General features: G+C 47.0%; 1 protein-coding gene across 1 annotated transcript; it reads left to right on the forward strand.

The window, feature by feature from the left end:
- The first annotated feature begins 7054 nt into the window (after window positions 1–7054).
- Window positions 7055–69959, forward strand: SYNDIG1 (synapse differentiation inducing 1). The gene is made up of 3 exons (XM_010577802.1): window positions 7055–7620; window positions 21030–21167; window positions 69801–69959. The coding sequence occupies exons 1-3, from the start codon at window positions 7141–7143 to the stop codon at window positions 69957–69959; spliced, it is 777 nt and encodes a 258-aa protein (XP_010576104.1). The 5' UTR covers window positions 7055–7140.
- The last annotated feature ends 74220 nt before the right edge of the window (window positions 69960–144179 follow it).

The raw sequence follows: 144179 nt of genomic DNA on the forward strand, positions 1-144179 counted from the left end.
ACTTAATAGGTCAAAAGGAATTTCAGCTGCTGAAATAGCTGTGTTCCCTTAAAACAAAACCCATTTTAATGAGCCCAGCTAAATCAAAGAAGAAAAATACAAGTGGGAAAAGTTTTTTTCTTCTTTTCCTTAAATATTTCACTTTGTAATCAGCTCTCCAGATCCATACACTGCCTGCGCTTTCTCTCAAGCAAAGGGTCCATATGTGTTGCAATTTCTAGATGTTTGAAATACCTTAAACCATGTTGAAGCCTATTACATTATGCATTAAAAACTCCCTCATACCTGAAAGAAAGCTCGCACCAGGAAACCCGCAGCCTCCAAACCCCTCACAATGTGATTTTTATCAGGCTGCAGCTCTCATCATTTGGCTTGCCTGCTCTTCAAGAAAGCTTTCTCCCCTCTACCTTCTGCGTGCTGGCAGTGGGGGAACCAGCATCAAACCCAGCGGCGCTTTGCTGATTCCGGTAGTCGTGAGACTGCACCAGTTTCTGCTGGTAGCACAGCCCTGTGAAGGGTGGTTAGTGTCCCTTCTTGCCGTGCTGGCGTTAGGTTTAGAGTCACTGAGGGGTTGGCGGAAGGTTGTGGGAGCAGTGAATGTCTTGTTGGGAGCATGGGAGACAGGCGGGAATCTGTTAGGAGCAGAGAGATTTGGATCATAGGGTAACTCAAACTGAAGGAACCTCAGGAGGTCTCTAGTCCAATCTCATGCTCAAAGCAGGGTCAACTATGGGGTCACACCAGGTTGCTCAGAGCTTCATCCAGTTGGGTCTTAAAAACCTCCAAGGTTGGAGACTGCACAACCTCCTTGGGCAACCTTTTCCAACGCTTGGCTGTCTTCACGGGGAAAAGACTTCCCTTATGTCCAAGACCCCCATGCAGAGGCAGGTGAGCTGTTTGAGCCCTTTCTCCTGGCTGATGCTTTGCAAGATCTGCAGGGAATGGCAGCGGGTACGGCCATAAGCCTTGATGCTGCCTTCAGCCTCACCATGGCTTGCCTTCATCTCCAAGTTTTCCTGCCGATAAACCAGGCCTTTGGGCTGGTGATGTCTGGTCTGCCCAGATGAATGTCCTGATCCGTTGTGAGGAAAGGGTTGGGGCTTTCCAGTTGTAGCCTGGTATTTCAGAGGTAGCTGAATTGCTCGTTCGCACAGGACTTTTGGTACCCGGCAGGGCTCTCCAGAAGGCTGAAACACCCTGAGATGGTGCTAGAACTGTGCAAAGGGGAGAGCCCCTCGGAGGCAGGAGGACAACAGCATCCCGCCGGGTCACAGAAGAGCGAAGGAATTTCGGGAGGGTGGGCAGCAGCAAAGCTGGCTTCTGCTCCTTGCCTGCCAGAGCCCAGGGCAGAGCGTTTAGCTGTTCTCTCCTTGCCCTCTCTCCATTTTGCCTTTCTCTGTCTCACACCCTTTGCTTAATTAGTTTGTCAGCCACTGTCATCATAGCAGGAGTCTGCAGAACACCCAGCAGAGCGTAGCTCTCATTGCAGCTACCGTAGCTGGGCTCTGCTGTAACACAAGTGATAGCTTAATAAACCACAGCATTGCAGACTAAATATCTTGGCACTGGTTGCAGCTTCTTATTAAAATAAGAAAGAGAGAGAAAAAAAGAAATGCAAGGAATTGGAAAGAATGAAGGTTATAATAATTAATGGCTTCACTTTTAGTAGCAGAGACCTGGGTAAAAATGTCTAATCCTCAAGGTAAAAATTAGACTGAAGTTTGATCTACTATTTATCAATAGCTTGAACTTGGTTTTCCCTTCTGGTTCCAGCCTCAAGTCTCAAAATGCAGAATTATTTCTGGTCAGCCTGAGTACCAGTGAGAGATCTGTGGGGAGAAATTCAAACTGTGTGAAGACAAATGAAACCTGAATCAAACCAGCTAAATTAACTCTGCATCTTGAAGCAGACTGAACAGCTCTCTTATTTAAAGGGCTCTGATGAGTTTCATTTTCCTGTCAGCATCATTCTGAAACCTCACTGCGATCCTAGGTAATGAGAGTGGCTCTTTTTCACTTTTGAGTGTTGGCTCCCTGCAGAGAAGGCATCCTCCAGTTGCCTCAGGTGGTCTATCAGAGGTTGTCTGCTCAGTCGCGCTGCCATCCGCCATCCTCTGGGCTGCAGTTTGACCTGGAAACCGGGGCAATCTTAATTTTAGGACCTGCCTGTGAGTCACAGACATGTGAGCCTGGCACGGGTCGGGTCAGTGAAAGCCCTTAATGAAAGGATGGTGATTAAATCCACCTCCAAGGAGTCCCTGCAGGCAGGATACAGGCTCTGAGCCATTGCACAAACACTTGCTGCCTTTTGCCCCTAAAGCATCGCTCCTGGCCACGTGTCACTGTCTGTTCCTCTTCCACCTGAACCTGGGGGACTCATTTCACCTGCTTCACTCATCTGAAGGTTAGTATTCAGCTGAGAGGCTGTCCCTGTATTTTACAGGGGTATTGTTACTCCAAAGGGAGTCTGAGCCCACTGGTCCTGTGCACCTTGCATAACTGCAATTAATTTCTCCCAAGAAACATCCTCGGGTGTCTGCAGTAGGTGAAATGAAGTCCAGCCTTTGAGTCTAACTCTCCTACCAACACCGAGGTAGCAGCAGGTTACAAAGGCCTTGGAAATCTGATTTAACTCCCTTCAGCCAGTGGCTGAGAGGAGAAAAGCCCAGGGGAGGTTCTCTTTTATCCATGAGGATGTGAAATTTCATTTGTGGCTGACAATGCTCTTAATCCTGCCTTTTTATTGATGAAGAACCTCTGGGTACCTCAACTGTTTCTCAGTTTCCCTAGACAGCAATTGACCTTGTTTCAGCTATGCATCAAAATGCACTGGCAATCAAGGTGCTATTGATTTAAACCTAATGGCCAGCCACTCAGGAATTTCACCCGGAAAAGAAAAATCAATGCCACCTTATTCTTTTTTTTTTTTTTTTCCTGTTAAGATATTATAATGAAAAGGCATAAGAGTCTTGCCAGCTCCTTACCATTAAGCAATACACTTGCAGGGCTGAGAACGTCGGGTCAGGCTCTGGTAAGGTAGCCAGCCAGCTACAGATTGAAATGACTCTAGGGTTAAACAATTTTCCTTGATTGCATGCTGCCATCCGCATCTCTCTCTGCTGACCTTCCCAGAGGCATGCGAGCTGCACTGGTGTGTGGGACTCCGGAGAGAATGTCTTGAGCAATGCATTAGCCCTATTAGTGGAAGACCTCTGTGTGGGAAGGATGCTCCCCGTCTTGTCCTTGTCTCATTTTGGATGTTTTCTTCCTCCCCTCCCCCATCCCAAGGGGAAAGTGTCATTCAGAATCTGCAAGATTGGTTTACAAGACTGGTTTAAATGCACGGCAGGTAAGCACTGGCTGGATAGGTGCTTAGATCCATGGTAGGACCGAGCAACACCACAGGCTCCCTCCTATCTAGTAAGTGAGGCATGCCAGGATCCATATTGTCACCCATAGGCTGAATGGTCCCACATCGACTGTATCCATGCTGCTAAACTCTCTTACCTGCCAAAACAAGGTGGTTTTTCCCCTCTTGGCTTCTCAGGAGCATGCATGGCACTTATTTACTGCAGTGTAGATACTGGCTGGGAGAGGGCACAGGCTGAAGCCAGGCGATGGGGTGTGCTAACACTTTGCTGGCGTGGGTGATTAGGGAGGATGCTTGAGCCTGTAACGTAGTTGTTCTCAGTTCCTTGGGACGGTAGAGATACAAGCCATAGAGGACCGAAGCCGCCATGAGCAGTCCTGGTTTAGGTCTTTTGCAGAATCTTCTCTGTCAGCACTCCAAACGCTTTGGAGCCAAATCACCTTTTGAAATGGTGTTGACTCTTGGGCCTCCTTTTAATCAACCAAAGGGAATTGGCTCCTGCATCACATAAACTGATGAACATTGAGGAGCAAGGGATGGTGTGGGGCAGTCCTGACTCCTGACGACATCGACATCCCAGTGACGTTCTGAAGTGCTCCTGGGTCTCAGGTCACTTAGGCACATGAAAGCATTTTCCCCTGTGGCCTCTGCTTACTTTTCTCCTCTTGTTGCTGAGGTGTGTGAGAAGAACTGAAGGACGGTTTTCATCTCCCATGATTTTGGAGCATCCCCATGCAAGTCAACTTTAAAGAGATGGGAGTGACCCTTTCTCATAATCCATCCCTTTCAAGATGAACGCCTAAAACTGCATGAGGAACGTGAACCGGTCTGCATACCAGCTATCTCTGGTGTCACTGTGCCTGTAAAGCCTCATTTTCACCCATTCAAAGCAAGCATTTTCCATGAAGATGGTACAGCTGTCAGAGGAACCCCTAGAGCGAGACCTGTGTTTCCAGAGCCAAGCCTTATCTGGATGATAGGCGAGTGCAGAGACAACATGAAGGGAATCTGACAGTGCAGCTCAAAGGCATGTGATAAAGCTGCCTTAAAATCACATTTTCCCGAGTGCTGGTCAAGCCAGACAATACCTGTTTGTGGGAATGATGTGACCACATGGATGTGCAAGGCCTGACCCACGCTTTGCCGCAGCCATTGATGCAGTGACCAGCTATTGACCTCTTCATCCACTTTTTCTGGGAGGCGACCTGTTTGATTTTGTGCATCTTCTTCCAATTTCTACTACATCTGTGCATATTTCCGCTGACCGTTTCAGTTTGCTTGGACAAAACGTCAGGGCTAAGAAGGCTTGTGAGATGCTTCACAGTTTTGGGTGAAGTCTCTCTGCCTTCGGTGGGGTTGATGGTTGGTGTCGAGTGTCAAGGAGCCTTGCACATTTTTCAAGCCAGCTCAGGGAGAACTGAGCAAAGTCTCCTGACAAATTCCTCATCAATTGCTGAGTTTTTCTCAGCTTCTGCCTGTGGTGATGTACATTCATTTTGTTTCTTTGGGAGGGGTGGGATGAAGGAGGGGAAGGTTTGTAGGCAAGCTATTGGAGGCACAGTAGAACGATCTCCTAAGCAAGGGGTCCCACCCAAGCTAGGTAAAGCAGCGCGTGTTCCTTAACTGAGGTTGTGTCTAGGTCCCACCCAGCCTCTCTAACCTCCTAAACAGCAAAATTGGACAGCTTAGTGGCCCACAGGAGGTCTTGCAGGTTGCCAGTGCTCACTGGGGAGCAGTGGATGGAAGACTGTTGTTCTGCAAGCACCAGTCCTAAGGCAAATGTCAACATGTTGGCCTCCCCACCTACTCTCGCCTGCTGAATTTCGCTTGCTTCCTCCAAAAGCAGCTCCACCTCACACCAATACATCTGTGCTGACACAGGCTGATGTTACGGCATGGTCCTCTGTTTGTTTAGCACAGGCATAGTTGCATAAGGAAATGAGTTTTCCTCGGAAAGGCAGGGCACCTGCTCTCAGTCTTATCTGCTACAAAGGGATTGAGGGCTTTGGGACTAATCTTTTGGTGAAACTGAGTCCAAGCTTCCAAGCTAATCTGCAAATCGGTTTAATTTTGCCAGCAGATTCCCCAGGTTTGGGGCTGAAAGCCACGTAGTGTAAATTCCATGGGATCCCACCACGGTGTATTTTCACTTGAGTAGCTTTCCTGCCAGTTCACTTAGGACAAGCACTGAACTATTTGCCCACACAATAAGATGGGGTTTCTATGTGTTAAACCAAGTGCTGTGAATGCAAACATTGCAGCATACTTAGTTAAGCTCTCTTGTTATGTTAAACTTCTTTTGTAGTGTAAGAACAGAAGACCAGCTCTTAGCAATGGTTTAAATATTTCTTGCAAGCCAAAAGGGAGACTGCAGATGTTTGAAGTCTGGAGTTATTTAGAGGAAATAAAATTAGGCTTTTGCTAGCCATTGCTCTGTTAGAGGATCTGTGATATAAAAGGAAAATAGAGAGAAAGCATCAAGTAAAAATAATATGTATGTATGTGTGTTTGTATGTGTAACTTGTTTTCCTCCAGGCAGCACACTGGGGACAGGTAATCTTACCCTAAGAATTTGGCCTTAGAGGATCTAAAATGAAGCTCTTCGAAACCAGAAGCATTTCTGTGATTTCTATGGTCAGGCCAAGAAAAAAACCCTGGGCTCATTGTTGCTGTGGGGGATACATCCATATTTCAAAAAGCATTTTTCCTTTGGCTGCACCTAAGCAAAACTGGTGTCCTGGTGAGAAAGTGTCTGGGCTGGGAAGAAAAGTCCTTTTCAGCCTTCTGAACTTTCCCTTTGATTTCTCATGCCTTAGTGCAACCCACACAAAACAGAGCCAGGCTGGTGGGCTGGTGAGACGGAGGATGGCTGTTGTTCCTGTGCAAAAGGAGACAACCAGCTCCTGGGGCTCAAGCGACTGTGCCTCCACGTCTTCCAGGTGAATTTGGATGGGGATGGTCACACTGGCAAGCCCCATCATAGCCCTTCGATCTGTCGCCCCAGGGCTACCTCGGTGGCATTGGAAGAACTAGGGCACCCAGAGCAACACAGGAGATTTGAGACCCCGTCCAAAGGAGTTTTAATTCAGCTGGGTCAGAGCTGATCTTGCCTTTGGGTGGTGTTTTTTCAGTTGATTTAAAGAGTGCTGCCTGCTTCTTTTCTTTCAGCTGGGTTTGCGAAGGGTAATAAAGCGCTTGCCAAGGGTGAAGGGTGGCTGCAGAGACTGACAGTTGAACACAGCAGCTGCCTGCCCTTCGCAATTGCAGAGTTCTGAGAACTGAAGATGATTCTTTTATCTCTGGGGTCCCCCTACCACGTCTCTCTTATCAGAATGTTCGGAGGAAAGGCACATTGTCCCCAGAATGACAGTGGCGTACCTGTGGGAGGATGGAGGAGGCATCACAGCCCTTCTCTGATGGGGCACACCATTACCAAGACATCTCAGCAAGTCCTTTTTCACCACACATTGTCATCTGCTCCTATTCACCCCATGGATTTGGGGTGGGGGTTCTTTGCCTCTCCAAGTGGGGATATATTTGGAGAGCTAGCGCAGGGTGTGCACCTATGTGGGGCTGTATTTCCTCATGAGGTCATACCAAAGACAAGCTGATTTGGGTGCCTTGGTATGTTATTCATTGCCTTTGTCCTCACCTTGGTATCTGTTTCCTTTTTTAACCAGGAAAATGGGAGCCACTGCCCCAGTGTGACCTGCCTCTGAGGTACAACAAAATAAAGACCACCCGTCCCACTCCCTCAGACACCTCCCAGTATGGATGGCTTGGTTGAGCAGAACAGTGTGCTAATGCACAATAAGATCGCTGAAGCCGGGAAAAGGAATGGTTTAATTAATACAAGGAACTTAGTGGCAGAGAGCCGAGATGGTCTGGTCTCTGTGTACCCGACCCCCCAGTACCAGACCCACCGAGCGGGCAGCCTTTCCTCTCCAAGCTGCCTAGAGAAAGGCAGGAATGACCCCGTCCAGCAGCTCCTGGACCCCAACATGCTGCAGCAGACGGTGGAGTCTCACTACCGGCCCAACATCATCCTCTACTCGGAGAACGTGCTGCGCTCATGGGGCGAGAGCATTGGCTCGGAGTGCTGTGAAACTACCTTCATCGAGGACCGCTCTCCCACCAAAGATAGCCTGGAGTACCCGGACAGCAAGTTCATCGATCTCTCGGCGGATGACATCAAGATTCACACTCTGTCCTATGATGTGGAGGAAGAAGAGGATTTCCAGGAGCTAGAGGTGAGGTGTCATTTGGGATATGTGGGGAAGGCTGCGGGGAGGAGGGCGTATTGGGGGTTAAGTGTAGAGCCTCCAAGATCTGATCTGCAGGGGATCTCCTGCTTTGGAAGCTGGTCTGTATGGGATCAGCTGTATCTCTCCTCTGGCCAGGACAGTGAGCGATCGCTCACCTTTATTTCCTGGGTAAAGTCCCAACTCTGTGGATACTAATGGCAAAATTCCCACTGGCCCTAACGGAGATCAGCATTTCCTTCCTGCCTCTGAATGGGCTGGTCAGAAACTGAAGAAGACCCATGTGCTTAAATGCTTATATGAGCATCTGTCCACATACATGGACCTTGTCTTACTCAGCAGGCCAACATCATCTCTTTCTTTCTCCTGACTTGAGCTAGGCATAAAGCAGATTGTTTTGCATACTGGCTCAAGCATGAAACATTTCTGTGTCTGAATGAACACAAAATCAGAAGTCTTTGGGCTTCAAGCTGCAATGAATCGCATGTCTCTGAAATAAAAGATTTTTTTCTGATGGAGCGAAACACTTCATTAGATCCCAAATGCAATGTTTTCTTTCAGGTTCCTGTGCTTCATTGATTGCTCACAATAAAGTAAGATACATTTTGTTCTCCAAATGGGGCAGACCATGGAAATCAGCTTCATTCTTTCTTAAATGATGCATTTTTACTTTAAAAGATTGTTTTGGCTTTGGCTGAAACCAGCTGCCCAAGTGAGGCACAGATTTGTGTTTGCCAGTATCTGTGGGAATGGAGGGTGTGCATAATGCTGCTAATGCTGCTGATCCCAAAACTTTCTCCAGTGTTGGTCACAGACTCCTAACCTAGCAAAGACCATTTGGCTGTCTGGAGCAAAGCCATAGCTTCAACTCGAATGTCCAAGTTGAGCTTGAGAGACTATTTGCTCGTGTTTCTCTCTTGCAGGGGTTTTCTCCACCGAGACCTAACAAGTCCTAAAACTTCTATTTTCACCTCCTGTAATACCAGTGTCTCACCCTGTGATCAGCACAGGGGCAACCCAACAAGAGCCTGACTTCTCGTTGATTCTCTTTTCTCTCTGTATTGATAAGGTAGGAAGAGAGAGGCATTTTTCCCAGTGTGTGCCAGAAATGCAGTATTCAATGCCTCCGCAGGGAGACAAAAAGGTTCTCTCTGAGGCATGTGAGGGTGTTACCTCAAATCACACCCTTCTACAGCATTTCAAAATTGGCTGTGGGAAGTCTCGTTTTCTTAATCAAAACAAAATCCCTAGCTGCTGCCTTTTTGCCCTACTTTCTGTCATGCAGTAGTGATACAAGTGACTGCAGCAGGCATGTAATTGCCTAATGGTGTTATTGACACATCTGGCCTGACATTTAGGCAGCAAAATAAAAGTCTCCCTCTTCTCAATCCAAATCCAGCAAGACCTTCTTTAGCCAACTGTTGGAGAATAGGCTAAAAAAGGCTGGGAAAATAAGCAGGACAAAGAAAAGATGTTTTATACCAAAAATCTTTTCCCTTTTATTGGTGGGATTTTTCAGGCGCCTTTGCAATGTAGGGCCCTTGATCTGGGTGTCTCTTCAAAGTGGTACTGTAGGAGCTTGATCAGCTTTTCATAGAGAACGTTTGTTTCTAGAAACTCACCTGTAAAGCAAGGTCTGAGGAAAGTGACTTCACCCTTTCCCCTCCCCAGATCTCAAGGGGAGAAAGGAAAGAGTCTTTCCAAATTTTCGTACCATGCTGTGACAGCGTGTGCATCATTTTCCCTGGCTCCTCCTTCTTGCTGACCTATTTCCCTGGACTGTAGCCTCCTGAGGTCATACGCGTCCCTTCTTAGATGGGTGTACTGCATCTGGCACCACGGATTCCCAGCCTCACTTAACCCTGTGGGATGTTACTGTGCTAATAAACAGAGAGGTGTACGGGCAGCCATCCTGACCTACGTGTACAAAGTGCTCAGAAGAGGACGACGTTCAGAAAGTACATACCCATGCGTCTTCCTCTCTTCTGTATCGGGGTTTCTCCTCCGCCAGGAGAATGGAGCAAGAGAGGGGAAAATGAGGCAAGGTCTGGGGAAGGAACTGCCTGACTGGAAACACATGAGTTGCTAGAACTGCAAGAAACATCTGCTTCTAGCCCAGTATCAGCCTCCATCGCTGTGCTACTTGGCCAACCCAGTGCAGCGCTGTGATTTTTCACACTTCTCCATGAACCAAATGACCAATCTGCTGAGCAGCTGCACTCAGCGTGGGGAGTAACTTCCATCCCAGGAAGGTCCAAATTCTGTGGATGCAGCCGGTTGTGCAGAAAGATGGGGAGGAGAGGGATTTTCATTTGACACCAGAAGACCAACAAAAAAAGGTGACTGCTCTGTTGTGCTCTTCTAGTTCCCATGTGGCCAGATGCTGTATCTGTGTGGCCAGATGCATGAGGGCCTCCTGGGCTTGGCTAGTACAGACGTTCATTAGAGACATTCATGTGCTGAGACTCCAGGAATGGAAAAGAAGTATTTGAGGACAGCAGTCCCTGAGTAGAGGAATGAACCATGCCAGATTGTTAACTACATAAAAATTTGCCTATCTGTCCAAATGAGAGAAACAGCACCTGAATCACACAGCACGAGTCTGGCCCACTAGAAAGCTTTTTTTTTTTTCCCCACCAGTTACTGACAAGAAGCAAATGCTTTTTTTAAATTACTCATAGACCCAAAGTCTGGTGGAAAGAGTTAGTACCAGAACTGGGAGCAGAAGTTAAAAGGAGAAAAATGAGAGAGAGTGATACAGCAGAGGTGCAAGGTTTTGCTTCCCCGCTGTGAGGGCCTTCAAGGATTTGATTCTGCCATCGAGGATGCACAGCACGTTGCTGAGTATCTTGCCACATTGACTGTCATGCCACAGCTCATCAAGGGATGGGAGCTGCATAGTATAAGAGCAGATCAGGGCTCAGTTTTGTAAGGGTTTTTTGTTGTAACATATCTGCTTTGGCGCTTCTGGGAGAAAACTCTAAAAATAGCCTCTTTTTGCAAACATTAGCAAAGAGGGGAGCTTTGTGCAGAAAAGCTGTTGTCTCTTGAAAACTGAGGGCTACCACCTGTTCTCCATGTGTCAGGGCAAGGCAAGTGGATTCCCAACTCGGGCATCTCAGTTAAGATGCCTTCTGGGAGACAGAACAACCCTGGGGTTGCGAGTCATTTCTCTACCCCCACGTCTCTGGCACAGCCTGTCTTATTGCAGAGGGCCTGCCTAGGGGGTTTCAGGACTGGGTATTTAGTTTCTTAGAAATGCAGAAAAATCTAACTCATCCCTTTGTAGTGATGCCCTCCATGCAATACTTGCGGGAGTCCAGGGACACATGCAGAAAATAGCATTACTGCTGGTCAGCGTGTTTCTGCCAGGGTGTTGTTTTTGAAGAGAGTTGGGCTCTTGGTAACCAGAAAGGTTGTTGTTCTCTTGCAGAAAATTTTGCCACAGAGAAAGTTTCTGGAAAAAAAAGCCAGCTATTTTGACTGACAGCGATTTGGTTTGGGTTTGAAGAGCTGACCCAGCCAGGCTGCAGCGGTTGCTGCTCTGTTACCTGTCATCCCCTTCAGGATGGGTCTATCCAGCCCAGCAATATCTCTGACAAGTTGCCTAGAAGGAGGCACATTCTTCCCTCCCCAAGCCCGGGGACTCTGAAGAACCTGGGAGATGTAGCAGAGGAGCAGGAGACATCCTAAACAGGGGTCCTGCACATCACTACAACAACGTGGCCATGTTTAACTTATTTTTTTTTACTAGCAGCGTTTCTCAGGTCCTGGAGTAATGTTATTCAGACTGTCTGCAAAAATCATAATTGTCTGGAGGGAAAAACATTTCTGAAACAGCTTTCATTAGCATATACAGCCCTACTTTGCTCCAGCAATTACCAGGCATGAAAGCAGCAGGCTGCGTATTCTGTCAAAGCTTTAAACTTCTTTCTTCAGTGCCCATCCCTGAAATCAAATGATTCCCTATTTAGGTGTCTCTGGAATGCTTATAAATATCTTATGAGTTCTTTACGCCACAACTAATGGACAGACAACTTGTCAAATGTGGCGGCAGTGAAATATTACGTGAGTTGCTAGCTGAAATACCCTCCTGTTAAGAGTTCATGTGTAAATGCAGTGCCATCTTTTATCCAGAAACATCATTTGTCATATTACACTCCTGCTAGTTTTCCTCCTAACCCCTAGATAGATGGCTTATTTAGAGAAACCCAAGCTATTGATGGCAGCAAATTGAATTATTCATATGTGTCGCATAAAAGAATACATCTGAGCCCTCCCTTAAAACCCATTTTCTTTTTCCCAGCAATGTCTGAAACGGTCTCTAAAAATGAAATAAATAGAGTGTTCTGGGGAGTGAAAGAAGAAAGGCAATGTAGTGCTTTCAAGCTAAACCTTCCTTCTTTTTTTCCCCTACAAATTGCTGGATACTGCTGTGAAACTCATCCATTGGACGTGAGCATGAAAGTGTAGAGACGGAAGGTGGATCCTAAGCCGTGTCCTGTTCTGTCTAACCCCTCTTCTCAACATTCCCAAGCATACGGGGGCATTTGGGCTCTTAGACCCGTCCAAGTTTATGGATTGTGTTAGTTTCTTTTGGGTACTCAGGTGGGATGCCAGTGGAGACGAACTCTGGCAGGACTGCACAAATCTGACTGGCAAAATGGTGGCAGATGCATTTCAATGTAAATAAATGGAAACCAGTACATTTATGGAAAAATAATCAAATTCATTTGAACTCAAGGCTGAGCTTGTAACTGCGAGCTGCAAGTCAGGAAAGAGACCGTGGAGAAATCATTGTCAGTGGTGTGAAGTCCCACAGAACAGTGTGCAGAGCAAACCAATAAGTTAACAAAATGTTGGGTATGTTAAAGAGCAGTGTTGAGAACAAGACAGAGTGCTGGCGGCATTTTGCTGCTGTATTAAAGCTCGATGCAATCCACTTTCTTAAGCGGGGTGGGTGATTGTGGTCCCCACTTCTTAAGGACATTGCGGAGATACAAAAGGGAAAAGAAAATGGTCAAGTGGAAGTAGCAGCCTCCTTAGAAGGAGCGGTGGAAAAGGTTGGGACTCTCCGTTTTGTAGAGAAGGTGGGCAAGGGGTGTATGAGCTGGTTGCACAAGATCATGAAGGTGAAGGACGAGGTGAATGCAGACCCACCGTTCACCAACCTGCAATATTAGAAGCAGGGGACACTTGAGGGAGCTGGTAAGAGATTGGCTTAACATGGATAACAGAAAATCGTTGTTCACACATGGAAAAGTGAACACTTAGTGACTTGCTGCCAAAAGAGGTTATGGCAGATCAGCAAGTTCAAAAGGGATTAGACAGATTCATGGGTGAGGAATCCATAAACAGATATTAAAAGGAAATGGCAAAGCTTTTCTTTCTAATGCCTCTTACACAACAGTTGTGGGTGCTGAGGGAGCACAAGGGATGAACTGCAAAGTGTGGTTTATGTCATCTTCCACTGCTGCTGTCAGAGGTTGAGCTTGGGCCTCAATGGGCCATTGGTCTGACCCCATAGGACACACTTTATGTTCCTGGATTCCTTCACAGGCACATTATTAACAGGTTATAAGAGTGATTACACTTCATTTGCATTTGATTTATTTTTCTCCCTTAAAGGAGAAGCCACTGGAGTCTGGAGATACTGAGCCCTGCCAAGGGATATTAACCTTTATTAGCCAGCCCTAGGTGAAGGGAGCATAGCTGAGAAGTCACCTTCAGCAGTCTCCAAGTGCCCTCCTATGAATCTTCTTAAGAGCAGCCAGGGCCCAGAGCAGTTCTGTTTCTCATCATCACTTCCCTGAGTTTGCAGACCGACGCTATGCAGTGACGTCCCCACGGGTCTGGATGAGCTGCACGCTGTCATTTGGAGAGGGTGGGGGTGAGGCACCCTTCTTTAAGAACTGCACCACAAAGGCTGCTGCGGCAGCTCCGAAGCAAAAAGAGGACAATCGTGAAGGGCCGCTCCCCCTGCCCCAGCTTGAGCGGTGTACTGCTACTCTCCTTGCTGAAGTGGCTCGGTGAATCTCCCAACCTTCCTCGACAAGCAGCGTCGAGACCATCTGCTCTGCAGGGATGACCTGCTTTGGTCCTCCTGGCAGGAACCTCTGTGTCTGCAGACTGTGGAGGTCTTCCTCTCCCCGAGCGGGAGCCCGCAAGTGATGCCCCATGCCACGAAGAAGAACGTCGCCAAAGTGCATCGCATTTGCCGTGGCGTCACCCTTCTCCACAGCTGAGAGCGTGAGCTGCTGAGAGCCGCTTCTACGTGGTGGCTGCTGGCCCACCTGCAAAGTCCTCACACGTGCCTTCCCCCTGAATTCAAAGGGTTGTTGGGAGCCCCTGCCACTCACACAAAGATTAGGGATATTTGCTTTATGGCTGTGATTACCGCTCTTCCAGAGAAAGAGTGTGATTTAGGAGACTGTGGCAGCTGGATCTGTTTATTGCTGTCTGCAGTAATCGCCTTCCTGTGGCAATGTGTTGAATGCAAGTTACTGATGAGCTATAGGCAGACTGGCTGTGGGTGTCTAGAAAACATTACAAGGGAGATGATCAAAATCCAGGGGGACAGGAAGAAGAATGGGCTTGGACAGCTGCATCCAAGGGTTTTTTTTTTTTTCCCCTGGTATGTTTTGGTTTTGCAAGGTTCTATATGAAAAGCTTTCCAAGCAAGGAGAGACCTCTGTGAGCCCATTTCTGCAAGGCTGGCTGCTCGACCAACAAAGCAATTTAGACTGGGAGTTGGGGAAACGAGAAGAGTTGGATCAGGTCAGGGTTAGTGGGTTATGGATCGTTTAAATACCTTTAAAATTGAAGGGGAGCAACTGCAAAACTCAAAATGGTCAAAAGAAAGAAAGAAACAGGCAAAGTAAAATAAATAAATAATACATCACCAGGACAAAGAATCCATGATGGCAACAGGTTTTAGAGACATCACCTCTTAAGTAAGCATCAGCCAGCTGCTGCTCAGTGACAAGTGAAGTGTGTTAAGGCAGAGCAGTAATAAACTACAGCCCTTGATGGGAGAGCTACCATCCCGCATGCTGCCTTCGACATCTGGTGCATTTAGGTGAACTCAGGCTACTTGCAGAAGAGCAAAGGGATGCAGAGTGCTGCTCAGAATAGGACATCATGTTTAACTGCATTACTGAAACAGGCATATTGTGGAGGGAAACAGAGCACATATTATCTTATAGTCGCATCATGTGTTGGTCTTTGTCAAAACCAGACCACTGGACCATCTGGGTTTGAAGCAGATCCCACAGGGCCATACCAGAAATTAGTTTTGCATGCAGTGTGTGCGTGTTGCTGAACAGGTTGCTTTGAAGGAAAAGAGGAGTAGTACCAAAAGGGCTGTTTGCTGAGTATCCATCAAAAGTTGCTGGCAGCTGTGGTTCACAGCAGACCTCGTTGTCTGACTTCTACTTAGCGTTTTAATACTGGAAGGGACTATGTGACCATCAAGTCCAGCCTCCGGTATGTCGCAGGGAGCCCACAGCAGGCTGTCTGCAGAGCCTCTGTTCACTCATAATGTGAAGGTAAAGCACATAGCTTTTAGAGATAGCTAGCCGCGATTTAAGAAAGGGCTTCGTGTAATAGAAAATCCATTACAACTGCAGAAAAGTGTTCATCACCACCTCTGTTAAAAATCTACACCTTGTGTCTGCTCTTCATCTGTTCTGCTTTCAGTCGCTGGGCTTTCTTCTGCTTTTCTGCCAAATGAAAGAGCTGTCTCTGATCAGAAATTATCTACTCATGCAGGCACTTACAGACTGTGATGAAGATGCATCTTAAATTTATCTTACAAGTGAAGTTGGCTTCCCTACTTTCTTCGCGTGTAGGTCATTTTCTGCGGCATGACGCACGTACCTGCCTTCTGATTCCTGATTTCTCCAACATATTTGGGAAATGGTGGTACCAGAACTGGACCCATTATGTATGTGTCTGTAGTACCGTACCTCTCCTTCCCTCTCCGTGGATCACGTTCATTCCTCCTGTGGTGCATCACAGAGGAGGTTTATTTTCAGCTTGCTCTTGGCAGAACACTCTGGTCTAGAGGTCCTTCTTGGGGTCGCTGCCTCGTGAAACAGTTGTGTTCAGCTCTGTGTACAGCCAGCCTTCCTCTGTGCCTGGTGATTCCTGCTCCCAAGTCATGCTCCTTTCAGGAATGGGGTGTCTACGTGATTCAGTATCCCATCTTAAATTTCCTCTTCTCTCTCCCCTCCCTTCTGCACTCATTTGCTAAGGAAGCATTACTATCAACTGAAGCAGCTAGCTGAATTTCACAGACTAGAATTCGTCGATGTTTCAGCTTCGTGCTATCGTTCTGCAGGGTGGCTACGTTTGTGGTTGTGTTCAAGGCTCACTTCTTGCACAGGTCATTTGGGAAGTGTCAGAAGCAGCCCACTTGAACACAAAGGTCAAGGTTTCCCGTTGAACTGTCTAGCACCCAAATTCCAGCTGCTGCAAAATTCCATGCCCTCTGGGGCTGGGAAGCAGGCACCTTCCTTCTCCCAACAAAGTTCTTTTCTCCTCTGTATCCTTTGTCACATCCACAGTTTCTGCAGAAATCCAGTTTATGTCCTGCCCATGTCGCCTGTGCCTAATGCATTTTAGGGCTGTGGAGGTGCCCACCATTGAAAAACAGGGGTAAACAAGGCAAAGAGCTTGTGGGGGGGGTCCCATTACTGGGGGGAAATGGGAGGAGTGGGATGGGACCTGACAGGGAAGGGAAGGAAAAAAGGGAAGAAGGGAAGGGAAGGGAAGGGAAGGGAAGGGAAGGGAAGGGAAAGAAAAAGAGCTGCTTGCTTTCTTTGTCATTCACTGTAATCAACATTCATCTGGGCAGGGTGCTGTGCTTTCTGCAGGAATTCATGCTTTGGGGAGATGTCCTCTGAGGCCTCATCTCCTGGTAACTCCAGTCTTGCCTGCACTCCTGTCACCTCCTCCTTATAATAGCCACAAAATGGCTGGTGGATAAACTGAGACTGAGATTGCTTTATCATGTGCTGTCTTCTCAGCTGAACTCTGAGTGTTGGTGAGGGACATGCAGCGGTAGTCAGTGAGGATGAGGATGGTTGTTGTCATTGTAATAACTGCTTTTTCTACAAAGGATCCACTGGAAGCAGGAAATCCCCACCGCATGCTCAGTAATTTCAGAGATGTGTCATTTCTGTTACAGGACCATTTGCACAGGTATCCTTTCTCACAGCAGCACCTCGCATGGGCTGCAGAAAGTGCAGACCACTTGGCAAGGGGAAGGGCTGTGGACCTTGCTGCGATTGTATTTTTCATGTTAAAACACAAAGACGTGTCTCCAAGCCAGAGCCTGACTTGCAGTGGAAAGGTGCTGCCTTCCGTAAATATTCTCTGTGCGTTGCGGTTAGAAGTGGTTGTGCAGTTGCAGTGGAAGCTGCTGGAGCCAGATGTCATGTCTGAAAAGGGGTGAATCCCTCCACATCCCAAAGAGACTGTCAGCTGCTGCTGTTCCTTGACACCCTGTGATCCTCCTGTCTCTTGTCACTTTTGTGATTGCAGCTGCATCAACATGTATTTTGCCTTGTTTCTTCCTAAGATTTTTCTAGCATCATGAAGATAGCGATATCGTCTGACTGACAGGATAGAGGAGCTCTGTTCAAAGAGGATAACTCAACTGTGTTTTCACCAGCTCAGTAAAAAGCCTGGAGTAACTGGGATTTGTTAGGAGACTAACTTTGAGGGATGTTTTCTCTAGTGATGACAGAATATCTCAACCGAGAAAGGGCTGCTCTTTGCCAGGTATTTTTTTTTAATGGTTGCACAAGTTCTATTTTGATTGCTTCTTGTTTGGTTGGAGGATGCACTGGTGGTATACCTGTAGAAAGAAAAACCTGACAGTTTGATATTTCAAATTGCTTAAACTCATCTAGCTTAACATTAAATAAAGAAAAGTTTGTCTGTGCAGTCTTGCTCACCGCCCAAACCTTGAAAATTAATTAGTTATGCTATTCCCTAACTTCTGCAGGAGTTAAAAGCTTTCAGTCAGAGTAGTGAAATTATGATGTAATTGTGAAAAGTTCCATGTAAATTTATAAAGAGACTGTTAAACATGAAAGGAACAGTGCTGTGGACAAGAATATTAGTGAGTATCCAGGATTAGTCTGCTAACCCAAAGCAACTGTAATTGGTAAAAGTAATTCTGACTTCTCAGCACCCCTGATGTCCAGCTCCTCCAGTGTCAGGGTGCAGCTCTTGCAGAACCAGAAAAAAGTGAAGACAGCCAGCTAGGTAGCCAAATTGTCAAAAGCTTCCCAATGTCATAAAGGTTTCTGGATAGGGAAGATCTCTCGGTAGGCTCAGGATTGGGTATCGTGTTGTAAGAGAGAGAACATTGGAGAGGAAAGTTTGCTTGGAGAAATGAGTGTTTAGCTGACAGGGGTAAGAGGTACCTTTTGCTGTTGGATTTCTTTCTGTGATTTATGACTTTTTTTTCTTTCGCCCTTCTGGTTCATATCTGGACTACATGAATTATGACAGAATTATTCTGTCACTCTTGGTGATTGAGAGTCAGGTCATCCGATCCAGTGTGTACAATGGGGACTTTGCCCATCAAAATGGCATTCACGGTGTAATTCTACTATTCAGTTAGTATGAGCCTGTAGAGACTTAACCTTCCCCGGTAAGGTTTTTTTATAGACTTATAGAATCATTTAGGTTGGAAAAGACCTTTAAGATCAAGTCCAACCATTAACCTAACACTGCCAAGTCCACCACTAAACCATGTCCCTAAGCACCACATCTACATGTCTTTTAAATACCTCCAGGGATGGTGACTCAACCGCTTTCCTGGGCAGCCTATTCCAATGCTTGACAACCCTTTCACGTTAGCATAACTAAGAAAACTTCTGCAATTATCCTCTTGCAACCTAACAGCCACCTCTCTGGTCATGGAAGCCCTCTGAGATGTCATGACACCACCACCCTGAGAATGGTTAGTCCCTTTGGAAAGCAGCGTAACCGGTGATTTTCTGGTTCAGCACTTGATCAAAGTTATCTAGAGAATCTTTGCCCCATTTTATCTTCATCTGCAAGAAAAGGCAATTTGAAGTATCAGATAGATACAATGCCTGCACACTACTAAGCTAATAACTGCGAAATCAAAAGCATTTTTGTTTTTGTATCTTACCTGTCATGAAGTTCAGGAAAGGGCACTGTTTCAAGAGACAGTTTCAGCAATGTTGTGGATTTCCTCCCTCCCCCTCTCTTCTCTTACTCGTGAAATGAAAGGCTATTGGTATTAAAAATTACTTACATGGTCTTTTCTGAAAATTAAAGCAGAAAGGGAAGTCACCAAGCTCAAACGCAGTACACCAGCGTCAGCAGGTGTCCCTTCAGAAGTGGGATTTTTTTGAGCTTGTGCCAAATGGAGCTTTGTCACTTCTGCTGAGGCATCAAGACTCCTGACACAGGCTGGGGTGCTCTACGTGCCGGTGTTCACGTGCACCACCTAATCTCGGTGCATGGGACCTGCCTGGTCCCCCCCACCTATCCCTCCCAGGCCCCTCTGGTCTGTGGCAGGTGCTTGGCAGCAATATCTGTTGAAGCAGACTCTCCACGTTAGCAAGCGATGGGCCATGTCATCTGGTGGGTTCCCCAAATGGGTCAGCTTAGGAGGCAATCCCTTTGCCCAGTGCCAAGTCTTTGAAATATCGTGAGGCTGCCAGCATTTCCTAGGTCCTCCTCAGTCATGGCTCACTAGTGGCATGGTTAGAAACTTACCTTCTTGCCCATGGGTTTATTTTCCTGTCTTGCACACTTATTCAGGAGTTTCTTACTTAGAGCTCACTGGTAGAGCAATGTCACTTTAGCAGTTTTGGCCCAAAGGTCAAAAGCTCCTGAACAGGCTTCTGAGTTTCTAAGAGGGACACAAAACCTGTGCCCAAAAGGGTAGATTTCTAGACATGACACAGATGTCTGCCTTTCAGTAAGATTTTGCACAGCATTTATCCTACAACCAGCGAAGAATACGCAACTACAAAAGGGGTTTTTTAGAAGATTTTTGGCCACCTCATCTCAGGATGGAGGTGCTCCCAGGGTGAGTTAAAAAGCTTTGCAGGACCCTCTTTGCACCAAAGCTGTAACTCCGAAGCCTGGAATAACCACAGCCTCGGTGCCTGTTGTTGCATATGGACTCCCTGCAGGCAAGGAAGATGCTCTGCTGGAGAATTTTACTCAGCAGCGGGCAAGGCAGGTCCCCTGTGGACCAGTCCTAGCAATCACCGTGAAAGAAAGTTTTGCTCGGTCAGGGTTGCTGCAGCTTGACCATGGGTCATCTAAGAAACATGCCTGGGCAGGTGCTTCTGCCTACACACTGTAACTCTGGCAGCATCCCATTGCTGCTGGAGCAACTCATGGTTTTTTTCTCCTTCAGCTTTTGCTACCTTCGTTCCTCATGCTTAGGTTTGCACTACCTTTGTGACCTTGTCCTCAATGGGTAATGTCTGGCTGACATTCTCCTGGCCACCTGAGCAGTGACCTTCCAGAAGACTGGCATTTGAGTTGGGTGTTACAGAGCACCCGAAGCTTACAGCTCCTTCTGCATTAGATAAGTGACATTATGTTTTTGAAGTGCCAACCCACCCAGGTTCACCCTGGTTCATCTGGTTAAAGAGTCGCTTTCCTTCATTCGTGAAAAACGAACATGTAAAACAGGCCCTTTCCAGCTCCCTGCAGTGATTTCCAAAATCTGTCATTTCTCGTTTCTCGCTTTCAAGTTCCTGCAATGGTGATGGAGGCCGTGACATAGTCGGTGAATGGAGATTCCCCTCGTGTTCGTAAGGAGGACATCTGCCAGCCAGTGCTGCAGTGCATGCAGTAGGAGAGAAAAAGAGTGCTGACTTTGTGACGCTGGCTGGGGTGGCTTCCCCAAGCCCTGGTGCTTCTCTCCCCTTTGAGTTTGGTGCAGACGTAAGGGTTCGGGTCTCTCAGCCTCCCCTGGTGAGCTTTTTGGCAGGGCAGGGAGGGAGATGTGCCACGGCCGCAAGTCCGATCCTGAAGTCCTTCTGAAGGATGCCACTGGCTGGTGTGGACACGGCAGGAGGGCAGGCTAACTCCTGTGGTCCTGTCCCTGTGGGGCCACAGCATAGCAGAATGGGTGCGCAAACCCTGATGAAAAGGGTACAAGTGGTCCCAGTGCTGGCCCTGGCTAGAGACCCCTGCATGGTAGAGACCCCAGGGTGGGTCACCTTCTACCATGAGTGCTGGAGACCTGTCCTGATGTTGAGGAATTGCCCTGGTGTGACTCGGGAGAGTTTTATGGGCGGATGATCACAGCCTTGGCCCTTGGCAGAGGAGAAATAATGATAGCATTAACCAGCACCTCTACATTTCTCTCTCCCTTGCTATTCCAGAGCGATTACTCAAGCGACACCGAAAGCGAAGACAATTTCCTGATGATGCCACCAAGAGATCATCTCGGCCTCACTGTGTTCTCCATGCTCTGCTGCTTCTGGCCATTGGGAATTGCTGCCTTTTACCTGTCTCATGAGGTAACGTTAAAACGTCTCCTGCTAATTCAGAATTTTGCATCCATGGAGTATCCATCACCCCACACCAGCAAGGAAAGCTCACCAAAACCCAAATGTGGGCAAGACATTCTCCAGGGTAGTGGGAGGTGGTTAAGCAGGGTAGTGTGTTCCCCACCTTGATATGTCTCTGTGACAGTGGTGGTTGTCTTGTGAGATACTTTGTTGAGGGGGGAGTCTACAAAATATTTTAGATTTTAGTTGACAATGGTCAGGTTCCGTGTCAGATTATACAAAGTCCAGCTAGGGATTTTCTGTGGACATGACTTTTGAGCGGAAAGCACCCTTGCTATCTCAAACGCTTGGATTTCCCATTGGAAAAACTGATCTATTGGTTCCCAAGCTGATCATCTGGAAAAGCAAACCAGGTAATACCCTTCCAGGAGCAGAAAGATAATTTCTGTTCTGCAGAAGCAAATTTGCTTTCCAGGAACCATTTCTTTTCCCCCTGAAAAATTGCTGTCTGTTCTTCTTGTCCAATTTTAAATGGAAATATTTTTTACCAGAGAAGTGACAGTGTTTTGGTTTGTTTCCTTCATAAGACGGGCTTGCTGGTTTCCAGCCTGTGCCTGACTAACATCATGCCCCATCATTTGTTTCAACAAGTATGTCTTCATAAGTGCCTGCAGAGTAATTATTGAGTTTCCCAGCATGGCAGATAATGTAACATGACAGAAAAGGAGTCACACTGGAAGTCTCATTAGTGACTGCAAGGAAATGTTCGCTTACATTTCTATCTACTGGTGGTTGCAATGCCTATTGCAAACTACAGTCTGTACTCCACAGCACCAGAATCATTCACCCTCTCACCTGTCTTTCTAATTTCTCTGCTCTAAACATCTACCGGCACCGGGTATTTGTCAAGCCAGAGCAGGCACTTCAGATCTAAAGAATCCTAGTCTTCAATATCAAAGAAATAGATACAGCTCTACTATTTTTTGCTTTAAATGAAGTGTCTGTCATTGAACTTGGAAGCCTCTGAAACAATTAAAGTTTGTGCGGTGGAAAATAACAAGTTTCCTTGTTTGAGTGCTATTGATTTCTCAAGTTTGGGCCAAGGGATTTGCCTGATGATGATGACGACAGTAAAAAGTAAAGCATCGGGTGGGATCCACACGCACTTTAGTATTCTGCCATTTGGTCCTTCAGGCAGAGCTATTTGCCAGCAGTTTTAATGGCCACATCTCTTCACACACGTGGACTAGCCAGGACTTTTCACCAATGCTGCAGCCAAGGAAAGATTGAGAGTTCATCGCCATTAGCAGCGTGTTTGCTCTGTGCTGGGGAAAATAGCACGTTCATTACTTTCCTGCAGTAGCATTCCTTCAGGAGGCCTGGGGATTGCTAGCTAGTTTTATCTAAGCAATGAAAGCACAGCACAGGCCAATAAATGCAAAACAAACAACATAATTAAGTACTAAAAAGCAGTATGGCTGAGAAGCTAAATGTGCTGAGAGCCAGTGTACGAAGGACAGGGCATCCACATTAACTGTGAACTGATCCCAGGGGCCAGCATGAATCCATAAGACCTTACTACCTCGATAGGAGCATAAGGAAGGTGGAAAAGGCCACAGGAAGGCAGGGAAAGATGATGATATTGTGCTGAAGGATATAGGCACTGGAAAATGGAAACCTGGGTGTTGTTTGATTTTGCATAATGATGGAGAACAGCTGAATGCGGCTGCCTAAAACTAGGAGCTGTCAGCAAGAAAGGTCAGGCAGGTGCTTTGCTTTTATTCGGTTGAGAGACAGTAAATTAATCTTTGTTAGTTGACCCCTTGGATGTACCAAGGCAAGCTGTGGCTAAACCGAGTCAGGAGGAAGGACTGTGTTTCTGAGGAGTTTTGACTTCTGCTTTTGTTTTTGCATTGGAAGTAGAAATCTTTTCATCTCTCCCCACTGAAAAATGATAACAATAATACCGCCAGCCCTGCATGCTCCTTTCCTCTGGTCTCTCCTCTTAGCTCTCTGTCTGCAACAGCTGCATCAGCTGAGAACTCATTTCCCAAATCTCTTGGAGAAAGGTGGTCAAGTCCCTGCTCGTCCCGGTCCAGCACAGGCACGTCAGTCTATCCGCTCCCTGAGTTCCCAGGCTGCCTGCCTTCCCCTCCGGCAGGTCCATCACAGCTCTGAGAAACCACAAGCCTTCACTGAAACTGGCTGTGCTGCCAAACCCCACACCCAACAAAGTGGCATTTTCCAGTGGAAAAATGAAACTGAAATTAAGGTCAAAACCTTCTATGGCAGAGAACTGGCCCAAATAGCTGGAATAAACCACCAAAACCCTACATTTAGCTAAGCTAATACTGGCAGTGGTATCAACTTTTACTTTGGAGCATAAACCGTTCAGAATGATGTTTTATATGTGAGGTAGTAAAACATTATGTCCTATTAGCATGTGATTTCTATTTATATAGGTCTTTCAACTTAAACTCCTGAATAACATTTTGAGATCTCTTGTTAATACAAAAGAGTAGTCTAACATTCCCCGTCCTTTGTCAAAAGTCAGAACTATAACTAAAGATCAACACTTGGCACTTGCATTCAAACCTTTTTTTGCAGTTACTTGAGCTCTTGAAAGTTTTATGTTTTCAAAAGTATTCTGGGAAGTTCTACTAAAAGCCAAGTCTGGGAAAAAAATGTAATACATAGGAACTTCAAAGTTGGTGGATGGATTCTTTGGGCCAGAATTTAGCACTTGTGGTGAACTTTTTTTTAAAACCTGGTCTCCTTTAGGTGTGCAATGCATTTCCAGAGGAAGGCCCAATTTGCAGAAGATATATTTGCAGTACAGCTCCATCCAAAGGGACAGCTGCTTTCAGTTTATTCCTGCAGCACCTGGCAGTACATTTACGCTGCATATGTCTATGTTGTGCTGCAAAAGAATTATACAAGGACGGATGCTTTAAGGTTTCAGAGGTGCTCTTTACAAACAGAATGATTTAATTTTCCCTGTGCTCTGTAAAAGCAAAATGCTTCCTGCAGGGGCTATTTCTGCTCTGTGTGGGACTTAGTCTTTCCAGCAAGGCTCTTGTCGATGTGCTGCTGACTTAGGGCTTCTTGAAGGCCAGCTGTATCGAACGATGCAGCTGCGCGGGGTCTGCCTGCATGGTGGAAATGAAGATGTGCATCAGGTTTAGCTGAGCCAGCAGGGAGGAGCAGTGCATTCAGAAATGCACTCTGTGAAAGCAAACCCAGTTTCTTTCCATTGGGATATCCCATTTTCACAAATAGGGCATCACCTGGTGATCTTCCTGTCCCAAGCAACGCTGAAAGTCACAGCTTTTCATCTTCCCTCAGTAAAACAGAGAGCTTGAGACCATCACTGTGTTGCATACTTGCTCGTTTACTTTCTTCTGTTTTGATCAGTATTTTCCTTCCCACGAGAGACACCCATTGCTTGTGGCTGCCCAATCCTGCTCTCTCTCTCAGCTATGAATAAATCGCTGTCAGGACCGGGTCATTTTCTTCCCATGTATCCTGACTTCAGCCCATGAGATCAGGATGTGACTCCCATTGCCTCACAGGCAGAAGATGTCCTCCTGGTCACGCTGGTGTCACGCTAAGTGGTGTCCAGGTCCCCCTCTCACCTGAGCCATCACGGCTAAAATACGGGGACTTTGCACACATCAGCCGTTCAGGTGACCTGTCCGGAGGCCACTGCTTTAGGGTAGCTTCTCAGGAGGGATAACGTCTGTGAGTACTCTGATTTTTAGCAGTAGACAGTGTTTATTGGCTGATTTTCCACTTTTCTACAAACAGGGCATATAAGTTCTTAGGCTTGCAATTTTTTTGACTGGCTGCTTTCCTAACAGCTTATAGCTGAGTCTGAAGGACTTGGTCAGAGGGGGTTTTGTCCAGTTTACAGGGAAGCCTCTGCAGAGGAAAATGTAGATGTCATAAGCCTTTCACCATAAAATTCTCCTCCGCAAACAGTGTCTGATCAAAAAAACCTCATTATGTTTATTTTTTCATAAATCTCCACCCTCTGGAGTCATGCGGGTACCTCAGTTTTCATTTTTTACAGAAGTTTTTAGCTTTGTAGACTGCAGGCAAGTCTGAAGCTTCATAAGTCAGAGAAAGAAGCTGAAAAAAAATTTTTTTTTTCTTGTCAAGTTTACCATTAAAGCTATCTGGTGATTTATTGGAGCCTGTCAAGATTTCTGCTTGGTGGGGGTTGATAATCCTGCAAACTCTTTTTGTCTGACTCCTCTTTCTCTCCCTGCATTTATTTTTAGGAAAGAGAACAATACGGTGGCACACATTTCTTTGCCTCCTGTAGAAAGAAATTCATTATCAGAGACCTAAGTCTGTGCCGGTGCGAATGTGCTTCACTTTGTACCTGCTCTCTTGGGGGACGTGGGTGGTTATGTGGAGCCCTTCACCGTCGGTAAGTCCCCAGTAAAGCATCCGTGAGATGCCAGCCGGGCCAGAGAGAAAAAAGCAGCAGCCTGCAATCCAAGCACACGAGAGCAATTGCTTCCCGTCTGCTGCGCTTACTCTGTGCCGTAATTACCTCCCTCACACGGTGATCGAGGGATGCATGGGTCTGTAATTATTTCCCCAGCCCACGGATTGCTTGAGTGGGCACAGCTCCAAACACCATGGCTCAGATTGTCTTTAAAGACAAGTAGGGACTGCTCACTGGGTAAAAGGATTTTCTCCAGCTTTTGTATGGACACGGGGCATACGTGATCAGGCAAAGGAGCAGCTTGTCTTTCTCATGATAACTTCTGAACCATTTGATTACTTTCTATCCAGTTTTTAGAAATAGAGGCTTTGAAAAACCTGTATTTTGACATGTTTCAGTGGTCACCAGGGAGAAGAAAGAAATAATGTTCATGTGGGAGGGAGAAGACAGTATGAGCTTTACCTTTATCGGAGACCAGAGATGACGTGCTCAGCACACATGAATGTATCTCACTTTCTGTGCTTTTCTGCATCAGATTTTGACACCTAGCGACCACTGAAAAGGACAAGGAAATAACAGCCAGGTGCTATCTGTTGTTTATTCATGGCTCAGTCCCCATCTCAACAGGGAAAACCATGAGATGGAAGAGCGGTGTGACGTGCCATGCTCCACCAAGCTGGCTGGTGATGCTGGTAAGATCTTTCCACGCTCTACCAGCCCACCCTGTTTTTTTTCCTCTCTGCCCCACTTTTCTCCATCAGAAAACAGAATATAATAGATTATAAGGAAGTTGACACCTACAGCCATGAAAGTATGTTTGTACTGGTGATGCTGCATCCCTTTGTATCTGAAATGAAAAGGCACAGGCAAAAAAATAAAAAAAACAAACGGAATATTTTTCTTTACTTATTACACATGCAGTAAGAGGCCAAGCTGCGTAGTTGCAAGATGTGCTGGTCAGCATTGCTGACAAAGCAGACAGTGGGCTTTTGCATTTTCAAGGGAGGTTGTTGATTTTTCAGCACTGCTTTGTTTCTTGGACTAAGTAGCGTTTGTACAAAAGAGCTGACTGTCAAAAGAAGATAAGCTTTAACCTCCTTAAATACAACATGAAAAAAGTCCTTTTTTTTGGTGTCTTGGACCAGGATACCAAATCACACAATCCCTGTGTTGAAGCTGGGCTGTTGCTTTGGGTCACACAGCTTGGATGTAGGATATTGGGTTTGTTCTGGGGCTACCCAGCCCCGTCTCTGCTGTTGGTCACACAAAGCTTTGAGCTGTCTGTGCTGATCACTCAAAAAGCAAATTGTTGAGTTCTTTGTCTGGCTCTGTGTGTGCAGGCACATGCAGGTACCCTTGTGATTCAGTTTTGTAGTCTTTGAGCTGTAGAAGGTTATGAATAAAACCTACGGACAATTAAACCCTCTTGTGTCAGGAATGAGTCAAAATAAGGCAAAATGAGTTCCTCCTCACATGGAGCTGCTAAGGACTTCTGTGGCAGAAATCATCCCAACAGAACTCTGCGCCAGTGTCTCGCTGGGATGGCCAAGGGCTGATGGTATGGCCACTGTCCTTGTGTGAAAGCCCAGTCCACCACTCACCAGGTTGTGTCCCAGTTGCACATTAGATGCCAGATACCGTGACTTAAGGGTTCCACTGAGCCTGCTTCAATCTTAACAGCTCATGAATATAGATTCTGTTTAGTTAATATTTATTATTTCTTGACACACCAACTCTTCAGCTGGTGGGAATCGCTCACCCTCCGCTCACTTCTGTGTGAAAGATGTGGCTTTGCCAACTCTGTCTTACCCAGGAGGGGACTAAACGAGGGACTCACATGGAGGGTCAGGTCCCTGCACCAAGCAGTCCGTGCTTACATGACTTCACCTCGAGGGGCCTGTGGCTCTCAGACCCTCATGTCACGGGGCTTAGCTTCTCGCTGGGGTGAGCTGAACGCTCTGGGACTTTTCTCAGTGCTCACCTTAAGAAAAAGCTGAATTCTTCCAGCCACATTCGTAAGACAGGAATAGCTGTGGAGGACTGGCATGTTAGATTTCAGGCCTGAAGTTTGGCAGGAGATTGAAACCACTGAAACCAAGGTTTTATATGAGGAAATGTGGGGTGAGCATTGCTTGCAAACTGCTCGTACAGCTCTGCTTGCAAACTGTTTCTCTGTATGAATGCAAGTGTTTGCGCACTCCTGTTAAAACACAGTGCTTGCAAGGCTAAGCACTTCAAGATCATCGCATGACACTATAATTTTAGCTACCACAAGACAGCTGTCTTGTACTTGCATATGGCTTTTCAGACACACATATCTTGTGCTTTGACTTGCATCTATACTTGAGTCGGTCCGTGATCAACAGACACAAGCTCAGTAAACTTCTGACCATGCATGCTCATTAGACACAGGGGCAGAGTCTGTTAGAGGAAAATATGTTATGCCAGATCCATCAGCCTGAGAGGGGGAAAACTGCTGCCGCTCCCTGCCTGCAGGTCCAACCAGCAGCAAGGCTGAAGATGCACTCCCGGCAGGCACGCACACACAGAACGCACGTATACACTGTGTACACCATGTATTTACATATATATGTGGCTGGCCACACAGATCACAGAAGGACACTCAGAGCACTCAACCAATGCAGACAGCACCTGCAGCCTCATCCTGCTCCTCTCTCTGTCTGAGCAGGATGGAGGTCTACTAGTGAGAATATCTGTCTATCTATCTATCTATACACACAGATATATATATATATACACACACATCTGTGCAATGTGGATCCCCCCAGTACCTGGGCTCAGCCACCCAGTCCACCCAGTAGCAAGAGTGAGGATCCCTCTCTGACGGGGAATAAAGGGCATCAAGGAGAAGGAAATACGCTGTGTTGGATGGGCTGTGATGACCAGTGTTAATTTAGGAGCATGGCATGGGCTGCGACAGCTTGGGTAGGGCCAGCTTACTCCTCTAGGTAGGTGTTGCTTGAAGAAAGGCAGGTTAGAGATTTCCCCTGTTAAGGAGGATTAAATGTAAGATTGCATGAATACTGCAACAGGCTTTCTCTGCCAGTGTGACTCACATATGGGCATGTTCATGAGGCAGGTGGCTGCAGCTACGGGCACTAAATAAATTGGTATGATAATCTCTGTCCTAACTAGGACAGCTTTGTGCGGGGCAGGAGCTCTGCCTTGACACCAAGGGTCTCTGTGCAGGCTCCGAGTGAAAGGCAAATGCTCGGAGGATAATGTCCCAGGCCAGCAGAGCCCATGGCACACGCAGAACATGTGCATGGCCAGGGCACGGGCAAGGCTGTATTCACAAGGGCTGGTCTGCAGAAGGTCGCTGCTGGCTGCTTGTCCCAAATCTTCCCCTCGCTCCCATCAGGCAGATGGCAGATCTGCCGGGCAGAGGCTAATAGTGAATACTGAACAGCACAGCCTGTGCCAGCATAAAATAACATGGCTGCTGTTCCTAGCTGTGATACAGAGAGAAACTACCTGCTGAGATAGCAAGGAACATATGTCGCTGTGTGAGGGCGCTGGGTCTCTTGTTCTTGGAAGAGCGGCTCTGAAATGGATGTCCCTGGCCACTTGATCAGGGACATTTGGGTGACACCCCTTGGCTTTGCAAAAAGCTCGTCGCGCGGTTCAGTACATTCAAGGTTTGCAACTTCTGCTCCTGTCAGAGGAGAGGGAAAGCCTAGTTCTGGACGGAGTGGCAGAAGATGTCTCGTGGCCCTTTGATTCCCCAAGGTCTGCCTCAGACCGTGATACCCACTCCGAAGTGGGCTTTGTTAACTACCAGCACCTCTAATTCTCTGCTTTCCAGGCGGGAACTGGCTCCCAGCCAGTGGTTTGAGTGTGGGTAGACTTGCTCATGCCAACATTTCCCTTCAGGGTAGATGTCTTCTGAGAAGAGAGATGTTTGTGCACACAAGAAAATGGCCATTTAGAGTGTGTTGTGTGTCAGCAGCTGCTGGCTTCAGCGTGCTGGGGGTGAGGTCTTGGGCCAGGGAACTTTATAAGTGTCTTGTATAATTTCCTCTTCATTCCTCTTTGTCCTTTTGATCTTGTGGTCACATTTCCAAGTCACGAACTACAGCTACAAAAAGGGATTAGATTAATGAATGGCCTGATTGCTTTAGCCCTTAAGCTAATTTTAAATAATTGGAAAGGTAGCTGCCAAATAACATTCCCTGGAGAATTTAATTCATTATGCAGGTGTTTAATTACAAGGAAGTTTTGGGACAGAAGAGAGACCAACTCAAAATGTTTGAGGAGATGAGGGGTCTCTTTTATTAGGAAGAACATCCTGCACGATGGCAAACTTTGTATACGAATTGCTCTGTGCCAGACATTTATGCCTCGCACATTGTGGTAAGCCAGCCAGAGCCCAGAGACGTACCAATATAGTCATGCTCCAAGGGTACAAAACATTATTCCCTCCTGGCATCCTCTTTTCATCCTGCTTTGACTTTTTGTTGCTCATCTATTGGCTCATTATTTCACAGGCTTACGAGACAGCAAGGATTGTTTCAGTGCAGAATAACGCACCTTTGACAGGTTACTTGCACACCTGCCCCTAAGCTTGGTGTGTCTGTAGTATTCACAAAATCATTCCGAGGCCTGTCTGGTGTAGGTACCTGAAGAGTAGGGTAATAAATCTTCCACAGCAATTGATCAAGGGGTTCAGGCCCCCTGACATTTAGGCGATTCTCACTAAGTTTAAACAACTTTTTAGTCTTAGGCAGTGGGGTTTTGGTGGTTTTTAGCTTAGTCAGGGAGGATGCATTTTGTTAGTAGGGACATGAAGGGGCTTTTGTTAGTAATCCTCACATGTCCCAGCTAATACTTGCTTTTTCACATCTACAAAGACAGTGTGTCCAAGACAGATTATATTCAAGGAGATGACACAGAAGGAGCATGCTCCCTGTCAAGGGCAAAACCAGGGCACATGATTTTGCACCTCCCTAGTAGGTCACCCTGCTGAAAGAGGCATGAGAAAAGAAGAGACCCATTGCAGATCTGGGAATGGAATGTGGTCCCCCCATTCTGGCCATCCCAATGTCTGCTTCAGTTGTCAGAAAAGCCAAAAAGCTTTGGATCCTGCTTCAGTGGCTGCTCCAGAAGCCTGGTGATGTGATGCAGCTCCTCATATCCAAGGTGGTAAATAATCTCCCTTGAATTCTCCTGTAGCAAGGAGAACAGTGTGTGTGCCTACAGTAGTTCTTTGGGTGCTGTTTATATAATAGACCTTTGCTGTGACAGCACCCTTTTCCAAAACAAAAACAAATGAAAGGATGCAAGCATATCTGAAGTTTAATGTTGGCAGCAGTAAATGAATGGGTGTTTTCAACAGCAAAGACTTAAGGTTAACCTTTTATCGGTCTGCAGAATACTCAGGTGTTTTTTTTCTTTTTCTCAGAGATCAAAATCATGTGCCAGAGGCCCAGGGCTATATTCTAATCTTGAATATACAGCTTGCTATCTCTCCACAGCTGTTCTGGTGAGGGCTACTGAATTACTACTTTGTTTGGATGCACAGCCAAGTGAATTGATCACTTCTGATTACAATCTACATACCTCTTTCAAATGGGCTGCAGAAAAACACTCTGAAGTGAAGACTTGAGTCTAGTGATCTAGGCACCCAAAGGTGCCTGCCAGACAATTGTAACTCCTCGTTGAATTGACTGACTTCCCAGCAGCGGGAAAGAAATAAAGGTTTTATAAATTTATTTTGGGTTGAACTACAAGAACCAGCTGAAAAGGAAGGGACTAGGACCTACCTGCAGCTGTGCAGTTTGTATCTAAAACTGGGCACCGCATTTTCACGAGTAATGGCTATGCTCTTCAGCCTAAAATAAATACTGGATTATCCGTCGTACCAAAATAGATGAGTCTCAGGACCCACTGCAAGGCAGGGCCTGGGAAAGGAACACAGCTGTTGTATAAACTGATAAAATATCTGAGATAGGAAGGGGGAAGACTCTGTTTCCAGCTGTTGTGGCTGAGCAGCGTGCACCTCCCCACTGGTTATGTACTGAGGTTTTCCTCCAGGGCAAATGGTTGCTATGGCTGTCCCAGCAGTGAGCCTGCAGACTTTGCCACTGAGTGCTAGGGTTTCTTCAAGTGAAAACTAAAACATGTAAAGGACTCATGTTATGGGACCCTGGAAGGTAGCATAGTAAAAGACAGATTTCTGTTGCTAGTGGCAGTGTCCAGGGCGACCTGTGTAAAGTTAAGCTCTGTGCCAGCCAAAAAGCTTGGACAGCCAACAAGACCAGCAAGAAGTAAACCTGTTCCATTAAAGTAGATTGGAGAGATTCCACTCTGTTCCCATGACTCTGGACAAAAGATTGAGCCCAGCAGGAACAGCTTCCCTGAGGCAGCCACTAGAAATTTGGGGTGCCAGGGGCATACAGATATACAGGTACTCTCCTCCTTCGACAGCTCTGGCCTCGATCCGTAACAGTCTTGACCCAGACTCTTACCAGTCTCTGTGGTACCCTGTTTCCAGTCCTTGTTTCATTTGTGCCTATAATGGTTGAAGTCTTTCTCTCAAAAGTGAAAGATTAGTTAATTATCTAATATTATTCCATTGTTCCTAAACACTGTTTCCTAATCTAAACAATAGCATTTGCTGGATGCTTTGCCTCCAGCTGTATCCACAGAGGTAGGCAGGACATTAAAATGCACCTATCAAGACACATGATGTACTGTTGGTAATAAAACTAATGTAGTATTTTATGTGCTTGGGGGGAAAAAAACCCCACCAACTTCTCTATATTGTGAAAATCTTTCTTCTCCCTTCCCCCATGCCAGTTTAGTATTCAAATACACTCATTATGGGGCACAATGAACAAGGAGTTACGAATTATGTTTTCACATCTTGGCATTTCTTGTATTATTTTCAAGAAGTGTGAGTAAATCAGGGTAGCTTGGGTGAATGCAAGTCCACGCATGTTCACAGAGGGACTCAGCTTCACCATGAGGGACCTCTGCTTACAGCTACTGTCTCTAGCAAGAGATGTAGAAATGTGGTGGTGGGAGCAGGAAAGACCAAATCTTTTCTTCCCAGGTCTGTTCAGGGAGCCTCCTCTGGCTGGGATTTGGACTTCGTGTTGCTCAGTCATCTGATGGGGGATCTCGAGAAGGAATCATGTCCCCTCTTCACAGTGGGGACCAAAAGTTGGTGGGGAATTCCCTGTCCATGCTTCAGAGCCTAGTAGCTGCTCCCAGCGCTTCCCTTCACGGTGGCAAGGATGTGCTACAAAAGCTGAAGGTGGTCCTTGGGGTGATAATGGCAGACAGAGTAACTTCCAAATCCTCCTAGGTGTGATAACCCAGGAAATGGGATTTGGTGTCCAGAGACATGTGGGCCTTTGAACTAATTTAAATAGTAATTGTCCCAGCCTGGCATTTCTGGATTTCATTCAAGACACCACACTCAGTAATTGTGCTGCATGTGTCCTCATTCCTTGACCTTGTCGCACAGATGGCGTTGTTCTAAGCAGGTTTCTACAACTAATTAAGCAATTAATTAGGAGCTTGCACTTACACAGAAGCTATTGTAAAGCAATAACTTCAGTGACCTTATGGGACCTTGCCACAGCGTTGGTCCAAAGATCGTCCAAATTGCCTTTGCTAAAACTTCAGTGCATTCACCCAGTCTCAGTTTGAACCACAGCTGTGACAGGTTGGCTCAGCTTAAGCTGGACTCACCGTGAGCATCACCTGGGCCTTTCCTGATGTGTCTTCGGGATGTCTCACTTATGTTTGAAAGCTTTCCTTTGTTAAACATGATGAAGACCGCCTTGTCCTGTGACGTTCAGTGGCTATTCCTAAATAGCTGTGAACACAAACTTCTTGCTTCCCAGGACTTTCAGTATCCCCATGTTAAAATTAATATTTATATCACACGGGCATTGGCTCTTATTCTTACCATATCTCACTTTGTTCTGTCAACACCTTAGCATTTTTCCCCCCATCAACCATGTTTCAAGCCTTCAGATATTCTAATTGTGTCATAGAAGTGATGTCTTATGACTCCCTCCCCCATTTCTAATAACTTCTGTGTTGTATAATAACAACAAAACCATAATACACACTTTATATGTCTGCTGATTGGAAAACAGATCATCATAGAGGTTTCCAGCACATATATGCATTCTGGCTGGGAGAGGAATGAGCAGCATTAGTTCCCCTTCATTTCTTTATTAACAGCAAGAAGTCGCAAAGTATTTCAGGGTGTTGGCTTCAGCCTGGGGAACTGGTAACATTATTTGCCTGGGTTTTTGCTCTTGAACTGCAATGGAGGTTTATGTTCTTCGTACATTTCTTAAAGTTACTTAGCAGAAATATTGAAAACAGAGAAGAATGAAGTGTCATTTAAGCACAATTCAAGGTAAGCTCAAGGAGCAGCTTTTCATTGTGGCATGGGATGAGCGTCTCAGTTCAGGGTTCCTGTATTCCTGTGTGAATATGAGACCCAACTCAGTCATACATACTCTGTCTAAATGGGGCATAACAGTGGCTTCCCTCCATTGAGGGAACTGGGGTCTCAGGAGCAGGAAGGCCTTCATCTTGGAAAGGTTATCAGAGCATTCCTGCATCTCCTGAGGATGCAGTTCTCTGCAGATGATGCCTTTCTCTACGATCCCTCGCATCCATAACCACTGGGCACCCAGGACACCCCATGCTTGTGCAGATGACCACTTCCAGTATTCAGGAAAGGGGAGCTGAGTAAAACTAGTGAATTTCTGCAACGTTCTTGATTTTTGGAAGTTCCTTACCTCTTCAAGCAGTTCTGCCAATATGCTGAGAAGGGACATCGCTCCTCCTGGTAGCAGGAACAAGCTGTGGCAGGGATACTGCAATAACGGCACTCACTCGCTCTTCGAAGTACCTGTACTCTCCTGGATTTATATGGTCATTTGACCTCTAATGCATTTAATAATGGCACAGGATTCGGTTGAGTTTCTTTTATCTGTCAGTGCATAAAGCAGCAGTAAGTACATCTGAAGGCTGCCTGTGCCCCTGCTAGATTCGGCATGGAGGTGGCTTGTGGTACAGCTTTGCCTCAAAAAGGGCTGAGCCTGAGGCTTGCTTCGTCTTCTCCCCTTGGAAGAGGGACCATGACTAAGACGCTCTGACCATTGTACAGCCTCACTTTCCCTGCTTTGCTATCCTTGCAGTCAGGCTCTGAACGCTTTGTTGTTGCTCCCTCTGCCTCTTGGGTCCAGCACTCCTTGAATTGGAAATTTCCTATTTACTGTGGCCCAGGATAAATGAATGATCCAATCTTCAAAACCCATTAGGGATTAATAGCAAGCAGAAGTTATACTGTTTTAATTAAAGCAGCATACTTCAGGCAGCCCAGCCCTGTAATGCAAGCTTAGTATCAATGTCCTTTATACCAGAAAAGATCTTCCCAGATATAAGAAAATGCATAGAAGGAAGTAATCTGTCCTGCAGGAAGCACAAATATACTGGCATGCTCTGCTACAATTAGCTTGAAAGAGAAAACAGTGTCCTGCTGGGTGCAGTTATACCACTGCCGATCTGTAGGTTGAACTTATTTTCCTCTTGTGCCACCCTGAATGCTGCTGGGGTGACGGGTGAGAACCATATAAATTACAGTGCTGGAAGAGCTGAAATGGGAACGGCGGAGTGTGGCTGTGTCAGAGGGGAAATAAATCTGCCTTTCAGACCAGCCCTGTGGAGCTGAGCACCATTTGATGCCAGGAACCTCTCTGCTTACCTTTAAACCCCAGAGAGGCAGAGGAACATGGATCATATTGAAAGCCAGTGGCATTCAAGCTGTTGAGTTATTCATCAACGCTGAAAAAGCAATGTTGTGTTCATTAGCCACTTCATAGGCAAAAAGCATCAAAAGCAAACCTATGGAGGATGAGAGGTTTTTGTTCTCTCTGGTCACCTGGGACGTGGGAGAGGGTCCCCCCTAGAAAAGAGGAAGGAAAGAGTCGGTCAATGGTGTGGTGTTTAGTAGGGATTCGGGAAGGTTTCTGCACAGCAAAGGCAACTGAGGCATTTGAATGGGTCCTTCACGGGAGTGCAACAACCAAAAGTCCAAGCTAGTTCTTCAAAAAGCCAAGGGAGTGATCAGGGGAAGAGAAACAGCCATCTCCTGTGTATGGACCAGGCTTGCCGATGCAGGCAGGCTTCCAGGGACCTGTGAAGTGCTTGCTGTTCCCGCTGAGGGCTGTTCTTAGGTTGGTTTCCCAAGCATTTCTCCATGATCACATTTATGACCTTGCTGCCTGGCTCCTTACTTCATTTCCAGGCTTAGGGAGCTGGGGGCCTGGGCTGGAGCCTCCGGTACAAGACCATTCCTCCCTCCTGGTCTGCCTCCTATCTCACGTTAGCTCTACGCTCAACCTGCAGGACCCACGTTTCCTACCAAGCCTTAACAAAGACATAAATACACATGTAAATATATGAAGGAGCTCATACTGTTGCATTTCTGCCTCCTAATTCGGTGGCTTTACCCCACAGCCCTCACATAGGGGTATCCATCAGAGTCATATCTGAGGTTTCTAGCTTTAGATGTAAAAGATGCCACGGTTTGGCATCAAGCCTATGCATTCAAGATATCTTTAGGAGAAAAAAGGGTCAAGCCATGGAAATCTGAACTTCTCTCGACATTGCAGATCAGACTTGCAGCTCCAGTTGGAGCTGGGGGAGCTTCTGTTTTGCTTTTGAAATAGGATATGTGTGAAGATTATGTTGACTTGCTGTTTGCCATAACGTGATTTGGGGAAAATAGCTGCTTCCGCTCATTTTGGGAAGTCAGCCAGACCTGAACAATCTCACAGTGAGCAATGTCACAGTGAAACCTGGAGCAGAGATTCCTGTTTCCCCTGCATTTGCTGTTTTGTTGCAGAGCCCTGCTACTACCACAAATTTTCTCCCTCCCGCCTCTGTAACAGCTCCCTTGCAGATTTGAGGCTGTAATGTTTTCGTGACCACAAAGGAAACAGCATGTTTGAAAATGATTTGATAAGGCCAAAATAATTTACCTCCTACCAAGTGTGACATATTTCGGCAATTGCTAATTAAGCTGAGAGATTGCTGTCATAGCTCTGTGCAAAGGAAAATCACAACCTCTGTGCAAATCTCTTTGGCAGAATGTGCATCATCTGCTATCTCTAGTACGAGCACAGGCCAGTGACAGTATTGTCGGCATTAAATCACCCTTCCAGTATGTTCAGCTTCTCTTTTAATCTACCAGCCTGTACCTCACAAACCTGGAGTCTTCACCGTATGTGCTTGCATCTGTTGGCAAAGCAAATAAGATCATTCTTCCTAGCAATTGCTACATTGAGGATCGAGGGTAAAATGTAGAAATGCCACCATTTGTAAACTCTGGCAAATATGTGAGCGGCTTATCCTATTAGGTGTCCAGTCTGGGGACATTTGTTGTAACAGTCAGGAGAATGCGTGCTTTCCCTACTCCTGCTGGGAACAACCGCTTTTGCACTGCGTGATTGCGTCGTTAATAAGGAGAGAATTGGGAGATAGAAGGCAATGGTGCTAACTACAAGTGGTGATGACTAGATACCCTGCCTGGTATTTCTTTTGCTGAACAGAGCTGGAAATGTTGTCTAGTTCAGGTCCTTCTCAGGCATCCAGGTTAGGGATCCCAGAGCTTCCATTTTAGGGTGACCAGATGGAGCAGGGAATTATACTAAGGGTAATACCGAGAATAACCTTAAGTTGATGCCACCAGCATAGGTAAATCTGAGGGTAAAATTTTGGTAGGCTATATAATACCTTTTTTCCGCACAAATTTCCATTCATCCCGTGAAAATAGTTTCTCGGTGATCTCCCTTGCTCAGACGCATGAGGGAGCAGCAAGATCAGGGCCACCCCACAAGGGAAGGGGACCAGGGGTGACACTAAGGCAGGGCAGTGTCCTCATCATCCCAGGGAGCAGCCCCACAGCACCCCACTGTAGAGCCCGTTGCTGCAGTCAAAGCCCTGACAACAGGTACCTACCCTTCTACCTTTGCAGAGACTGGAGAAATGGTATTTGGAGCATGAGGTCTCCTGGAGACATGGATGACTGATTTGGGAAGGCATTCCTGTGTGTAGGGGGTACAGATAAGGTGAGTTGTAATGTCTGGACTTTTACAAAGCGACACATATCATCAGACTTGAAACCTACCTGGCCATGAAGAATTCATAAGAGTTATTCAGCAGCAGGAGCAAATGGCCATCTATTCCTTCAAACAGGAGACCTGCTTGCTATATTGCCATTTTGGCATATCCTCATACTTGGTCATGGAGGTAGATTAAGGTGATGCCTTGCAAAGTTTTGTGTCTAGTGTCTGCTTTTTGCCTTCGGCCTGTGCTTGTGGACACAAAACAAATTGCTCTTTTAGCTTGAGTGGGAGAATTTGTGGCAGAAAACCTGGAGGATATGGGGTCAGGCTCTGCAACAGCAAATGGACGAGGGACAGGGCTGGAAGGGTGTGAAGGGCGTTGGTGTGAGTGGTCCAAAGCAGCAAGGACAAAGGGAAAAAGGTTCTTTTAGGGGAACAAGGGAAATCTGGCCACGTGCAGGGAAAAGATTTCTGTCCGTTCTGATTAGGAAGCTCTGGCAACATAGGGAAGACAAGAAGCCTGGATAAGATGTAATGTTTAGGTATGACATCTCTGGGGTTGGTTGTACAGCCCTGCAGCTACAGAGGCAAATACCATGTTATATATAGTAACTATTTTTATTTATTCTCTGCACCACGTGCGTAGCAGAACCATGGAGTCTGTTTGGGGAGACAAGCAGAGAAGAAAAATCAAAGCAGCAACCTTGACATGAGCTGGGAAGTTCTTTCCTCATTGCCAGCATTTTAATCACTATAAAAGGGGCAAGACAACTAACGCAACCTGCGGCTTGCGTTGGGAGGCTCCATCTCCTCTTTCCTCATGTCAAGCCTCAGGGGTCACTGAGCTGTCAGAAGTGAAGGGGTAGTCTTTCAAGAGGAGGTGAATTATACTCCAATATCCCTGTACTGTCACAGCAAGCATTTACAGATGAGACTGCAGCTCATAGCTGGTTGCCATCGTCTGCTGCTGTGTCTTTTGTCTCAAACCCCTTCTTGTAACCAGGCAGTGCTCCAACCAGCGTCGAAGCGTGGGAGAAGCAGAAGATGGGCAACATTCCTCCTTCTGTCACTCTTGGCAGGTTGCGATCCTCCTTTTCTGCAGCAAAGACCTGGAGCAGGGCTGAGGTTAGGAGGTGTCAGGAGGGAGAAGGCTGTGCTGGGATGAAGGGAACGTGCTGGGATGAAGGGCACGTGCTGGGATGAAGGGCACGTGCTGGGAGGGGGGGGCGAGCCCCTGTCCGTGTAATGCTCGTGAATGATACGGAGTCCTTGAACCAGCTCAGGCCGCTTTGCGGGTGAATGCCACTTCACGTGAAATTATGCGTCACCGTGAGTTTCACTGTGCCATAAAGTCCACTGAGGAAAATCCTGACTTCTCACCTTGAAATGAAATAAGCTAGCGAGAGCAGTACTCTGAAAGGTAGGAACAGCCATGCCAAGAGGATCTCACCAGGCCATTTTAGCCAGCCCAGCAGGACAGGATATTCAACTAAGCAGCCAGAACAAAAAGTGCTGCTAAAGGCTGCAGTTAAGTATTTTAGTTGCCGTTTGGATGTACGTATGGCTGAGACGTTGCTGATTCGTTTGCGACGCCTGAAATTCTATTACTTGCTCAAAGACCAAATTGTTCTGCTTTGCGTATACAAGAGAAAGCCTCTTGCTTTTCTCTGGTGAATTGATTTAGGAGAGGGGAAACATATTTTGGAGAAAACAAGTTAAAGATTTTTTTGTTAATGATAAGTGGCTGAGCATAATTCAGTTTATTACTAATTCCAAAGAAAGGAAGCAGAACCATGATGTCATGTCTTTTTAGCTCCATTCAAACATTTCATCTCCTCTTTTTCTGACTGAAATGACTCATAAAATCATAGACATTAGGCATGGCAAAGACCTTTACGTTCATCTTGCCCATCTGTCTGCCACCACAGGGTTGTTATTTAGAATGGTAAACAAGAAAACCACGTTAGAGACAGACACAATGTTCTCTTAAAGAATGGGGAGTACCAAGATATGCTTTAGTCATTTGTGTATGTCGCCCTAGGTCTGAGACCAGGGACCGTGAAGTCAACGCGAATGAAGTCAACGCCACGTGGCGTCAAATAAGGCTGAAACATATCTCGCCTTTCTGGGCTGGAAGAGTCTTTCCACAGGGCAAGAACTTGTTTCCACCCCTACCCATAACCCCCCATTCCTTCTTGCTTACATCACTTCCCACAACTGCTTTGTCATGTGTCGCTTTTGGTGATTTCCTTTTAGATTTAGTGGATTACTTTTCAGAGCTACTGGTTTTCACGAACCACTGGTTGAACTCACTGGGAACAATAAAGCCCTAGAGCATCCCTGATGGAGGGCATCTGTGACTGGAAACACCTCAGGTTGTACAGTCAAAAATACGGCTGCTAGAAAGAAAGGCTCCTAAGTGCAGTCCAGGCGAGGGGTATATTTATTCAGCAGGTGCATGGCAGCAGTACCTCTCAGTTAGGAGGTGAAATCACACACAAGACAGTCCTAATTCCTGCCTCTCCTCCTTATTCATTCATTACTGCTGTTCTGACATCTCTGCTGTCGCTACTGACTGCAAGCCTAGGTCCTCTGGCTGCTGTCCATTTTTGCAGGAGCTGGCAATACAGCTTTGCATCACCAAATGCCAGCACGTCCATTTGGATAGTTACCTTTTCAATCCGCTTGTTTTCTGGCCACATGTGTTCTCTAACGTCATGAGAACCCGCTGGAAATGGTTATCCACAGGACAACACGTGAAGACTTAACACATCTCTGACGATGTGCATCTATTCTGCTCTCAGGACGCTCGACGAGTTCACTCCTCAGCCCCCCAGGATCACTTTTGCTGTGGCCTCAGCACCACGTGGACATGGGCTAAGCCTTCCCTCTGTAGCAGGAGTGACTGGGACAGCCGCCCTCCCACCGAACCACCCCGACAGGGATGCCCTGACTTCTCTGATGAGCCGTCTGTGGCAGGGATCTCTGTGAGAGCTCACTGCCTCTGAGCCCCTGCGAGGAAGGATCATTAACATGCAGCCTGCCTGCCTGTGGAAAATGGTATCTGTATACCTAGCAGCGAAAGATAACCAAATAAACACCCAGTCGACTCCATTAACACGGCCCTCAGGAGGCAAATGCCTCTTAACATGAAATTATGTGCCACTGATCATTTCGGCAGCCAGGGCTCCTGATTGATTCACAAGCCAGTTTTCCTCTAGTGAAATGTTTTCAAATAGCACCTTTTGCAGCAAGTGAATCCACTTCCTCAGAGGCAAGTATGAAATGAAGAGTTGTCTGTGGGCAGTTTCCCTGCAGGTGCTGCAAGAGGCACAAAGATCCCCACCATCGGAAAAATGCCACCTGCGTCCTGGATTGCACACATTCCCACGCAATGGTATATGTACCTTTGCTGCGCCTCCTCCACACCTCCTTTCAAGGTCCAGGTGGGAAAATGGGCAAGAAATGGGTTGAAGGCCAGTTTAGGGTCCCCCTGAAACTCAAGACTGGGTTACAATGACCTACCACCTCAGAGGGGAAGCCAATGGTGCAGTGACAAACTCCACCAGCTTCTACTCCGTGCTGGTGTTGACACAGGAGCGCTGGGCAGCTTGTGTACAGGTTAGGAGCAGGGAACTAATTTCTGGTGCAAAACCCCAGCTAGGAATAAAGACAAATCCTTTGGGATTGTTAAACCCATTTTGTCATGGATTCATTCTCCCTTAAGTCAAGGGTAACACTTGTCTTGGCACTTCCTTTCTTCATCTTCTAAAATTTCTTGAGTAAGTCTCCTTATATTGGGAATGGCTGCGCCCAGAGATACCTCTGGTCCCTTCCACTAGCTATGCCTCATCCTCAGAAAAATCCCTTTCACTGAATCCCTTTCAGCTTCTCCTGACTGCAAGGAAATGTCCAAGCAGTAACCACTGGCTAGCCATTCTGCAAGCATTTGGCATTCCCACTCAAGCATTTGGGTTCCCCACTCTCCAGAGCTTAGCTCAGCCTCCAGCTCCCAGGTACCTCCAGCAGAAGACAACAGAGGAACTTTGGGGGATGACTTTGCAGGGCTTTGTTTAGGGTCAGCTTTCATGCCAGCATCTCTGCGACAAAATGAGCTGCTGGTCCCTTAGCCAGCAGTGGCTGTCTAGGCCACTTGGGTTTGGGGGTGCAACCCAAGCAAGGGAGAAGTCTCTTCTGTTATCTCTGCTAGTGAAGACATGCCAGCGAAAGCAATAATGGGTCTCCCTTGGCTTTGACAGTGCTGATGATGCTGATGTTGGATCACCGTGAGGGAACATTACGTGGCTTTATATTTGTGATTTACATAGATTGCATTGTGGAGTTTTACAGTCTAATATATGCATTTGCTGCTCTTTTGGGAGCTGTGAAGAAGAAAATCATGTAATAAAGAGCCTTCTGGTCCTGACATAAAATTCAGCATAATACATACCATTATCTCTGCCTGTGCCAGCCCTTCCTTCTTGCTGTTGCCTACATTTTCAGTGTGTGGCAGTGTTATCAGTGCCTGAACACCAGCTAAAACTCCTTGCTGCTGTAGAGCAGAGCAGAGAAAAAGTCTGGAGAAGAGTTGAACAGGGAGAAATGCAGGAACAATCTCCAAGTATGTGAAAGTCAGGTGCAGACAAGGAGGGAATAAACTCTTCTCTACATCCACTCCAGGATGGCTAAAAAACCTCAGTCCTAGGTTGCAGTGAGGCAGGTCTGGGTTTGGCTTCAGAAAAAGCTTTCTAGAGGTAAAGAGGGGGAAATGCAATACCACTTTAGCTGGGCAGAGAGTGGAGAAGAGTTTAGATGAACAGTCAAGAATGGCTTTGCAGCTTTTATAGGCAGAGTTTAAGATTTCTACAAGCTTATAATTGGTTTTGCTAAAACCCTCTCTTATGCCAGTTTGATATACACTGCAACTGATTTATTAACATGCTTCTGCTCTGTGCTCTGTAACTAATTTCAATGAAAAAAAACCCATAGTAATGTTTAATTTCACACAGCAGCAATCTATCTCAGTCTTGAATTAGTTTACTGGCTACTTGATCACTGGTGCATTTGCAGCCTTTTCTGACCTAGCCTAATTAAAAATCTTGGAGTGGGCGACTACTTGCTCCCCTGTCAAGATTGCCACTCAACTTGGTTAGAAAGCATAATGTCAGCACTCTTTCAAGCCACAGAGGCAGGTGGATGGGACTGCAAAGTAGCTCCTTTCTTCAAGGACCAGGGTAGAGTTTGCAGTAAAGACCTGGTGCCTGTTTTCTCCCACCATTAGTCTCTCCATCAACTGGAGCAAAACAATAATTTTCCATCCTGAAAGGTCTTTCCAGACTTAAAAAATTTGCCTTAGGATGAAACTCCAGTTCTGAACTTTTGATGCCTTTCATGAAGAGATAGGAAAGAGGTGGGTCTGATGATTAAAAATCAGTTTGCGGATCTGGAGACCCTGCCTTATGAGGTGACAGTTCTCCATTTGCAGTAAAGTGAAGGTAATCTCACTGAATTGACAAAAGAGCTCTGTCACATTTGTAACTTGCTCGGATTTGCTTGGTCTGGTGTCATATGGAAATGGTATATAATGTACTATTTTGGTGACTTTCCTAGATGGTAAGCTAACTGCTTTTGCAGGACTGCTGAGTTAAAGACTATGTATTTTTGGAGTAATGTTTCCTTATTTGGTGCTTTATTGTATTAACCCCCTATACTCTGAAAATAAAAAGTAGTTTTCTCCAGCAGGAGGAAGACTGTCAAGTGGGTTTCCTAATATTCAGTAAACCCATAGTGAATGACTAAGAATAGTTATCAAGTCATATCAGCAGGCTGTGTTGATACATTTACGGCCATCAAAAAGGGTTTGACAGCTAGTCCAAAAGCAGAGTATTTTCTTTTTTTTTTTAACTCCCTGCAAAAACGTTTAACAACAAGAAAAAAACGCTTCAGTAGGAATGCACTAGGCAAAGCAAAACAAAAGAAAACCCAAGTTTGCAGCTAAAAGTCTACATGTTTCCATATGGAATTACTATCCTGCTTTATATTCTTGTTCTTGAGTGTTGGCAGGACTCCCTGCGGCAGCATCCCGGAGCTTTGTGGCCATGGTGCATCATGGTGGAGAGGCAGTCCCAGTAAGGACACTGGTCCTTAGCCAAGAGGGAGACATTCGGCAGGCAAACTGCAGCTGCCTTGGAGCAGCACTGCAGCAGAGTATTGGAACTGAAGTATTTTCCTTTTCTCAGCGCTTTTTTACACATCCCCAGGAAAATCTTCACAGAGAGCAGTCATGTTCTGTCAAATTCCATATACAGGCAAACAAACATAAAACGCATTGAAAGAAAATTCCCAGCCAGGCCCTGCTGTTTGCTTCTGTAAATCTAAGCTTCTGCCTTGCAAGTTTACTGGTGAAGAAAGGGCTATGATGAGTTCCCCCTTGGGGGTCTGTATTTCTGGGCTGTTGGGGCTATATATCTATGCCAGCTGACAGCTATTTCCTCCATTGCAACTTATCCACTTACAACAGGAACACTTTTAGTATGTGCTCCACTAGCAGTCACAGCTATTTTCATCACCCTCTTTTGCAAATTCTGCATTCTGCACATCCCCCTTTTGACATGCACGTCCTCTTCAACCAGATCATGCAAGCAAACAGCTGCTCTCGCAGCACCCCTATCTGGAACATTGCTTCAAATTACAGAAGGCAGATATGTTTATTAATATTTAAGATCTGTCAGTGATTATATTAGCCAGGCTGATGGTTCTGCTGAGATCTTCGCTCCAAAAAGAAATGAACAAAGCAACCAAACGAACAAAGGAATCAGAGGTCTCTAAATCACTCCTGTTCCATGGCAACCTTCCTTGAAGACTAGAGAGGGCTGTTTAGACGAAATAGCCTGATGTCCTTGCCCTGCCCTTTTACACTTCACAGGGCATCAGTTGTTTCCCACTGCTGGAGACCAGGTACAGGGGAGCCTTCCCTCACTTGTTGCGTCTGTTCTTTCATGTTATGGAAGCTCTTAGTTTTTCCTAGTTCAGACTTGCTGAGGGACAGCAGTACTGCTGGCGGAGTAAGCAGTGATCTCCAGCTTTTTGTATCTCAAAGAGCAGTCTCTCCTCCAAGCCTGGCAGCATTAGTGTTTTCCAAGGATTCAGACCAACATATATGAAACGAGAGCACTACATTCAAGTAGTAGAAGAAGCAAGATTTGTCATGGTTGGTGTACCTGCAAGGTCTGCCTGCCTGTCCTGCCTCTCTCTTCCCCAAATCTCTTGTAGGTTTTCTGTTATCCCACAAGGACTCACCTATTGCTTTTCCTTAGCTGAGACCATGATAGGAACCTCTCCTCTATCTGGCTGCCAATGTTGCTTAAGCTCATCGGGGACCCTGGGGTTTTTTTGAGTCATACTTTGCCAGACCTCCTGAAAGAGCTGATGCACACTGGCCTTCCATCTCCCTTGGCCTCCTGCAGAAGCCTGTCCTGACCTCTGTGTGCATGGAAGGAGCTTGAGGAACCCTCCTCGTGCCTCTGCAGCAAGCAGAGGTAGGACTGCGCACTGAAGACATAGACAAACTCCAACGCAGTTTAGGCTGGTGCTTTACTGCGTTCGTGTCCTCTCCCAGCTCCAGCTCATCACCAAGTATCCTTGCTCTGAGGAGCTGCCATTTCCACCCGTTTGTGCTCAAACACCGACCAGAGCTAGAGCAGACCACCCCAACTCAAGGCTGGGACTGAGGGACCCAAGGCTGTTCTCGGTTCTGCTGTGGGACCTGAGGTTTTGCTTTCCCCTCCCTCCGTGCACTGCACCCTAAGATGACCGACGCAAAGGACAGATGCTCTTCTTTGAGGCAAGACCCTTGAGAAGGCGCATTAGCGTCCTTGCAGTTGTCTAAAAGAAGGTGGGGGAAGAAGTGGTGCAGCCACCGAGAGGTGTCTCAGATCCGGCTGCTGCTGCCTGGGTGGCTTCTCAGCAGAAGTGTGTTGCTAAGTTCCCCAAACAGCCCTGGGAGTATGTCATTCTCCGTGTGGGTGGGTGTAAAAAAACTGTTTCAGAAAGTTTCAAAGGAAGCTTAACAACAGTGAGAAGAGCTGCAGCTCCATGCAAATAGCCCAGGCCCTTTTACAAAACGCGAATGCCACCTCCGCTCGGCACAGAGATCAGCTGACGATGGCAGGAAAGCTGTAATTTCTCCCCTAAAAACAAGAATGATCCTCACTCAAAGCTTGATCCAAAGGGTTTTGAACTCTTTTCAAGGCTGGCATCTGATATACAGTGATTTTACTTACATCAGATATTACATATATTTATTATTATATTATATAGAGATGCGTGTCCAAGTGCACATAGGGTTGTAGGCACCCAGGACGTCCTCTTGAAATTAATTCAAGTGAGGGTTGGATGTGTCCCATGGCCCAGCCTCAAGAGTCGAGCACAGGAAAAGCTTCACTTAAAACTGTGAAGTGGTTGCTGAACCTGGCATGCAAGCCATGACCTTTGTATCCCAAATTGTTCTGCCTACGAGACCGCTGATGACCAAACTGTTGAGTCTGGCAGGGCACTTTCCTAGAAACTCTGAGGATGGGTGGAGGTCCATGATCCAGTGAAGTGGGAACCAGAGGATTAGACCACACTGACTACATCCTTGCTAATAAATTGAATGTGCCCAGGGCTGTTCTCTGGCGTTGAAGCCTGTGGACAGGAATGACCTAGGCCCATTCTGTTCTCTTACCTTCCATCAGGGTCATTGCAGACTCGGTGCTGGCATTCCCATGGGTTAGAGAAGGTTGCTGTAGGGCAGGGGAGAAGTCAGAGTTGACTAAGTGCTTGGTGCTTTTCTGGATCAAAGCACCCTTGCCAGTCCACTGTGTGATGTGAAGACCTTCCCATTCTGTTGAATTTGCCAGTAGGAGATTTTTGGATATAACATACGAGGCAATAAATTTCAAATTCCAGAGAAATTAAGGGGCACCAAAGAGAGCTGTTTGCATTCCCCCGCTATTTATTCCGGGCTCTTAATTGCAGCAGGGCTTTTAATTTTTTTTCAGTCTCTTGTGATTACGGAGTACTTCCCCAATGCTATGGTTCATAAACTGATTTCTTTCTCTCTCACATGCCCCTTCTCTTTCACTTTCTCTCTCCTTCGCTGCAATCTTTACTGGCATAAGCAATTAGCCACCTCTGTCCTCTCTGCATTTGACACTGTTCAACTCCCAGATAAGCAGCTACGTGTAAAATGAAAATTCAATGCTATCCTAACCATCTGCATGCGAAGGGGAAGTATCATTGACCTCCTGAATGACTGGTATAAACGCAGGCTTCATCTTCAGGGAACAACCTTGACTTCTCTTGCTTGGTGGCTCTTCTCCTCCCAGCTCCAGTCCCCGTTTGTCCCAGAAGAGTGGAGTAAACAGCATGAGACAACCAACAAGTTAGTAGGATGTCTGTCAACAAGACTTTCAACCTTTCCTTTCCACTCTTTACTTGCAAGTAGTGGTATTCAGGTTTGGTACACGGAAGCAGATAAACCCAGATCCACTCAGGGAATGGCAATGATGAGATCTCAGTCTGCCATATTTTCCATACTGTCATGAATAGGCTGCTCTTCAGTCACCCACCTTTCTACTTTAGAGCTAGACAGGTATCCCTATGCAGCAGGAAAATCTTCACATGCCTGTAAGGCAACAGGTTTTAAACATCTTTGGTTTCAAGCCCATGATCCAATGCAATAACTACCACCCACCCACCATATTAACTAACTCATCCATCTGAGTTTAAAAGTAGAACTTCTGGTAATAAAAAAAGGACTCTGCTTTCCCACATCAGGATATCAGCCTTCATTTCTAGCCTATGCATCCCTGAATTTCCTTGGAGGACCTTCACATGATTTTAGTTTGCAGACATATGTCCTGGATGCTCAGGCTGGCTCCACATGGGTAGGCTGTGTTGCTGAAGCATGACTTTGTAGCCGTCATACAGCCCTGCTCTCAGAAGCTGATGAAAAGCCTGACTTGCCGAGAGAGGAGGAGGGCATGCATCTTCCAAAAATGCCACTTACTTTATATTGCTCAGCAATCCTGTGGCATGCAAAAGAAAATGTTATTACTGAGGTAATTTAGCATTATTTTTAATAGCAGAAACATTGAAAGCTGGCAGATTGTGTATCCTTAGACCCTGGGGAACCCTTCCAAGAGCTTTCTTGCTTGCTCACCTATGCTCTTGTAGCATGTAAAGAAAAGTAAATATTGTGCTCTGGCCCTTTACAGGCTAGAAAAGAGCTTGCCTAGAATTAGTAAGTCAATTAGAATAATGAAAATTTTTAACAGCACTTGCAACTTAAATAACTATATCCTTTTCAAGAAGGAAACCAACATGTATTATTAACCAACTGTATTATTAAAGCTATTGCCCAATATTTACAGTGACACTGGTTTTACACTGCTGACATATCTGTCACTCATCACATCGCTTCAAGACAGGCATTGCCTTTAGAGGGATCTAAACTGTTCCTTCTTTCCATAGATACATTACTCATTTCAATGTAACACAAGTGAGTATAAAAACTGAGACCCTTAATTAAGATACAGACCTAGGAATGTTCCTAACATTACTCTTGTGTGTAGCTGGCCTGAATTCAACAATCTAGGAGATGCAGTTATTCTACCGCTTGAAGCCAAGTGCTGGTTAAAAATGCCTTCTACCCTTGAAAGCCACGACTATACTAATGCACATATTTTGTAAAAACTGGAAAAAAAAGATAAATTATTTAAATTCCATCCACTCGCCATAATTTGAATCATGAGCTCTCTTCTCTTCTTAAAAAATTATGCTTTTAAAACTGGTGTTTCTACGTAGTGATCAGTCCATATGTCAAAACTGCAGAAACGGTCTTAACTTTCAGCCAGGCACAGAATGGTGGTAATAGACAGTTAATAAAACACATAAACAAGTCCTGATTTTGCAAATATTTGGCTTAGCTGCTGGCTGGGGTTAAACTACAACATATATATTTAAATATTGCCACGTACTATTGGCCATATTTTGCCTGTTCAGTATGTTTCAATAAACTGTTGTGCAGATGCTTTTTCCAAGTCCATCCCCATCCTCCAACATGTTGAAAATGATGTTTTTCCACTCAGCTTTAGGATGGCAGCACTGAGAGGGTAGCTTCTTTTCTTATAGGAAAAGTTTTCCCTGTTTAACTTAAACCACATTATAAACACATAGACTTGCACTGATGCAGAATGTGAATATGGATGTTTTATTCAAGGTCAAGAGTGGCACATTTCAGTGCACATTGTTTGCAAATTAGTTTCTATAACTGTCTCACTAAACCTGGTTCATCTTTTACCTGCCATTAGGCCACGTTGGTTTTACTAGCGGTCTCCTGCATTTGCATCCCAAAGACACCAAGCTTTGCATCGGATCTGGATAAACCCAGGGCTTTCTCCCAAATGTGAAGTGGCTCCTGCCCTTGGAAGTTCAGGCATGAACTCCTTCCTGGCTTTCTTGAAGAGAAATTAAATTGATGGCTGTTGATAGGAAATGCTCCAAGGAGGGAGAAAATCTCTGTTCTGCAGAGTACCTAGTGCAAGAAGGACAGTGATGCCAGTGGGGGGAGACCCTGGGCCATAAAGGCTACTACTGTCATCTACCTCCTTTGGGTTTACACACATCTTCATACCCTTGTTTGCTTGGATTACAATAATTTCAGCAATGCCCATGTCCAATTTTCTATAGTTATTACATTCCCTTTTAAATATATATTTGCTTCCTAAGTGCTAACAGGACCTCGTGGCACATAGTCTCATGAGATGCATTTCAGCTTTTATGCTTTGCTGTAGGCATTACTCCGCCTTGCTCCCCATCCTTGGCAATACCACATGCATGTGCCGCCTCTTCTGCTTGTACATCACCGAAAAAGTGCTCACTGGGACTCAGTAGGTGGAGGTGTTCATGCAAATGTGTCATGTCCCCCCTCCCCAGCCCCCCATATTTCCCCAAACATCTCTGTTCTTTGGACAAGGCATTGAAAACTTCAGAATTTTTATTGGAAATCGCAAACACAACAGTAAATCACAGTAAAATGTTAATGGAAGTAAAGAAAGAAGTTGGGCATAGAGAAATGCTATCCCTAGGTGAATATCCTTATGACATGAAGAGGTTGATATCCTGGGAATAACCTTTCCAGCAAGGCTCAGTTATGGATAAGCTTCATATTGCCCTTGCGATTATGAAAGGAAAGCACTTCTTTAGTAGAAAGGGGGAAATTGAGCGCTACTCTTGTCTGTAATTGAATTAGTCAGTCTGCCTTTGCAGTTGCTGAAGTAGGAAACCCAGTGTTAGAAAGGAGCAGTCGAACTGAAGAAGGAAGAAATCAGCATTATAGCTGAAGACCAAAGGCATTCTCATCAACATGTAATCCTGAACTGTAAGAAGTCACACATGGACAGCTTCAAGAGGATTATCATTTCCTATGTACACTCAGCCAGCTCCTCTCTGCCACTCCAGCCAGATTAAACAGTGATTTTCCAGACCGAAGAAATCAGCAGAGCTGGCCCCAGAATGGGCACAAACTTACAAAGGAATTCAGACCTAAAGGGCTTCCCTAAGCAGTCGGATTTAAAGGGCTTCTCTAAGGAACCTATTCAGAGTTTCTCAAGCCACTGGGAAGTCTCCCATCCATTTCACCTGGCTTCAGATCAGACCCCAGAAAAGCCAGAACTGAACAGGACATCTTGGGAAGAGGCCTGAGCTCAGGACCTCACTTGGAGACAGTCGGTAGACCTCACAAGTCCTGCTGCTGGCAAGTATCAAAAAGCAGCCATCCCTCAAAGGCTGCAAGACTGGTGATATCAATTCACACCCCTCCACCCAACTTGCGTGCTGGACCACAATGTCATAGGGGTGTGAGATGCTGCTGCATGAAAGGAAGGGAGGCAACACAATGATGGCTGTAAATCAGCCTTGTTCCACTCAGATAAAAACAGCTCCTTTGCTTTACCCTCCCAATGGCATTTCTGCAAAATTGAAACCTTTAGGGACCAAAGAGAGAGGGAGAAACAAGGCAAAGAGCTGTCTGAGAAGATGTGCCCTTGCACTAGCACTCCAGTGTTTCAGAAAGCCAGTGTTTTCCTCTGGAAATAATTAAAAGGCCTCCAAAAGCACTGGGAATATGAAAGAAGACAGTAAGGTAGCCTAAAATTGCTGTAGACATCCCTTTCATTTCTTTCCTTACCGTGGGCAAGGTCCAGAACCTTAGTTCTCTCTCACATAAAATTAAAGAGAAAGCAAGATGATTTTTAAAGAACACTTAAGTGACTCAGCCTCATTGCTCCAACAGCAGCAATGGCAACTGAAACACGCTCGAGATTGCTGTCATGACCTGGTGGTTTGCTCCAAGCCATATGCTTGCAAATAATAAAACTACTCTTTCTTCCTAGTGAAAGGTTCATTTGAAAGAGGACTTATTCCAGCCTGGCGACACAGCTTCTTTTATTTTCAGTATTGATGTTTTTCTTTCTGTGGAGCCTTGTCACTCCCTGTGTCTCAGCTGGTTCACAGTTCACACAGTGTCCAGCCCAAAAGCGATGATGGTCAGAGAAGTGCCCACCTAGATGTGCCAGAAAGCAGCTTCCCTGCTTTGGTACATATGTGCGGTTAAAGGTGCACTGTTCCTCACTCATCACCCCATGAACAGCTTAGCAATGTACCTTTGCTGCCTGGCTGATCCGAAAACCCATGCACATGGTCTCATTCCCCATGAAGATCCTGCATGTCCGCTATCTCATCCAGTTTTTCATCCAGCAGAAGACATTACTGTATGAATCTTGATCACTCATGCCCATTGCTACATCCCTGGCCTTGCCTGGGGCTGAGTCTCCTGTCTGCAACCCCAGGAGCCTGGAGAACACATCTTCCAGTCCTTTGTGCTCCACTCAGGTGAGTCTTCAGGTGTGTCTTTCCTACACAGGGAACATATTGTCCCCCTGGGCCTTCTCAGGTGGAGAAACAGTAGAAATGTTGTTAGCAGCCTCCCATGGATAGTTCTCCAGCAGCTAGCTCGAGTTAAAAGCACCACAGAACTTGAGCAAGGAGGTTTGGCGGGTCCGAGTCAGGACACAGCGTTGGGAGAGACACCAAGTTCCCTTCCTTGCAAAGATGTGCCCCAAAGCACAACGCTGTGCTCCTTTACCCAGCGCTGTGCAGGGAAACCAGATTTGCAGACACATATCTGCCTTCTCAGGGGTGAGTAGGGCAGCCCCTGCTTGACTGTAATCGTTCATTTCCCATCAAATGAACTGGTGGCCCCTCAGCATCCTTGTGTACCTGGGCCAAGTATGGGCACAGGAAAGTCATCTGCTGGCAGTAGGTATCTGACCTCACTGATGTCTCACTGCTGGGCGTAGGACCCGCTTGTGTTAGGCATTGGAGAGACAGCTATACAGAATATTTTGTTCTGTGGGTTGTCGTCACCGGTCTCCGCAACATTCCCTTTCCCCTGCCCAGGGCTCTCTGGCACATTACCTAGCACTGAACTGCAGATGGAGAATTTCAAGCTGCGGTCCTGCCCAAGCTGCGGCCACATCCAGCCCACTCTGGAATCCAACACAGACCAAGGCATCTCTAGTGATGTGCACACCACTAGCAACCTGTCCTGCTGCCCAAGGCTGCCAAAATCACACACAGTTGTGGCTGTTCCACACCACCTTCCAGAGATGTCGGGAGGCCTTCTGGCTTCCAAACCTCCTATTTCCTGGCACTCCACTCCTTCCTCATCATCCCAGATGTCTCTGGACACTTGAAGTCCTTCTTTTTGCCCAGTACCAGCCTGTGGGACATATTTGCTCACATCCCCTGAAAGGGTTCCTTCAAATGGCTACTTTTCTCAACTGCTGTTCACCCTCCAGCACGCAGACACCACAGAGCACATCTTAAGTCTGTCTCAGCTGGAGGTTTGAAATGTCACAGAGACATTTGCTGAGGGAATCAGGAACAAAGGCGATGCAGCACCCACTCCCATCAGGAGTGGTGGAGCTGTGATTTCTCATCTCTGAAAGTTTTGCATACAGTGCTGCTGTTTGCACGAGGAACCACAAGGTAACTCCACTGAGCAGGAATAACTCTACCCATAATTATGCTAGAAAGAAATATTTCCTCCATCAGCAGACAGCTTTTCTGCAGTGGGAGATAGAAATGTAAGCGACAGTGCAATATATCTTACCTGAGACTCAGAGTGTTTTTGCAGCTAGCATCCTTGCTACTGTGAGAACCTCATCTCTGAATTGAAAGGGAACAAAGGCTCAGAGAGCACCCTGTAATGATATTTGTATCCTGTTCCAAAAAGTGTTAGAGCTTGGCCTTGTGCTGTTTTATAGTGGAGGAGAAAAGTGTGGACAATTAACTTGGTGTCGCTAGGATGCTCTTGATAATGTCTGTATCTTTTTTACTGCCATGAGCACTTGTCCAGGACAAGGATCCTTATTGTGCTAGGTGCTCTACAAATCAAAGCTTACACCTTGGAAATGATAAGAAAAATGCATAAGCCTGTCGCCAAGGGCTTACAGCTTAGAAAAAGTGCGAGACAGACAGAGAGGGAGCAGAAGGAGACAGTGGGGGAGTGCTGGTCACCAAGGCAGACGGGCGCTTCAGACTTCTGGCTGCATAGCTATCATGAAGTCATTTAGCACTGAGCAAATAATGAAAACAGTTGTTCATGAATATTTTAGTGGAATATTTTCACAAAGGATGTATTTCAGTCATGAAGTATGTATTAGCCCAGTGGGGCAGTGAGATGAAAGAGACAGAGCGAGGGGGGAGGAGGAGAGAGAGTGAGCTCTGAAATAATTAATTATCAAATCCCTCCCCACGTGAATGACTTCCTGCTGAAATCTTCTGATGGACAGATGCAACAGAGATATCAGACCAGGATAGACTTTCTGCCTCACTAGCGCAGCCCTCCTTTGTAACTCCACCATTGCATTGTGGAAGATGTTTAAGCATCCCCAGGGTTTATATCTCTGCATCCAAACCTTCACCCTGCTCACTTGCTACCACCTCTGGACATGGCCCATCCTCTCCCATATCCTTTTGTGTAAAACCGCTGCTGCGTGAATCAGATGGGTCTGTTGCTCCTCGTCGCCCCTCACCAAGCGCTAAGGATCGCTCAGAGCAAGTTCTGAGGACTTGGTCCGCAGGGGCAGACCAGATCTCCTTCACTACTCTGCCTTTACTCAGGAACCCCCACAGGAGGCAGGTTTTAACAACAGTTTGGCATCGCCCTTCTCTCTGTCCCTACTTGGCTGAGCTCTTGGGAAAACCCCGGCATGAGCAAATTCAAGGTATGTGGCCCATGAGCTGTCAGATCCCATGGCACACTGGTTCCTAGCCTGCTCCAGGATGGGGTAAAGCCTATTAACTCAGCCTGTGATGCAGGCTGTTTTCCCTCGTTCTTGCAAGCTGGGGCAGGCGGAGGGCACTGGCTCACGTACCGTCAGCAGCTCAGCTGATGGATGGCAACTCATGCCGTAGTAGCGTGGCACCCTGATCCCTACCACGAAAACCGGCATCCTGTATTTAATAGGCATGAAAGGTTTTCAACTGGGTTTTGCAGGAAAAGCAAAGCCAGGCTTACAGCATTCCTCTGCCTGCCTGTATGTGATGGAGTAGTCCTGGACACAAGATGGCCAAACTGAAGGGACTTACATATGAAAGGGATTTTCTCCGTAGCGGCTGTCATTCTGCCAGATGCCCAGGGTAGCACACTCTGCTCCCAGCACCTTAAAGGGAAGGAACTGGAGAGCAAGAAGCAAAGTCCTTTCAAATCAAAGGGAGCCTGCTCCGACTCCTGAGGTTTGCATTTCACAGAACAAGTCCTCTGTTCAACCAGGGCATCCTGCCGAGTCTTTTAGCCCTCTTCACAGAAAGAGTGTGGCATATGGGTCGCGTCCTCCCGCAGCGAACATGTTTGTGCGTTCCCTGCCTCTCTGCAGCGGTCCTGCTCGGCGCAGGATGCGCAGCCAGGGACGTGCACACAAATACATCGCCCTCCTGCTGAATAGGGACCTGGCGGCTGCAGCAGCCACTGTTCAGGCTTGACCCGCCTGCTGCTAGACAAGCCAACTGGCTGGAGAGGGGAGCTTTTGATTTTCATTTTTCATTACTTTTGGCAGACGCAGCAGCGCCAATTAAATCGTGGGGAGCGAGGTATTTGCTATAGGTATGCAACAGAATGAAGGAGAGGGAAAGAGAAAAGCAGACTTCATGTTCTTGTTTGTATACTCTGGAATAATTTGGTATTAAAAAACTTAGCTAGGCTGTTGATGACCCCACAGAGCCACTAAGAAGGATCCTTATTAGCAATCTCTGCTCTCCCTGTTGGACAGTGAGGACTTATGTTTGTATGCTAATGGCTTTCCACTGAGGAAGAGCCCTACCCCTGTGGAGCAGATGGTTAAAGGGAGAAGAGACCTTTGGGGTGGCCTCATCCTTCCTCTAGTTATCATCAAAACAGCAAATATTCTGACTGGGAGCCCCATGAATCAAAAATAAAATGGTCCCAGCATGCCAATGTAAGAATTGCTGCAGCTTTGCTCCATCCTGCTCCTTTCTCTTAGTATGGCAATAAGAGATTCAGGGAGCAAGCCTGCAGCAAGAAAACAATATTATAAGGTGGTTACTGCAGGCGTTAGTAAGATGCTGGAGGAGAAGAGAGCACCAAAGCTAGAGAATCCTTGGGGATACAAGTCTGAGGCCACTTTGCTTTCTTCCTGAGGGCAGGAATAAGACCTGACTCCAGCACGATGAAAGCACATGGGCGGGATGTTCTTGCCATCACGGGGGTGAAACCAGCCACTCTGTGACCTGCAGGAGTCCCTCACTTACTTTTTAGCTTAAGGCACTGCGGGTGTGGGGTTTTGCTGGTCTTTCTGTGATGCCAGCAGCCAAACTGGGTTGGGAGAGGCTGTTACTAGTGCTCAGGCAGGTAATTCACTCCTTGGCAGCAGCTTTTCTGGAGAGCTCCCCTGATCTATCCCCAACTTTCTGCCCTGCTCACTGTGCAGCAGAAGGATGAGCAAAGCCTTTCCAGCTCACTCTGGCTGCTGCTGGGCTCCTTCCAGCTGCCCACCCCGGGAAGGTCGTGTTGCTGCCTGGATGTCTTCTATACACCCACACACCAGCTCTGCAGAGAGCTCTTTTCCTGCTGAAAAACTCAGCATAATAATGCAACACAGCGCACCTTCCAGTCTTCAAGCAGCCTGCACCCATTTAAAAGGGTGGAGATAATGTCCACAAAACACAAAAGCAGGGTTGCTGTTTGGATAGAAGAAAGAGAGGGTGAACCAGGAGCAGAGGGGCAACAAGAGGAGCAGAAATGAGTAACAGGAGATCAAGGGGGAAGAAGTCTACAGGGGAAGAGCAAGGGGTGAGATAAAGCCCTTTAATAGACTCCCCACACATGCAAGCCCTGCACCGTTGAAACACAGGAGCATCTGCCTGGGAGTTCTGTAGTTACAGGCAGGAGGACTTTAGTACACAAGAGATTAGGGGCTGGTGTCTGCTGGCATGACAGCACTGCGATGTGTTATTGCTGGAGAACATGGAGTTCTTGTCTTGCAGATGCTGAGTCACAGGAAAGAGAGAGCAGTCATTTCAGGGTGTTGACAGCTTAATACAAGGTTAGACCTTCCATTTCCATGCCAACAGCAATGGTGAGAAATACAAATGAATTGTTCCAGGTCAGCTGATGAACTTTCCCCATAGTGAAAAATGAGATCTTGTTGAGTCCTCCTCTACCGAGAATGGAGTTGAATCAAGAGATGAGCGTGTCCTCCCATTTCTTCAGCCTGTGCAGAGGTGTTACTGGCATTAGGAGATGCTGGTGGGTGTCTGGGTAGGATGCCTGTCTTACAGCACATTTTTTTCCCCTTATTCATTCTTTCCTCATCCAAGGTCGGTTTTGGGGATGAGGCATGGAGGATGGAGAATATCTTCTTTTTACTGCAGTGATCACACCACCTAATGCAGTTTCCAGGTCTCCCCCACAGTACACGCAGCCTATCCAGGAATAATTTCCTTTTTATCTCCCTTCTAGCCTAGATGCTTTGCAAGGTAGCAAAGGCAGCTTCAGGTCTGCGTCCAGCAGCAGGCACAAAACACCCCATAGGTCCAGAGCATCTCTTAGGAGGAGGAGGAATTTGTTCACTTGAGGCCATCCCAGCCCCCAAAAGAGGAGAGCTTCCTCAGAAAGGGTCACATTTATGAAGAAGCAACATGTGTTGGTTACTGAAAAGCAATTAAAAATTGAATGCATAATGACCAGTATTGGAGCCAAATGAGAATTTATGCATCAAAGTTTTGTTGATTTGTTAAGACTGTGTGTACATATGCATGTGTATATATATATAGTATGCATTTCCGAAAAGAGTTGTTTTGAGAAATTTCTTATCTCAGAAGGTTTTCAAAAACATTTTGAAAAGGTTGGAGCATCCCATATCAATACTTTTTCAAGCAGAACAAAACCATTCCCTTTTTTCAATCCGAACGAAATTTTTCATCTGAAAGGTTTAGTTAATGCATATATAGAGAAAAAAAAACCCACAAAGAAAACCTCAAAAGCAATGTGAAGTATTTCAAAACTATCTATATAAAATGCTTAAATTAATTTCCATGATTTTTAAAAAATTCTGATAGCACACATATTTTTTGACACTGTTTTCTGCCCTTGGTCAGAAAGAAATGTCACTTTTCATGCTCAGTCCCTTGCCTGTATCTCTGTTTAACCTTAAATGCAGTTTGAGTACTTTTACAATTGTTAAAAGATCTCCTCCTTCTTCTTTTCTTCTCCTCTAGAGCTTTTAAAACCTTCCTCCTGAGTTTCTATCTTCTGGAATGTCACTGTTGTATTTGTCCTGGGACTTTGGTCATTATTTTTTTGCCATGTAAATATAGGACCTATTGTAAAAGCAGTGATAACATTTTAAAAAATGGAGGAGAGAAGAGAAAGAGAGAGAAAAATAATTAAATTTTGTTTTAAAAGAAGTATGTCTATCAGAAAGGTAAAAATCCACTGCCTTATTCCCATACTTGTTACCAGCTCAGAGGTTTCTGGTAAAAATGGGAACAGAAAACTGAGCAGAAAGCTTAAGGGAGCCAGTAGTTCACATTGCTTTTTGTGTACTTCAGTCAAGAATAAACAGATTTTTTTTTTATCAAAATGTGGTGACTTTAGCTCTTACACTAAAGAGGTGCAATTTTTATGTCAGCAAAATCAACAGTCCTTTGTTAAACAAATATAGGAATAGCATATTAGCATATTAGCATAATGGATTAACTGAGCATATCACCCTGCATTATAAACCAACAGTGCTGAACGCTCCTAAGAACAGATGAAAATTCTGGGTCAGACCAGGAGTCCATCCAACCCAATAGCCTGCTTCTGGTGGTGGCATAAGCAGATAGGAGGAGAGGAGCATATACTTCTGTAATACTTTCATGATGTTGTTCCCAAATAATATCCATGATATGTGCATTAGTAAAATTTCAATGATGAATTCAGAAATACAGCTTCTAATAAAATTTCCCCTTTGAGACAGTCCCTTGAAAGAAAACACTTTGCTGCTGAGTTCAAAAAGGATAAAAAAACCAGTTTCATATCTCCAGTGTCAGAGGTAGCAGTATATGGAGATGACAGAGTCATCTATGACCTTCTTTAACATTTTGCAGGGAATCAAGCATCAAAAAAAAAAAAAAAAAGTATGTGCAATTAAATTAAATGTTTTACTTGACCAAACAAAGACATTTTGTTTTATGTAGGGAGGAGATGTTAATCGTTTTAATAAGAAGGCAAAGTTAACACATCAAGTGATTAAAATCAGAGCAAGACACCTAAGTGTCTGCCAGAAGGAGTTAATTTTGCCCTGGGTGATTCTCTATGTCACTGCTCACAGGGGATCCCAGAGCTTTGAGACACCTGAAACAAGACTTTTATGACACCCTGCTGGGTTTGCTGCTGTCATCTGGGCTTGGAGCCAAAATCAGGAGACGGGAAAGTGCGGACTGCGAGAGTATGGAGTTACTGCTGGTGTTGGGGAATGGCAGTGGGTAGAAAGAGAAGGGACTGAAGTTTGAATCCTGCTTTTTTTCCCCTGTCACAAGTGGCTGGGCTCTGTGGGGCCATGCCTGGCACTTCCTAGTTGCCCTTGGGAAAGCAGACCATTAGTGGTTGGCAGGAATTTATGGCTCACTGCTATTCAGCTATCTTGCAGCTCTATCATGTGCGAGGGCATTCCCAATGCGATCAATAGCAAATCGAGGCTAGGCATTTCCTTGCTGGTACCATACACGCATAACCCATACACTAGGGAAATTTGCAGCTTGTGTTAATCTTTTGTGGCCTTTGTAATTGTCTGTCTGCCTGTCCATCTGTCCATCAGCCCTCACTGACAGCTTTTCAGTTCATTGGCCAATTTTGCTCATCAAGCAAGCAGAGCAATAGGGCTTCCATAGGTGATGAAGTTCTTTCACTGTCCAGATAAGCAAGGGGGAAGGTGAGGGATGGTCAATCCATCCTAGTCCTCATGCTGGGCAGCTCTCCCCCACCATCCAAGCTCCACAGACACACAAGCTGTCTGGCATTCCTGCAAGGGGGGGTCCCTTCAGCATTTCCCACTGTGTCAGATACACCCTTCTAGGAGCAGACCCCCAAATTAATTCGGAGTCGCTTTCCTCTGGGTGCTCCTAAACAAAGCTCCTTGTCTTTTTTCAAAACCAAAATCTTTCTTTGCAGGGAAGAACAGCCTCATTCGTACTCCAGGAGTTAACTTATTGCAGAGCTGGCTGATATAAAAAGCTCTGGGAGCGTAAACTGATTTGCCTCTTAAAGTAATACAATTAAACCAGCAAATTTTCTGTGTAGACAGTCTCTGAAGCCTTTGTGATTTAGTTACATTTCTTTCTGATTGCTGTTAAAATAAAAGAAGTTTAGTGGCATAGGGATACCTTTCAGGAACCTGAGTTTGCTGCAGCTTCTGCTTTCCCTTGCAGGATCACCCCACTTCTCCCTCCCTGCCTCCGTTTCCCTGTTTTAACATGAAGGCGGTTTGGCTGATTTAAGAATCTGAATAAAATCTGGGCGATATTCTTTAATTTAAATCAAACCAGGGGGCCAGAGTGAAGAATGGAGAGCTTGGAGAGACACTGATTAATGCCAGCAAGTGATCCAAGCTCCATGCAGTGGTATGCTCTGTCCCTGCTCATCTGGAGCACTCCCCAGCACAAGCAAGGCTAGACTTCCAAATCTCCATGATTTCAAGCCTTACCATCTACCTACTGAGATGCAAATCCTCAGCCACCACAGGTCAGAGAAGCCCTACTGGGCTGACCTTGGTGGGTAGGTCCTAGCGATAAAATAGCATTTTCCAGTGAGAAGTATGTAAAAGACACAGATATCTCTCCAGAGGATCTTTCAAGCTCAGAAACACAGTAATTTTGAGCCCTGTTCTGTAGCCACGTTGGGTCAACATGAATCATTCCAGTGTCGCCAAACAACAGAGAAGCTGGTGTACTGGCATTCACAGGAAACTTTCTTTCAGTTTGGCCTCATTCCTGGCCACATGGAAATTAAAGGCAACCCCCTGCTGTTTTATTCAGATGGCACTCTAAGGGGGCTATATCCCCACTGAAGTTATTCTCCTTGCAAGAGTGCTGCAGGACCATCAGGCTCTTAATTACTTGCTGTCATCTCCAGTTATAAAGCAAATCCACTAAACTTTCTGGCATACTGAAAAGGTGGCATGTGAAAAAACACACAGTCTGTGACTCTGCTTGCCCCCAAGATTTTTTCTGTTGGATTAAATGTGCTGGGAACTCAAGAAGAATTTTCTCCCAGCATGTGCTTGTCAGGCATTTTCCTCATATCCACTCAACACAATCCATGGAACACCTCAGAGAAGCAGGGTTCTTGCTTCATATTAATCACCCCTCTGGTCACGCAGTCCCTTGTGTCTGTCTGCTAAAGCCAGTTGCATCACTTATGTTGCCTCTCCAGGAGAGGGGGAGAAAAGAGCATTAAGGTTTAAAGAGAACAAAGAAGTGATGCAAAAAAAATACAGTTTTGGGGGTTTGTTCCCAGTTTTGTCAGTTTTGTGGGCTTCAAGAAAGTAGAAGGAATGGAAAGGGGAGAAAGGGTCTCACATGAAAGAGGTAATCTTCATCATTTTGATCTTTGGTGACCCTGTGGATGTGCCTGAAGTACCTTATCAAAAAGTTGAGTTCATTCAAGGTAAGCATGCCCCTTGAAGGAAGAGGATTATGTTACCTCACATTCACTGTCGGATGCTGCGGAGTCCACGGTGCCTGATAACTTCTTACCCTACTAGTTAACAGATCAAATGTCAAAATGTTTCTCAGAAATAGCTTGGGTTGGGTTTACCTGCCTAGAAAGATGCCAACACAGCTTCGGTGGGGATCAGAGGACTCCACAGCCTCTTGGTGACCTCTGCGGCTGACCATACACCAGATGCAATATCAAGAGACTCTAACAGTCCTGAAATGCAGACTCATCTCTGGCACTGTCCAATCAGTCCCAATACAGATCCTGTGACAGGAGTAGGGGCACCAGGAGCAAAAAGTACCTTGTAAAGTCCCCTGAGCTGAGGGCAACTTCTTGCCACTCACAAAATGGAATGGAATCTGAAAAATAGGAATCACTTCCAGTTTTCCCTTCCTGAGTTATGCTCACATTTTAAACTCCATGTCTTCAAACTAAGATGAAACAAACAGCCATGTAAATGGGAAAAATAAAGAGCCCCTTGGGACTGAATTGGTCACTAACAATTGGTTGATAAACTTAAGTGGTACCTAGGTACCAACCTATAGGCAGATCACGTATATGTCTATGTATGTGGACACAAACCCATGTCAGCTGTGTATAAGTCTGTGTGGGCACGTCTGTGTGTGCGTAAACTAAACTAGGCTTCACCACATGCTACCTTTCCCAAATTTTCTTCTCTTTCATCACAAAATAGCGACATCTGCTTAAGGGCTAGAAGCAAAACAGAGGGGGCAAATCATCTTCTTTACCATAAACGTTCAAATTCCTGTATATGCCAAAACAGAATTGCCCTCGTATCACAGGCTGAGGTCTCATTCTCTCAAGTGCAATCAAATGAACTGCTGTTGCTGTGGAGCTTGTCTAAAAACGTCTCTCTGCATTCTGCTCATTCAGGCCTTTTGCGCCTGCTGTTCTCATTATTATGCTCTTGTTTTTCCAAGTGTCAAAATCTCATTCGGACATTTATAGTTTTATCTGCACTTGAATACACAATCAAACACCACAGGCAGCACCAGCCGGGGGCTGAATCACGTCCTCTCCTACGTCATATTTTCAAATTCCAGCAGAAAAACATTGATACCAAAACGATCCGATGGCTGCAACTCAAATGTTATAAAGGTTGGTCATGCAGAAGAAGCACACTCATGCTGGTCTCCATTTACACCCTCTTCTCATTCACACTCTCTTCTCCTGAGCCTTTCATGGATTTCCAGGAATAAATATTGTCCCCAGTACCTTCCCTTCCACCAACACGGCATCATTTAATTTGGTGGCAGTAGAAATCCCGTTATTCAGGCCACTTGTTTTCACCTGCCACATCATCGTTCAGGAGCTTGGTAGGATTTTGTCAAGGCTGGAAGTTCATATGCCGTTGCAGGACAAAGAAGGTGATGCTCACAACGAAGGAAATGCCACTTGGAGGGCTGGATGGACAAATGTCAGGTTAAACTACCCACGGACTTGAAGTGCAATAGAAGAGACTACTCCAGACACAGGGTGGCCACCAGCCTGAACTTTCTCACCGCCTTCACGCAGGTGGCTGTTCCTAACTCCACCGTGATGAGCCTGTTGTTTCTTTCACTGAACAGCCATGGGGAGGAAGGGGGTGAGGCAGGTCAGAGGGGTTGCTGATGGGAAGCAGCAAGTGGCCGCTGCGATGGACTCACATTGCACACTGCTATGCTCCGGCCACTGAGGGCAGAAGCCTATTTACTAGAATGAGGATTCATTGTTGAAAGAAATCCTTCAGGGATAAGAGTTTTCACTGGGTTTTGTTTTGTCGCTCTGAGGTGCCGCAGAGTACTTGGGACATCTGGCAAGAGCCTCAAGCAAAGCAGCAGCAGCAGTTGCATATGCCAGTTTATCCCCTCTCAGTGTGTTAATGAAACTCTGGTGACGTCCCTGTATCATCCTTTTGTCACTGCTACCCAAATACTCATAGGATCTCAGCATTGCCCCAGGGGAAGTTCCACGTGCATTAGGCATTCACTGTCTCATGGTCCTTATCAGCCACCTCAACTGGATCTCAGTGCTACCAGACAGTGACAGAGCAGGATCTGGTCAAGACCTTATGCTTTTTATCTTCTAAATGCTCAGGGTGGGGTTGATCCCTCACTGAAAGAAAGACATCAATCCCAAGCAAGTTACCTAGTCTCTACCTATCAACAGTGGAGTATGGATGGGAATTTCCCAAAGATGATCCAGCAATTGGTTTTGGTTGCTGCAGTCTGAAGGCTAGATTAGACTAGGCTGGATGCCTTCCTTTGAAGAGGAAAAGAAACTTAAGCATCAGTAGAGATTAAGTCCAGCATTGGGTCTAAGAGGTTTGTGCATCTGTTTAGAAGTGCCTGCATTTCAGGTGATGCCTGCTCCCCACTGTTTCCACAGTAAGTTCCAGACAGGGAATGTCTGCTTGGGACTCATGTCCTTTTCCTGGGCCAACTTCCCAGCAGAAATGATGGAAACCTCCGGAAAAGCTCTTTGGTACCTGAAAGGCAAGTTGCCACGGGCCAAATTTTCTGTTATACTATGGGCATAATGGAATTTGCAAATGCCTGACAGAGCAAAGAACCATTTGTTCATTTATTTAGTTCACCATTTCTGCCCATGGAACTGTTTGATGGGACTCCATAGTCTCTTTGATGCTCTCTTCAGGACTAAAAACTTTCCTGCCACGTCCCAACCCCTATGTCAGGTGTCTGCCAGCCCCATGCTTTCCCCTGTTGACTGGCACCTCCCTGCTGTCATTCATGGTCCAGAGGCAAATCCTGACTTCACTCTTTTCCCCATCTGTATCTTTAGCAAGGACTCCAGAGTCTTTCTCACTGTCAGTGAAAATACGTGGTGTAAGCCTGAAAGTGGTAGATATTGCCCAGAAATTTGAGATCAGCAGAAGTACAAGTTGGGCAAGTTGGAAACAGTAGCCAGAGCTTTTGACTAGAGGAAAGATAGAAGAAGTAAGCATTTTCTGTATGAATTATCCTCATTCTGTGCCATTTTTTTGCACGCCACTTAAAGAAGTAAGGCTCAGGGTCTGGCCAGTGGCTGCATGGAGCCTGTGCATCCCTGCTGGCTATTTCTTCCCGTGAAATGAAAAGAAATCTTCCCATCACCTGACCAAAGGGGTCAGGATACCCTCTTCTCTTCCTACATGGAGCCATTCTGCTCTCCAGCCTCAGGGAGATGAGGCAGGATTAATAATTGTGATCAATGTGTTTCTTGTTTCCAGATACAGCATACCAGAAGGTATTTTTTGAGTATGATATATGAGTCACTGTGGGATGCAGCAGAATTTTTTGGCCTTGCAGCTGTGGAGGTACAGTATTCATCTTCTCTCAGCCTATAAAACATGCAGCCCAGAGACATGATGAATATGTTTTGCAGAAGCTCAAGTGGAAACTCCAGGGAAGTTCCTTGAAAGTGTTTCTAAACAACACGACATTCATTTTGTTAGCTAAACAAAGTAAGATAAACCTTCCAGATCTCCTTAGCCCTTCTTCCCCTGCCCCTCCTCACTTTCCTGGCTTACTTCTGGAGCCTCTAAAGAGAGGATTGATTGCGGGCTGGTATTAGCTTAAGCTCCTGTTTTCAGCTTTGGAGTACCCAGGCTTCATCACAACCTGTGCCAGTAGCTGGCAAGTTAATAGTCATATTTGCGCATCCAAAGGACACAGACCAAGGGAAAACCAAGAGGCAGGGGTAGTCCAGGGACACAAACCCTTTGCAAGAAAAGTATCTCATCTTCTGGCTGTGCAGTGAGGGAACTTGCCTGGTGCTATGCAATGAATTATCCCCCGCTCATAATTCATCCCATGTCTTGCACTTGTCCCCTGTTCTGTTTATCAAACCTGTTGGTCCTGCTGCTGCCCAAAGACTGTATTAAATTGGTTCATCAATCATGTGGCTGCCAGCCACAGTCTTGCCAGGGAAGGGAAGAAGGGAATGGGTAGAAGTACCGTAAAGCTCCACAGATAATGTAATTCCGATTAGGAAAAGTTCTTACTTCTGCAGCCACTTTTAAGCCCATTAGAATAGCTGTTTGTATTCCTTACTACTTAATTTAAGGCATTTAGCTTGAAGAGGCTGTAGTGAATAAAGCGCTTTGTTAGTAGGGCATTTGGATCTTCATTCTTGCACCAGTCCTGGCTGTGTTACCCTCCAGAGTCAAGCATGATAGGCCAGTTAATACCAGCTAAGTATTCAGTCCAGTAATATTCATAGATGGGGCTTTGCTTTTCAGGGCAAAGAAGTAATAAAAGCAAATATTGCCTTTGTGAGTTCAGAGCTGAGTCTGCGAAGAGGAGCTCACAGAAATCCATTTCCAGGCTGGATACGAATGTCTGGACAAACAGTGCCTTTGCACCATTTGGCACATCAGCCCCAGGGGCTTGGCAAGGGCACTGGTGGTGTGTGTTACCCCATCCCCACCTCTAATTGAGCAGAAATGCTGGATGGATGCAGGGATTTGTCATCTCAGGCAAGGCTTCTGCGTAGGCTGTGGCACCCAGGGCTGCACAGAGCATGTCCATCACGGGATGGGGCTGTTCAGTGAAAGTAGAGGCAGCATCAGTTTAACACATCCTCCTTGCACTAGTTTGCAGACTAGCCCACCATAAAGGTGACCTCATTTTTATCCAAAATTTGGTGGGGTATTTTCCTTACTGAATGTTTTTATCTGCGATACTTTTTTTTTTAATTAGCTAAATTAGATTTTTTTTTCTGAAGAATTTTAACCACAGTGGCATTGTGAAAACATTTATCGTTTGACCTAAAAACATATGTCAAAAACAAAGACTGAGTTTGTTTTGGTGTCTGAGGTCCCAGTGTTGTGGCTGGCAGCAATTACCAGGGGTCCGCAACAGATACCGCTCTCTGTACGTGTACCTATTTTGGCTCTGGAGACTTGAATCACTGCATCTGCTTGTCTGTCTGCAGTGTTTGATTGTGGGCTTACGTGGCCAGTCTCTGTAAGTAGACAAGTTTTATCCTTCAGCTAACAGTACCCAAGGTACAGACACTAAGAAGACAAGTGAACAGCCTGACCACTATCTGCATTTAGATGTTTTGGCTTCTTTTGGGGTTTAATGACCATTTTTTTTCACCTTTTCTACCACATCAAGGAAAAGCTGGTGAGACTGGGTCTGACTGGGCTCTCTGGTCTACACAAGACGTTTCTTGTTCTCATCTCCTACATGGTGCTTGCTAGAACACAGGCATCCCTGGCGTGGAAGCCCCCAAACAGACTGTCGCTTCTCTGGGTCAGATATCAAATGCGCTGGATCATAAGCTCTTGCATGGGTACCAAAACCAAGGGACTTCTTCAAAGTGCACGGAGATCCCAAAGATCTGATCCCTGTTTAAAAAAAAAAAAAAAATCAAGAAAAAATGCTTATTAGTTGCCAAATGCTAACCTATTAAACCTGTCCTCAATTGCATTTTGTGTAATAACTATTTTCCAGATCTGTTTAGCTTAAACCTGCAGAAGTGTTGTAATTTGCATATAGTGACACCGGGGAGTAATGGGATGGTTTTACTAATTAGGGAATAGCAACAAAGAATTTTCTTAGGGATAAGCAAATCCTTTCAGACTAGTCTTACACTGATGGAGGATGGTTTCTGTGTTGATGATTTCTCCATCTCAATGGAAACCTTTCTGAATGGAATAAAGGAGGAATATAAGATTGTCTTTCCCATATGCACTTACCAATGCACTCTACGTTCAGAATTCAATATAGGAGGGATTTGATTTTGCTAAGTCACAAAATATGCATTAAGTTAAAAGAAAAAACAAACACACTCCGATTAGGTAATCTGTCAGAAACTAGAACTTCTGTGAAAGCGCAGGCCTGTTCCCCAAGCAAAATCAAGCTATATCATAAAGACAGGAGCTGCAAAATTCTGCAACTCTACGGCAGCATGTGACTAATACAAGACACCTGGTTTTGGCTGGGCTGAACATTTTAACAAGAAGCTGGATTTGCACCATAGGTCCTATCCTTTCACAAAGGTCAGGGCTGTCCTCAAAGAGCTCATCAAGAAAAAAAGCTGTTCTTTGCGATCAGCTTTGTCGCTAGGTTGAAGATCCTATCAGAAAAAGGGCTATTAGTGCTTGACAAATCAGCCTTCTGAATCCCTTTGGGTCACTCAACACATCATTTTGGGTAGATCCGACCTCTTATTGAATCCAATCAAGACATACTGTCAAGATTTCAGATTATTTGACATTTTGGTTAATGGTTTCTTTTCCCTTTGAGTTCCCATCTATTTTTAAGTGAAAAAAATACTCTTTTGAAATGGTACAAAGTTTCATTTCAAAGAGGTCAACCCCAAATGTTGCAGAATTTTCCATAACATAACGCGACATTTCAGAAATGTCAAATTGAAATGTTCCAGCATTTTCAAACTTTCGCTCCATTTGGGGGGTTGAAACTGTTTATCTCAGTTTATCCAAAAGCTCAAATAGCTTCAGTGCTGTGCATTTACCTTCACCTGACAAATCCAACCTAACTTCAGTGAATAGGAGCCTCTCTGTTCAATCCTTTTATTAATGCTGTGATGGATAGCAGATGCTTGAAGAAAATCTTTGAGGAGAACTGAATGACCAACTCTTTCTAAAGTTTTCTCTGCTTTCCTTGCCAAGACTTTTAAGCGACCCTAACAAATATGTCCATGATCCGCAAAGCCCCTGGCATTTTTCTGGAAAGGGCTCTTCTTTTGAGTGTTTGGAGGTCCCAGAAAAGAAGCTCATGAAATCCCTGGTGACCCTGCTGAGACGCCTGGCCAGACATCCTTTGCAAAGTGAGTAGGATGCCTTTTCCATCTAAATGAATGGATATGACACTAGGTGTAAACCTGGGAGTTGTTTATATGTTGCTGTTTTGAAATTATCATTTTCCTCCCACCTGCAGCCTAGTCTCTTTTCTTTTTTAATATGTATTGTTTGACATTTTTTCTGCCTGAAACATTTATAAGGCATTATGCTTAAAAAATTAGGTTGATGAATGAGAAGAGACGGTTCTCCTAATACAGTCATTGACAGAAAGGCCAGAAGCCTTTTTTAAAGCATGGAAGCTTGTCATTTGGCTGCTGTAAATTGCTCTGAGTAGCAAGACAGTAAAAAAAAAAAAGACAAAAATAGAGCAATAGATGACACTGAAGCAGAAAGCGTCCCAGCAAATACAGCATTGTGGAGAAATACAATTAAAGCATTACGAATTCCTCACTCATTTTAATGAGGGAACAAAGACTGTCTCAGAACTTATGCAGCTCACATGCTTCTACAAGACCTTTTTTTTGTAGGTGACAGATCTGTTATTGCTTGCCGGGTGACCCTGCTGATATCACACCATGGTCTATAAAGATGATGTTCTCCTTTCATCATGCTGCAAGACTGAGACCCACTGAAATGGCATTAGTTGGTCCTGTCAATGGGTAGATCAGTCCTGGCCAATTTTCACTTTCCTTTGCCTGTTTTGAGCAGGGATTTTGCTTTTGTCTTGGGTCCTGGACTCGAAGGCGTCTGGAAGGATGTGTTAGAAGAACCGATATTTGAATACTTCTCAAACTCCAGATGTAGCTCTCTGCAGTGGCCAGCCGGTTGATGTGAGTGTGACTGTGGGATCATTGCAGGAGACAATCCCCAGTCGGCTGTGATTCTGCTTTCTGTGTTCATTATTGACAGCTGTACTAACAACCTGTAACTTTGTGAGGTTGATTGTGCTCAAGCCAAAATGCCTGACAAATAACTTTGGGAACTCCACCTGATCAAGTTGAACTCAAGGCACCTGCTTGAGTACTCAAAGCTACACAGAGACGTGGTACAATTACCAGAGCTTTGGATTAGTCTTCTGAGCCACTGGGAACCATAGCGAGAGACACAACGGCCACTTTAGCACCATCAAAATAGAAACTTCTCTTCCAGCTGACACATCGAGCTGAATGCACCACCCCCAAGAGAGAAGAACGTGGCTCCAACACCAATGGCCCTACTTCAGAGTAGCACTTAAGCATGTCCATGATCCCCTTGATAATCAAGGGAACTGCCCTGCTTGGATGCCTAAGTGTTCATCTGAATCAAGACTAAAAGAGTGTCTACTAGCTCTGGTTTCTGAGGTGTCTGTCCTGCACTAAAGCTGAGGCCTAAAGTGGATGCAAGGTAACTGGTGGTACCTGGCCTCTCCGTGGTGGTGAACCTGGGCCAGTCGTTCCACCTAGTCAGTTTGCTCAAAAGCACTGCACTGGAAGGGAAAATTCAGCCCCTCTTGCCCTTGTCAAGGTAAGAACATTTCAGCTGACTTGGAAGAACGTTTTTGTGCAAGTGGCGGTTTTAGAGGGCTTTTCCCTTGCTACCTTTCCCAGCCAGGCTGGAATCCAGCCATCTCACAGAAGCAGGATCGTAGCTGTGTCTGGAGGGGACACGGCAGACCCTTGACTCACAGCCCATCTGTCCACATTCTCAGGGGAGGCTGAGCCATCTCAGAAGTCATCGTGATGCATAGTATTAAATCCTAGGATATGTTTAAGCTTAAAGGCACTTAAAAGTACCACCTGAGAGGCCATTGGTTCCATCATCATCCTAATTGTGCAAATAACCTCATTCGACTAAAAAAGTGTCTGATTTCCAGCCGGTTTACTGTCATATCCCAGGATCATGTTTCAGCCAAGAAATGAGCATCACATCTTCATTTCCAGGTGAAACAAATAAATGTATTGCATTGTTGTTGTTGTATATCTTGCAGACAAACAAAGCAGTAGCCAAGGGGGACTTCCACCACGCAAGCTCCAGCTCCCGGCGAGCACTCTTCCTGGCTGTCCTGTCCATCACAATCGGAACTGGCATCTACGTTGGGGTGGCCGTGGCTCTTATTGCCTATCTGTCCAAAAACAATCATTTATGAGCCTCAGGAAAGGGGGAGAACCAGCCACCCGGCGCCTGCACTGCAGAACTCCCCAGCAGATCAGACTGCATGATTTCTCCAAAAAGATCAAGAGACAAACACCTTCTGGGGGCAGGTACAGGATAAGATGGGCTTGTGCATTACTGTAGGGTGGGAAGCTGGCTGGGGTGGGGGTAGTTCCACCATTTGTGATGCACAAGTCTTGCTTCTCTTCATGAACCCCCGTACAAGAAAGAAGGAAAGAAAGAGCGAAAGAGAGAAAGAAAGCAAAAGACAGAAAGAAAAAAGAAAAAAAAGAAAAGGAAGGAAGTTGGGGGAGGTCTGGAGAGGGGTGTTTTGCCTTTGCCTTCTTTGCAATATGGTGTTTACAAGCAGCTGGCAAACTGAGCTGTTCTCTTAATACCTTCTTGGTGACCTGAACTTTGTAGCCAGCATGAGCTTGTGCTTAGTTTGCTTGTTAAGCACGGCACTGAGATCTGGGAAAGCATGGACAGTGGCTGGTTCTCTGAAAGAGCAATATAACAACAGGAGGAAGACTATGTTTTCTTTTTTTTTTGAACGCAGGACTCATTTGCCTAAGAGTGAAGCAGAGACCTCAGCGTAGAATGGTATTGCCTACTCTTCTTGTGTGGGTAGGTTTCCATGGAGGAGAAAAGGAAATAAAAAGTATTTTTTCTTTCCTTTCCTTGTTTTTGGATTAAGATGTGACCCACAGGCCCACCCAATGCAGAACAGCTGAGGTTACTGCATGACTTGGCTCCGCAGACTGAGCGTGAGGTCGAAGTAGCATGGGATCTGTTGTAAAATTAATTCCTCCATCCAGTCACATTGTGATAACGGCACATTCCTGTGGCATATTGCTTATCTGGGTTGCTCCACCTTACCGTGGAGACCTGCATAGCAGTCAGTGCAAGAAACCTGGGGGAAAAAATGCAAACTGAAATACTAATCAATTTTAAATTAAAAATCGTGGTAAAGCATGGGAATTAACCAGGGGAAGGAATGCTTCATACATTTCTGGGGTCCTGCTGATACACAGAGCAGTGAAGGAGACCACTCAGATTACAAGCTCACAGCTCATCCGTGGACCAGGGACACAGCATAGCAATGGAGAGACAAACGTGTCCCTCGATAAGCAGCGCAATGGTATGTTGTAAGGGAATTGAGCGTTGTCCTTATTTCACTGACTGAAATGATACATTTATTTTCTTCTTTACTCCTTCCCCACAGTCAAGCTTTTATTTTTTTTTTTTTTTTGTCTTACAGATGTACCATTTCATCCCACCAAGGGTGTATCAGCATAGATATATATGTATCTACATATATATATACACAGAGAGAGAAACTGATCAAAATAATAAGCATTTTATTATTCACTGCATTGTGGTTTACAGACATAATTTCTTTACCCAAGAATGTCATCAAAGACCTTTTTTTCCAACTCTGTATTGTGTGTCAGCTTTGCTCTGGGACAGCTTTTTCTCCTGTTTTGGGGTTGGCATTATTTTGGTTTTAATTTAACTTTTTTTTTATTTTAGGGGGGAGGAGGACAAACACATCCAAAACTATTTTTCTGCTAGTTATACAGTTTATTAAAACACATGGTATACAGCTGCTGATGCTCCGTGTGACACTTTCTTTGGACGGATGCGAAGCGTTAGACTGAGTGAAACTTGCCCCAGTACCCCGAGTTCAGCTACCTGGAAAAGCACCTCTATGGACCATCCCATACTGTACCTGGACCCAAAAGCCTATTGCAGTCACTGACAGTTCTTTTTTGCATTGATTTGTTGGGCTTCAAACTAAGCCTGGAGACTAGCAATGTACTTCTAGTCATCTTCACCCATTCTCAGCCACTGCTAAAGCTGAGGTCCCAGTAAATGCAGTTTTTTGGCCAAGTTGCCGTATTAAGGTAAAGTCAATCCTGTGGTTCTTCCCCTTCAACCTTTTTTTCTAGCAATTGCCATGGAAGCCTCTTCCCTTTGAAGTGAGGCAGTGCTGACTGGGCAAGTTAGAGTCCCCACTGTATTCGCCCCAATGGGCAGTATCTGGGTTTGGGTAGGTGAGGCACAAGAGCACAATCTGCTGCCTCCTTATTCTTCCAAGAAGATGCACAGGGTTTCCAGCTATGACACTTACAGCAGGCTCTCCAAAGCAGTGTGTCGTGGCTTTAAAAACCAACCTGGGATGTGTGTTGCAGTCCTTGCCTCACTTCCCCCTGGAAATCAGGTGGCTGTGACTGCTTTGGTGCACATTTGCCCCATTTCAAACTCTTCTTCCCATTCAGGAAAAACGGGAAGTTTCTTTCTAGGTTGTTTTTAAGGGTGAAGTGTTGCTAGACTTTGACTATAAGGGATCAACTCACAGCAAAAGCCCCATGCTTTGCCAGCAGAGCTTTCATCTCAGCCCACAGGTGACATCCACGCTGGGGACCGTGGGCTCTGTTCATCCATCACCACCTTGGGAGTCTTTGGGGGCCATATAAGCCCCATCCAAAACCCCAGACCTGAGCACCACGTGTCAATAACTAATCCATTTGCTCAATAACCCAGATTTAAGGGTGTTTGGGTGTGGTTCATCACAAGAAAGGCGAATGATGATTGGGATTCAAGCTAAAATTCCCAGGACACCACCCTACCCCTGTGTGAAGGCCCTAAATGCCGCAGTGTGTGAGATGTGCGGTGAGACCTGTGAGCACACGTTTGCTTTTGCAACACGCAGGTGCCCAGTGAGCTTGAATTTGGGCAAGGTAACACATTTCAGTTAGGGCTTGGCTTTCACCACAGGCTCCTGTGCTTTGCTCCTGATGCACAGATCAGCCCAAAGAACCACACAGCCAAGCTGTGTAACATGCTCTTGCCTTATGTCAGCATGATTTGTGGGGAATTAGCTCTTTCTCTCAAAGCCTGAACTTTGGAGCCCACGGTATTGAAGAAGAAACTCAGATTTTCCATTTAAAAAGAAAGGAACTACTATTTCCTAGCCCCGATCTGAATTTAACCTGGAGTTCAAAAAAATTAGAAAGCGAATACAGAGACTCTAAGGTCATTATACATGCCCAACAATAGTAATAATAAAGCTATTTTTAAACCAATCTTGTGGTCGAGGGGTCTGCCTTATGATTTTTGATGATGGTTGTGCAGACTGAATATTGACCTGAGAGGCAAAAGCCAGCTCTGGAGCTAGAAGAAACTTTCCCAGATGAGCAGCCTTAAAAATGCCCTAGAGGCCCTTGCACCTGGCCTTAAAAATAGCATCCCAAGCTGAGGAGTGCAGGCTTGCATGTCTCCAGGAACCTCCAAGGGACGGTAAACAGGAGCAGCGCTGTGGGAAAGACCTGCCTAGCAAGAGCACTCCAGTGAGCATCACCTGGCTGAAAGTTGAGGATGTGCCTCTGTGCTGCACATGCTGGAGCAACCCACCATGGGACTGGTATTTGGTGTGGCAGTCCAGGGGGGTAAGCAGGGAACCTAAGGGGAGTTTGCATCCCGGGAATGTAGACCTGGGCCTCACTGCAGCCCAAAGTGGGGATAAAGCATCTGTTGATAGCTTTCATGCCTTAATATGGGTCCAGTTTGCTGAATATCTGCAGCACGGGTATTTACCCAGGGCTGAGTATCAGCCAGGAGCTGAACAGGGACCAGTCTCTCTTCCTAAGGTAAGTGATGTTGGCATGACCCGCTACAGCATCTCTGGCCGCTAGAACAGATATAATCCTCTAAAGAAAAATCTATGGCATGAAGACTAGAAAGTGCCACCGACACCAACGCTACGGTCTGAGCTTCTGCTGAGCAAGGACCTTGGAAGCTGCGTGACACAGGTTTGCTCCTCAGTGTCAGGAAGGTTCTGATGAAGGAAGAGGAAATTTGAAGGAAATGCTGCAGAGGTAGCATTTAATTCGGGGGTTTCCTCGGCTCAGGCTTTGGTGTTGCCGTGATGCGGCTGAAGCAGAGGAGCCAACTCTGTTCAGGAGCATCTGGTGGAAGAGCAAGAAAGACCACGCAAGAAGGACCACGGGTGCGCTGGTGCTGTCTCACAGCTTGCAGGAGGATGCATTTCCTAGGAGGATTCTTTTCCTGCAAGAGGATCTTCTTCTGCTCAGTCTGCAGTGGGCTGTCAGGAGCTGCTAGAGCATTTCAGCTGCTGCGTTTCTAACCGTTGGTTCTCCAAACACTGTCCACGTCACCTCACTGCACCCGACTGAGGAGGCAGCTATAAACTACCACCCATCTGAGACACTGAAGCAGCCTGTTGGCAGAGACAGACTTTAGGATCTATCTTTGCTTTACCTGTGCGCCTGAAACAAGCTTTCTTGTAGGTTTGCGGTGTGTCCTGGGCCGGCAGCATCAGGTCAGCACACTGGTGGGGCCATGCTGGCAGAGAGGGGCTTAACCCTCACAGGGCTGGAGGAGCAGACCGGGTGACTGGGGTGACCTTGCAAAGACATATGATTTCACGAGAAGTCAGTGCATATTCACACACACACAAGGACCATCAAACTTTCTTGTTTGCTTTCAGGTTTGCATGTGTACATGGCCTCTCTGAAGAAAGAGAGGCTTACCCTGATTTTGGGTGTGCTATATATCTCACCATCTGCAGTGATGCTCCTGGAAGATGCCAGCTGTGGAAATAAATTTTTCTATTGCATACCAATACCTTTTTCCCCATCAACTTGGGAGATGTGTAAAGTCCTGCCATCCTGATGGGCCCAGCTAGAAAATGCTGAGAGAAACGTGTTTTGGGCTCTCATAAGATACCTGAGAGCAAGAGGAACAGTGAGAACCAAAGGTAAAAGTGATGCCTTGGGCTGCCTATAACCTTGTTTGATGTTGATGAAAACCTTAGGCTGGCAAAGTCAGGAAGCAGCTTTTCAAACACACATGGGGGGATTTCTAGCCTTTTTCAGCAGCAGAAGGGAAGAGGGTCTATGTGTAAATGAAATCACAAGTCCCTGTTGCTTAAGCTGGAAACACAGCTCTGAAACTGGGCAGCCATGTGAGATTCATGTCCTTTTATTCACAAAGAAGAGCCTGTGTGACCCACGCTGCAGCTGAAACCACACTACCATCTTTTGCTTTCTGAGTACCAGCTCCAACTGCTACAGGCCATGGGATGACAAGTGCTCCAAAAAATAAGCTGTCATGTTACCTTTCCACATATAAAGGTCCCGCCTGTCTTCCCCCAGCCAGAATAAATCTGGCATAAACTTCCTATTGTATGCTCAGGCAAATTTGGCAGAAAGACCAGTATGTGCATCTGCCTTACCCAGATGATGCTGGTATTTCTGAGTGATGTCACAGCGTACAAACCTGTATGAATTGGGAAATCACAGTCAGATGGAGGAATATCTTCATAAATTGCTATAGCATTTACTCCTGCTGTTTAGAGCCATACTATTCAAGACTGGCTATAAAATGTTGTCAGCAATTGTTGAACTATGAAAGCACTCTGCAGACGATCATTATTCATTGTTGGCTGCTTATTGCTGATGGTTATTCTCTGCTGAATAACCCCTGCTTTGGGAAAGGAAGGGTTGTGTGACCAGGGAGGAGAGACAGGGATCCTACATCTGCTGCGAAGGATGAATTGGAAGAAGTCAGGAGGAAGTAGTGACAGGAAAAGATAGACCCTTGAAAGCTTACTTATCTATAGAGGGACACCAAGAAAATGACTCTGGGTGCTTTCCCTTTTCAAAGCAGCTTCTTGAAACTGAGTTAATGAACATACCTGTCACTCAGTTCGGCTTGAACTTGCCCCTTAAACTTACCTGTTATTCAGAAGCTATTGCTCCTTTTACGCTCTCTCCAGGCTTAAAGGCAACTTTATTTTTAATAAACATGACTTTTGGGGTAGCAGAGTGCTTCTCCCTCCTGTGTTTGGACACAGGGAGATCCTGTTTAGTTTACAAAAGAGCTTTGCCATCCAGAGAGAGAGGAGAGAAGCCGGTCTCCCAAAGACTACAGCTGCCACATTGCTTCCTTCCCTTTCTGAAGTGAGACCTTCATCCCATATTGGCTCAGTCAGGAGGTGTCGAAGAAGTGGCACTGATATCTTTGCCAGATGACAAGCTGTAGTGATAGCTAAGATTTACTACAAGGAAAAAAAATCAAGCTGTAAAGTCCAGGGTCAGAAGGCTCCAACTTAATCGTATAATGTAGGATGTCATTGTGGATTAACCTCAAAAGATGCATGGGGAGTGCTGGAGATTCACTGAGAGGAAAGAAAAAAACCCTCTGTGAAAGTCTCAGAGCTCAAGGGAACAGAGAGAGACTCTCAGCAAATAATGTGCTGGGTCAGAGACTAATTACACATTACATCTGCCATCTGATGGAATTTCATATCCCCCTGATACCTCCGTTGATTCTCAGCACCTTCATTTGGGAATCTTCCTAGCCGAGCATTTTTGATTGCTCTGACAGTCTGGAATGAATTTCTCCCATCTTCCACTCAACACCCGCCATACGGCTACCTTGCAAGAGCTTCCTGCTGAGGCAAGAAGAAGGCACAGCAAGGCTGCCTGGGAGCATCCTTGTACACCAAAGCTGGAACAGACACCAGCCTGCCCGTGGCAGTGGCAACCACCTTCTCTGGGCTTGCTGCCATGCACCCTTCACAGCTTTTAAACGCTGCAAAGGAAATTCACAGGCAGCCAACAACCAGTGGCTCCTCTGGAATCTCCCCTTAATTTCTTCCCGCGTCAGTGCATACAATGAGGGCTGGCTGGAGGGTGTTTCTAAGCTGAGGGACTTTTTCACTCGGTAACCATTTTCAACAGAACTTGACAGAGGGTGTGGATGGCTTTAGTACAATTGAGTGCCTATAAACTTCACAGTAAGGAGCGGTGCAACAGAAGAGATGTACCCAATCACTGCCCAATTCCAGAGAAAAGGCACAAAGAGAGAGTGCACTGTGTATTAGACATCAGAGAACACACACTCAGGCTGCTAAAAGCCCCAACCGGTGGTGGAGCTTCTGTCAGAGTGCACGAGAGGCCGTGATACACACAGTCTGCAGGAGAACAGGTTTCATTTAGCCTCAGAGGTCATTACACTTGCCTGTTAGCAGCACGAGGCCACAGGGTGAAGAATCGCAGAACGGCTGCATGTAGGAAACCTTGTTATGTGTCTGGTTCCTTCAGGGCAAGATGTGGTCCAAGTCCTGGGCTCAGACAACTTCAAATCCAAAAGAGATTTGAAGACAAGAGGCAGACATGGAGATGGACAACAAGAACAGTGTCAGTTTTCTCAACTAAACCAATCCAGCCCTTTTCAGCATCCTGCACCAACTCTGCTTTCTGTATCAGGCCAGCACCAAGGGTGCTCTTTGCTGGCTGCGTGGCTTTGCACACAGCTGCTGCGTTACCAACACGGTGTGGTTCCTCAGACAGTCTGATCGCTGCAGCCCATGGTCCCACTTCTCTTCTGCAATGCAGAACATTGGGTTTTGCTTCAGACATCACGGGCAGGACTCAGTGTTGCAGACGCTGGGATCACAGCTGTGTCAAGGGAATGAAAGCAGGAGCTGCCAACACTGTTACAGTTTATGGTGATATGGTGAGGACAACATATGTCTCATATTTATTGATCATGAGGCAGCTCCGGTGACCCTGCTGCACGCAATGGTCAGAAGGTAGGTGCTAATTCTTCATGCCGTCACAGTTCCCTCTTTGGACATGTCCAAGTGTACTTATGGCAGGTTGCTCTAGCCATTTCAGGGTATAGCTGTCTGTGGAAGGAGCAGAGGAGTGGGAAAGGGCTCTGGGAGGCAGATTTTATGAGGTGGGAGGTAGGACAGAATCTGTCGTCTACTACATCCAACCTACGATTGCACACAACCACCATGCTATATGCACGGGGAGAAAGCCACCTTCTCTTGTCCAATAACTCTACGGTGGGCTATTTTGCTGTGGTCAAAATCCTCCCTCTACAGACTTTCGTGACAAGTAACAGATTGTGCTTGTGCAAAGGTAAAGCATCTGAAGTGATGCACCAGGTGGGTTACAGTAGTCTTCCCTTCCCAACACAAGGCCAGGTATTTGCATACCTCTCAGATTCAATTTGTCCTTCCAGAAAACTCAGAGGTGTTCCCCCTCTTTCAGACTCATGCCATTTCTTACTCAGTGCCATATATGTACACATACATGTGCATACATACATACACAGACACATACATACACATCTCATATATATGTATATGTGAGATACCGAACAGAAAGACACGGGGAAATCAATCGACTTGTTCTCTGTCAAGGAGGATGCTGCAGTGGATTTCAACAGAAAAAACCCCAACAATACTGATCAATAATCATCTACAAAATGGACAACAGATCATCAGAGCTAGCCTTTGCTGCTTCCCTGCTATATGCTTTTGTGTCAGCTCTTTGCTGCTTTTTGCTCCCTGCCACCTTTGCCCAGTGCATCTTTTGCTAGCATTGGACGGGGGCAAGCTGATGGTCATGCATGGAGGTGGTACTGACACATCCTTAGCAGCGTGCTGCCCACTATTTTGTAGCAGAAAGGACCTGACCCCCAGGAAGGCAGGTCTTGATCCTGCTTGGCCATGGATTTCCTCTATGTGTTTAGATAAGCCTTAGTAGAGTCTCTACTGCCCTCCAGGGACTACCAGCTCATCTGAGCTGTCTGCCAACTCTCTGGACTCATCTGAAATCTCTAGGAATTAGAGATGGTGGTCTGCATATAGGACCATAGAATAACTCAGGTTCGCAGGGACTTCTGAAGGTCTCCACTCTGGCCTCCGGCTCGATGCCCTGTGCTTCTGCCCCCAGACACCTTGGTGGCCTCCACTGGACTCACTCCAGTTTGTTCCTCTGTCTCTTGTACCGGGGAGCCCCAGACTGGGAGAGATCTCACCAGTCCCAAGTAGAGGGGACTATAATCACTCTAATCACTCCCCTCACTCTGCTGGCTGCACTCTTTGCTGATACAGGCAGATGACCTTCTGTGTTGCAGGAGCTGCTGCGGACTCCTGATTACCTCCCTCAAACACTTCACCGGACTGGGTCATTTTGTCCCAGAGGTGGGACATCACATTTGCTTTCACTGACCTTCACAATGTTCATATCAATCCATTTCTCCAGCCTGTCTAGGTCCCTTTTAAAGGCAGCTCTGCCCTCCAGCATACTGCCTGCTTCCCCAACCTCTTATCTTCCACAAACCTGCTGCGTGCCCCAGGAAACCACATTTTCCCTGTGCGAATCAAAGCAAAAAGACAAAAAGCATGTTGGCTTGACCACTATTTTTGCAAGTGCTCTTCTGGAAGAAGTTGCAACTCTTCTCTTTGAATTTCCCCCAAACCAAAGGACAATATGAGCACCCAGGGGACTGTGATTGACTCACATTTAGAACTGGGGCCATGTTTCTTCATTCTGTCCTAGAATTAGTTTATCCATTATATTTTAAGAACACCTATTATAGTCCTGGCATATTCATTATTTTCTATTCATTTGAGACATACCCAAGAGGCGAGACAGATCACAATAAATAAATAAATGCTCAAATGAGCCAATACACAGGCTAAGTAATATAGATTTTTCTTTCAAAAACAGATTCATGAAGCAACAGCTTGTATTATTACTAAAGTGCTTTGGTTATGAGCAGCTTAACAGCCATGACAGAATAACAGCCTCATCAAGGAAGTGAGCCATCTTGGAGACCAGAAAGAACATACGTACAACTGCTACACTGCTACACAAAGAAAGTAGCATGCATGCAGAAATAACTGTTGGACAGTCAGCAAGCAACTGGGGCTTGAAGAGACTCTCTCAGAGGTCTCTAAAGCATGGATATAGTCACACAGCATTGTGTTCAACCACTTCCTTGGGCCACAACAAGCAGGTTTGGGGGTGTCTAGCAGAGGTGGACTAGTCAAACAAGAAAATCTCACAGGAGAGGTTAAAATAAAATGATCTGTAGAAAAATCACCCCCATTCCCATTCAAGGTAGGGCAGGGCCTTCCTTTTCCTCTTGGCCTCCATCCAACAGCTTTCTGTGTTGCAGCAAGGTCTGTACAGTCCCTTGGGGTTGGTAGAAAATTCTCCTCCTGTCTCCCACGGTGAAGGTCTGGCTCTTCACTTCACTCTCTCCTTCTTTTAGCTGCATCCTCATTTGGGTTGGCTGCAGATTGCGGGCTGTTCCCCAGCTGTGCAATGCTCTGTTGCTCTCAAGGAAGGTGCAAATTCCTTGATCCGTGGCCCAGTAAAAAGGGCGTTTCCCTCCTGCTCCCATGCCCTTTTGAGGAACAGTGAATTTCATCAGCTACAGCTGCTAAACTGCCAATACAGGTGTGATGAGAAGCATCCTAGAACCAGTGTCCTGTGACCTGCATCACCCATAGCCAAACCCCACGGCATGTCTCTGGGACTCCATCCCCTGGGTGACAGATACAACCCCTGTTTAGATTAGGGACGGGAGCAAAACTTTTATTCCAGTGCTTGGTGGTCCATCCCTGAGGAAAAAGTGAGTATGAACTGCTGCACCATTCTCTTTCCTCAGGATCTTCTGACATGCATGGTTAAGGCAAAAGTCTACCAGCATCACTGCGGGAACGATGATCCCAGGAATTTTCTGTCACTACTGTTGATTTCTACTCCCCTGTGAAACACTGGGAAGACAGAAGGGGTTAACCTGCTGGATTTCAGTCAGAAGACTGGGAATCCCAAGTCCCAGTTCCCTGTGCCCCTGAGGAGTGGTCCCAGGGACGATGGGATCCAGTAGCTCCAAGAAATTCCCGTGCCACAGGTATGCAAGGAACAAAAGTTGTTGATAGCCAACGGCAACCCACAAAACTGAACCATGAAATAAGTAAGCCAAACATCTCATGAAGGCTGAACACTTGCTTGCATGCAAGAGAAAAAGACCTTTTAAGATGACACCTAACAGTGGCACTTCTGGAAACAGTCAGTTAAGTAGAAGCTGCAGAAAAAGTCACATCTGACCGAAATTAGGTGACCTGAGCCTTGAGAACAATGATTGGCATTGAATCTAGTAGCAGGCTGGAGTACTGCAAATTCTTGTTATGACAGCTTCCCTCATCATATCAAAGCTGTGGAGACCTTCTCTAACCAAGAAAGGAGACAGACACGAAAATGCAGGCAGTCCGTGGTTCAGCAAATTGCTCAATAAAGTTTTACATGTTCTGGTAGAGCGATGCACATATACAACTTGTTGCAAGGCGCTTTTCCATTCTGGAGGGTCGGCAAACACCTCGATAAACCACTGTCTATTACGTTATATGGGCCTGTAGAGCATTGCTCCCACCCTAAATGCTATACACAAATATATCTGTTTCTCTCATTTCTCCATATTTTGGTAGGATTCTGGAAAGGAACTGAAATTAGTCTACCCATTATGACCTTGTCCTCACCTTTCTTTATTATTTCATTTGATTAATTAGTTTACTTGACCATTTCTGGACCCTTGCCTGTGAACCTGTAGCAGTAACTTTTGAGCAGCCAGTGACTTGTTGAATCATCAAATAAAAAAGGCCCAGGCAACATCACTTTTCCTGCTGCCCTCCAAGAAAGGGACCTGCTGGCATACTCTTGGCACACAGCAGCAATTAGAGCTGTCACACTGTCTAATCATTTTATGTTTGCTTAGAACATTTTCCATCAGAAAATGCCATTTAATCAAAAGGCTGCAGGAAGATGTTGGTTTCAAGGACATTTTATAAATTGAGAAAATAAAAAGCGAAACACTTTCACAATGGCAGAATATTTCACACTGACCTTTTTGAGATGTAACACAGACTATTTTCCTTCGGAATTATTTGTCTCTAAAATATTTGATGCTGATCAAACTGCAGTCCAGCTGGCAAGAGCACATCTTGAGTTTTCTTTTAACTGAAACTTTGCTTGACAGATCCAAACTGAAATTGTTAAAAACATTTTGTTTGTTTACTTTTTTTTTTGAGGGAACTGCCAAAATGCAATATTTTGCTCTGTTTCGAGCTAGAAACAGATGTTCAGATTGCAATGTTACCTATTACATAGGAATGGGAATCCCACTCCCAGATTTTTATACTTCTGGTATACTTCCTGGTCTGTAGAGAAATTCTCTCTGGCCCCATGAAGAACAGCGGTCCTAAGCCCTCCGCATTGGGTAATCTATCCTTAGAAGCACATACTCCTCTTTTTCTGCAGTGAAGATAATGATTGTGGAGCTGAAGCGTTAGACGCTCTAGCAGACTGATGCACAGATGCCCTCCTGATGTAGTCAGGCAGAAAGAGGACAGGTAAAACATGTTGAACCAACACAGACACGGTTGAGCCAAGAAGAAAGCAGAGCATGTCCCGAGTCATCTATGTCAGATCCCGGCTGTGCTGTGTGCCCCTGTTCGGGGAGCTGGGTTTCTGCTATGGCCAGCCGCAAAGGCAGACCTGACTGCTTTTACTCTCCTTGTGCCACCGCGGTGCAGACCGCAGGACGGTCTCTTAACACCTCGCATTGTGCGTTAAACCGTGGAAAGGAAGCAAAGGCAGCGCGGCCGGCAGTGGGACCCAGCCACATGGCCCAGGCTCAGCCTGTGCCCGTTGGGGAGACAGGCAGGGACTCGGGAGGGAAAGAAAGAGCAATGGGGTGAGATTCTCGTCAGTGGAAGATGTAAAGGGGGACTCAGGCTACTTCCAACCCAAAACACATCTTGAGGTATCATCAGCTGACCCCATTCAGCAACAGTGTGAGGGAAGCACTGAGAAGGCTCCCCACGCCAGGATCTGGCCTCCAGGAGTATTTACTTCTGCCTGGGAAAGACTCCCCAGTGTGTGCAATGGCAGAGCCTGTTTTCTTGCTTATATACCTTCCACAAATTTCCCCTACCCTAAAGACTCCCCAGGTTTGAAGGGGAGGACCTAGCCCTGCCAGCAGGAGACTGACAGTGATCTGTACGGGGAAAAGGCTCTAAGCTGAATCCTTTGGTTATGTCCTCCTCCTCATCTACTCTTCTCCTTCCCCGGTCTACCCTCACAGAGGCTGCCCCCACACATCTGCAGTGAAAACAGAAGCTCAGAGAAACAAAACCTCAGTGCTGGTCGATGGGGCTCATGCTGGACAGAGCTGGGACCTCATGGCACCGAGGACACAGAAGAGCAGCTCCACACTGGTGCTCTCAGAAGAGAAGCTGCAGGCATCGAGACATACGCTCCCTCTGTGCAGCCCACGCTGCCCAGTCCCCTGGTTCCCATCCAGCCCTGACATCAGTCTTTTTCTGCAGGTTAGACACAATGCCTTCAGCTGATCCGGCTCTGCAAGGTCAACAGGCTGCAGCCTTTTTGCTCCCTTTGGGATCTCGCCAGGCCCTGAACTCTAAACACTTGCAACTATTTGCTAAGCTCTCATGTTGCTCAGGAGCTAGTTCAGCATCCTTAGAGCTGAGGTGAAGATCACGCCTGTATCTCTGGGGCCTGTACGGCAGCAGAACGTGGAACTCCTCTTGGACTCACTCGGGGAAAGGGATTCCTGACAACCAGCTTCAGCCCAGGAGGGCTGGTCTCTGCTGACTCCTGCCGTAGTTAATAGAGAGAAATCAGTGCCCCCTGAGGGCAATTCAGAGCAAGAGATTAATGCTCTGAATTACATGTTGGAGGGCTGTGATCCTCTGCTGGCTCGAGAGGAAGCCTTGTGAGACATACTCTCATGTGCTCAAGTTGGGCTCTGTGTGTCTGCAGCACCATCAGGATACTTACTCTCATTTCCTATGACCTGTGCTGTAATCCTACCTGAGTCCCATGCCCACATGCATTTTCAGACTGCTCTTCCCACCACATATGCCTGGGTCTTCCTATTCCAACCATTTCTGCAGCTCAAAACTGCCTCTGCAGCACTGCAGTGACATGGAGATTAGTGGGAGCAACTCGTTAGGAACCCATTCCCAAATTCCCGTACCAAGGTGCCGCTGGCAAGCTGAGAAAGGTACTGAAACGCCATCATCACTTGTCGTCATCAAGGGATTGTCAGCTGGGAGGCAGCTTCGGAAGGTCCCTTTGGCTGAAGGTACTCTGTGCATGCTGCTGTACGGGCCCTTCATTTAATTCAGCACCAAAGCATAGGAAGAGGCATGAGCGTTTGGGAGGGACTCGGGGCACGGTGTGACAGGTCAAAGTGAAGTATCTTCCAAGAACTGAGCAGCAGGGTGATGACTATTGCCTAGAGGACCTTCTAAGATTGCATTTTTTGTTTTCCTTGGCAGGGGAGTTCTCTTGAAAATCAATTTGCTGTTATTTTCACTTCTTCCCTTACCCATCAGCACATTAGCTTTTCTTCATTCTTCCTTGGCTTTCCTCACCACACACACTGTTGGCCAGCTTATTCATCTGGAATCTGCCATTTGCTAACTGATCTGATTAGAGTTAATTACTAATTATTTGTATTACTACAACCCTGATGTTATACGCACCATGGGAATATAATTTAATTACAGCACAATATCAATCAGATGCATAAATTAAAATGTTCACATTTTAATATGAGCCCATTTTCTATTTTCAGTTGTATGAGCTGCCAAGCTTGGAGGAGAAAAAAGCTGTTGCTCCAGGCTGTTGCGCAGTGAGAGATGGGCAGTTCTCCCAAATCAGGTGGAGGAATGGGGGTCACAGTTCCCAGCTGTGGTTACCTTTAAGAAGAATTCTTTCTAAAAGGATTTTTAACAAGAGAAGCTGTGATTTTACACCATTTAAGTTCTACAGCGTCTAGCAGCAAATAGTTTAACTACACGGTCTATGAACAACCACCTCTTTCTGTTCACTCTGACCTAGACAACAGGAGGGTCTCTTGCTGGAAGTAGAAATGCAAGCCAGTCCCTTTATGGCCTCTCCTTGCCATGCATCATTCTTCATATCCCTGGCATGTCTTCACTCAGCCATTTTTTTTCCAGCTCGCAGATCTAGGCCAGTTAGCTTATTCTTTGTGCACAAGCTGGTCTGTAACTTCATTTCCCTTTCTGAGCCATTTCCAGAGAGGGGAGCAGCACTGCAGGCACTATGTAAGATGGTGGACACACCATCGACACATACATTACACAAAAGACAGCGAGCCTCAAGGAACCTGACATTTCCTGGTGCTTTTAAGCAGACACATTTCAGTGGGGAGAAGAGAAATCCTAGGGGGGTGTGTGGGGGGGGTGTCTTATTTTTATATATATATAAACCTGCTGGGAGGGAATGAAGATGAGAGAGCCAGGCTCTTCCCAAAAGTGCCCACTTAGAGCACCAGAGACAAAACACGTAATACTCCAGCTGCACATGAGAAAACAACTTTTTCCTGTCCACGTGGTCAAACACTGGCACAGGTTGCCCAGGGAGTTTGCAGAGTCTCCGTCCTTGGTGATGTTCAAAACCCAAGGGCACACTGTCCCGGGCAACCTGCTCTAGGTGGGCCTCCTCTACAGGTCCCTTCCAACCTCCACCCTCCTGTGTGAGTCTGTGCTTTGGTTTCACTCCTAAAGCACCTGAACTCAGCCCTGATGCCTACTGGAAAGGGTGCTGGGACAAGGCACGATCCCAAACTCCTCCCCGAGGGTTCATCACCAAACAACAGCTCCCCGCTCCAGAATATCGTATGGTGGACACGCTCAGAAGAGAGAAAAGATCATTTTATTGCAAACATCAACTGCGGCGGGGGGCGAGCCCAGGAGTCACAGGCATTCAACCAGTAACAGGGAAACGGCACCTACAACGACAGAGAGCACTGATAAACCCACAAAGGCAGGAATAGGCATGACTCGGTTCCCCTTTCTTTGGGGAACACCGTTGACGAGGAATTGTTCATATAGCCCAGAAGAGAGAGCTATGGCTGGCATTGACTAAGGGACAGCTCTGGCACCTTATCCCCATGGGTAATGCCCTTAGAGACCTGCACGCGTGCAGAGATGCACAGGGCCCCCGTGCCACGCAGCAGGGCTCGATGGGGAGCCCCTGGGGAGCGGCCACAGAGTTATTTCCAAGCCCTGCGCAGCACCATCCCTCGCCGTCCCTTGCCAGTGGGTTGGACTGACTTGGAGCAGTGCTGAGAGTTGGGAAAGATGGGCAGCAGAGCCTGGTACACACCTGGGCTTCTTGACCTGCTGGACCTTCCTGCTTCTTTTAAGTCCCCATCACTTTCTCTCTTCCTTCTTTTCTTTTCTCGTTGGCATTCCTTCTCCTCTGCCCAGGCCTGTTTTCTCTTTCTTTTCTTTCTGTTTTCCTTTTCCTGGGGGGAGCCTGCAAACCTTTCCATCCCACAGTATGATTAGGTAGGTAAAGCCAGGATCAACTAGAATCAGTTCTTGATTTACCCAAAGCTGACTCATTTTACCTTCTTTCCTCTGAAACGCTCTTTAGTCCTTCTGTGCATCCCAGGGAGTCTACTGTGGTCCCTGGGGTGGTTGGAGCCAAAGCAACGGGTGCCTACAACAGAAATGTCAGAGTCAGCAGGTGGCAAGGGACACCCTGGAGTAGCAGGCGACTGTTTGGCAAAATGCTGCCTTAGCCCTACAGAGAAGATCCCTTTGGCTGGTTTGCATTAGCCCTTTCTTCCAAGGGCCTCACTTTGGAACACAGGGTTCACACGGGTGTGTGACACTCGGTTTGTTTCTGGCAGCTCAACAAACATGGGGATACCATGTCTCGGGTAGGAGGGTAGCTCCTGATGGAGCTGCCATACCTCTGCCGTTTCGGACTCCACCACCGCGTCTCCCCCAGCTTCTTTGAAGACATCCAGAGAGGGGGATGCAGGCAGAATGGCTTCTGCCTGGTGGTCCTTGTCTGCTCTGCCTGCAGGGCCACTTTGCTCTTCCAAATGCAGGTCTAGAAAGGAAAAGCACGTGCAGCAAAGTGACTCCTTGGAAGTAAAGCACACCTAAAGCAAAACCCACCCAAAGCCCTACACCAGCTGTCTTCTTGACATTGAGGTTTCTGGTACCCCAAGCCCCAGCCTGTGACAGCCCTCAGTTCCTCCTCATACCTGTAGCTCTGTCCATGGGTGCTGGCGACTCCCCGGCTGATGGACAGGAGCGGCCATCCATCTCCTCCCCAAAAATGTCACCGCAGTTTTCAATCATAAACAACACCAGCACGTTCACCTGCATATATCAAACCCTTGGTCTCAACCCAGGTGCCTGAAAACGTATCGCGCAGCCTTTCCCACTGCTGCCCCTTGCCTCTGTGCAGACGGCTGTTGCTGTGGGGCTGCTCTTGCAGGCAGCCACCCCACCGGCATTTGTTGGGGAGAGGAGGCAGCCAAGGACCTCTGAGCAGCCAAGTTCTGATGGGCCGGCAAGGCTGCAGCCAGCTGCTTGATCCAGCGTACCTTCTCAGTCACTGCCAGCATGGCCTCGAGGGGCAGCAGGTCCTCATTAGGTGGGCTCAGGAGGTTTGGCCCAAGGCAGATGGCCAGGTTGCTGGCGGTCATTCTGCTGGTGGAGGCGTTGTGGCCGATGTCCTGGAGGAGGGCCAGCAGCTGCTTGAGGAGGAGGAGGTTGGCTGCAGGCAACTTCTCGGCCACCCTGAGGGAACAGGAACTCAACGTTAATAGAGAAGATGCTGCCCACAGCCGTCCCCGAAGCTTGCCCAACGCAGGTGGGTGGCGCAGCTTTCCGGGTGCTCTCAGCCAGCGGTCAGTGCTCCTGCGCTTCAGGAAGGAAGCACGGCCTTGCTTCCCAGCTCCTCATTTCACCCAAGCCCAGGCAAGGGAAGGCTCCCTGTCCATGCCCTTTCCTCCGAAATCTAAGCCCACCCCAGCAAAAGCAAGCTGTCAGAAGACACAGCTTTTTAAGGAGACTGTCCCTTTTCAGGCAAGTCCCAGGCCTCTACCAGTCCCTCCTCAACAGGCAGGCTGCTGCCCACACTTACGCTTTCAGCTCTTCAACTTTCTCCTCCTTGCCGCTCTTCTGCATCGCTGCCATCCAGTCCTCATAGAGGTCTGTCACGAGGAGCTTGGCGGGGATGCTTTGGAGGAAGTCCTGCAATGCCAGGGGCTCCAGGTGAGCCTCTGAACACTCCAGGCCAGGCAGGAGCTCTTCCAGCTGCAGGTCAGAAGTGCTCACCTTCAAGATGATGGCCAGCAGCAGCGCAGGCTGGCTGCTCAGGTCGACATCCGCACCGTGGTCCAGGGCCTCCCACAGTTCACGAAACTCTGTCCCGCCGGCAGCTCTTCGGAATATCCCTTCTGTCGACGGTCCTTCCTTGTGCAGGACAGCCAGCATCTCCTGCAGGAGGGGCAGGAGGACAGTTGCTTGGCTGAGAAGCTGCCTTCCAACAGCAGTGACCAAAGCACTGCCCCAGATCCTGCTCCTTCACCCCCCCAAGGGGGCTGGCACCAGAAGCATCTTCTGGGGGTGAAGGGCCCAATCCCCCATCCCCGGAGCTCCCGGGGACACCCACCTCCCCTCTGGAGCAGCCGGAGGGAGGGCTGGGGACCCCCTGCCCAGGCTGGCTTACCTGGATGGGCTGGGGCAGGGAGCCGTCCTCCCCGCAGAGGGCTGCCAGGGGCTGTCCAAAGAGCGCCCTGCTGCAGCCGGAGCCCGCCTGCCCTGGCGCCTGGGCAGCGGCTGGGGTCCTCCGCAGAGCAAAGGGCCAGGGCAGCCCCATCCTCCTCCTCCTCCTCCTCCTGCTGATGCTGTTCCCTCCTTCTGAAAAGGAAAACGGAGCAAGAGCACGTCAATGGAGACAGCCGGGCCAGCACTCCCGGAGCCTGCCCTGCCTGCAGCATGGTGCTGAGCGATGCGGCAGGATGGGCAGGGAGCCAGCAGCTGGAACCACAGCTCCAGCTCAGCGGCTCCAGCTCGGAGGCTCCAGAGAGCTGGCGTGCCACCGGGACAACCTGTCCCAGCCCTCGCCCTGCCCTCCTCCAAGCTGTGGGCAGCAGGAGAGGCTCTGGGTCCCCGCGGAACCATGTCCAGCAGCTGCTGCCCAGCGGGTGTCCTTGCTCGTCCAGGTGACGTCCTCCCTTAGGGTGCCACACCTGCATGGCAACACTCAAGGGACAAGTGAGCACAGCTCAACCATTTGCAGGACAATGCATTTCTTTCCAGAACTCACCTGGTGAGCGGCAAAATCCCCCAGCTTTGATAGACGGGGCTGTCGGCGGCCCTTGCTTGGGATGATCCTGCAAGAAGCAGGCTGCGCTTAGAGAGCAGCCCCACAGCAGAAAGGGCCACCGGCGAGATGCAACCTGGCACCAGCAGCCTGAGCACGGCAGAGCTGGGACCCTCTGCCCTCCCGGGCTCTCTGCCCCACACGGCAGGTTTCCCCCCAGCACCGCCGGCGAGGATGTGCCGGCATTCCCGGTGGCTCCCCAACCCTCTCCGCTCCCCGAGTGGCACCACCCTTCCCTCCATCCCTCACCCCACTGGCCGCACGTGCTGGCACAGCCAGAGGCGGGTGAAAGGCAGCCATTCTCACCTCTGCCTGGTCCTCCATCAGCCTCTCCAGGCTCCCGGCGCTGAATGTCCTCCACTGGGCAAGAGAGAAGGAGCGGAGGAAGGTGAGCAGCGATGCCTCTGCTGCTCGGCTGGAGGACCAGGGCTCGGGGACAGAGCCCAGACCGGAGAGACACTCACGGCGTGGCGGTGGCTCAGCTCCTTCTCCAGGGGTCTGAGGGAGGGGAGACGGGTCACGCGGGCTCTCTTTGCTCCTCCTGGTGTCCTGTGCACCGGCAAGGGACAGGGAGAGAGCTGGCTGAGCCCCAAGCTGCCCCTTCTCTCCTGTGAGGCAGCTCTGCCCAAGAGCTGCCCGCAGCCGCGAGGGCACCTCTCCCCAGCTGGGGAGCTGTGTTCTCCCATCTGGCTGCACCCACAGCATCCCCCTTTGGCTTACCCCAGCAGAGTGCCCACCCACAGCTCCTTCAGCGCCTGGGAGCTGCAGAAAGAGAGGAGAACCAGCGTCAGGCCCCGCTGCTTCAAAGCCTGTGGGCAGAGGCGTGCGCCTGCGCAGCCCTGCGCCGTGGGGAAGGACACAGGGGCAGGACGAAGAAGCCCTGTGGGGCAGGACAGGGACCCTGCCCGAGCCCTGGCTCCCCGTGTCCTGCCAGAGCAGGACTTTTGCCCTTCTCTTCTGGGCATGGTTGGGAGCCTCCTGCCCGGCCATGGGACTCACCCGAAGGCGACAACGCATGAGCCGGTGGGCCAGACGAGGATGAGGATGTCCTCGTCCCCGCCTTCCTCCTCCTCTTTTTCCTCCCCCGCTGCCTCCTTTCCGCCGCTCAGCACCCACAGCTGGTCCAGGGCCAGGCGGAGCTGTGGGCGCACGCTGGTGCCGCGTCTGCAGAGAGCAGAGAGGAGAGGCCGGCGGTGAGCTGGAGGTGGCCTCCTGGGGGTCCCCCCGGGCAGAGCCCTGTCCCCCACCTGCCCTTGGGACGGACGGACAGCGATGGGCGCCTCCAGCACCCACCAAGGTGCCGGGGCCTGGGGCTGGTGCCGGGGCCAGGCCAGGGATGGGGGAAAGGCAGCTGGGCTCTGAGGGTCTTACTGCAACTTGGCGATCACCACTTCCTCCTGGAGGAGGAGAAGGCGTCTCTCGCTCCTCTTGCGGCCCCGGGTCAGCCGCACGTCCGCGCTCAGCACCGGCTCGGCGTCGGTGAGAGCCTCCCTGCAGAGCAGAGAGCAGCAGGCATGAGAAAGGCCGCTGCCGCGGGTCCCGGCCGTGCCCCCGAGGCACAGGGAGAGCCCACCTGGAGCCGCAGCAGCAGTTGGCCTGGCCCATCCTGCCCGGGAGAGGAGGACCCTCGCCGTGGACCAAGGACGCGGGCCAGTCGGCGACAGCGGGGATGGGAGGCGAGGTGCCGGTGCCGGCGAGGTGCTGCTCGGCCAGATCCTGCCTCCTCCCAGCGCTCCTGCGTGCCAGCACAGCTCCGTGCTGCTGTCTCTGGTGGCTGTGGGCTCCAACTGACCAACATTCTGAGCCCAACGGAAAGTGGGAGGGGCACTGGGGTGAGAGTTCTCTCCAGTATGGCCGTCTCTGCCTGGCACTGGGGAGCCCCGGGCGGGCTGGACGGACCCAGCAGAGGGGAAGGACCGTCTCCCTCCACCTCTTGCCAACGCTTTGCCTACTGCAGCCCAGGAGGCAGTGAGCCGCCTTTGCCCCAGGGGCACTTTTCTGGCTCTAAATCGGTCCACTTGGCGTCCACCATCACCCCAGGTGTCTGCACAGCTGCTTTCCAGCTGGGTGTCCCCCAGCATTTACTGGCGCAAGGGCTTCTTCGTCCCCAGGTCTCCAGGACAATAGGCACAATACTTGGTTTCAACTCTGAACCTGTAATTTTGTGGCTGTTCTGGAATGCCTTACAGTGAAAGAAGATTTTTAAATTCAAACTGGCTTCCAGCTCCCCTAGAAATGATTTTTGGTTTATTTTGATGCCATCAAACCTAGCATGTTTTGGATGCCTTGATTAATTTTCCTCTAAAGTAGAAAAAAAAAAATCACAAGTTCACAAAAGCCTTTGGTGTCACTAAAAATATATCCTCTTCAACACTGGCAACAAGAAAGAAAAGTTTGTCCCATTTTACTGGTCATGTCAGCCCTTGAAGAGCTGGGCACTGCATGGTTTCCTCTCTGGTTTGTACCAGTAGGGAACCAGAAGAGCGGGCAGCAAAGCCAAGGGACCGCTAAGGGACCTGACTGGGATGAGAGGAGGAACCTCCAGTCAAATTCACAATTGGGCATGGACTTTCTAAACGTGAGCCCAGGAGGGAAACCAGAGCACTGGCCTTTCTCTTCTAGCTGTCAACTTTGAGGAGCCTTTATGTCTGTCTACAAGGGATACCGCACACTTTTGCCTGACATGGTGACGTGGTTTAATCCTAGCCAGCAACTAGGCACCACGCAGCTGCTTGTTCACTCCTCCTCATCCCAGTGGGATGGGGAGAATTGGAAAAAAACACACCCAACAGAGCCAAGGGTGGCCCATCAACAGCCCCAGACACAGAGAAGGGATGAACTGGGACCAGAGTCCCTCCAGGGAGCCCTGTCTGGAGCAGGAGATGGGGTAGGAGACGAGGCTATCATGTACGTAGGAGGGGTCCCTCCAGGACGTAGGGACAGGACCGGAGGCAGACACATCTACAGCACAGCTCAGGCAGAGACCAGCGACCCAGACCTGAGTTTAAATGGGCTCCTGGCTCATGGGCAGGGTGCATGAGTGGAGGTCCCTGCTCAGCGCCTTTAAGGCCTATTAGTGCCGTCGGGGCTCTGACGGTAGGAAAACAACTATTTCTGCAAGCAGAGGCTCAAAACTGCAGCTATACGGGGATGAAAGCAAACACTGCAGCACTGGTAGAGTGACACGTGTCAGACATCCCTCCAGAGACAGGAATTTCCAAACCTGTAACGCTCTTTGACTTGAGTTCCTAAAACAGAGCCATGAGAAAGGAAGGGTGCAGCAGCATCCCTGCACAGGTAGGCAAAAGCTGTCAGACAGGCAGGGTAGGCAGGAGCAATGCCAGCAGATCCAGGGATATGCTTCTGATTATAGGTTGCCCAGCAGAAGTGGCCCAAATTTGCCTAAAAGTGCTGAGCCAGCTGGCTTCTGTGAGAGCCCTTGGACCTTCTGGGCATTGGTCCTTTAAAACAAGAAAGAGTAGCAATTGCCACCAGTGCTGAGAGTCTAGGCTGCTTGCCTGTCTGCTGCAGTTTGCAAAAGAACTGTGGGAGGCAGGTAATACCCATGAGTCTAAATTTGGGCCAGGACTAGGTTGCAGGAGTTACTGCCACTTCGCAGCCTTGCACAGGTAGCTGGCAGAAGGCTGCCTGTCCATTCAGTGACGCTTGGGACAGATATGGGTCCTGGGTGCCGAGGCGGAGGTGAGACAAGTGTAATGAGATGTCGCTCGTGGCAAAACCTGATGCAGAAACTCAGAGCGATTGTTCCCAGGCTCTCTTGGGTCACAGCTTGCTGCTGCTAGTCCTGGGAAAGGCCAAATATGCATCCAGCAGCTTGTCTGTCTCACCCCTATCATCACTCTACCAGAAGTTACCGTGTGACCCATGCAATGCAAGCGGTGCTGTGACCACGTACCACCTTTGAAACACGTAACACCAGCCAGCCTGCAATTCCTGCACACACCTTCCAACCAAAACCGGGCAGGGACAGCAGTCTTCCCCCAGAGTTCCTCAGTAATTCACTAGCAAGCTATTTTGGTGCTCCTTCAGAACATACCTTTTTGATGACCAAATTCCAGGCAGACACTGTTCTTTATAAACACCAAATCTCTCATGGTAATTGTTTCTTCTCCAGGAGGCCACCAGACCTGAGACCCACCAAGATTTAGGCATTCTTTCCCATCCCAGCTCAGGTCCAGCACCGCAGCAAAGGCTGGTAGCAATAAGAGACTTCCCAGCTGCGTGGACTGCCTGGGAGAGGTGCTTTGGCTCGGTGGAACCAAAGATGCTGACCACACGATGGTGTGGGCGGGATTCTCTTGCGCGCTGGTTTGCAGGTAGTCTGTGACACCTCCTGGGGCAAGGCTGCTCTTCTCAGGTTTGCATTTAAACCCACACATGGGACAAGCTGGCTGAACAGCCATCATCCACAGGTGAATGGGACAGTTCGGTGGCTCCCTTTCTAACCGTGCTTTTTGGACCCAAACTCACAAGTCGGAGCAACAGCTAAAGCAGGTTCCCAGCTTCTCCTGGGAATGGGGCAGCCTTTGCAATACTCGGACCCCATCTGCACCCAGTCTGCTGAGAAATGTGGGAACTCATCCCTTCCAAAGGACTTCCATCGATGGTTTGCTTAGGGAGTTATCAAATCTACTAAACCATATGAATACCAATTTACCTTTATTGTATATTGCACTGTTCATGTCTATTGATGAAAGCGGCTGTGGAACAATACCAGGTAATGAATATATTGAACAGAGCAGTAGATATATCTGGAGTGTATAACTAGATTCTGCTTTGACTGTTCAATTTTTCTGCACAAGCGTGGGAGTGCAGCATGCATTCACCATGTACAATAGAACTAATACCAAGAACTGCCTGTTTGCAACCTTTGTTACCTCTGGAGAATTTAAAAATTGAGTGAAGGGAAATGTACTTTTGTTTGTAGAGTGTCAGCTGAGTCCTTATGAATTTCAAAAGCTCAAACACAGGCAGGACCTGAAGTACCAGCATCTCCTGCCTCCAGAATTCAGTTTTTTCTTTATTCCTCTGTGGCTGTTGATTTCCTCCGCTGTTGCTGACACGGGTTGCATCAGCAAGAAAGCTTTGAATGCACCAGCATGGAGCTTGGCTAGCCAAACACTCAAACCATGATACCTGTAGGATACAAGTGCCTGGCAAGAAATAGTTTGCTCCATGCAAGTGTGCGTCAACCATGATACCTTGTTTTCTTTGGTTTTCAGAGGGGTTTTTTTCAATAACAAGTTTTTTGTCCTTTGGATAAAAATAATTGCATAAAATCATGTTCCTCTGTTATGAAAACAGAGTATTTCCTGAGCTGCTTCCACTTAGCTGGAAAGCCATTTGCCACTGAGCAGTATTTAGATGCTCATCTGTCCTACTCAGCCAGGGAGCTCATGGCCTGGGTTCTTCCTGCTATTCTTGGATTACATGAGCCACTCAAGCAAAGCAGTACAGAAAAAGATCCATTTGCTGCCACGTCTCATCGACCCCAGGAAGGAGGACAAACAGGCTCCACTTGCTTGTCTCGATTTGGATGAGGCACTAACACGCGTCAGGCAGTGCTGAGCATGGCCAAAGAAAACTCAGACCTGCTGCTAAAAACCCTGCGTAGCCATCACCGCACTCTGGTTCCTGCTCTCTTCCCTGCCTTTTGTCTCTCGCCTTTGCACTGCCAACCCCAAACCCACAGGATGGGTGCTCTGCTGCATACCAACCTGTGAGCAACACATGCCAGTCTAACAGAAATAAGAAACATCACTTTGCCTATGGGTTTGGATCTGGTCACTTAAGAACCCGAGGTATCATTATTTAGGGAAAACAAACAAACAAACAAACAAAAAAAGAAGCTTAAAGACAGCCATGTAATAGCAGGGCTCTAGGAATTTTGAGTAAACCATCTAGTATCAGACACAGGGAGAGCAGTCTTACTCTCCAGCCATCAGCTCTGTGGTGAAAACTGCAGGGAGCTTCTGAGCATCCTTATATCCCGAATGCTACAAATTCCAAAGCTAAAACAGCCCACACTTGCAGAGGACTTTGAAATGCTCATTTTTATTTCCATGCACTCATGCTAACTGCTTTTGCTCTTTAAGATAATGGCTATTCATCCCAACACTATTTTGTAAAAAGCCAGTCATAGGAGGCAATCTTCTTATCTCCTAGGATACATAGGTTTTGTTTGAATATGATAAGGCTACAGAGAAATTAATTTATTCTCTTGAAAAAGTCTCTCTTTCTGTGTATATATGTATGTGTGTATATATATGTATCTATGTATATTTTTAGCTAATGAAACAAAAAGTACAAAGTTAGTTTAAAAATTCAGCTAACAGCATTATATGGTTTTATGCAGAGACAGAGCTTTTCAGCTCCTGCTAATTAGCATATCTCTGACTCTGATGGAGCAGTTTAAACTGGCTGAAAACCTAGCCCAAAAAGTGGCATTTAATTTTCTAACTTAATTTCAAACTGCAAATGGAAGTCTCTTGTTAGGTTATTTAATTTTATTTTAAAATTCTAAAGGACTGTTAGGGAGTCATGTTTTCCAAAATATGGGGCTGCAAAAGTTCCTGAGACAAGGATGTTTGGTTTTATCTTGATGCCTTCATGCTTTGCTTCTTAAAGAAAAAAAAAAAAAAAAGACACAGGGAACTGAAGTTATTGAGGATAAAGCTTGAAGTGAAGATGAACAAACAGCAAACACCACACAAAATAAGCAGAGCATGGCAAAGGAACTGTCAAAGTTGCCTTCTGTGGATCCTTTAAATTAAAAAAAAGAGAAGTTTTTGCATCCTTACCTGTTTCTTCTCTGTCATCTATGTGGTGTTCCATTGTGCCCAAATGTTATACTTCTCAAAAGCCTGCCAAAATAAAATGTTTCCCTAACTTCCACCAAGCTTTCTCCAACCTTGGAGCTGCCAAGTAATCCTGTTCTCAGTACTAGATAAATCTTCAAAGTTTAGATACTTGAAATCATACAGTTCACCATGATTTTTGTTGCAAAACTTCAAACTGCATGAAAATCTGCAAAACCTTCTGGTACCACTGAGAGCAGTAGAGGGGAGTATGGACAGAACCACCCACCAAGATCTGAGTGCTTGGTGCTGTGTATGTGTTTAGTAGGGACCGTACCTTCCTCTAAATACACGGGAAAAGCAAAATAGTGATGGATGCAAGGATTTAATACCTTAGCATAGTAGGTCGGGCTTGGAGGCACCAGTCACAGATACACTTTTCAGAAATATGAAGTTTGAAACTGAAGTCTCCTTCAAACAGGAGGCTGATTCAAACAGCACCCAACGATACCTCCGTCCCCGTTCCTGCGGTGAAGAGCAACCAGCTCTCTGATCTTTGCGGGGACTCCCAGGTGCAGCTCCCTTCCCAGCAGTATTTTTAGCACTTCCTAAGCACGTTAATGTCAAAAGAAGTCCGTCAAGAGCCTACCTGGATGAGGTGTCCAGCTGGGCTGCAAACCTTCTGGCAGGCACTTCCAGAAGTGTGTAGTAGCCTCCTTCGGCACTTAGAGACCTTGAGGCTCTAGTCCTCAGTCTCAGGAGCCTGGAAAACAGAGACTCCAAAGTCACTCAGACTCTGCTGTAAAACATCACCCTAAAGTTTCCCTCCTCTGCTTTACTACTCATATGCAACACATAAACAAACAAGCTGTGAAAACTTCCAGTCAAACCAATTCCACTATAAAAAGCAGTAAAGTACATTGCGAACACACTCCTATTCCCCCACCTTTCTTTGACACTGATGAAAGGTCATAGAGGTCTGGCTGTGCAAAGTCAGTCGAGGAGTTGCTCCACAACCCAGTTTCTCAGTATTGCTGCCAAGAAAACAAGCACAACTGCAGTTGTTTTGGTTAAACCATGCCTTTCTGATGCCAAGAGACGCTGCAAATTAGCTAAGCCTCATTCAGAGGAAATTTATATCAATTTTCCACCTCCCATGAGATCTGTCTGAGCAGTTCCAGCTACATGAAAAGGATGTTTGGCCGATAAATATTGTGAGAGAAGGGCCAAATGGAGCTGGCTGAGGCACCAGGTGAGGTGGTGGGAATATCTTCGATAACGCAGGCTAGCTGGAGTCCGGCCAGGCTTTCACCCTGGTTGTAACAGCTGCCATATGCGAACGCGGCGAGGAGCAGACCCTGTGTCAGAGTCGCTAAAGCAGATAAAGCACTTAAAAAAGAAGACATGATCTACTGCGCATTGGCAGCAGCGTAAAAAGCTGTGGCAGATGTGGGGGGGGGGGGAAGAGGGATGTTCCCAAGCAAGGACAGTCTCCAGGTTTGCTCACACGTGGTGGTAGATACAGTGTGAATACTACAGACATCTAGGTATCTATATAGATGTGGATATCAACACAAAACACAGCTCAGCTGCTGCAGGCGTCCCCCCCCACTGCCTGAGGGTTTAGGGGAAAAGCTGCATCTCCTGTGGTGGTGACACCCAGCTCTGATGTACTTGGCCACCAAGGCTGGCTGAAGACAGGCACGAAGCATTTAACAACAGAGACGACTAGTGATTTGGAAAGAGTTGTAAATAAAAGGTCAGTCAAGGAACTTTAATTCACCTGCAGCTCTGTTTCCCAAATTAGTCTTGGGAAACGTGGCTCAAGTTGCAGTTACTGTGCCCAAAAGATGAACGAACAGGATGTCAGATGTTGAAGGCAGGTTGTTTCGGAGGTGTTACCCATGAACATCAGTCTTTTCCCCTCCCTCTGGCTCCTCTCTTCCCACGGGACAGATTTCTGCAGGATGAGGGATTACAAGTCCTCCATGAGGCCAGGGAAGAAACCTGGATGTAGATGGGTACCTGACAGGGTTAACTGGCTTGAGCCACTGCTGACCTGCAATTCTCAGTAATATCCACAAACACTGGATATGGAATTTTGGCATCCCACTGGCAGTGGGAAAGGGTTATAATATACAAGACCATTCCAGTAAATACGATGGGCAAAACCTGACCTCCTTTTGGAGAAAAAAACCCCACAGAGTATAAAGTTCTTCTACGGGAGACAGCCACCCTTGGTCAGTCTCCTGAGTGTATTCCCCCCATAGTATTTTTTCCCCTCCCCTGCTTGAAAGATGAACATACCTACCTGCCCTGCAGATGTCACATCTGGTCACAGGAGACTGCAGTCAGCGACAATAAGGAGGGTGAGAAGAGCTCCACTAAAGCAGCTGTGCCTAACATCAGTATCTGAGCTGCTGCATTCAAGCACATCAGCCTCCTTCATCTTTTTAAACACTGCCAGTACAGCGAGGAAAGCAACTTCTCTGCTCAGCCCCGGGAGGTGTTATCCCAATGCTGGCTTTTCGTGTGGCTTGGGGAGTAATCCAAAAGGAGAACATCACAAGTGGACAAAATAGCACATTGGAATAGGTCAGGTTAACAAGGGATTTCCAGGGAAAGCTGGGAAAAAAGACATGGTCACAGGTGAACTTAAAGAAGTCTAGACAGTAACAGAGGGGTATGTAGACTCACCAAGCCTCCCTATACTGCTTATCAAAGCTGTCTTGCATCAGACAGGTGGGCAGTCTGCATTGATCGAGGTATTACTTTTGAACACACTGTGATCTTCCCTGTGCTGTCTTATCGTCCAGCAGGCAGGCAGGGAAGCAGATTACCTGTGAGGCATTACAAAAGGTAATCTTTATTGACAGCTCTTAGAAGAAGGTCTCCTTAAGGCCGGCTTCCCACTGTCACTGCTAATGTGTTGGGCTTGGCTTTATTCTGAGTAGGTAACAAAGGTAAAGATGGCATGAAGCTGTATTTAATGCCTCGGGTCCCATCAAAGTGAGCACCTTCATCTGGGTTCTTCTGGTTCACCCACTCCAGGAGCCTAAGGACAGCTATAAATTTAAAACTAGTCACATGAGTTGTCTATACCGCAGAAACCACCCATCATCCCCACCCTAGCCCAAAGCCCCTGGGCGCTCGGTGCTATAAAAACACATCCCTGAATTTGCACTTCCCACAGAACAACCGGTTTCAGTTCGGTCCCTTTCCATTTTTGGTGAGCCTGAAACAGGTCAGATCATGACTCCCCTGCCTGGCTAAGCCAGCCTCCTGATCTGTCTGTTTGTCTTTCTGAGTGTCAGTTTGTAGGTTACATGACAAAATCTTGCCTCCAGCTCACAGAGGAAGAGTGGCTGGTAAGGAACACCAAATGATACCCTGCCCCAGTTCCTCCCAGGGCTGTCGCAAGAGAGTCATCAAGCCATCAGCCCCATGGGCCAGGGGACATCCATCTCTGGGAGTCATAAGGAGGGGACGGGACTCATTAGGGGATGCAGAGAAAGAGCATTACCTGCTCAGCCACCTGGCTGCTAATGCCTTGGTAGGAGGTCTCCTGTGGGTCCTTTAATATCAGGATGGCCCATTCTTGCACCTGGAGGATGCTGTCCTCCAAGACCTGTCACCTTTCCTAACCTCCTCTGCCCTTCAAACTGTCTCCTGTGGGATCCCTTGCTCCGAGGCACAGCTGGGAGTCTGGTTTCTGAGAAATTACTTCTGTCTTTCCAGAGCAGCAGCAGCCTCGGAGGGTAGTAATGTCTTGCCAGTGTTGCAAAAACACAAGCAAAGTGAAAGGGATATGTAACGCCAATCCAGGACAATGTTGTAGAAATCTCCATACAGGACCCATTCTCTGAAGAATTAAAGAAGGGAATACAACAAGGCAAATCAATCTGTTTTTATGCAAAATAGGGCTTGTCGAACAAACCTGATTTTGCTCTGTGATGAGATTACAAATTTGGTTGATAAAGGGAACTGTCCAGATGTAATAGGCTTAGATCTTCGGAGGGCTTTTGACTTAGTATCAAATGACATTTGGTTTAAAAAAAAAATGGTACTATATAGCATCAATAAAACATGAACTAAACAGATTAAGAACTGCCTACCTGACAGATATCAAGCAGCAAGCAGTCAGGGGAAACCAGCATTAAACAGGAACGGCTCTAGTGAGGTGGCACAAGGAGCAGGACTATGCCCAGAATAGTTTGCTGCTTTCAGCTGTGCTCTGGGAGTTGATGCAAATAAAACTGGCAAGTGATGCAAATGCCAGCAGCTCAGTAGAGAGTGATGAGGATGAGGTTGCCATACCAAGACATCTGTGTCACTGAGGGAACAGGGACCACTTACACAGAGGCGGCTTGAATATGCAAAGTCATGTGTCTAGCAAGGAGAAACACATAGAACAGGGACTGTGCCCCAAAATGGGGGTTGCAATGGCCACAGGACTGACCGTGACCTCCCAGCGTGAGGATTTGGCAAAGAGACACAATCCTTGTCTACCGATAGACCGCATGTGACTTTTTGTGCTGGGATGAGAACGGTCCTGGGATACTGTGCAGCCTTCTGGCATCTGGAAATCAAGAAAGCATTGAAAAGTCAAAGACAGTGAGGAAAAATGCTGCCTAAACTATCTAGGGGCTGGGGGGTGGGCAGAGGAGTGCATTAGCAGAGAGGGTCAGACAGCTTGAGCTGCCAAGAGCTTTGTGGCCGGCCCTCACCCTACGCGTCCTCTTTTCTTCTGAGCATCACCCTTCAGCTTCAAGGACTCCTCTTTCTCCTTGACGGACAGCCAAGATGGTAAGCAAAGGCCATGTCCACCCACAGCCCGGCTCCTGTGGGCTGACACAGCCCTGTGACCACATGGAATCTGCAGACCAGACCCAGCCTCTCACACACAGCTTCTCGCTGCAGGTAGGGAAGGTCTGCAGACGTCACTCGGAGTGTCTCGGTGATATTCAAGCCTCAGCAGTGCACTGTGTCACACAAGCAGGACTGGGAATAATGGGCTGTGCTACCTCTCTCTAATTTGCAGCATCGTAACCATTCTAATTTGCAATTTTCCCCAAATGAGACACTTGCATGTCAATTGGCTGCTACCAATTACAAGATGGGCAGTATATGCCTTGAAAAAGTAGCATCAGCCTCTATTGGGATCATTAAAAGATAGCGTTGTAATCTCACCCAGGCATTTTAGGTGCTTAACAAACCAAAAAGGGCAGACTTTCCTTAAGAAAAGCAGCAAGAAGCTGCCAAATGTGTCTTTTAACCGAGTGGAGCTTGCCAAGGTGAGTTTAGCAGTGCTATCTTGAGACTGCCAGACTGAATTACTTTGAAGATTTTGTTGTTTCTTTGCTTCTGTTGCTTTTTTAAGGAAAAAAAAAAAAGGCTAAGATAAGGGAAGAAATACAGTAAGGAAAGAGAAAGAAATTAGAAGCCTATAGCAAGCGAGCTGCAGCTCCTTGCTAAAAATGCAGGCAGGAAGCTTTCCTGGAGGACGAACAACAGCATCACAAGCTTAGACCCTGCAAATTGTTAACTGTCCCTTATGCTACTCCATCCTGCCATCCAGCTTTTCGGCTTCACTTCTCCAACACACTCCTCATACCTTTGTGCCCTTCAGGAAGTGTTTTCCCTGCCTCAAGGCCATGAGGAGAGTGGAAAAGCGACCTTTTTGCTGCAGGTAGCAGAACAGGCTGAAGGGCAGGCAGGCTGGTGTGTGCTTGGGTCATCTTCCAACACAGAGCCTGCCTGCTTTCAATGTTTGGGATGTTGTTGCCCCTTTCTGCTAGATGAAAATTCAGCTGTGAGGAGACATCCATCTTCCCACATGGATGGCCCTAGGTGGGGAGCAGCCTTCTCTCCTTTTCCAGCTGCTGCAGAGAAGAAGCTTATAGGGTCCCTATGTGTGAGGTGGATCTTCCACTCCACTGGGTAGACCTCATGGATGCGACACACCACTCCTGGACCCTTGCCCTGTCAGAGAAGATGACATAAGGGAAATTAGGACCTCTGCTGTCCTCTTTACAAAAGTGGGACACTTTATGGATAGGGAAGCTGGTTATCACTGCATTTAAAAGGACAGGATGATTTTTCAGACCATCACCCATGCATGGCTGGAGCTTATCTCACCAAAGTCCTGGGCTGTGTGTCATTCCTGCTGGGCTGGCTGCTCCCCCAGAACCTGCAGGTCAGCGTGGCAATAACACGACAGTTCTCCTTTTGGGCTCAACAGATGCAACACACGCAGCAAACAAAGCTGAATGAGCTCTCCAGCAGCACAAGCAATTACTGCTGCAAACCAGCCCCAGCAACCAAAAGGACTCGGAGCAGCCCAAAGGAGGCTGAAATAAAACCAGTGCAAGTGAAAGCAAAACTGGGCACTATATAGCCAAGTGGGTTCTTTGAGAATTAACCTCCTTGTGATAGAGCTGAACAACAAAAAAGGCGAAAGAGCAGAGGAACTTTACTACCAAGAAGACCATGCCCAAGTTATGGCAGCTCTTTTAGCAGCACAACCAGGGCCAAGGCTCTTCAGGAATCTTTCTTGTTTGGCCCTTCCTCATCAGCCGTCTGCTTGGTACCAAGCTGTCTCCCATCCGTATCTTTGTCTCATTTCCCCCTCCAGCACCCACACTGCAGTCAGCATTACTTATTCAGGCCATGTTTTCCAGCAGATACCGACAACAGTTACTGTCTCAGGGAAAGCTAAATTGCAGTGGGATGCGTGGAAACAAACATGCTCGCTGCCCCACAGTATCAGGCATCACATCTTTGCTATCATCAGGCCTTCATTGTTGACGAACAATGAACTCATCACACGTGTAGAAAATCTCTCTCCATTATGTGGGAGCTCAAGTAAGAGGCTTCATTAAAAAACATTAGAAAGCTGACGGTTGCCTTATCCCTGTCCACGTGTCTCAGACTGGGACGCAACTGGGTCTTCTTTCATCTGGCCAAGGCAAGTGAAGCTTGCCCCAGCGCCCAAAAGCTGGAAGATTCAGGAGGGAATTTTGTCAGGACTGGGAGGGTAACAGGGCTGTCCGTCAGGAGGTGTCTGGGTGGCAGCTGCCAGAAATTAAATCCTAAATCACACGGTGTGGAAAAGCTGCCTGTGGAGATGGCCAGGATGTTTTTCCTGCATATGGGTCAGCAGGGCTGAAATGGGAGCTGTATGGTGTGGTGTGGCAAACTACACCTGCATGCTTGCAACCTGAAGCATCACATGGATGAAATCTTTTTTTTTTTCATACTTCTCATGAAAACAAACAGCTACCCTACAGCCAACCCTTGCGCTTCTAAAACACGTGGCACGGATCTTCCCTCAGAAACCTAAAATGTACTGCTCACAACACTGAAACTGGACATTGTCCCCTACTTTCAAAATTCTGATTAAAAATTCATCACAATGTTTACAGTGGAAATTTTGAGCATAACTATCACTGTAACCCAGGTCTCATCTTACTCATTTCTTGCTCTGTTTTAAATCTAGCCAACAATATTCAGATTAGAAAAATTCTTTAGTGCCATATTGGAATTAGGCATATTACATTTTAATAGGATAAAAACAAGAGGAGAATTATTTTTCTTTACTTAATTCAGCCATCTATACTTGTGAAAACTATCATGCATGAAAGTCTTAAACTGTTGTAAGGTTTAGTATACTTAATAGGCAGCAACAGTAGACTCTCCTGCAGGCTGGGATGGTTTTTTCAACACTTCAAATTAAAAACACCTGAAAACATGATAAATACCTCTGAATTCCAATAGCCTTTTAACATACACTTCCCTTGCAAGTAGATTGCCTTTATGAAACATGAGTAAATGCACACATCAAGGAAACTGCACGCTTCAGTTTTTGAGATTGAGCATGCTTACTTGTGAAAGGACCCCACAAATCTTCCTCGGATGTTTGTTGGACGAGAGTCAGCCCAAATTTCCAGTTTGAAAATGATTTATAGGATGCTCATAGAAGCTAAAGAAAGCAGAGGGCTAATTAAGTGTCTTTAACTGTCTGAACATCAGGTACAACTCAAAGTGACTGCACTGCAGACTTTTTCCCTGCAATGGCCCACTAACACCTCCTGAAGGCTCCAGATTCAGCCAAGCTGAAAAATACATTTCTGCCTTTTGTGCTGTTCTTAGCCGGCTGAGGTGGCAGGGGCTGTGCAAAACTGCGGTGTGTATAAAACTGACGGATGCTCACCTACAAGCACAAAGGGCGACAATTGCTCCTGAGCCATTGCAGATAGATTTCCCCTGCCAGAAACAAACAGGATCTCTATAGGTCTGAATTGTTATTAATAATGCAGAGAAGTCTCATTGTACACCATAAGGGCTCATTTGATCATGATAAAGACAGTGATGAAAAGAAGCACTGAGGCTTCTGAGCTCAGTGTGAATGCTGCACTTTAAATCACTAGAACAAATTAAATTCTAAGAGAAAAATGCTGTAAAGCACTTGGCCGGGGTGCCTGAGCTGGAGGGTTATTTACACAGTTTCTTTCTTTCAACAAGTAAGTTTTCTGAGTGAAGTTAAGGCAAATATTCCCTGGAGAAACTAATTTGTAGTAGATCTTGAACGCTAAAAAAGGAAGGCAGAGGAGATCAGACCCGCCAGAAAGAGATAGCTTCATCCACATTTAAATTATTGAACCACTTTCTTCTGCATAAGCTCTCAAGAAAAATGTACAAAAGTTCAAACCGGGAAATCCAGACGTGGAGGATGCGTGCCCCTCATGCTGTACGCTACCCACAACCAACATGCAGCATTAGTGTATAGGAACTGAAGATTACAACCTGAGTTGATCAAAACTGGTATAGCCCTGTTAAAGTTCAGGGTGAGTTCAGATAAGCTTGAATTTGACCATCAAAGAAAAACTGAGTCAAAATGCTCTTTAAAAATGGCATAAATCACTCCCCACAAACAGGACTGCTGTCTCATGACCAAATCTGTATTTGCTGGGGGTTTTTTTGAAGTCCCATGTTTTAGAGTCCACTCAATCGAAGATAATAATTTTCTGTTCTTCTAGGTAAGTACCTAACTGCCATGAAGAAGAAGCAACTCAAATGTTTGATCTGAAGGACTCAAAAAAAGAAGAAATATTAGCAATGTAAACCTCCAGGTATGGGAACTGTTTAAGCTGACTTCATTTCTTGAAGCTCAAGAGCTGTCCATCCTGACAAGTGGAAAGTCAGGCAAAAGTGCTAGGAGATCTGCATGGATAATCAATGAACTTCTGGCAAAGCTCAAACATAAAAAGGAAGTATACAGAAGTTGGAAGCAGGGACTGGTAACCTGGGAGGAATATCGAGCTTGTCCGAGCATGCAGAGATGTGTTTAGGAAACCCAAATACCACCTGGAATTGAACCTGGCAAAGGGTGTCAAAGGCAACAAGAAGGGCTTCTGTAAGTGCGTACCTAGCAAAAGGAAAATGGGGAAAGGAAAAAAGGAAAAGGAAAAGGGGAAATGTGGGCCTGCCGCTGAATGGGGTGGGGGACCTGGTGACACAGGACATGGAAAAGGGTGAGGTATTGAATGCCTTCTTTGCTTCAGTCTTTACTCGTAAGACCAGCTTCAGAAATGCCAGACCCTGGAGACCAAGGGGAAAGTCTGGAACGAGGAAGACATACCCTTGGTGGAAGAGGATCAGGTCAGGGAATACTTAAACAAACTGGACATACCTAAGACCATGGGCGCTGATGGGATGCATCCGTGAGTGCTAAGGGAGGTGGCTGATGTCATTTTGTGGGCAATCTCAATGATCTTTGAATGGTGATTAGAAGAGGTTCCTAAGGACTAGAAGAAAGCAAGCGTCACTTTTATCTTCAAGAAAAGCAAGAAGAAGGATCCAGGAAACTACAGACTGTTCAGCCTCAGGGGTGCTCCAGGCACTAGAGTGGATATTCCCCTGTAGCCTGTGGAGAGAACGTTGGTGGAGCAGGTATTCCCTGCAGCCCGTGAAGAGGACCATACTGGAGCAGATTTTTCCTGAAGGACTACAGCCCATTTAAGGGGATCCATGCTGTTTTGGTGTTTGAGACAGCATTGGTTCAGGTCACACAGCATTGAGCACCTTGGTTGTTTTATCTGTTGGCATGGGGCAGGGCTCCACTATGTAATTTATCAGTTTGGTTTTTAAATTGACCTTTATTGGTTTGCTAAGGCACTTGAAAAAACTAAGTTGAAACTGTTAAAAATGTCAAGCCAGTTTCTTAAGCGATTCCGGCAAATACAACTGTCAGTCTCAGAATAAAAACATACAAACATGTTAAAATAACAACACAGCCTCAGATGACTCATATTCATTGAATTTTAGAACAATTTAGGTTGGAAGGGAGCTCCAGAGGTCAGCTAGCCCATCCATCTGCTCAAAACATGTCTAATCAGATCAAGAGATGCTTGTCAACTCCTCATGCATATGCATTAGAGTTTATGGTTTTTTCTAAAGCCTTTTCCAACCTCTAAGTTCATTACCAAGGAGAAGACAGATACTATCCCTATTATTTACGAGAGGAAACTGAGGAAATTTAGAAGAAACACAGTTTGTCTGATCAGAGCTGTAAACTAAACACAGGCTCTCCCCATGGTTTTATGTATCACCTTAATATCAGGCTGTTCTGGATCAGCCTTCCAAGATGACTGGTGAACATAAGATGGAGCCCAACATGGAGTGGGTACGATGGCACTGGAGACGCTCTCCAGTCCTACACCTTCTACGTGCCTATCATCAGGCTGTGACATGACACCCAATACAAGGCCAAACACTCCTAGTGACCAGAGAAGACAAGGGAGAAGAAAATCCAGATGTGAGACTTCTATTTGATCAGAGCATCTCTTTGAGGTGCTGTTGACCGCTAAGAGGGGTCCCAGAGCAAAAAAGAATGAGACAGGAACAACTAGTGCTGTGATCACATGCAGCAATTCAATCTCCATCTGCTCCAGAAGAACCCAAGGTCATTAGCTAAGTGTTGTCAAGGTTGTTAATGAGCTATTTAATTTGGCTGGTAATATGCCAGCCCACCTCAAAGACGGACAGCAAAATGAATGGATCAAGACTGGGACAATGATGACCCAGATATTTCACTTTTCTAATAGACAGTGTCTTGCAAACCATGACAGAAACAGAGAGGAGATGAGGAAAGCAAAGACCTCATAAAAAATACTTCTGTCTTCACAGATTTACAGTTTTCAGCAAAAACTTTGGCCACCCTCAAATGATTTTTTGACTACAGAAGAGAAGAAATAAATTCAAATTAAAAAAAAAATTTTAAAAAATCCCTGCTACAAAAACTTCAGGCAAAATGTTTCTTGTCCAGCCGTAGGGAATATCAGATAGGAACAAAGCAGTGCTTTTAGACTGTAACATATCCTGTACCTGTGTTTCCAGATGGAGGTTAAAGAAGAAAGAATGGTTCAAAAAAGAGCAAAAAAGCCCATCAGAGTTCTGGAAAAGATGCCTTATAAAGAAAAATGTATTCCAAAGCTCTTGCCTGTATTAAATTATTTCAATGTGGGTTATAAAAGTTACTGAGAAGTATGAATTCTTCCACCTCCAAAAAAAGCAATACAGTTCTAACACTGAAAGCTGAACCTATCTCACAGTGAGGTAAATCAATCACTTGGCAAATTCCCTGGGGACACGGTAGCATCACCATCACCTGAGGTCTACAGCCAGCTGGCTGAAGGACGCACCCTAACTAAATCAGGAGCTATGGGCTAGATATAGAAATTGCTGGATAAAGTTTCAAGGCTTGAATTATTATAGAAGGGCAGGATCCAGATTCATAATAACCCCATCCAGCCTCAAGATCTATGAGTAATGCAGTTACTTCTGCTTTCATTTTGGCAGCAGCCATTGTCTTGGATGCAAGTCCCCAGAACTTCACCGCGTACACTGGATCTAAGTGAGGCTACAGCTTACAGGATGGAAATTTACAGAAATGAAACAAATTAACAGCTTCTCAAGCTCAGCAGTATTCATCTGACTCTTCTGCTCTGAGTGTGCTGAGAACACTTGCACTTTTATAGCTGTAATTATGCAGCCCTGTTCATTGCTTCACTGCCTAGCCCAAGGTTTATAGAGCAATGCGAAATTTTTGGTTGTTAATCCTGGCTGTTAGTTACTGCTTTCATTTCATCTTTTCACAATCACAACTGATGTTTATATTTACTACATGCTTTATGAGGGTTTCACAGTACTTTTTAGGCACAGTTTCAATCTGGCAGCATTGCAAGCAAACCATTGTCCTTCTCGCTTGGTAGGATCCTTCATCTTGAAGACAGGTTTGGAACTGCAGGTTGAGGAGATCAGCTCAGATTCCCCATTTCTCAGGCCAGCCTTGCTGGGCAAGCAAAGGCAGTTGACCTTCTTTCACATAGTCCAGTGTCTCCGACACTTCCTTTGCATCCAATACTGGGACCTTTCCCTTTCACCTAGCATGTCTACAAGGTGATCTTCAAGGCATCCAGAACTGCTTCACCACCGCTTTGTAAATGGACACTTATCTTCTAATATCATGTAGTGATTGTATTGGAAACATGCATTACTCTTACATGATCAGCTGCCTCTGATTTATCACCACATTTATTGCAGATCCATAATGGGCTCAGATTTATGCTTTCATTTATTTTTATGTCTTAAAGAGACCAGCGCAGGTTTAATTTTGCTCCTTTCCTGCTCTTCAACTGAAAGGCGCTTCTTTGCTGCCTTCCAACCTGAGTTCTCTTCCAAACAATCAAAATCTCCCTTGCTACACGGGGAGAAACACTACTAACACTCTAAAACAAGATTTTGACTTTACTAACTACAGTATATGCCACAGATAGCGATGCTTTTCTACACTGAGCAAGTATTTTTGCCAAGAGACACAAAAAAGGAAAAAAGGAAAAGAAAAAGAGTCAAAAAGGGAACACTCCCAGTCACCAGCACCCTACAGGTTAATGCATGCAAGATCAGATCTGGGAGCCGCCTTAATTAACCAGACTCTCAATAATATGAATACCTCTAAATCAGCAGCTGTTTTTTCCCCACTGAAATCCCTACACCTCTAAATGCGACAAGAGAAACCCAGCATTGAGCCAGGAAGGATTTTCATAGCACGTCTTCCTTCATGGTCTCACGTAGCTCCTAGGCATGAATTGCACCGGGAACCTCTGCTTGTTCCGATATCCCCCCAGTCTCACCTAAAACCTGCTTTCAGCTAGGAATACAAAAGAAATCATAAAGCAACACAGACACAAGCCCCTTCCTGAATGAAGCAGGGCGCTGCCAGGGAAGGAATACCTTAGTGCTGCATCTAACAACACTGTGCAATATCAATTCAGGGAGAGACTGCAAAGTTACCAATCTCGCACCGCTGTAGCACAACTGACTGCCCTTGGTAAGCATAGGCTATGGTTAATAGACTCCTCTTTATTAAAGTATTGGAAATTTGTCTTCATTGCACTTCCAAAGTGGAGAATGCCTTGATTTGAGTTTCTCCTCTGGCTTTAAACACATCAGCATCTATTTTCAAGCACAGTTTGCTCCCTCTTTCCCTAGTGACTTCTTACTTGAGAAACATTAAATGCCTCCCCATTCTGCTCCCTCCATCAGCTGAATCTTTTTTATACTAGCATCCATCATTTCTCCCATTTGCTAGATGGGTTCAAAGTCAAAAGGCTCACTGCCTGCTACAGAATGGAACGCATCTGGGTTTTTTCGAGAAGCACGAGGGCAGCAGCTCTGGGGCCCTGATTCAGCCCGGGATCCTGCTTGTCCTAGGTGCTGTACACGCTGCCCGCTTGCACAAGATGTTGGGCAGTGACTCTGAACACCACCACTGAGCTCCCCACACACGTGCAGATTCGTGTGTGCCCGTGGCTGCTGAACACGGGGAGGACAGCAACATGTCTGGCTCATTCCTAGGCACCAGAAAAAAGGCAGCAGCGAGAGATTTATGATTTATCCTGGGCAACGCCAGGTAATAAAGACTTGTTGCCAGATAATAAAGACTGCTTTTAGCATAGAAAGCACCTCCAAATTCAATACTAGTTTGCATAGCTGTGCTCCAGGACCCATGAGCATTGCAATGAAATCAAGTATACTCTTGCACAACCTCCGCTGCGGGCTCAGTGGTAATACCCAGCGCTGAAAGGTAGTTTGGAAAATGCGTTTACGTAGGGTTCCATATTGGCCACGAGCCTCACCTCTGTGACAGGTCATGCCCTGCTCTAGCAAAACTGACATGTTTTGAACACACAAAACCTCCTTGCCACTGCAAGGGACTGCCAGACCATTGCCGCATCTACTGTGTCCCACTTGGCTCATACCACTCAAACTGGTACCATTGACCCCAGCTGGACGCTACGGACCAGAGCAATCAGGAGAACCCTTCTGATGCAGCTGGCAGTGGCCCAGGCCATACGCAACTCCATGGCCGCAGGTCTTTTGCCTGGTCCCCATTAGTTGGCAGCTGCCCTGCTTTCCTGGAGCATGGGGTATTTATAAGTCTGAGAAGGGAAGACTTCAGTGGCCTATCATTTTACACATCTGGGGCTTTGTAAAATTCTAGGCTGAAGGCTGATTGCCTCCAATCACCCTAGACATCTATTATTGGTCCATAAAAACACACAGTGCACCGCCCCGGAGTTGCTAATAGCAGCTCAATTATGAAAGAATTTGCACTGGAAGCAGAGAATCAGGCTCATTCTTATGTGTGTCTCCACCCCAAAATTAAAGCACTTACTTGTGGAGCCCAGAATTCATTTTCTGAGGCAGCCTATTCATTGGCATCTTACGGAAAGACTGAGAAGTGGCCTCTTTTGGGTCTTTCACTTGAACAAAGCATTCCCTCGCACTTGCTTAAAGCTAGCTGGGATTTGGGGAGCTGTCACTTGCATTAGGATAGGTTTTAAGTACAACAGATGACGTAGGTCATTTTGTCCACTCACTGAGCTGTAGAGTCCCAGCTGTAATGCAGCGGGTGGAAGAAGCACATAACCGAGTTGATAAGCTCTGCAGCTGCTGTCAAAGGCCAACCTGAGACACAACCAATTGCACCCAGTTTGGCTTCTGCTCTTCGTCACCACTGCTGGGACTGGTGATAGAAAGAATTAAGGGGAACGGGGCAGGAGGCAACCACAGGGCAGAGGAAAGAAAAACTGTAGATAGAAATACCAGTGTGGCAAGGAAGAAGAAAACAGTGGCAATGAAGAGCAGGACAAAGAAGTTTCTCCTGGGGGCACAGCAATGCAATACACTTTTTGAATGGGCATCCATAAGGCACATTGACCAGATCCCTCTCTGCAGTCTCCCTCCACTGAAGCAACAATGAGAGCGAGGCACGAAAGTATTTTCATACTCTTCCCTCCACAAAAAAAAAAAAAAGAAAAAAGAAGGTGGTTTACAACAAACCAAAAGTATTCTTAGGGAAAGAGGCAGTTTTGATAACACAACTGCCACGTGCAATTCCCACTGCTCTCCTCCCATCCTTTGCCTTCTGATTTGGAATTGTTTAGAAGTCAAAATGGATTAAGTCTCTTTTTTAATTAAGGGGGGGAAAGATCAATGGCCAATTCCATAGCTAACTGATTTGGGGCAATTCAGACAACAGCTGCAAAATATCCTCCACATTTCACATTTTCATGAACATATAGATACTTCAGATATTTTTAGAAAAGCTTTTCTCACCTTATTTTATTTCCTACTTCTAAACGGAGCTTGGATTACTTCAAATCAATAGCGCAGAAGAAATATCAAACGCTATCACCTTTCGTCAGCTGGACAGAGCAATCCCTTGCCCTATTTCAAGGTGACGGGGAGTCCCCAAATAGCCCAGAGCGGGGAGTGAAAAGCACTTCACCTTCTGAAGCGCTCATGCATACACCTAACACTGTGCATAACAAACTGTTGGATTTTATAAACATTTGCATGGCATACTGCAGCAGACACACTTAAGCTGTGCTTTAGCAGGAAAGATGTTGAAGCATGCAAAATTCTTTCAGCTACCTTTTTATGTTCCCGGCTGCACAAAGCACAGAGTAGAAGCATGGCACCCATGCAGGGCTCATTATTCTCACTCAAAGCAGCTCTGGTGTCAGTCCATTGGTCTCTCTTGCGGTGTCAATTTATGGTGTAATGACACAGTCTCTGTGCAATATCCTGCTCTACAGCCCAGGAAATTCAACCTGTCTCTCAACACTCCCGCTTTTTCACTCCTCTCTGGCCCTTAAAAATGTGCACCTTCACATCTATTTGCCTATACAAGCTGCCACCTCTCTCCTCCCTCGTTTGCTTGAGAAATCATTAATCCAGTTCTTCCTTATTTCTGTTTTGGGGTTGGGGGAGGAGATTTTTACTACACACACCCCCTTTTTTTGTGTGTGTGTGTGTGTGTTCATATTTGTTTGTTTGCTGCAATGTGTTTTGCACATTGCTTGAGCAAGCCCAGATAAACGTTGTGACAAGCCACGGCAGAGCTGGAAGAGAATTGCCCATCGCACAGGAACGCTCTCAGGAGCCTGTGTGTTACAGCGACTGCTATTTTTGATGAGCACAATTATGTCCTGGGAAAGCAGAAGGGCTTCCCTGGCTTCATGAGAAATCTGGAGGTGTTGAGTTTACTAACACAGGTTAATAGGAAGCTGGATTTTGGTGACGCTACATCCTTCCCTGAAACAAAAAAAAAAAGGGGGGGGGGTGATACAATACAACCCTGTTTACAGAAACCAGACAAAACCCAAGTCAAGTCAGAAGCCAAGAAACAGGGGGACGTTGCTGACGAGTAATAACCAGTACTGCTGTTCCCAATGTGCAGCAGCTTGATGCTTTTTGGAGCCCAGAAAGGCAAAGGTCCTGGGACATGGCCATTTCCCAGTTCTCCCATTAAGTCAGGCTGCTCTTCAGAACCTGCCAGCTGCAGGAGTGAGCACAAATGAGCAAAGGAGGTGCAGAATTGTGTGGGGTTGCACAGTGCCTTCACCTTTACAACACCCAGGGACATCCATTTGCAATCCTGCAGCCTGTCTTTCTCTCCCAAATCTGCAACCTTTCACCAAAACTCCCACAGCTGTCCAGAGCCTCTGGGGCAATATTTTCCACCTGATTTTTCTATGCTGTTGTTCCCATGGCTTTGCATTCTCCAGTGTTATGACAGGTTCCTCCTTGGAAGCAGTTGCCCCTGGTGTGAGAATTACCCCCTCTGTCCTCTTCTTATTTACCCCTTATTTTGTGGCTTTTGGTTTACATTAACGCAAAAATAAGTCTTGGTGGATAACAGTCATTTAAATATAAGGTATTAATGCTACCAGCATTTCCTGCAGGGTCACCCATGCTTGCCCCAGTCTCCTGCTGCACACATTAGAGCTAATGGGGAGTCAGCACCCAGAGGCAGGGGAGGGACACGGAGCCAGTTTTGGCCCCAGGGCTGGGGGAAAGGGATGGGACCGGGATGAGATTTGGGGGACGGCAGTGCACGGCTTGGCTGTCGTTGCTGAAACACTCGGTTCAGCACTTGGCCAGCAGGAAAGTGTCAGCGTCCATTGACTTTCACAGGCTAATTCCCTGCCGCCAGCCAACAAGAGAATTAAAATTCAACAGCGGATCTCAGCTTTGGCTTTCTTTTTTTTCACTGTATGAACAGCCTTTTGACAGCCTGTGAAAGGAGAGACTGAGAAAGCCCCACTGCGGTCCAAGGGGCAGCATAGAGGCAGCAAAATGCAATCAGAGAAAACAAACAAAAAAAAGAAGCCAGTAATGACCAAGGAGCGCAGGGGCTGGAAAGAAATGCTCGTGGTCCTGGGCATCGTCTTGCCTGACATCCAGGCCACGTTGTGTCAAGCCCAGAGGGGTGAGACTCAATGAGTAAAGGGAGGCTGAAGCCCAGATTAACAGATAGACGGTAGAATGTTAATCCCCAGTTCACCCCAGGTCTAAGAAAGCACCCCGCTTTGCTGAGACCACGGCTGCCCTCTGAGGAATTGAGCCCGCATCTCAAAATGCCTTAAGAGACACCAGGGAACAATACTAATAGGGAGGAGGATGGTCCAAATCCTCCTCGACCAGCAACAGATCCAAAGCACCGCAGGATGATCGGCGAAGCGCAGCGGTGGGGAAAGGGCAGGAGAGCCCACCAAGGAGAAGGAAAACACCGCTGGGTCGTGCAGAGGGCTGGAATTGTACCTGTCCCCGTCTGCTGGGACTCGCTGCTTGAAGAGGACAAAAGGCTTCCATCTCCTGCTCCTTCTCCTCCCTTCCCTACCTGCAAAATCTTGTCCCAGGCAATGGCTGATTAAACACTGCATACTGCGTTATTTAAGACACTGTTGCTGTGATACAAAGCTAAGTTCTTTCAGAGGCAATACCTGACAAAAACAAGCATAGAGAGATACTTAGAGTTCCTGGAGGAGGAATTTAAATTGGTCAGGAAGGGCTTCTGAAAAATAAAAATCAATGACAAAGTCTATTTTGAAAAGCAACCCCACGGAGAACTATGTTTTTCCTCACATGATCCTCTCCGTTGGCCTAAAATACGCTCAAATATATTTCTTCTTGTTCACAAGAAAAGCTAACTCAACAAAGCCCCTTTGCTCATCATCTTCTGGGTTTTTTGTAACTACCTAGAAATGAGGGAGGATACCCAAGAAAGGGACATATACCACTTTTTGTTTACTATGTCTGCTTCATAATGCCAGTACTTTGGAAAAAAATAACATAATAATCTTTTATGTATTAGATTCTTCAAGGTGAACCAACTAAATAAGCTGCAAGGATTGCTACAGGATTTATGATCCAAAATCCTTGGAGTAGTTGCCAGGGCTGAAGAATCTTCCCTGACGTTAGGACAGGTCTATTTGCTTCTGCGTGACCCACAGTCAAAAGGCAAAGGAAAGCTTAGAAGGGACAGGCTCTGCTTAGGACAGGGTGCCTATGTGGAGAAAAGGAGGGTAAGAGGGAAGACGGTGTCCCATTTTTGTTGTGGGTATATTCTGAAAATCAAGACGTCTAAAGGTTGACTACCCACCATAAACAGCACGAGTAGCTCCAGCAAATTTCAGTTCTGCTTTCTTGCAATTTCCCATCGCTAGCGGGCTAGCAGTCCTGCCAGAGGAGTAATCGCAGGAGACCAGCTCCTCAGGAACAGAGAATCCCAGCTGCACTTTTCCTTGCCACAAGTTAAGAAAATACAACAGAGTAAACCATAAACTTTCCTTGGGAAATGACTGTCCCATCCTGAGTATACACAGCACTCACCACCCAGCTGCTAATTGCTAGTTTTGATTTGGGTCCAATAGAGACAGTTTGGGGAAAAAAAAAAAGTACTGAGGAGACAGTCACATTAAATTTGTTAGGTCAGCCTCTGAGAAGGGGCTGTAGCTCTCTCTGCATGGGTAATCTTGCCTCCCTGAGCCCTCCCCCCTCTCTCTTCTCCCTTTAACAGTTTTATTTTGTTGAGCTACAAGACTTTTTTTTCTCCTGCTGAGTGCTGGCTTAACAAATGCAGGAGGCATATATTAACAGTATTCTTTGGAGACCACCTACAGCAGTGGGATGAACAATGGGCCTCGAACCATTACTAATTTATAGCCCAGAAATATGGTGTATGAATATTTTTTAACTGTAAAACCATTAGTCACACTTAATAGTTTATTTGAACTAAAACCGTATTATTATCCCCTCATTATTTTACCTGGTATATTTTAGACCACTTATCTCAGGGGTTGCCATAGCTACCTGCTGAGTGCCTTTGACTGGAGTGTTTGCAGTAATCAAAGTTAAAGACTTCTTACAAAAAGATGTACGTTCTATCTAAAGAGGAACCTGCGCAAAATTGCCCATAATTGTATTCTTTCTCTCAGCGCTGCAGCTGTTGGGTGAGCGGTAGCTTGGTCCCCTCGTTGGTCTCTGAGGAGGTATCCTTAAGGTACAGTCCTTAGGCTCCACCATAAAATCACATGAAAATGAAGGTCCGGAAGGGCCTGTGGAGGTCTCTAGTCCAACCTCCAGCTCAAAGTGGGTCCAGCCAGGATCATGGCCTTGTCCAGAGAGGTGCTGGAGATCTCCAAGGACGGAGAGGGTGTAAAGAAACCGGAGCCAGGCACTTCTCGGTGGTCCCCAATGACAGGACCAGAGGTGATGGGCACAAACTGAAATACAGGAGGTTCCCTCTGAGCATCAGAAAATACTTTTTCACTGTGAGGGTGACCAAGCCCTGGCACAGCTTGCCCTGAGAGGTTGAGGAGTCTCCGTCCTTGGGGGTACTCAAAAGTCACCTGGACACGGTCCTGTGCAACCAGCTCTAGGTGACCCTACTTGAGCAAGGGGGTTGCATGGCTCCAGAGGTCCCTTCCAACCTCCCAACCTCAACCATTCTGAAATTCTGTGAGACTTCTCAGATGCCAACAAGCCGATGTGATGCTCCGCTCTTCTTTCTGAACTGAGACAAAAAACCCATAGACATCTGATTTCCAGAAACACCTGCAGAGCAGCCTATATGCTCCAAAACCACATCCAGACTCTCCCCACATATGCAAGGACACATTGCAGGGTGATTCCCAGCAAGACCCTTTCCAAGCATCATGTTCCTGTCCTGCAGTGGTAGAGCTGAGTACCTGGGAACCTTCATCTTCCTCCAGGGAGACTTTGACTGTGAAAGGACATCCACCATCATCGGGTTGGCACTTCTCCATGCTGCACTGCCTGCTCAGCCCAATCCCTTTGAGCACCAGGACTGCCCACCCAGGATGCTCCACTGTGGTTGACCCTGTGATGTGAAGGCACAGGCTGTTTCATGTGATAAAGTGCACAGATAAAAGCACTGGGAACCAGGACTCCTGGGTTCTCTCTTTGCTGCTAGAGGATTTATCTTGGTGGCTAAAGCAAGAGTGAGGAAGGCTGGGTCTCTCCCAAACCCTCCCCAGAGTCAAGGAGCAGCAAGAGTAGCTGCTCCCTGAGGAAAGGGGAGCAGGAGCTGAGCAAGGTAACTCCTGAGTTATCTCTGAGCAGAGGCGACGGCCTCACCAGCAAGGATGCAGGCCCACATATCCTAGTACCACAGGTAGGACAGACCCAGCGAGACCTTCAGCTTCAAAGCCAAACGCAATCAAAGGCAGAGGAGGTCCCCACTGAGCTGCTTCGCAGCACCTCCTCCAACAGCTCTCTTCACAGCTGAATGCCTGCACCGTACCTAAGGTGACCCTGAACCAGGCAGCCAAACCCTCAGGAGGAGGGCAATGCACTCGAGCTCTGCCGCTGCACCTCCGGGTGATACAAGGTGGGTCCCAGCCCTTCTCTCTTCCTCCGTTTCCCCATCTGGGTAGCAGAGCGGACACATCCCTGAGCTCTGATCAGACAGCGAGCACTTGTGGGCACAGCGAGCAATTGCTCTTTGAGGCAAGGACTCCTGCCGGTGTCCTGCCAGCTGGAACCAGCACCCTTCTTCAGGTTTGGACAGAAGTTCCCAGCAACTCCCATCTCTTGCTATCTTCCCCCATCCCTCGGAGTGCTGGCTCCAGGAGAGCCCATCCCAGGGGATTTGCACCGCTCACTTTGCTGAATTGCCGTCCCCTTTCCCTTTGCTTCAGCCACTCCTGCCCGGAGCATTCCCTGCACAAATAAGCAGAGCCCCTTCTCCTAGCTAACTCTCCCTACGCAGCACGTTACCCATGCTGGGAAGCGCTGGAGCCCAGTATCACAAGCCAGGGGCCTGCTGATAGCAACAATTGACCCCAAGTCCCCCAAGGCAGTAAGAAGTGAGGTACCTCAGCTCTTCAATCCATCCATCCGTCTATCCAATAGCAGTGTTTCAGGATACCTCAGCATGCATCTAAATATTTATTTTACTTATGCAAAGAAGTGAGAGGAAGAAACTTAATACTTTTGGAAAGAAACCAGTTTTAATCAGAGCTAGCAGGCGCTACTGGAATCATTCAAATGCACTGCAAGCAATTAGACAATTACAGTGAAGGTCACTAGAAGTACACACTAAGCAGCCATCCTGACAGAGCATTTAAGTACAGAAGAGCTGGATACTGCAATTAAAACAGTTTGCACAAACACAGCTCTGTTGGATTAGGGACTGACTTCTCTAAACCCTACAGGAACAAATCAACAAGGCAACAGGATTCACACTGGTCGTACTCAGAAGACAGACTCCTTCCCCACTGTGGCTAACAGCAGGTCTAGGATTTAGAGGATTTGAGTGCCATCAGCTTGTCCCCCTTCTACACCACAACTACACCCACAGCCCCAATTCCTGCACAGCTGGAACATCATTTCCTATCTGAGAAACCTGCCGGAGCAAAAGGGATTTGTCCCTTCACAGTTAATCGGTCCTATTCTGCCACATGGAAGAGCAGAGTGGCCTTTCAAAAAAGGGGAGATTGGGGTGTGGGATGCAGAAGTTAAAGAGATGTTTTATCTCAAGTTTCACAGCAGACACCACTCCCCTGTTTGACCAGAGCACTTTTTCCCTTTCGGCATCAGGAGTGGGTAAGTCCCCAGGATAACGTTTAGAAAGACATGCAGCACGAGAACTCTGTAAAATGACAGCCACTGTCTTCTGGAATTGCCTTAATGCGGGATTGCTGACCCCTGGATCCAGGCATCCACATAGCAAAAGAGACCACCATCCTCTACAAATTCTCTTCATCCTACCTTGCAAAGACCTGACTAAACACCCTCCTTCACCCAATCGCTGTGACAAAGGGGAGTCAAAGGACATCCCAGCTCCTAGTTTTGCTCAGCCAGCCTGCTTGGAGCTGTGATATACTCCACAGAGACACCATCGGTCCCGAGGACAGGCAGGCTTGCCAAAGAGGAAATAATGTCAACACTTTTGCTTTTGCAAAATGGTTGATTTACACTATAAAGGTCCAGTTTTCACCATCAGAGGCAGCCTGAGTCAGGAACCAGGATGCTGTTGTGCTAAACACCACGTCCAGGCACCCCAAAACAAGACATACGACTTGCTATGGTCCCCCTTGGACAAATACAGCTGATATCCTCAGGAAGACTTCCACAGACAGTGCCCGGATCCATTCACCCACCAAGACCTGGGGCTGGATTCTGCCCTTCCCATCCAAACCAGCTTGGATTTGTCAGAACAGACATGGTCCCAAAGCGTCTCTGAAATTCTGCAGAAGCTGCAGAGCACTGCTGTTTCCACCATCTAAACCACACCACTCCCCTCTCAACTTGCAATCTCTCTGCACATCCTCACTAGGATCAAGGGAGCTGGTAGCACTGCCCCAGCCAGCAGATTCTCATTGCAAGAAAAAAGAAAAAAAAACTCATTGCTGGCTATGGAAGAATCCTTTCTATTCCCTGGTAAAAGGATTTAGAGCAGTCAATGACACAGGGTTCAAACTGGGTATATAGGTGAGGCCATGCCTGCTGGCTGTGCCTGTAGCACTGTCTGGGCAGCTGGTGTCCTGGCACAGGGAGGGGAAGGCAATCTGCATTTCTCCCCAGGAATTCCAAGATGCATTTTGAATGGAGACCAAGCAAGAGCCCAGAAGTCTCAGCTGGCCCCTCCAGAGGGAGCTGCCAGCGGTCAGGACATCCAGTCCCAGTTAACTTTGTACGTCTAGAAACTCTGTTCATCTCAGAGGCTGAAGAGTTCAGGCAAAGCTCTGCTTATCAGTGCGACCCCCTCAAGAAACCTCTCCTTGTCGCTGGAAGTCACGCTTGTTCGTACGTGCTAGGTGACCTATTGATTTTAGCACATCTGAATGTAACACAGAGTTCACGCTTGTGCAGAAGTACAAGAACCCTCTCGTTTGCCCCCACCACGTACCAGGCAGCACAGCAAAGGGAAGCCTGCATGGAGAGCTAATGCTGATAAGTGTCCCTGCATGGGGTTCCCCTTAGGGAGTCCTGGCCATACAGAGAAGAAAGCAGGCTCCAGAAACATACCCTTATCCAGAGCAGGAGACTTAAAAAGTTTCCTTTATTTTACCAGAAAAAAAGCTTCATGCAAACCATGACAAAGCAGCCAGCAAGCAGGAAACATTGACTCCCTCAGGGGAGAGCAGTCCTGGCTTGAAATACTCAACAGGTCCCTTGGCAGAGAACTGGACCCAAGACAACACAGCGCTGCCTCCCTCTGCCTCATTCTGGAAGGTGTATAGAGAGGAGCCATTTGTTCTTTACCTCCATTCAGCCTTTTGGAAATTAAAACAAAACAAAAGCACCTCTGCAGATTTCGTAGCTATGGGGCCTGACATATTAATAAATCAGAAAAACATTTTCGGCTCTAAAAATCTGGAGCACATTTGTCTCCCACCCATGTAACTTAACCAAAGTACCAGAAGCAAACCAGCTCCTGAAAGTCATCCCCTCTGTGCAGAGTTTAGCAGCCCCAGCCACCTCTCCAGAACTGCAATCCCCTGCTGTCCTGGTCTCTAGACTGCCTGAAATTCCACTTTCCTCAGGCCTCTTAGGTAACTTGCTTTAAAGTTTATCTGAAGAGCACTACAGTGAATTACTCCTTGAAGTGAGCTTATTCGGAAAGTTAAATGTCAGCCTTTCCCAGTGCCCACTTCAGCACAGACTTTAGAGTTATCATCTCCCCATACCAGTGTAAAAAGCTAATAATCCTCATTAGGTTAACCCCTGCCGTGTTGCCAGAGAGCCTGTCTGAGGGACCGTCCCAGTGAAGAAACCCTGCCACGTGTCCCAGGTCTCGTAGAGACCTATGTCCAAGGTTTTGGTCCTAACAGCAGGACACCGGTCATCACCCTGGCTGCCATACAAGTACAAGCCAAGGATTCAGCCTAAGACAGGAGCTCCAGTGCCCTCCCAAGCCCCCTTGACCTGGGTGACCAAGACACAAGCGGCCAAAGGCACAACCCTGCACGCTTACAGATTTACTAAAAGGAAAGCAAAGAAGCCTGGGTGTAGCCCGCCACAGGGCATTTCAACAACAAAAGCGAGGCAAAAAGAACCACAGCCTGCTGCTCCCTGTCTGGGTTCCCTGAGCATCCCAGACCCATTTCTGCATGCCTGTGCCAAACCACGCACTGTTGCCCAACACAAACAGCCAAGTATCTCGTATCTCACAGCCTCTGTTCTTTCCAGCATCTCTTCCTACACCAAATCTTCCCCTTCTGCTCCAGACCCAGAAAGGTGTCTCAACTGACAAAGTCAGCACTGGCAGCCCGTTCTCCGGTACTCCTATGCTGCCCTGCGCCAGTCTTTAAAAGGCCTTTTTTACTGTACAACTGAAGCATGAAAAAAGGACGTCTCCAAACAGCACAACCAGAGCCTTTTCATCCAAGCTTTCTTGGTGAAACACCAGGCATAGCTCATGCTACTGTGCCTGGGTATGACAACAGAACTGGGTTAGGTTTTAAACCAAAGCAGTTTTTCCAGCATACTCTGTATCATGAACTTTAGTATAAAAGCAGGTCTGTTAAAAAGTTGTCTTCAAAATCTGTGTGTCAAAAAGAATCTGTAGATTTTTCCTCCTTCCCCACCCCATGTTGCATTTCAGTCACCTTCCAAATTTGCTTTTTGTTCCATACTCTTCTTTGCAGACCTGCGGTAACTGGAAGAGACAGCAGGGTAAGGGGATTTCTGGGTAATTACAGCTTTGATAACACACTATGTAACCAAATACTGAGCCGCAGAAGAGAATAACAGACTAAAAATTAATGCATTCATTGAACATCAGGTAAAACTCAGTCATTCAGTGGTCCGTGCACGACAAGAGTACTTCACAAAAATAAATGAAACAAGTCAGCGGGAAAAACTGTAGATTTGTTCCTCTCACAAAAATATATACCTTGGATTCCCAAAGAAAAGTTCTCTGCACAGTCCAGAAATCACCCAGGCTAGTCTGCAGCACTGAGAGCATAAATCAAGTTTTCTCCACTTGCAGGGCTTACACTCTTGAAACAGTTGGATCTAATGACTAATCCTTAAAGCAACCTTATTCATTTCTCTTAGGACACATCATCACAAGTACGGAAAAAATTACTTTGGAGTGAAACAGAGAGCAACTAAAATAAGCAAAAACTGACTTTGGTAAACTGCCAAGTGATGTTACCATTACACTGATCTAGAGAACATTAGTTTCCAGCAGTACCACCACTGTAACCTCATCTTCATCTGTTTCGTTCCACCTCTTGGCTTTCAAGGACAGCCACACATCAAAGTAACTCACAGAAATGGTGATGGAGGAAGAAATATTGAGCTACAAATAGATGGTAGACAAGCACGTTTTTCTGGGATGCTTTCCCGTGAGCTAAGGCTGTACAGCTCAACGGGCTTGGGATCTGACCCCAGTAAGCCCATGATCTGCAGTCCACAAACTATGCAGACGAGTTTCACAGCCTCGCTGATTTATTCCCACACTTCCAAAACCGCCCCTTGCCCTACGCTGGCTCCCAGTCTCTCCATAGCCCTCTTACTTTACACACACCAAACTATGCGTTAGGCACCACAGAAATGGGTCCCCACCACAGCAAGGCAGCCAACTCCTGGGGTCCGTGGAGGACCGTGGCTTCAAACACACGCCTACCCTGAGCCCCAGCTTTGAGACTTCTGCAAAAGTCTTTTACCCTTGACGTCTAGAGAACGCTGGGCATGAATTGTCCCTGCAGGAATCACCAAGGAGCAGATGCTGATGGAGAAGGATGAGTCTGGGTTTTGGCATACATTTGGACCTTCGCTCTCACTCTTAGGGGTCACAAGGTAGAGACGATGAAGGTGGTCTCCAACTCTGGAGAAGATCAGAGGAGAGATAGAGTGTGATCATACACTCACAGAAGCATTGGTGGGAAGGACCTCTGCGGGTCTCTAGTCCATCATCTCTCCCAAAGCAGCACTAGCACCAGAAGTAGATCGGATCAGTTGCAGCTTTGTCTAGCAGAGGCTCAAAAACCTCCAGGTAAAGAGATCCCACCACCCTGCCCCAGAACTGCTCCTGAAACCAACTCAACCTCCCACACCTCAGCTTGTGGCCATTTCATATTTTCATGTTGTCTGGCACTCCCTGAACAATTTAGCCCCATCATCCATGCAACCGCCCTTCAATTAGCTGGTCAGGGAAATAAGACAGCAATCAGAAACTGAATAATCCTTATTATCATGAATAAACTATTCTTCACTTGTCACAAGTGAAAGTAGGACAGGGGTTCAGGAAAAAAATTAATCTTTAGTGAGCAACAATTTAAGGTAGCTAAACATTGTGACAGGCAATCTGCATACACACAAAGTCTTTTGTAGGTATTCAAGCATCAGCTGTTGGAAAACAGCGAAGTTTTATTTTCTGCACAGGAGGAAGAAAAGATAAACCTGTGCAGTCTGTTAAGCACCTCCATTATAGCATGAAAACAGCACAGCAAGAGAGTCTGTTTACTTAAAACAGCTTAACTGTAACCTAACACCCAAATCTTTTTAGCTGATAGTGGAAATGGTTTGGGTATGAATATCTATTTTAAACATGTTTATGTCACACTTCACAGAAAGGTCAAAATTAATGTTATACCAAAAGAATTTTTCAAAGTACAATTATCTTGACTCTTGGAGCAAAGAACATTTCTATTAGGTTTACCACCTGGGGTTTAATTTTCATGGTTTTTATGTATTTTTTTTTTAAACTAGGTACCTTACTGATTATATTGGGAGCTGCATTAAAGAGATCTTTTAGCTACTAGCTATAATGCCGACTAGCTGCTTTTCCTCCACTAACCCACCACCCCTAATTCTCTGGGGGTTCACAAGTGATGTCTCCAAAGATCACATGGAACTTTTCTTTTTGTCTGATTAGCCTGCTAGTCTCATGGCCTTATTTCTCTCAGTTTAACTCAAGGACTCATGTCTCTCCTCTTGCAGGCATTTCCTGAGAGACAGTGGGAAGGGAGCTGATTAAAAAAAACAGACTAATCAATCTCACGAATGCAACAGTCACACAGAAAAATCATCATTTTCCTACACCCTGGAGCTTGCTATTTCCCTCCTCATTTTCACAAGCTTCTCAAGCCTATTTGTTGACATTCTTACAGCGATCCAACGGTCTCTGTGAGCAGATGGCATCAAGCTCGGAAATCGTACACATGCCATGTTACATTAAGCCCTGGCTGACTCAAAGCTATTCCCAGCGTGATATTATTGACTTTTTTGGAGTAAGCAGTAAACCCATCTTCGGAGTTTTTCAGGCTGTTGTATTAGCAAGAGCAAGCAAACTCATAAGCCAGATTTTCTTGGCTGCCGATCTGTTTACAAAGAGTGTATCTCAACATCTTATTTCTTCAAAGTGTGGTTCAGAGAGAAAACAGTTTATCTGCTAATTCCAAGACTACTTTTCCATTCAGTCCCCTGCCCAAAGAGTACAGTTGGCTTTCTTCTCTCATTATGGCCAGAAGGATTATTGCCTTCCCTGTCCTCCACCTCTCTCTCCCCGACCAAATTCTCTCTTCTCTCCCTCCTCACCCCAACAGGCACACAGATCATCGTGACCTGCTCAGTCCTCAACTCCCACACTTTCATCCAGCCCAGCCTTTGGGTAGTAGCCTTCACTCATTTAGCCATCAATGTGCAGAAGAGAATTTCATTGCACTTTCAGTTGCTGTCTGTGAAAGATAACCACGGGACACGTTAAAATCAGCATGTCTGTGTTTGTACACGGAAGAAAGCTGTTCTAGTTGGGACCCACCAAAACAGAGATACCTCTAAAACAGGCTCAACAAGTAGTTGAATTACTTCAGCACACTCCAGCCAGGAATGAGCCTGTGTATAGCAGGGAAGCCCCTCCTTCTTTATCACAGCTCTGGATGGGACTGCTGCTTTCCCCATCAAAAGCCAGCTCAGATTTTGCACTCACCTGCATTTTTGCACAGCAGTCATCAAATGTAATGCTCTTAGGAGCCAGGCATGCTGAAAGAAGAAAACTACTCCAGTCCTCTGCCCTACTGCAGTTAGTGCCTTACCAGTGAAGCAGCTATAACCATGCTGTGTGTGACCTGAGGAGCCCTGGCCAAGGTTTTGTATGCCAGATAAGCATCCAAGCCTGGGGTTATATCAGCTGCACTGAAGCATTGGTGGGAAGGACCATATAGAGGGTGCAAAGCTCCGGATAGAGGGATCTACCCAGCCAGGAGAAGGTTGGAGGAGAACGAACCTGCGCTTTGCAGGTGTGCCCTTTGAGTCTTCCTCCCTCTCTGTGATTTCCATGTTCCTGAATTTGGGAATAAGAAAGGCTTTTCATCTCCACCACTTGGAGTTTGCACTGTGACACACAGCACCAAAAATCGGTCTGTGCTGCTGTAACAGAAGGTGCAAACAGACGCACCAGTTTGCACAGAGGAGCACGCAGAAGGGAGCCAGAAATTCTGCTGAGGGCAGTGTATGTGTGCTTAGTGCTGGTGGTGATGCACCACAGGGCACAGTCCAACACCACCAGCAGCAACTAATTCTGGCCCATCAGAGGCCTCAGCACCGGCTGAGCTCCCAAGAAAGGATGCAGCACTGCGGGCCAGGGGCTGCAGGTCATGCCTGGGGACCCTCAACGAGCCTGGGGCAGGGGAAATGGTCTTCTTGCCTGCAGAAGGTGAGCACTTGTCAAGGAGCTGCAGGAAGAGGTGGGAAGTCTGCAAGGCATCAGAGAGTATGAAAAAGAGGACAGGATCTTCACCAAGACCCTACAAGAGCCTGAAAACACCCAACTGCACAGACAGAGGAGCATTCAGTCTGTACTCATCAGGTTGGGAAAAGGAGACTCCCATAATGGAAAAGGCTGGAAGCTGGTGACTTCTGGCACCAGGAGGAAGGCTGCTGCTCCACCTGCGGAGCAGCAACTACAGAATAGATTTGGTGCCGTGGTATCAGATGAGGGGCTGGGAGCTCTGTTCAGAGCAGCATCAGAGCCAGCTGAGCCTAAATCACATGGCAGTACCAGGAGACTCCTTGCTCTGCGGGATAGAGGCTTCCATCTGCCAGCCTGACGCTGTCTAGGGAGATTTAGTAGGATCCAGGACATTGAGGATAGTCTGAAGGCCCAAAAAGACTCAGAAGTCTATTAACCCCCACTCCTCATCTGTGTGGGCACCAACAAAATTGCCTTTGGAGACCTGGAAAGTATCAAGCAACACTATATGGGTCTGGGGATGATGGCCAAGGGCATGAGTGCTGAAGTGGCATTCTCCTCAGTCTTTCCCCTAAAAGGGAATGGGAAGGGGAGAAAAACCTTGAGGAAGAGTGGATTGATCCTGCAAATCAACAGTTTGTTGCAAAGCTGGAGATGACAACAGGGCTTTTACAATCATGGATGGGGTGATATGGAGAAGAAAGACCTCATAATCAGCAGTGCAGGGCTGAAGAGGGCTCAGCCCCAGGGTATGCACACAATTAAGGAAGTTCCTACAGGACAGCATCATGGAGAAAGCTCTCACACATTCTTCCTTGAAATCAGCATGGCTGGGTCCTTCTCTGAAGTGCTCGAACACCAATCCATGCAGCATGGGGAACAAACAGGAGGAATTAGAAGTCTCTGTGCAATTACAGATGTTGTGGTTTAACCCCAGCCAGAAACTACAGACCACACAGCTGCTCGCTCACTCCCCCCTCAATGGGATGGGGGAGAAAATCAGAAGGGTAAAAGTGAGAAAACTCGTGGGCTGAGATAAAGACAGTTTAATAGGTAAAGCAAAAACTGCGCATGCAAACAAAGCAAAACAAGGAATTCATTCACCACTTTCCATGGGAAGGCAGGTGTTCAGCCATCTCCAGGAAAGCAGGGCTCCCTCATGTGTAACTGTGACTTGGGAAGACAAAAGCCATCTCTCCAAATGTCCTCCCCTTCCTTCTTCTTCCCACAGCTTTATATGTTGAGCACGACATCCTATGGTCTGGAATATCCCTTTGGCCAGTTGGGGTCAGCTGTCCCAGTTGTGTCCCCTCCCAACTTCTTGTGCCCCCTCAGCCTACTCACTGGTGGGGTGGGGTGAGAAGCAGAAAAGCCCTTGGCTCTGTGCAAGCACTGCTCAGCAATAACTAAAATACCTCTGCATTATGAACACTGTTTCCAGCACAAATCCAAAACATAGCCCCATACTAGCTACTATGAAGAAAATCAACTCTATCCCAGCCAAAACCAGCACACAGGGCTACGATCTCATTTGGATCATGGAGACATGGTGCCTCACGTGGTGCCTCCAGGCTCACGTACCTGGAGGGCTGTGAGGGATAAATACGGCTTTTTAGGCAGAACTGGCCAGAACAGCAAGGATGGGGAGTTGCCTTTTATATGAGAGAGAAGCAGGAATGAATGAAGCTTTGCTTTGGGATGGATGACGAGTCAGCTGAGACCTAACGGGCCAGGCCCTCAGCAACCTGCTCTAGTTGACACTGGTTTGGGACTTGCACAAGATAGTCTTCAGAGATGCCTTCTGTGACTCTCTGATCCACCAGCAGGAATTCCTGCCTATTTGTCTAGGAGAAAGGCCATAAACAGAAAACAAGACTTAGCTTCCCCCCAAATACAGCACGTGTGAACCTTAACTTCCTTTTCACCCCTTGTTCACAGGCTTTTTCTTCTCTTTTACTCCTTTCTGCTCAGAAAGGGAGAAAATTAAAGAACATGCCATACCTGCTGAAAGAGAGGACTCCGGGGGACTCATTAACCATCCAAACCCAGGCATATCATATGGAGTTCTGCAAATGACGATGTTCAATTAATTTGATCAGAGTCTCAGAGAGTGTTCCTACACAATACAAAGGTGAGGCCGAACACGTCATTCTTAATGACCATGCCGTGCGCAAACAATACTGTCTATTAGTTACACAAATCACACACACACCTACAATTTTACAGAGAGTTTTCAGATGTCATTTTTTGTGGGGTTTTCTGAGAGATCTCTGTGAGTGTATCCTTTACCCACCAGGTGTTATTGTCTGGCTAATGGACCATAAGAGTTATTTAAAGGTTGTTCTTTGTTACTTTGGCCTTGGCTTTTACGTGTACAGTATGTACCAGTTCCCATTGTGCAGGAAGCATGTTACAGTAAAGCTAACTCTCCGTGCCAATAATGAAGCAGAGGAGTCAGCTAACAAATCCTATTCTCCAGAGGCATTTAAGTAAATTTCTTCCACCTAATGGCTTTTGGACAAAATAGACCAAAAAGAACAAAATCACCAACCCCCAGTTCAGATCCAGGAGCTTAACATGAGTGGATATTTTAAGAAAAGGTTTTAAGATTTCGGGTCCAGTGAAAAACAACGATGCAATATTTGCTGTTCAGACTGTTTGAACTGCTAGCCCAACACGCACAAAATGGTAGTAATTTCACCTCACATACATTGGTGGGGAATCTGCCCCTGAAAAAATGAACCGAGATGGACGCATGACCTTTGAATTCATGAGAGAGGCAGGGAAGGGGAGTTAGTCCAAGTTATTTGGCACACAAAGGTCTACAGTACTCACTACGCTGAGAGAAGACAGGCTTATGAATGCCTGTCTGGTACAGCTGTACCTTCAGGCTCAACAGGTCCTACCTGAACTGCCAGAAGCTGGGAAGGAACTTCAAAGAGAAACAACTGTTTGTGCACCTCATTTCTTCTGGCCACCATCAGAAAGACAAGACCTGGTCCACAAGAGCTGCCTTTCCTCAATATCCTTTTTTAACAACAAGGACAGTCCCACCGTACCCGAATGAGGAGAGCAGAGCACATGCAGTGAGAGCAACCTTGGACACCAGTCATCACCAGACGTGTCTGTAGTGATGAGAGACATTCAAGGTCAAGCAGGGAAGCGAAGTCAACACAGTGATGCCAGGATCAGCAAAAGGTGCAGGACCAGGCATAGGCAAACCTACAGCACAGCTCAAGGAAAGGCCAAGGCAAAGAGCCTGGGCTTAAATATAACTGCTAGACCAAGGTTGTTTTCCCAACAGCATGATCCCAGGTTGCAGCTGCACCGTTTTGGAGCTGCTCTTGAGAACAGGCAGTCACGCTCCCAGGAGGGGGTGCAGAGATTGCAGAGCCCATTTCTGTTTGCTCAGCTCCCGACAGCACTAGAAGCAAGAGAAAGTAACGATACAGATGATGTTACGTGGTGACCAGCTAGGAGTCATTCCGCAGAGGTGAGAGAGAGCCCAGCTCTCCTGAATCCTGATTCTGTTCCTTGCCCAGGACCTCTGCCACAGCGGAGCAGTGGAACTTAGCCAGCTTGTACAGCTAGAGAGAAAAAAACCCAGTAGTTCCTGAGAGAAGGAAGCCTGGGGAAAAAAATCACCTCACTTGTCTTGTCCCACCTCTTCCCAGAGGGGTGAAGTTATCCTGCTTTGAATAGGGAGAACGGTACTTGGAGAGGACTTTGAGGTTCCTTTTATCATTAATGTATCAAAAAAGAAGTGTGAGAACTTCAAAGAGAGAAGACTGCAGGGCTGAAGGCACTAATTGGAGACAGATGGTCAGACATAGGCTCTTAAAAGCAAGAAGATCAGCTAAGAACATCAGCCATTTATCTGAAAATAGCCTGAAATACTGAAAGAGGCAAATCACAACTTTCACTGTCAGTTCCTTGAATCCAGCTGCAGTCTCCAGTTCCAAAACTCAACACAGCCCACTAAATATGAATTTGGTCATAACTAGCACAGGACCACAGACTTTATGCTGACCTGCCAGTACGGGGTCTTAGCAAGAAACCTGTGAAAGATGCAGCTGCTGTTGTTATTCCCTACTTCACCCCACCATTGCCATTTTTGCCTGTATGCTTGTAATACCTGCCTAAGACTTCTTTCGCTTGTCTTTCACAGTTAGGTTTTTGTCCGGATGTGTTCAAAATGACTTTAAAATGAACAAAAGCTGTCACCTCTCGCCTCCTCTGAGCCAAGTCACAGGGTGAGGGGAGGAGGGGATGGGGGGAGTCACCTGAAAAAGCAGCCAGCCATGAAGTAAGCCCTAGATGCCTCTCTCAGTGCATGGCAGCAAGTTTGTCTCCAGCATGCCTCACAATAAATAGCCTTTGCACTGAATTTGGGTCCCCTCCAACTTGAATTTAACTTAAGGGCACTGCTTCAGGCCTCACATTTTTTATTTGCTGCCACATGAGCTCGCCTCCTCCCAGGGATCCCCCAAAATTTCCCACTTAAATAAAGGCAGGCATTGCCTAAGGACATTGTGCGGCTTTCTGGGTCCCAGAAACCAGTTGAGACACAACTCTGCACGCTGGCTTTTAATTTAGCTATAAATTCTCCATGCACTTCTGTTCTCCTGCATGTAACCTTTCTCATTCTGGGACCCAGTTAGCAGAAATACTTCAAGCGCGTTTGGCATGAGCCCAGGAGCCTCATGTGAGATGTCCGTGTGAAGTATTCAGCCACTGGGATGGCGGTGCCGAGCTTTTCAATCCCCGATGCTCTGTGCTTTCCCAGAGAGCCCAGCCCTGCAGCAGGTCACAGTTTTCTCTCTCTGCCTGTGCCTCCTCCTCAACAAAGCTGCACCCCAGTATCCCCCACCACCCCCCTGGCCTGATTCGAAGGGTCTGCCTGACTTTTACACATCTGCTTGTTGGAGAAGGGGTGACACCCGGCCAGTGTTGACTCCCCATCCACCAGCCAAGGGAAGCACATCCCTGGTGGATTAAGACCCAGCCTCATGGACAATATAGTGCGTGTAGAGGCTGCGATAGCCCCCATCAGTGACCCCACAACCTCCCTGTCCTCATTACCCTTCTGGTCCCAACCACGAGCAGAAGGCTAGTGCTGCATTGAGGCAACCACACGCTCTGGGACAGATGATACGGACTCGCTGCATCCAGAAGAAGGTCTGGTCTTGCCCTCTCCGCTCCCAGCCCTGCCGCTGCTCCATGCAGACAACACCCATACGGGACCAGGATCACACAGCTGTCCCGCGAGGGATCCCAAAATGCATCATCCTCACTTGCGCTCCGTGACTGAGCCAGCGGAGGAGAGAGCTGCAAGTGTCAGACGGGAGGTCTGCGGCTGCCCGTGTCCCCAGCACGATGCTCAGCTATGGGAGAGCTGCCTGATACCCCCACATCAGCAGAATCCCCAGCGAGGGTAGACCTTCGCTGCTGCAAATGGCACTGATCCTTCATCCTGTGAATGGGACAATCAATCTCGGGCTAATGCAGGTTGTTAAAGCAGCAGCCGTCACTCTGATGAAGCAGCACAGCTTGCGTCCTGAAAGACTCACAGTGAGAATGTAGTTTCCTAGCTGCCACATTTAGGGGAGGGGGGGTGAGCCCAGAGGTCCCAGATAACTAGGCTATTATACAAATCTTAAAACACAGCAGACAAGCCTTACCCCAGTATCCCTGCCCACTCCCAAGGCTTTTTTTCCTCCACCTTATATTTCCTTGGCATGTTCTGTACACATGCTACGCTCCCTCCTTCCTTCTCCTGTGTTTAGTACAAGGGGATGTACTCCATCCCAGAATTTCAGAAGCAGCACCTGTTAACTTCATAAGTCAAATCCATCCTGATGGAAATCTAGCTCTTTTTGGCACATAAGACACACTGGAAAATCCTGTGTATTAAATTACCCCAGTTATCCCATATCAAACTGAACTTAGGGAAGTGATGCTGATGCTTTGGAGCCAGGAGAGAAGGCCCAAATATGAGAAAGACCACTTTCAGGGAAATATTACCACAGCACAGGCAGGGGATGAAGTCAGAGCAAAGGATATTTGGACATACAGATAAATCTGTTCTTTCTTGGTAGGGACACCGTGCCTGCCTTTTGATGCTAATGCCTCTGCGGTCCAAGTTTTCTCTCCCCTCCCTCTCGTTCTTCAATGTTTTCCTTTTGTTTGAGGCTCCCTGCCATCAGACTTCCAATAGTGTGAATTTCTTCCCAAACACTGCTCGTCATGCTGCTTTTTGAAGCTCCTGTTAAGGATGTGACACAGCTCTGAACTTCTTTTTTTCTTTTGGGGGTGGGGGTTAATCATCAGATTTCAGATCTTTGCTATTAAAATCCATCAGACAACAAATGAATCTAGGTAATGAGACAAGACTGTCACTTTGTAGGAAATCAATGTCATGGTGTTTGAGAAGCAAAATCCATTTACAATTATATTACAAGAAAGAACATATCTGGGCCACTTATTTCAGTGTTGGTAATGCAAAACATTGCCTTCCTGAGACATGCACTATCAAACACCACGTATTACAGCACGTGCAGAAGATGAATATGAGCACACAGTTTAGGTTTGGCAGATATGGTACTAGACTGCACTTCCCAAGATTTTTGGATGAAGGCTTCCTATTTTTTGTAGCTTATCAGTCACATTCAAAGTTTTAACTGGAAAGGGTCCATGTTTAATCTGGTTCCACAGATCAGCTGGACTTGTTACCTTGTCCCATAACCACAGCAAGTTGCTGACTCCACCTTGGAAAGGCCTGTTCTGCAGAAATCTGAAGTTCTTCCAACAAAACCTCCATGAAAGCCATTATGGTATCAGGCTGAAATACATTCCCCTACTGAGGAACAGCATTTTCCAAAGCTGATTCTAAAAAGCATCATGTTAGGAGAAGCTGAATCCAGCGGGCTTGAAAACCCAAGGAGTTTCTTCTCACCAGTCTGTTTGCCACTCTTCCAATTTGTGGGTGTCTCCACACAGCAAAGCATATGTCCTGAAGATGCAGATGCACGCAAAACACAAGCAACTGGCCACACAGACCAATGTGGACAAATAACAGTGCCTTTACTGGCCCCCACAAAACCATCAGCAGTACTCATATGAACAACATGAGCAGCCTCACTTGTTCCCCCCTTCCCCTCCAACTGATCAGGACCGAAGGTCACCAGTGGACACATGCAGTTCCTCACTTTCCTCATCCACAGGCACACATGCATCAGCAAAAACCTCCAACCCCAGACACGTAGTCCCTCCAGACTCCATACCGAGATCATGAGTCTTACCCTGTGTCCAGCCTTGGGCTATCACATTCTGGTCTTCTACTCACCGACTAGTCGAGCTTGAAGTTTGCCAGTGAAATGTACGCCAATTCACATGCACTGAGACAGAGAGAGAAAGAAAAAAACTATGAATCAGGTTCAATATGAGGCCAGGCCAGGCTGAAGTGCAGATACAGGGCTCAGCCAGAAAAGCACACTGATCAGCAGCCCGCTTACACACAGTTGGACCCTCTTATCCCCTCTCCTACCCATTCTCCCATGCTTGTTCCTCCCCAAATCACTTGGATCCCTCCTTTCCCTGCCTCTGGCCCTTCCCTTAAACATCCCATAATGTTTTCTACATTCTTACAATCCCCTTTAAACATCTGACAACAAGCTTTACACAATCCCACAAGCCTCCTGAAATGTCCCATCACAGGTTTGCACTTTCCATGATAATCTTCTTCCCCCTTTTTTTCAGTTACCAGGCTCATGACTGAGAATTAAGCACTAAGGTGGCCTCGGTCAAAAACCCATATGGGGAATATTAAAAATGTAATAGTAACAGTGATGGGAGAGTGCCTGGAAGCATTGCCTAGCACCGTTTCATTGATTATTCTGCCTATGTGGTCTCTGTGCCTACAGCAGCCTGGGAGTTTCACCTCTCAGTTGAGCCGGCAGACAGCGGGTATGGATGGCCACCACAGAACTTCCCAGCATCACCGAGGGCATCAGGTGTGTCCCTGTGTCACTAAATCAGGGTAGCCCCTCCAAAATCACGGAGCAAGCTCTGGAGCAAACTGGTGCGTCTTCGATAACCTCGACGGCATGTGAGCACCAAGCCCTCAGCTGCTCTGTGGTCCGGCTTGCCTTCTTGCGAAAGCTACGGGGCAGAGATACCCCGGGTGGTGATGGACACCCACAGCCACCCACTTGCCTGTCCCAGTCAGTGAAACAGCATGGAACAGCTCGTTAGTCCTAGGACACTCCGCTTTTTCCCTGCGGCACAGCGTTTCTGACTAGTAGCATGATTTTGGCTGGAGTCCCCCCATCCCAGGGGCTGGTGCAAGATGTTGTGCAATCTGGGATTGAAGAGGTGGTTGCAGACACGTTGAGCGAAGGCAGAAGTGGTGGCTCTCGACCTGCTGGGCACCAGCTGCCTCTGTCACCCAAACAGGGACGGCGTGCCAAGAGGAAAAAGCATTTCTCTCCTTCCTGCCCTCATTCCCAAAAGCGACAACCATCTCAGGACATCCCCAGCTTCACGGCCCCTGCGTATCCACGTGTCAGCAAGCACACTCCTCCAGCAAAGCTGCCTTGACCTCAGTACAGACCATGGAGAACATGAACCCCAGAGACATGCTCGGGGCAGGCAAAAGTCCCAAATGCTGACGCTAAATCTCTGTCCTGACAATAAACTGCAGTTCATCCACCTCTCCAGCAGCCCGTCTTGCTTTTCCAGCTTCACAGTACAGCCTGCTGTTTCCCACATCCATCAAATTTAACTACTTGAAATTCAGCCACAGCTGACAGAAGGAGATGCTGTGCACATGGATCCCAGGCTTCCAGTTAATGGCATAAATTGTTGCCACCTCTCCCTCTTGCTGAGCAATCACAGTCAGAAAGCTATGAAAGGGATATAACTCTCAGCAGGCATACCCTTTGCAGAGCCTGGTATTTGGGTTGCCCTGGTCTCCTCCTAGCAATGGCAGAATAGTAATAGGTGGCTTAGTTCGATGCCATATGAGTTCCCCACCGTTTGCTTAGCCGCCTGCCACCCATTTGCAGTCTACCTTGGCAGCACGGAGTTCATTCCTGTTTAGCTACAGAAGCAACCACAAAGAACCTTTGGAAGTCCAGAACAGGGGTCAGGGTCTTTTTTTCTTTCAGATTTACTGTTGTTGCTTTGCTTGTTTTGTTTTTCCAAGCCAAATATTTACTAAGAGATGTTCTCGGCATCCTTTGCGGCAGCATGTGATTTTTGCAAGCCACCTTTAAAGTTAAGTCTTTAGAGCTGGATGTCTACTCTCCACCTGCCTGCAAACCTACAACCAGGCTCACGAGATGGCTTGTGAAATGGGCTGCAAAAAAGTGCAAAAGCTTTGTTGGTTATTAGCCGCGCTATTACGGGAGTCTAACAGCCTGGGTCAGGAACCGTTTGCCACTTCAGAGAGCAAACACAACATTATCGCAACGAGAAGTAACTGCAGCAGCACCGAGCACGAGGCTGCCCGTTCCCTGCACGACTGCCGGCGATGGGGGAAGCTGCATCTTCAGGCACCGACGCAGACAAAATCCCAGCAAATGGCAGGGTGCGGGGAAGCATCTCATCTTCTCCCCAACCTGAGCCAGCATACGCTGCTGGGCTGAAGCCTGCAGGAGAGGATTGCCGTGTCACAGAAGGGAAACTGAGGAAAGATGATGTGGGTTGGCCTGTCCCCTTCGAGGTACACACATGACTTTATCTTAGGGCATATTCACCAAGCACCCAGCGTGCTCTGCCCAGCCGAGGTGACAGTGCACGGTGGGTGCAGAGAAGCTGGGACCATCCGGGGTCTCTCCTGGGCGAGACTGGCCCTGCACGTTTGATGTTTAAAATCAACTTCTTCCTGACAGCCCCAGTTATTTGGAGCCTCCTATTAAAGGGGCTTTGCTTTTCACAGGTTTTGGAAAAGACCGTGCTGATTTGCTGTCTGTGAGCTACAGCCATCAGCCCGAAGACCATGCAACGTTCAGAAGGACTATAAGGCATTTTTTTCTTGTGCCACATAAACCGATTGAGTGTAAGCACTAAGAAATACAGATACTCCTCTGCAGCAACATTTTGGACCCATGCTTTGGCTTAATCTCTTTGGAGAGCGCACAGAATCATTAAAAAAACCAGACACAAACCCCATGGCCAGCGCAAAGAGTTCAGTACCTTTGATGTAGGACAGGCTCAAGGAAACTCTTTCCCTGATGAGAACTTCGGAGTGTCCTCTGCCGTGGCACAGACAGCATGTAAAGGCACGTCAGCAAAGTAGGTGGGTGCATTAGGATTAAACTCAGGATAAAGCCCCGATCCTGTAAATTGCCCCATATAGGCAGGCTGCTGTCCCTGCCCAGAGCCCATTGCAGGACCGGGACCTCCTTGCACAGCAAGACGAACCAGTTCATGGAGAAGACCCAGATCAGCTGTCACCCATTCGTGTCGTAGTTTGAGGACCCAGAGGCGGTACGTCCTCCCTGTTCCAGCAAATTGCTCTCAACACCAACAACCCACATCCAGCGCACGCCGTGCACCTTCTTAACTCTGAATAATGCCGTTTATTTTTCCGGCAAACATTCACAGCCCTCGCACCTCCTTTGCCCAGGGCTTTGAATTTAGGTCAGCCGCCTGCCACGATCAATGAGTCAAACTAACCACTGGTGTCCCGCTGGACTTCCCTGCTGTCAGCCTGCCGGCTGCAAGGGAGTCTCTTTGGGCCAGATGCTGATGTTTTTATTCACGGCCACTTCCTCTCCCCACGGTGTAATACCCACTTCTGCATGTACAAGAGCACCTGACTTGAAACCTTGGGGTCTGCTCATGCAGGGAAGTCCCCCAGAAAGCTGAGTAAAACCCTGCACAGGCTTATCCGAGCAAGCCACCTTTCTCCTGGAAGGTAACTTGCCAAAATAACAGGATTTGCCCTTCTCAGTGAAACAACATGTGTCCCCGGTGCTGAATCTGCATGTATTTAACTTTCCAGAACTGTGTCAGCATGCTCTCTGTCATCAGAAGCAGCGTATTTGTCATCTGCAGAGGCAGAACCATTTAGTTGCTAATGGAAGCGATTTCTGCTTCCCTGAGGCTGATGTTCATCCAGCCACGTGCAGCCCAAGGCTCTGACGAAGCAATGCTCCTTCCTGACTGCCCCAACGCAGCAGCACCCATGTGAACTGAAACACCCCGGGGAGTTTCCCAGCTAAATTTAATTAGCGCAGAGCAATGACCCAGAATTTCTTGCTGAGCTGAGAAGGGCTGCAGGGTCAGAGAACCCATCCCTGCCTCTCCATGCTCAGCTCCGGTCTGAGCATCTCCTGTCCGTCCTCTGTCCTACCCCTCTGGGGTGTTGTTTGCGTGCATCCCAGCACTTGGTTTATCCCAGGAATGCCTAAATGAATAGCTCTGTGTCACCCTCGCTTCACCAGCGTGACTTCCAAATGCAGCGTGAAAGCTGGAGATGCTCAAGATATGAGTCAGGAGGCTGGTTTCCTTTTCCATGCCCTTCCCGGGGAGAGAAAGGCAGGCACCTTTCCAGAAAAAGCCACAGGACAGGTGTGAGTCTGGAGGTATCCCCATCCCTCCACTAGTGACAGCAGGATGCTCGGGGCAAGGCTTTACAAAAAAGCTCCTGAACAGGTCTAGGTTTAGCATTTTAGCATCGGTCACATCATCGGGGTGGTGGTCCCCTTCCATTCCAGGAATTAAATGCCTTTTTAGACCCACCATCCTAATGAGATGGAGTTGTCTAAGAGCAATCATTATAGCCAGTTTCTCAGCCAGTGGAAACAGCAGCAATTCTCCGTGCGCCCCACTTTACCCTTGCTAAAGGGCTCATTTATGGCCCAAGTGAGTCGGAAGAGACTTCATATTCTCCTCCCCTTGATGAAGTGCTCCTCTTGAAAAGCAGGATTAAGTGTTTATGAGCAGCATAGAACTTAAACTATTTCTCACATTCTACTACACTACAGGGCTTCCCGGACACAGCCAGAGGCAGCAATAAAAGCAAGGACCCTACAAGAAGCATTCCTCCTGGCAGCAGAGACCATACGTAGAGAATATTGTGCACGGACAGACACACACAACTCCGGCAGAATCCCACTGGTAAATTGCCAGTGCTGTCCCCAGGCTTTGGCACGGGACAAGCGACTGTCCAAGACAACCCAACACATGGGGCTCGCAGGAACCTGGGTGTCCCTCTGCAGAAATCACTGCCAGGGAGCAGAGAGATGGGGGCGGAACGTGATTTGCAAATAAATACCTCTCTGAATTTCAGTGACCCTGATATGTACCTAACTGCTGACATTTTAAGAGGCACAATATAACTAGTGAGTAAAAATAACTTCTTTTAGGTCTATTACCATGAAAAACGGGAATGGACTTTATTGACTGGTAATTAAAATCTTATCCCTTTTGGTAGCATATGGCAACCAAGGAACAGGCATTTTTGTTAAGGGTAGAGAAGCCAAACTGCACTAGCAATAACTGTGTTTTATCTTCCTGGGAATGCACAATAAAAGAGTCAGATCTTATAGCTGAACTTTGTAAAAGGCACCAGTAATCAAAAGTTAGCACGGAATCTTATCAAACATTAATTTTAAAGCTGCTAATAGTTAAAGACCCGCTTTTGTGTCTGTCATTTTTATTCTGAGATGTTTTACTTGTCTCATTTTAACGATCTGATGGTGAAATGGAGATGAAAATTCTCTTGAAGTTTGCTCAATGTGACTATCAAAAAGATGCTCTGTGCCGCATGTGCATGCGGGTCCAAGTGAGTTTTGGGGGTTTGTTGGTCTTGATGTGGATAGATAAAAAATGAGAAAGAAAACTGCGGAAGGGATGGAAAAATTACAATAATAACTAGAGTTCCCAGTGCCACACTCGGTTTGAATCGGGAAATTGTACATCAGTAAGAGCCAGCTCCACAGGCCATCAGCGACTATGCAAAGGCTCCTGCAGCACTGGAAGAGAAGGGGAAGGTCACGAATTGGGTTGGAGCCACTACTCGTTGACAAGGCTGAAATAGCCACTACACTTGGCCTTTCAGGAGCTGAATCTCATTCCAGCTGTGCTTTTCAAGGCAGCATTCAGCCGATCAGATGTCCTAAACCTTCACAGAGAGAAGGGTTTCATCCTGCTCTCCATCCCCTATAGCCCCTCATGGCCTTATTGGGGAATGAATTCTGCCATGTCCAGTGAAAAAGAGAGTTCTCTGCAGCTGTCTGATTTAAACCTTCCCAAATGCATTTTTACTTTTATTAAGCAAGCCTTTCCTAAGACACTGCCAGAAGAGTCCAGATCTTGCATTCGTAAAGCTAAGATATTGCTACCAATAAAAATAAATAGATGGCAATTACTACGGAATTACGCTTAGACCAAAAACGACTGAATTTATGACCCTCTGAATGTGTGCAGCATAAAATGCAGCAATACAGAAGTTTAAGGAGAAGAGGTGGGCAAAGAAACTTCTCTTTCTTTTTAATGAGGTAGCCAGGAACAAGCCGAGCTCAAATAATAACTGAAATCTGAAGCCGAAGTGAAGACCACCTCTAAGTACAGAGCTCGTGTACGGATAACAGAGCAGTTCAGCAAGCGGTACAACACAAATAGATCAGAGATGACTACGCATTAAATGAGGACACCAGGCTGGGAAAGATCCTGCTGGAGAGCTGCCTTCTGTTAAACTTTACGCTCTACAGCCAACAGGCTTTATCCAAAATCTACCAATGCTCTTTCCACTGACATACCCAGGCTTTGGCTACAAAGCCTTCTCGCAGGTCAAAGCTCTTTGCTTTGCCTGTTGAGCGTAATTCTTGTGGGACACCCTTGAAGGGTGGACAAGGTTACTACGCCCAAAAGTACTTCCAGGGGTGTATGGGTCCCTCCACTTGCAGAGGCAAAATCAACTGTTCTGGTGTAAAAGTGCTCTTGCACCTTTATCACTGCATTTCTCCTGTGGACACTGTACTGTAACCAGTAATGTGAACAAAGCAGCGGTACACTCCCGTGCAGTATAGCCCAGACCATTTCCAGATTAATAATGCCAGCTTCTGACACTGCGTGGGTTCTTTTAATACAACGTTGCTAAAATACTGTAGAAATAATAATTAAAAAAAAAGAGCATCTAAAAGCTCGGAAAATTTAAATGACAGTTCCCACAAGTTACCTCTGAATTTGTTCTTTCTGAAAACCTCATCTGGCTACTGTGGAAATATGAGGTAAATATTTCTCTAAAATGAGAATGGTTTCCTGGCTAGCAGTGGCAGTGCAATAGCTTACAAAGGACACTCTGAATGAGCTTCCAGTATGAAGATGTCCTTGAAAAATGAAGAACTGTCCAAAAACAAAGGCTGCACAGATTACCTTACATCTGCCCCTTTGACTGACCTTGTGTCCACCCACCCTATTCAATGGCCACATTAAGCCATTTGCTGGATAATGGTGACTTTCAATGAATCTAGCAAACTCTGGCTCAGCCCCCAGCTGGCAGTGGGACATGCCTTTATCTTCACTGCTCAGCAGCTTCAAGAAAAGTTTTTGTTTTGTCCAGAACAAAAATTATTTTCCTGAAATACAGAGTTCAGGTGAGGAATTGGGCAACCCATTAGTCAACACTGCTCTGCTAACTCTGCCGACAGCCGTCGCTGCCCTTGCTCCCACCCAGCTCATCCAGGGATGTGGTCCTGGAGGAGCCTGGTGTGCTCCCAGGCCTTCGGTTGATTTCTTAAATGCCCGCTGCTCAACTTCCTCACCTTCTCGGTCCTGTTGGTCCTTTCTCGTCCAGATACATCCAACCCAAGATGGGCTCCGTCCTAGGAGCACTGCTGAAGAGATGCGGCGCTCCCCATACGTACACGCAGACTGACGGCTTGGTCCCCTTGTATCTAATGCCCTTGCACAAAGTCCCAAAATTCTCCTGCCGTGGTGCCTGCAGGTTGTTAAAGACGTGTCGCCTTAATTTAAAGACTCACAGTGATGGAGAGCCCAGTCCCTTGGCAATCAGTCTCAATGGCCAATTACTCTTGCTCTTAAAAATCTACATTGTATTTCCAGGCTGATTTTTGCTGACTTCAATTTCCAGACACTGCGTACTACATCTTTTCCTATTAAGAAACCCCCTAAAACCTCCTTTCCCTGGGCAGTCATTTCATCAGCCTTCTTTTTGACATAGCAAACAAGCTTGCAGTCTTGTTTAGGCACCACAACACAGCAGGGTCCCAGTCCTGGCCCTACTCCTCCTGCTCCTGTAGTTCTCCTTTAGCTCCAGGAAAATACCTAGCTCCCATTTTGCAAGGACTAGGGCAAAAAAGGCCACGTGGAATGCAAATGAACCACAAAAATGTGCTTCGTAATCAGCCTGTTACCTCTCTAAAAGTGCCTATTCTTGCATGATTATTGAGAGTTGTATAGGAATCATCTGTAAGGGAACATCTCCCATTGTTGCAATAGGAACACAGTGGGATGGCCTGAAAGTCCCTTACTGGCCTTCTCAAGGAGATCCTGGGGGTTTTGCAGGTTTTTTGGTTTGGGCTGGGGTTTTTTTTAAGAGGGAGAGAGGCTTACATGTGTTGTGAACATGGGTCTGTTTAGCTGATACAGAAGGCAGGCGAGAACTGTGGTTTCCACAAAGGCAGCCTGTACCGCCGTGTGGATGCAGCTGAAGGTGATGCAACAGGGCTTGGGTAGTCCAGTACTTTCCCTCCAACCCCCAGGGCAGAACTGTACATCTTGCCTTCCCACAGGCACCACGTGAAGCGTGCATCTGTGGGGAGCATTCACGCTCCTCCAACCAAAACGCCACTAAGGTCCTGTGCTGGGGGTCTTTGTTCTGGTGTCTTGTATACAGCCAGAGCCCTGAAGGAAGGCTTTCTTCAAAGACCGTGAAGCTCTAGAACTGGAAAGGTATGACAACTTCTTCATGTCCCTAATGAAAAGTCAGTGTTTGGCTTAGGCTACCTATACACCAGCTTAACCTGCTCTCCCCCAAAGTGCCTCAAACCACCCTCCTACCTTGACGTCTCTATAAATCCAGATATTTCTAGCTCTTCTTGGACTGCACAGCTTGAGATCCTATTCCCAGTACTCCCCATCAAGTAGGGTTTGACACCAGCATCTGCAGCAGCACGATCAGGATGTTCTTCCTGACAAGGACCAACACACACACAGCAAGTGAAAAATGCTTGCTAGGAACACCGTGCCCCATCGATTCAACCTGCAATGGTACTGCAGGCTCCAGATTTCCTTCCCTACGGGCTTATCTGCACCAACCCCATCCACATTCAACCTCTTCTGACTTTCCAAGCACTGTCAGAAAGATCTGTCGACCAGAACCTGCAGGGTCGGGAGGATGGAAAGCATTATTAGAGACTTGCTTGCATGGGCTTTCATGGTGTCCCCACAGCCTGTGTCAGGGAGCAGCAAGAGCGGGGTTGTTCCCTGAGGGAAGGGGAGCTGGTACCCCAGGCTGGTAGCAAGAGAGGGCAGTGTCCTCACCAACCAGGGTGCAGTCCCATAGTCCCTAAACACAGAGTAGAGCAGGTCCAGTGACATTAACCAAGGTAACGCCACAATCTAGCGATCCCCAGACAGGTCCGTGATGAAGAGGCAGATTGACGGTCAAGCTGGCAAGCCACATCAGCAAAGCAACACAAAGATCAGCAATGTACAGGACCCAGCACAAACATACCTACAGCACAGCTCAGGCAAGGACCTGACTTTATGCAGGTCCACAGCCAAGGAGAGGAGATGCCAACGAGGCTTCTCACTGTTCTTTTTCACGTGGCTCTTTCTCTCATCTTACTTGTTTTCCCAGTCGGACCCCAGGTTACAGCAGCACCAGATCACATCTGGCCTTGAGCACGGCACCCAGAACCCTCGGAGGGACAGGGGATGAGGCTACGGATACCCCAAGCCACGGTGAGGCCAAAACGGCCAAATCCTGCTGAGACAGCCACCACGCAGCTCCACTGCTCCCCCTTCCCTAGACAAGCTCGTGCACCAAAATTTCAGGCCCTTATTGCACAAGTACCAGACATGCACACTTACCAGACACAGCAGTTCTGTAACCTTTCCCTCGCTGCTCTCCAGCTGTCCAGCAAGGCATTTTTAGCAGAGCTGGCCTCCTCCCGAGAACACCAAGCTCAGAAGTCCCCCAGATGCGCTCCAATTCTTCCTCCAGCAGCGACATCCTCTCTGCCCTGTAGACCCAACCTGCGATTTCTTCTCCAAATCAGCCCGCTCCTCCATTCCTACTCACAGCTTCACGTGGATTTTGCGGAGGTCCCTTTGCAGCTGGGCTTTGTGCAGTCTGACCTTCTGCGTGCCAAACTCCCTGTATGCAAAACCCTCCCTGCTTCCCTCGCTCCCGCTGTGGTGGAACAGCTCGTACCCCTGCTCCCTGCAGGATCAGAGCACTTGGAAAAAGGGGGAGCTGGGAAGAGCCCCTGGCTGACTTTCTTCGGGGAGAAAAAGCAGGTGGGAGACACGGGCATGGCAAACATTCCCCCTGTTTGCTCAGAGCACCGGCGCAGGCATTGCTTTCAGAGGCGGTTGGTCCTGGTTTGGTTTCCTATCTGAGTGTGGAGAATTGCCTTTCCTCCTGCTATTTTTCAGTAGTCAGACCCCATGGGCAGCACTTGTTGCTTTGTCAGGGCACGGCTTTCCTGCTCCCAGCATCGGGCTGGTCCTGGTGCCCACCCAGTTCCCCCTTTGCAGGGAAAGCCCACACCCACCAAGTTTAGAATTCCTCCCAGCCAGTGTTTGCCCAGTCTCCGCATTTCTCTAGGTCCTTTTTTTCCTTGCTTGGCCCTTGGTCGTGACAGTAACCTGCAGCTCTGCCCTCCCTGATTCAGGAGAACAGGCTCCGTGTTGGTTTTCCCAACAGAAGCGGTGATGGCTTCGCTTCCCCCCTTCTAGATGAGCTGAGTCAGGGATAGGGTTTACTGCCATCCCCCAGCACACATTTACTCCAGCCCAAAAGATATCCCTGACACGCTGTCACATAGGCATTTCTATACTGCCTGGATATCGCCTGGGAGAAGGTTTTCAAGCCTGATCCGGCGTCAGGGCAATCAGCAGTTGTTGATGTGTTCACACTGTCTGCAACTGCTAATAAAAGAGCTCAGGCTTCTGGACAGGAGGTTTTTGTGTGTGACAGGACTGACACACAAGGCATCTCAGTAGTTTGACAGCTGGCTGCTCAGTTCCCAAAAGCTCCTCATTAATAGCTGCACTTTCTGCATAACAAAACGAAACAGATCCAAAGCAAAGCAAAAAGATTTCCTGTCCGCACATGCATGCGAGAGCCCTTCAAGAACTCACTCGCAGTACTCGGTTGTTTCTTCCATTTAAACTGATCTACAGAAGACAGACAATAAAGTAGAATTAAATAGGTGATGACTTACAGGTCGCAGGCCCTGTAAATCAAGGGAAAGCCCTCCTCGTTACAGATCCTGGCCTTTCTTGCAGGTCTGCAGAGTTTAGCAGCGTGGTCCCAGAGCTGAGGTCGGGCAGACACACCAAGCTATTAGAGGTGATTTACCATTTGACGCTAATTAGATCTAAAGGAAGCTTTAGGATGGAAACTGCATTTGTGTCAACGGGAGGTTCACATTCGGCTCAGCACCGAGTGCTTTTGTGAGCGGTGCAGTTCCCATTCCGTGCCTGGGATCCCGGAGAGAGGGAAATGAACTCCCAAAAGGCTCTAACCTTCTGTG

This window comes from Haliaeetus leucocephalus, unplaced genomic scaffold (genome assembly GCF_000737465.1).
Source record: "Haliaeetus leucocephalus isolate CR32 unplaced genomic scaffold, Haliaeetus_leucocephalus-4.0 Scaffold577, whole genome shotgun sequence".
Taxonomy (NCBI): domain Eukaryota; kingdom Metazoa; phylum Chordata; class Aves; order Accipitriformes; family Accipitridae; genus Haliaeetus; species Haliaeetus leucocephalus.

Coding starts and splice junctions, on each gene's coding strand:
- SYNDIG1 (XM_010577802.1), top strand. CDS start 7,141: ATGGATGGCTTGGTTGAGCAGAACAGTGTGCTAATGCACAATAAGATC. Junction 7,621..21,029: donor AGGATTTCCAGGAGCTAGAG/GTGAGGTGTCAT, acceptor TTGCTATTCCAG/AGCGATTACTCAAGCGACAC. Junction 21,168..69,800: donor CCTTTTACCTGTCTCATGAG/GTAACGTTAAAA, acceptor TATATCTTGCAG/ACAAACAAAGCAGTAGCCAA.